This window comes from Giraffa tippelskirchi, chromosome X (assembly GCF_054371585.1).
Source record: "Giraffa tippelskirchi isolate mGirTip1 chromosome X, T2T-mGirTip1v1.2.pri, whole genome shotgun sequence".
NCBI lineage: Eukaryota > Metazoa > Chordata > Mammalia > Artiodactyla > Giraffidae > Giraffa > Giraffa tippelskirchi.
Genome location: NC_137289.1, coordinates 57,527,997 through 57,672,175, shown reverse-complemented (window position 1 = coordinate 57,672,175; position 144,179 = coordinate 57,527,997). Strand labels below are relative to the sequence as shown.

Here is a 144,179-nt window from a genome sequence, read left to right as displayed (position 1 = left end):
ATGACTTAGGCTTCCTTAATGCAAGGAATTGGGAGCCAGTAACCCCAAGAAGTGGACAATCTCCAATTCAGACAGTCATGACAGTGTGCCTCTTGGTTCTTCCAATGTGGGAAATGTCATTGACCTTTGCTCCAGTTAATGTGCTTTATATTCACCCCAATATTTGCTGCTTTTCTCTGAAGCCCCACTGTTCCCAGCCAATGACTAAGCACAGAAGGAGTCAGGCCCATTTATGGGAGACATAGGACTATGTGGCCTATGACTTTGGTAACAGGACTCCCCATCAGCCTGGTCCAACTTCATTAGCACTAAACTTCAGTCTATGACTCTTCCTACTCAACCTTCTTTCCTTCTCTCATCCATAAAGGTCAGATTTACATTGCAGTTTAACAGCTCTCCCAGCTTCTTCTGGCTCCCTCCCTACATTCTCTCACAGATATTTTCCCCAATAAGGCTCCACATGTCTAATCCCAGCTGGGTTTTTGCATCTGTGAGGACCTGAGCTAACCAACTAATGGTGCTAGCATGATGGTAGTAATTGTAACAGCTGTGATGTTGACTGTGTAGCCCTGAGTCTGCTTCTCCAGTCCAACTTGTGATTCTGGGAGCTATTCATTACCCACTCCAGTATTCGTGGCTGGGAAATCCCATGGGCAGAGGATCCGGGCAGACTACAGTCCACAGAGTCACAAAGAGTTGGACATGACTGAGCATGCATGCATGCATGCAGTAGGGAAAATAGATATTCATCTGTTAAAAACAAAAAAGAACCTTAACCAACCATGTCACAGAACCATCTGTTTCAACTGCCTAACAGAACCTAAGTGAAAAAAAGGGTTTCCCTGGTAGCTCAGCTGGTAAAGAATCCGCCTGCAATGCAGGAGACCCTGGTTCAATTTCTGCAGCAGGAAGATCCCGTGGAGAAGGGATAGGCTACCCACTCCACTATTAGTAAGCTTCCCTGGTGGCTCAGACAGTAAAGAATCTGCCTGCAATACGTGAGACCTGGGTTAGATCCCTGGGTTGGGAAGATCCCCTGGAGGAGGGCATGGCAACTCACTTCAGTATTCTTGCCTGGAAAACCCCCCTGGACAGAGGAGCCTGGCGGCCTATAGTTCATAGAGTTGCAAAGAGTTAGACAGGACTGAGCAACTAAACACAGCACAAGTGAACAAAATTAGGAGTGACTTTGTTTCTGAAAGCTGAAAGAGGAGTCTAAGGCAATTTCCTGGCTCACCTTGTCTCAGAAATGTAGAGGTGGCTATGATGGGTGTCCAGCTATTTTCTTCCCTCTCTCCCTTCAAGATATGAAGGTGCATCCTGAGAGTTGCTTCAGGCATCTGACTGTCAACTGAAACTGGAGAGACTAGGAGAAGCTTCTATTCAGGTGAGGCCTGGAAGAAAAGTGAAGCAGAAGACAAAAGTTCACAAACTACCAAGTAGGCATCTAAAGAGATTTTCTCATTCCTTGAAAAAGTCTCTGCACCCACAGTACATCGTGAGCTCACTGACACCAGACAAGAAAATATCTTTGTACTGTCAGTCCCCTACAAGAACAAAAAAGATTTTTTTCTGAAATGTATATCATAAACAGCATTCACTGAAAAGTAGTAGCAATATAAAAAGTACAAAGTTTTAAAAGATATATAATTCGTAGCCAAGAACTAACCGTAGATTAAGACATTCAGTGGGAAGAACAATATTCCCTCTATTTAGACTTATTTTATGAAGGATAATCATATGTTAAATTAAGTGAAGAAATTTGCTTTAAAAGAGTGACTGATGAACTATGGATGGAGGTTTGTGACATTGTACAGGAGACAGGAATCAAGACCATCCTCAAGAAAAAGAAATGCAAAAAAAGCAAAATGGCTGTCAGAGGAGGCCTTACAAATAGCTGTGAAAAGAAGAGACGCTAAAAGCAGAGGAGAAAAGGAAAGATATAGCCATTTGAATGCAGAGTTCCCAAGAATAGCAAGGAGAGATAAGAAAGCCTTCCTCAGTGATCAATGCAAAGAAATAGAGGAAAACAATAGAATGAGAAAGACTAGAGACCTCAAGAAAATTAGAGACAGCAAGGGAACATTTTATGCCAAGATGGGCTCAATAAAGGACAGAAATGGTATGAACGTAACAGAAGCAGATGATATTAAGAAGAGGTGGCAAGAATACACAGAAGAACTGTACAAAAAAGATCTTCACAACCCAGATAATCACAATGGTATCATCACTCACCTAGAGCCAGACAAGTGGGCCTTAGGAAGCATCACTACCAACAAAGCTAGTGGAAGTGATGGAATTCCAGTTGAGCTATTTCAAATCCTAAAAGATGATGCTGTGAAAGTGTTGCACTCAATGTGCCAGCAAATTTGGAAAACTCAGCAGTGGCCAAAGGACTACAAAAGGTCAGTTTTCATTCCAATCCCAAAGAAAGGCAATGCCAAAGAATGCTCAAACTACTGCACAATTGCATTCATCTCACACGCTAGGAAAGTAATGCTCAAAATTCTCCAAGCCAGGCTTCAACAGTATGTGAACTGTGAACCTCCAGATGTTCAAGCTGGTTTTAGAAAAGGCAGAGGAACCAGAGATCAAATTGCCAACATCCACTGATCATCGAAAAAGCAAGAGAGTTCAAGAAAACCATATATTTCTGCTTTATTGACTATGCCAAAGCCTTTGACTGTGTGGATCACAATAAACTGTGGAAAATTCTGAAAGAGATGGGAATACCAGACCACCTGACCTGCCTCTTGAGAAATCTGTATGCAGGTCAGGAAGTAACAGTTAGAACTGGACATGAACAAAAGACTGGTTCCAAATAGGAAAAAGAGTACGTCAAGGCTGTATATTGTCACCGTGCTTATTTAACTTATATGCAGAGTACATCATGAGAAACGCTGGGCTGGAAGAAACACAAGCCGGAATCAAGATTGTCGGGAGAAATATCAACAGCCTCAGATATGCAGATGACACCACCCTAATGGCAGAAAGTAAAGAACTAAAGAGCCTCTTGATGACAGTGAAAGAGGAGAGTGAAAAAGTTGGCTTAAAGCTCAACATTCAGAAAACTAAGATCATGGCATCTGGTCCCATCACTTCATGGCAAATAGATGGGGAAACAGTGGAAACAGTAACTGACTTTATTTTGGGGGGCTCCAAAATCACTGCAGATGGTGCCTGCAGCCATGAAATTAAAAGACGCTTACTCCTTGGAAGGAAAGTTATGACCAACCTAGACAGCAAATTAAAAAGCAGAGACATTACTTTGCCAACAAAGGTCCATCTAGTCAAGGCTATGGTTTTTCCAGTGGTCATGTATGGATGTGAGAGTTGGACTATAAAGTAAGCTGAGCAGTGAAGAATTAATGCTTTTGAACTGTGGTGTTGGAGAAGACTCTTGAGAGTCCCTTGGACTGCAAGGAGATCCAACCAGTCCATCCTAAAGGAGATCAGTCCTGGGTGTTCGTTGGAAGGACTGATGTTGAAGCTGAAACTCCAATACTTTGGCCACCTGATGCAAAGAGCTGACTCATTTGAAAAGATCCTGATGTTGGGAAAGATTGAGGGCAGGACGAGAAGGGGACGACAGAGGATGAGATGGTTGGATGGCATCACTGACTCAATGGACATCAGTTTGTGTAAACTCCAGGAGTTGGTGATGGACAGGGAGGCCTGGCATGCTGTGGTTCATGGGGTCACAACAAGGAGTTAGACACAACTGAGTGAGTGAACTGAACTGATGCTTTAAAATACAACTCATTAAGCAAAAAGTCTAGGGCTGGGGTTTAATATTCTGAATGGGAAAATTTAAGACTTTGTTGGTGAAGGTTATTTTTGTTATGTAAATTGGAATAAATTAAAGAGCTCTTTAGTTTCAATAATATTTAATACCATCAATTGAGTGCTTATTATGTGCTAGGTACAATAAGTCCCCTACATACAAATGAATTCCAAGAGCATATTCCTAAATCCAATTTGTTCATAAGTCCAACAACGTTAACCTAGGTACCCAAATAATACAGTTGGCTATATAGTGGTGTACTGTATGTAACAGGTTTATAATAATTTTCACACAAATAATACATAAAAACAAACACAAAATATAAAGAAAACATTTTCAATCTAATAGTATAGTACCTTGAGAAGTACAGTAGTACAATACAACAGCTGGCATTCAGGGGCTGGCATCAAGTGAACAGGCAAGAAGGATTACTGACTGGAGGAGGAAGAGGAGGTAGGAGATGGTAGAGCTGAAGGATGGTCAGCAATAGGAGATGGAGGGCAAAATGCAGTTTCATCCATGCCTGATGTTGATGGCACAGGTTCTCATTCCTTGCTGGATTCACTTCTATCTACCCTCTTTGACAAAATGATCCAGTGATATCTGGATAGTAGATCTTTTTTTCTCATCATAGATGACATGGTAGCACTGGACTGCATCCTTTAAGGTGAAGCCCAAGTTTCACTTCCGCTACGAGACTTAAAATCCTTAAACTCTCCAGCCCAGGAGGTTATCACTCTTTTTCTGAACCATGAAGTCTCTACTGTCTGATCTCAATCTTTCTGGTATTTAACTGATTTCAAGAGTATCTGCCTTGCTTCCCCAATTAGACTGATGACTGCAACTACCCACATGTGGCTACTTAAATGTAAGCTAATTAAGATTAGCTGACCCGTACCTCCACAGGAGACTCAAACACAGGTCTGGCTCAGTCTCTGTGGGGTCTCTGGGTCCTGGTGTGCACAAGGTTTTGTCTGAGCCCTCCAAGCATCTCTGGTGGGTATGGGGTTTGATTCTAAATGTGATTTCACTCCTCCTACCATCTTTCTGGGGCTTCTCCTTTGCCCTTGGACATGGGGTATCTTTTTTTGGTGGGATTCAACATTCTCCTGTCGATGGTTGTTCAGCAGCAAGTTGTATTTTGGAGTTCTTGCAGAAGATAAGTGCATGTCCTTCTACTCTGCCATCTTGCCATACATCAAAACCATCCCCAAGAAAAAGAAATGCAAAAACGCAAAATAGTTATCTGAGGAGGCCTTACAAATAGCTGAGAAAAGAAGAGAAGCGAAAAGCAAAGGAGAAAAGGAAAGATATACCCACCTGAGTGCAGAGTTCCAAAGAAGAGCAAAGATAGACAAGAAAGCCTTCCTCAGTGATCAATACAAAGAAATAGAGGAAAATAATAGAATGGGAAAGACTAGAGATCTCTTCAAGAATACTAGAGATACCAAGGGAACATTTCATGCAAAGATGGGCACAATAAAGGACAGAAATATTATGGACCTAACAGAAGCAGAAAATATTAAGAAGAGGCGGCAAGAATACACAGAAGAACTATACAAAAAAGATCTTCATGACCCAGATAACCATGATGGTGTGATCACTCACCTAGAGCCAGAAATCCAGGAATGTGAAGTCAAGTGGGTCTTAGGAACCATCACTACGAACAAGGCTAGTGGAGGTGATTGAATTCCAGTTGAGCTATTTCAAATCCTAAAAGATGATGCTGTTAAAGTGCTGCACTCAATAGACCAGCAAAATTGGAAAATGCAGCAGTGGCCACAGGACTGGAAAAGGTCAGTTTTCATTCCAGTCCCGAAGAAAGGCAATGCCAAAGAATGCTCAAACTACTGCACAGTTGCACTCATCTCACACGCTAGCAAAGTAATGCTCAGAATTCTCCAAGCCAGGCTTCAACAGTACGTGAACCAAGAACTTCCAGATGTTCAAGCTGGATTTAGAAATGGCAGAGGAACCAGAGATCAAATTGCCAACATCCGCTGATCATCAAAAAAGCAAGAGAGTTCAGGAAAACCATATATTTCTGCTTTATTGACTATGCCAAAGCCTTTGACTGTGTAGATCACCACAAACTGTGGAAAATTCTGAAAGAGATGGGAATACCAGAGCACCTTACCTGCCTCCTGAGAAATCTGTATGCAGGTCAGGAAGCAACAGTTAGAACAGGACATAGAACAACAGACTGGTTCCAAATTGGGAAAGGAATATGTCAAGGCTGTAAATTGTCACCCTGCTTATTTAACTTATATGCAGAGTACATCATGTGATGAAGTGCCAGCTGGAATCAACATTGCCAGGAGAAATATCAATAACCTCAGATACTCAGATGACACCACTCTTATGGCAGACAGTGAAGAGGAACTAAAGAGCCTTTTGATGAAAGTGAAAGAGGAGAGTGAAAATGCTGGCTTAAAACTCAACATTCAAAAAACTAAGACCATGGCATCCAGTCCCATCATTTTATGGCAAATAGATCGGGAAAGAATGGAAACAGTGACAGACTTTATTTTCTTGGGCTCCAAAATCACTGCAGATGGACAGCAGCCATGAAATTAAAAGACACTTACTCCTTGGAAGAAAAGCTATGACCAAATTAGACAGCATATTAAAAAGCAGAGACATTACCTTGCCAACAAAGGTCCGTCTAGTCAAAGATATGGTTTTTCCGGTGGTCATGTATGGATATGAGACTTGGATCCTAAAGAAAGCTGAACTATGAAGAATTGATGCATTTGAACTGTGGTGTTGGAGAAGACTCTTGAGAGTCCCTTGGACTGCAAGGAGATCCATCCAGTCAATCCTATAGGAAATCAGCCCTGAATATTCACTGGAAGGACTGATGTTGAAGCTGAAACTCCAATACTTTGGCCACCTGATGCGAAGAACTGACTCATTTGAAAAGATCCTGATGCTGGGAAAGATGGAAGGCAGGAGGAGAAGGGGACGACAGAGGACAAGACGGTTGGAAGGGATCACCGACTTGATGGACATCAGTTTGAGCAAGCTGAGTTGGTGATGGACAGGGAAGCCATGGGGTTGCAAAGTCAGACACGACTGAGCGACTAAAGTGAACTAAAATTAAATAAAATTACAAATTCTGTTTCTCAGTCACACTGGTCACATTTCAAGTGCTCAACAGCCACATGTGTCTCGGTCAGCACAGATGGTGAACACTTCCACATCACAGAAAGTTCTAATGGACAGCATGGCAGGAGGCTGCTATGATTGTCACAGTCACAGCTACCATCTTACATACACCCGCTATAAACATTGCTTGCTCTGAAGCAAAGTAAATATGTACCCTGACCACAAGAAATGGGTTTCCTTTTTAAACTCTGATTCCCATTTCCAGTAAAAATAAGGAGCTCAGAAGATAAGTCTCAAATGTAAATATCACTCAGCATTTCTAATCAAGTCTCAAAACCCTTTCCTTTTCTCAGTTTTCATCCTCCTTGACCTCTTGGCTGTACTTGGCATTATGTAGAGCAGATTTCCCTTTTCTACTCAAAATGCTCTCTTCCTTTGCTTCCATGATGCTGTAACAAGAACGATCATCATTAATATATTGAGCTCTTACCATGTGTCTAGCACTGTGTTAAGCATTTTAGAGACTCATCAACCATATAAAGTAAATACTATTATTATCACCATTTTATGGATGAGGCATCTAAAGTTCAAAGAGGTTAATTGATTTGCTCAAGGTCACAGAGCTAGTAAGTGCTGGTGCAGGGACTAGAACCCTAAACCTCCCTTAAGGTCATTGCTAGATCAAACACCCAGATCAAATAGGCAAGGCAGATCATCAATTCCAAAATCAAAGAAAGGAAACAACCCATCGAAAGGAATCTCTTCTTTTCTCCCTGCTTTTCTACAATTCTCTTTCATTCTATCTCACATACTGCTCTGATAGATTTTCAAGGTCTTAGCAGCCTTGGGAATTTAAACCCCATTACTAAGTAATTGAGAAAAAGTAAACCATAGTAGGTCAGGGAGAGAAGAGACCATGTACTGCCTTTCATTTTCAGGAATTCTGTCTCTTCCTAAATACCCTGTAGGCCCTTAACATTAAAACTTGTGTTATTTAGGACTTAGAATTTCGATTCCATTTTAATTACACTGGAGACCACTTATAGTTTTCCTGTTCTCTGGCCTAAGCTTCGAGTCCAGCAGCTAGTGCCAGAGCTACTCAAACATGACAGAGAAATGCTGGAGGAGTTCAGCTTTAGGTTGAAACAGTCACCTGCTTGCTAGTGTTTCACGTTACCCTGTTTACTGACACCCTTAAGCAGGTCAAACTCAGCATTCCTGGCCAGTACACAAAGGGTGAGGATACCGGAAAAAAGTTTATAGCAACCTTGATCTCTGACTTCATGTAAAACAGACAATTAATCTGTTGATCCCCCAAACTCACCCGACTCCCATAATGTGTTCTGAGCTACACAAGGTATAGTTAGTTACTTGAGACAGGGAGCTACATTAATGACTGTGCAGACCCTTCAGGGTTTGAAGACTCCATTACATAGGTCAGAGAAGAATAAGGAGTATGGAAAAATCTCTGTACCTTCCTCTCAGTTTTGCTGTGAACGTTAAACTACTCTAAAAAATAAAATCCTTGTGGTTGCCAAGGTTGAGGGTTGTTGGGGAGGGATGGATTGGGAGTTTGGGATTAGTAGATGCAAACTAGAGGGTGGATAAAGAGCAAAGTTCTACTGTATTGCACAGAGAACTATATTCAATATCCTGCGATAAACTAGAATGGAAAGGAATATGAAAAAGAATGTCACCTTGCTGTATAGCAGAAATTAACACAACATTGTAAAATCAACTCTACTTCAATAAAACTAAGTACAAAATAAAGTCTTAATAAAAAAAGAAAAATAAGAAATACCAGTTTCTCTTCCTAGCTCTGCCACTAACTGGCTCTGTGTGTGTGTGTGTGTGTGTGTGTGTGTGTGTATAAATATTTATTGAGAACTTTTCTTCCTTTTACTATCCATTTGTGTACCTTAAACATTATAGGATATTGTTTTGTGTCCATATATTTTACATAAATGTAATTATACAAAATTTTATGCAAGTTTTTTTCTCAATAGTATGGTTTTGATACATTTTACTCAGTTCTGTGTTGCTATATGTAGTTATAATTCATTTCAACTGCTTTATGGAATTTCATCAGATGAATACACCATACTATAATCTATGTATTCATTCTGTTCATAGTCATCTAGGTTGTTTTTCATTTTTTATTATCACAAACCAATTCCTTCAGTGGACATCTGTACATGCATGTTTCCTTGTTCACACGTGGAAGAGTTTCTCTTGTTTAAAACTCCATGAGTATGTCATGTGGCAACCTGGACGGGAGGGGAGTTTGGGGGAGAATGCATACATGTATATGTATGGCTAAGTGCCTTTGCTGTCCACCTGAAACTAGCACAACATTGTTAATCGGCTATACTCCAATATAAAATAAAAGTTTAAAAACATAAAAAATAAAAATCCATGAGTGGTATACACCTGAAACTAACACAACATTGTAAATCAACTATACTTCAATCAACTAAGCAAGCAAGCAATAAATTAATGATAAAATGTATGATTAAAGAAATCCATGAGTGGAATTACTTGGTCATAGGGTAGGCATAAGTTCAGCTTTAGTAGACAGTGGCAAATACTCTTCCAAAGTAGTTATACCAATTTACACTACCACCAATGGTGGAAGAAAGTTTCAACTGACCCACATTTTTATCAGTGCATGGTACTGTAGATCGTTTTTCATTTTAACCTCTCTGGTGGATGTGTGGTGGGATTGCATTGTAGTTTTAAGTTTTAATTTCCATGACAACTACTGAGATGGAGCACATTCCATAGTTCTATCATCTGATATGCTTTCCTAAAGCAGATATGGACAAGAAGAAGGAAGAGGTGATAGAAAGGGTGTATGGGGGTAGACATAGAATGGGAAAGACTAAAGATCTCTTCAAGAAAATTAGAGATACCAAGGGAACATTTCATGCAAAGATGGGCACAATAAAGGATAGAAATATTATGGACCTAACAGAAGCAGAAGATATTAAGAAGAGGTGGCAAGAATACACAGAAGAACTGTACAAAAAAGATCTTTATGACCCAGATAATCACAATGGTGTCATCACTCACCTAGAGCCAGAAATTCAGGAATGTGAAGTCAAGTGGGCCTTAGGAAGCATCATGACAAACAAAGCGAGTGGAGGTGATGGAATTCCAGTTGAGCTGTTTCAAATCCTAGAAAAGGTCAGTTTTCATTGCAATCCCAAAGATAGGCAATGCCAAAGAATGCTCAAACTACTGCACAATTGCACTCATTTCACACGCTAGTAAAGTAATCTCAAAATTCTCCAAGCCAGGCTTCAGCAATACGTGAACCGTGAACTTCCAGATGTTCAAGCCGGTTTTAGAAAAGGCAGAGGAACCAGAGATCAAATTGCTAACATCTGCTGATCATCGAAAAAGCAAGAGAGTTCAGGAAAACCATATATTTCTGCTTTATTGACTATGCCAAAGCCTTTGACTGTGTAGATCACCACAAACTGTGGAAAATGCTTCAAGAGATGGGAATACCAGAGCACCTTACCTGCCTCCTGAGAAATCTGTACGCAGGTCAGGAAGCATGCTAATTAACGTATCCATCACCTCAAAGTTACTTTTTTAAAAAAATTTCTTTTTACTCATCACCAATCAAGCAGAATTTTCTACAGTATTCAATGATAAACTGTAAAGTAACACGGTTTAGAGTGCTGTATTCAAACCTTCATGTGCATGTGAATCCCTTGGATATCTGTTACAATACAAAATTTGACTCAGGAAATATGAGGTGATGCCTGAGATTCTGCATTTCTAACAATCTCCTGCATGCTGCTGATCTAGGACCACACTTTGTGTTTAGAACATGAGCTGTGAATCAGACAGACCTGCGTTTAAATCCCAGCTCTGCTTTCTAAGCTGTGAAATCTCTGGTAAGCTATTTAGTTTCTCTGAGCCTTACATTTCCTCACCTATAAAAAGATGAAAACAATTACCAACTTCATCAGGTTTTTCTGAAGGTTAAGTAAAATAATGCATATAAAACATGTATAGTGCTGTGTATGGAGAGAGTAATTGATAAATGCCAGCTATTGTTAATATTCTATGAACTGGAACGCCTACACATTATGATACTCTGAAGACTGTGCTTCAGAATGATGATGTGGAAGCACTGCAAGAGCCTAGATTAGTCAGAGAGAGACAGATTGAATCATATTTAGTCATACTTTATGTTAGGCTTACTTTATTATATTCTAAGTCTTTGAAAATTGAGACTTCATCTGTTTCAGTCAGGGTCCCAGCAGGAAACAGATGGTACACTCAAATTAGCATAATTAGTGGAAAGTTTAACAAAAGTACTATCCACAAAAGTGTGAGCAGAGTATAGGAAAACAAAGAAGGATATATGATAGTGCGGTAACTTGGGGCTGTTACCACCCCTACACCCAAAAGGATGATGGGAGGAGGCACATACCAGAAAAAAGAGAATGTGGTGTATAGAGGGTCCCCTTGAAAGGCACTATGACCTTTATATTTAGTTAAGGAATAGCAGCCAGCCAGAGGCAATCCTGTTGGAAGAAGCCAGGAACACTCTGACTTCAGTTACTTTTCTCCCTTTCCTGTCCCACCAGGGATCTCCACTGCCCAAACCCTACCAGAGGCCAAGAAAGAAAGGGAACACACTGATGTAATCCATATAGATTAGCTTCCTGGGGCACAGAGAAGGGTATAAGAGGGAAGAGGGTAGACCAGGAGGGATAATAGCCAAAAGATATCTGGTGCACCATTCATGACACATGTACTCAACCAAACTACTATCCAGAACAGAATTCTATTCTTCTGACCAAGCCAAAAAAGAACAGACTACTGTTTTAGTGTTAGTCACTCAGCCATGTCTGACTCTGTGACCCCATGGACTGTAGCCCACCAAGGTCCTCTGTCCATGGAATTCTCCAGGCAAGAATCTTGGAGTGGGTTGTCTGTTTTAGACAAAGCTAAACTCAACTAGTTTATCGCCAACTAATCCCAGGTGGCGCTGGCAGTAAAGAATCCGTCTGCCAATGCAGGAGATGTAAGAGACACAAGTTTGATCCCTGGGCCAGGCAGATCCTCTGGAGGAGGGAATGGCAACCCACTCCAGAATCCCATGAACGGAGGAGCCTGGTGGGCTACCGTCCATAGAGCTGCAAAAGAGTTGGACACTACTGAAGCAACTGAGCACGCACACATGCAAAGATCAATAACTTCCAGGGTATTCTCCATCAGATGTTCTATAATCACCCAAAACTCAACATACCTAAAACTGAAATCATTTTCCTCTACCACCATAACCAACTTTCCCATTTCCATCAAAGGTGATCTTTGATATGTCAATCTCTCAGCCTTAAAACATTCTCCCCTTTCCTTCTTGTATATTTAAATCTTACCTACTTACCTTTAAGTTGTAACTCAAACAATTCTCCATCCTCCAAAAGGTCTTCCCCCAGCTACTTTAGCATACAGTGATTTCCCTTTTCTTGGACCCTCATTGCCAGTTATTTAGTCCCTAGTGTCAGGTATTGCTATTTAACTAGCTTGGGGTATGCATACCATTGCCGCAACTAGATAGTACACTTCTTGAAGGCAGGAACTATGTCTTAACTTTATTTTTTTCTCTTTGTCAAGACCAAGCATCTTGAGACTTGCTGAATGTAAGTCCATGATAAACACCTAAAGAATGAAGAATAGGAAAAGAATAGCTGAGTGCAAGTTTTTAATTTCATTTTTCTATGAGAGCATCTCAGAAAAAGGCTCTCTGAGGAACTGCCTGACCTTATGTAGAAATATGCAAGCACAAGGGACAGCTTTGCTCTCATCTATCCACTTGGGATTTTAAAAACACTCTTCAAATAACCCTTGGGTTAAATAGAGAATCAAAACAGAAATTAAAAACTGTTTAGAAATGATGAGCAAGGAAATCAACATGCACCAAAACCCATGATAAGCAGCTAAAGTGGTATGCATTAAGAAAGCTGTAACATTAAACTCATTTATTTGTTCTGATATATTCAAATATATTTCAACTGATAATATATGAATTATCTTGACTGACAAAAATGAATTAAAGTCAACTCAACAATACACATAAATAAAAGGAAAGAATTAAATATTTTTTCAAAATTAATGGCCCATTTCTCATTAGGCTTCCTTCTGAAAGGTTGTTGTTGAACCACAGAAGTACGGCCGGGATTCTTGGCCTCTGGAGGAGAATTCAATCCGGGGCCAGAGACGAGGCTGGATCGCTCAGAGTTTTGGTGTGATAAAGTTTTATTAAAGTATAAAGGAGACAGAGAAAGCTTCTGACATAGGCATCAGAAGGGGGCAGAAAGAGTACCCCCTGCTAGTCTCCAGCTGGATGTTATATAGTTACTAGCAGTTTGTTAATGAAAGAAAGAAATGTCTTAAACTCAGAATGGCACCAGGCCCCTCATCCATAAGATGTATTTTGGAATAATCTGGGCATCAGACATCCTGGGTCATAAAACGATTGACTTGAATTATGCAGAAAGGCAGATCATGCAAATCGTTTCATTTACATAGATTAGGGGAACAACGTCTGAGTACAACAAACTGGTTTGTCAAGTAGGTTCTGAGCCATTAGGCGGAAGACAGCATTTGGGGTAAAAGCACAGTACATTAACATAGGTGAAGACAAACATTTCCATAAGAAAAATGCATTGGTTAACTCAAAGTTTGAGAATAGTTAACTTCAGGTGAAACCAGGTGTCATGGCAACACAGTATTTTAAGAGAGACCTCTTTTAAATTTGTATAGAGAAGGGAAAAAATATCGCTAGTTTGTTTCCTCCTGCCGCTTAAGAGAGAGAGAAAATGTCTGACACTTGCAGCCTATTTCCTCCGTTTGGAGACCCCTGGCCTTCCTGCCTGTTGCCCTCTCACTTCTTACAACAAAAAGAAACCCTGGACAAAAATAACAATTAATCATAAGAAGACTCTGAAAAGTGGAAAGAAGAAAGTAGACTGCCTAGAGACTTTAGGATGTGAGGAACACTACAGTGGTAAGTTGCCTGGAATTTCTTTTTGCTTGTCATATATTACAGATAGGGCACGGGAGAAGCCTACAACCTGAAATTGTCAAAAGGCCCAGACCAAGAAAAGTCCCAAGAAAATATTGTTCCCTTTAGTTAAATAATCAAGGGAATGGTGGCCTAGTAGAACAGAAAATCTATTTGATAATACCCAACCTACTCTAACCATACATGAAAGGAAAAAATGTTCCTTCCCTGTGGTGTGAGCAGTACCAAATAGAGCCACCCATCTCTGGCCCCACATGGCAGCAATTAGACAGGGAGAGTTGGCCCTCTGTCTCCCCCACAGGGGTAATATCAGTGGGATCAAACAGAGGGCAGAACTTCCACCCCACCTTCCTGGTAACAAAGAAGTGGAACAAGGCAATGCAGGATAGTGATAGCTGGCACTCCATTTCCCCACTGGAATAATGTTAGTGGAACCATCCCCACCTAGCAGCAATGAGGTAGTGAGAGTCAACATCCCCATTCCCCATTCTTCCCCCTGGTGTTGGGGAGGATCTAGCAGGGAGCTGAACTTCCACCCCCTCCCAGCAATAACTGGAAAGAAATGAACAGAGCCTCAGGGGGGCTGTGGGTAAATGAAAAAAGGACAGAATTTACAACAGTGAAGTCTAGGAAAATAAGGAAAAAAAGACTATGGGACTGAGAAAGTATTCAATATTTGAAGAAATGATGGCTGAAAACGTCCCAAAGGATAAAATATGGATATTAGTAGACTGTGATAAGTTACTCACATATAAATGTAATAATGAGAACTACTAAAAAACTCTATTAAAAATACTCAAAACCTGTATAGACAAATCAAAATAAAATTCTTTAAAAAAGTTCAAGTAACACACAGCAAGGCAGAAAAAATTGAGAAGAACAACAAGAGGCAAAGGGAACAAACAAACAAAAATAAAACAGCAACAAATGTAAGCCTTAACATAGCAACAATTACATTGAGTGTAAATGACCTAAGTAAACCCACTAAAAAAATGAGTTCAGCACAGTGGTTTAAAAAACAAAAATACATGACCCAACTATGTTGTCTACAAGAAATCTACTTCAAATATAATGACATAACTAGGTTGAAACGAAAAGGATGTAAAAAGATATACCATGCAAATAGTGTGAAAAGATAAAATAGACTGTGGAACAAAGAAAATTATCAGAGACAGAGAAGGACATTACATAATGATAAAAAGTTTAATTCTGCAAGAAGACATAGCAAATCTAAGTGTGTATATACCAAACAAGAGCGATGCAAAGTATTTTATAGAGCAAAAACAAATTGAAATGAAAAGACAAATAAATACACAATTCCACTTAGAAAGTTCAATATCCTTCTCTCAACAACTGACAGATTAGAAAATCAGCAAGGGTATAGAAGAATTGAACAACAATATCAACCAACATTTGTAAAACATTTAACCCAATAAAAGAACAGATAGTCTTCTCAAAAGCCCATGGAATATTGACCAAGACAGACCACTTCTTAGACCATAAAATAAATCGGAACAAATTTAAAAGAACCAAAAATATAAAAGTATGTTCTTTGACCACTGTGAAACCAAACTAGAAATCAGTAACAGAAAAACAACAGGAAAATGTGCAAACATTTGGAAATTAAGCAACTCATAGGTAAACATATCATGCATCAAAAAAATCCCAAGGGAAACTTGAAAAATACATTGAACTGAATAAAAATGAAAATACAATATATAAAAATTTCCAGTATGCAGGCAAAAGCAGTGCCAAGAGAGAAATTTATAGCACTAAATCCTTACATTAGAAAACAGGAAAACTCTCAACAAAATAATTTAAGCTCCTATCCTACTTTAAGAAACTATAAAAACAACAGTAAAATAAACTCAAAGCAAAGAAGGAAGTATATCATAATGATAAGAACAGAAATCAATAAAATTGAATACAGAAAAACTACATAAAAATCAATGGAAAAAAAGCTGGTTCTTTGGGGGGAAAAAAAATCAACAAATTTGATAAACTTTTAGAAAGACTAGCCAGGAAAAGAAGATGTAATTTATCACCATCAGGAATAAAAGAGGAAATACTGCCACAGAACTTGTATACATCAACAGGATAAGGGAATACCATGAACAACTTTACACAGATAGATCTGACAACTTACATGAAATGGACCAATTCCTTGAAAAGCACAAATTATCACAACTCATCCAATATGAAATAATTTCACTAGTTCTATAACTATTAAGAAAATTAAACTCATAGTTCAAAAACTGCTGAAAGCAAGATCTCCAAGCCCAAATGGTTTTACTAGAGAACTCTATCAAGCCACTTAAAGAAATAACATTAATACTACACAATCTCTTTCAGAAAAGAGGAAGAAATTCCAAATCACTTAATGAGGGCAATATTATCTTGAGATAAAAATCAGATAAATCCAGCAGAAAAAAAAGAAAACTACAGTGCATAATCACTCATGAACAAAGACTCAAAAATCCTCAACAAAATATGAACAAATAGAATTCTGCAATATATGAAAATAATTATGCATCATGACTAGTCACTCAGTCATGTCCAACTCTTTGCGACCCCATGGACTATAGCCCTCCAGGTTCCTCTGTCCATGGACTAACCCAGGCAAGAATACTGGAGTGGGTTGCCATTTCCTCCTCCAGAGGATCTTCTCAACCCAGGGATCAAACCCAGGTCTCTTGCATTGCAGACGGATTCTTTACCATCCGAACCACCAGGGAAGCCCCAGTATATAAAAATAATTATGCACCACGACTAAGTGAGGTATATTCCCCAGATACAAGGCTGGCTCAATATTTGAAGATCAATGTAATCCAACTATCAACAGACATTAAAACAAAAACATGTCATTTCAAATGATATATAAAAAGTGTTTGACTAAATTAAACATCTGTTCATGATAAAAGCTCTCAGCAAATAAGGAATACAAGATAACTTCATTAACCTAGTGAAGAACATCCACGAAAAATCAGAGCTAACATCTTAAGACTGAAAGACTGAATGCTTTCAGAAACAAGGTGAGGAGAAGGAAACGGCAACCCACTCCAGTACTCTTGCCTGGAAAACCCCATGGACAGAGGAGCCTAGTAGGCTACAGTTCATGGGGTTGCAAAGAGTCGGACACGACTGAGTATCCATTTATGAATTTATTTATACATTCCATTTATACCATATTCTAGAAAGAGCAAACTAACCAATAGTCACAGAAAACATTGTGAACAAAAGGAGCCAAGCACAAGGGAATACGTATTGTATAATTCCATTTATACCATATTCTGGAAAGAGCAAACTAACCAATAGTCACGGAATACACAGTGTTACCTGTGGCCAGGAATGAAAGGAGGATAGAAAGCATGAGGGAACTTTTGAGAATTATGGAAATGTTCTGCATCCTGATGCTGGTGGTTACACTGTGTATACGTATTTCAAAACTCATTGATGGGTGTACTCTGTTATATGTAAATTGTACCATATTAAGACTGAATTTTAAAAATTGCCAAGAGAAATACAGGATGCATTAATTGATAAACTAGACCTTAAGATAAATAAAAATGTCTGATTAACTGTATAATTTGGTTTTAACACACCACTATATATAAAGTATATAACTAATAAGGACCTACTGTACAGCACAAGGAACTCTACCCAACACTCCGTAATGACCTATATGGCAAAAGAATCTAAAAATGAGTGGATATATGTATATGTATAACTTACTCACTTTGCTGTACAGCAGAAACTAACACAACATTGCAAACCAACTACACTCCAATAAAAATTAAAATTTTTCTTAAAAAAAAAAACAAGGTGAAAATGTCTTCCTCTCACCATTGCTATTCAACATAGTACTAGACATTCTAATCACACAATAAGGCAAGAAAAATGAAATAAATGGAAAAAAGATTGGAAAGAAAGAAATACAACCATCCCTTTATAGATGACATGATTGTCTATGTAGATATTCTGAAGGAAGACACACACACATGCACATACACAAACAAACAAACTATTGATACTACACACAATAAGTTGGATGGATCTAAAAGGAATTATGTTGAGTGAAAAATACAATCTCAAAAGGTTATGTAGTATATGATTCCATTTATATAACATTCTCAATGATAAAATTACAGAGATGAAGAACAGATAAGTGGTTGCTAAGACTTAGAGAAAGAAAGATGACTGTAACTATAAAGGGCTACAATGATGAATCTCTCTGGTTAAGAAACAGTTCTATATTCTTATTATGGTGGTGGTTATAAAAATCTATACATGTGTTGCAAATATTATCCTCAATGGTGAAAAAATGAGAGCATTTACCCTAAAGTGGAACAAGACAAGGGCGCCCACTCTCATCACTACTATTCAACATAGTTTTGGAAGTTTTAGCCACAGCAATCAGGGAAGAAAAAGAAATAAAAGGAATCCAGATTGGAAAAGAAGTAAAACTCTCACTGTTTGCAGATGACATGATCCTCTACATAGAAAACCCTAAAGACTCCACCAGAAAATTGCTAGAGCTAATCAATAAATATAGTAAAGTTGCAGGATATAAAACTAACACACAGAAATCCCTTGCATTCCTATACACTAACAACGAGAAAACAGAAAGAGAAATGAAGGAAACAATCCCATTTACCATTGCAACGAAAAGAATAAAATACTTAGGAATAAATCTACCTAAAGAAACAAAAGACCTATATATAGAAAACTATAAAACACTGATGGAAGAAAATCAAAGATGACACAAATAGATGGAGAAATATACCATGTTCATGGATCGGAAAATCAATATAGCAAAAATGAATATACTACCCAAAGCAATCTATACATTCAGTGCAATCCCTATCAAGCTACCAACGGTATTTTTCACAGAATTAGGACAAATAATTTCACAATTTGTATGGAAATACAAAAAAACCTTGAATTGTCAAAGCAATCTTGAGAAAGAAGAACGGAACTGGAGGACTCAACCTGCCTGACTTCAGACTATACTACAAAAGTTACAGTCATCAAGACAGTGTGGTACTGGCACAAAGACAGAAATATAGATCAATGGAACAAAATAGAAAGCCCAGAGATAAATCCATGCACCTATGGACACCTTATTTTTGACAAAGGAGGCAAAAATAAACAATGGAGAAAAGACAATCTCTTTAACAAGTGGTGCTGGGAAAATTGGTCAACCACTTGTAAAAGAGTGAAACTAGAACACTTTCTAACAGCATACAGAAAAATAAACTCAAAATGGATTAAAGATGTAAATGTAAGACCAGAAACAATAAAACTCCTAGAGGAAAACATAGGCAAAACACTGACAGAAATCACAGCAGGATCCTCTATGACCCACCTCCCAGAGTAATGGAAATAAAAGCAAAAATAAACAAATGGGAGCTAATTAAACTTAAAAGCTTTTGCACAACGAAGGAAACTATAAGCAAGGTGAAAAGACAGCCTTCAGAATGGGAGAAAATAGAAGATGGCGGAGGAATAGGATGGGGAGACCACTTTCTACCCCACAAATTCATTGAAAGAACATTTGAACGCTGAGCAAATTCCACAAAACTACTTCTGACTGCTGGTAGAGGACATCAGGCACCCAGAAAGGTGGCCCATTGTCTTCAAAAGGAGGTAGGACAAAATATAAAAGATAAAAAGAGAGACAAAAGAGGTAGGGATGGAGATCTGTCCCAGAAGGGAGTCTTAAAAAAGAGAAGTTTCCAAACACCTTGAAATTTCAGAGAGCAACATAACTGGGAGGAAAAATAAATAAATAAATAAATAAATCCCACAGATTACATGCCTAATGGCAACTCCCAGTGGAGAAGCAGCCCAGACGTTCACATCCGCCACTAGCAAACAGGGGCTAGACAGGGAGGCGCGGGCTGCATTGCTTAGGGTAAGGACCGGGCCTGAATGCCCCGAGGACAATCTGAGGGAACTAACTTGAGATAGCAACCCAGACTGCTGGATAGCTATCCTCCGTGAAAAGCCCTAACCTAAGACACTGCCAGGCCCAATCACAGAGCAAAGGACTGAGCAGAGCTAGCCGGCTGTGGATCAGCCCATCCCCCACTGGAGACAGGCAGGTGAGGGCAACCAGAGCTGGAAGGGGACAATCACTGCCCCAGAGAGGCATTCTCTACCAAACTGCAAGCAGGCTTCCTTGCTAACCAAGACTTCTTGGGATTTGTACAGCTGACATCCGCTGGGAGGGTCACAGCCAGAGATCAGCTCCTCAGAAGAGACACATGGCACACCTGAGAAGGCACATCCGTTGTACACCAAGAAAACCGAGTGGCTGGGATAGGTGAGGCGATAAGACGCAGCCTCCAACTGGGGGCGACTGTGCTCACCAAGCACCTGGTCACCTGAGCTGCTCGGATCTGGGAACGGCACAAAACGCAGGCCCAACCAATTCTGTGCCTTTGTGGAGTACCTGAGAACCTGAACCTGAGCAGCTTAGACCTGGAAAGTGCAGTTAACCCAGGGACCGCCTCAGACAGTTCCCGGCAGATCAACCTAGAGCCAGAGCAGTGTAGACTGGGAAAGCACACACGCTGTGAGTGGGGGCAAACCCAGTGTGGCAGAGACACTGCGAGGACTCCCCACACATGCCAGTGATATTTGTTTGCAGTGTTCCTTCCTCCCCACAGCACGACTGAACAAGTGAGCCTAAAAAAAGTGACCACCACCGTCCCCTTGAGTCAGGGCAGAAATTAGACACTAAAGAGACCAGCAAACAAAAGAAACTAAAATAAACAGAGGGAACTGCTTTGGAAGTGACAGGTGCAATAGATTAAAACCCTGTAGTTAGCACTGACTACATAGGAAGGGGCCTATACATCTTGAGAAGCGTAAGCTGGATCAAGGAACTATCTGAAAATGAACTGACCCCACACTGACCGCAACAGCTCCAGAGAAAGTCCTAGATATATTTTTACTATTATCATTTTTTACATTAATTAAAAAAATTTTTTTTTAATTTTAAGTCCTCTATTACTCCTTTAATTTTCATTTTTATAACCTACTATTACCTTGCAAAAAAAAAGACTATTTTTAAAGCAAACTTTATATATATATTTTATAATTTTTGTGACTTTGTTTTGTTTTTTAATATTGTATTTTTGAGAATCTAACCTCTACTCTAGATTTTTAACTTTTGCTTTTTGGTATTTGTTATCAATGTTGTACCTTTAAGAACCCAATCTTCAGTACCCATTTTTACTTGGGAGCGAGATTACTGGCTTGATTGCTCTCTCCCCCTTTGGGCTCTCCTTTTTCTCCACCAGGTCGCCTCTATCTCCTCCCTCCCCCTTCTTTTCTCTACCCAACTCGGTGAAGCTCTGTTTCCTGGGCTGTAGAGAACACTTAGGGAACTGATTATTGGCTGGATCTGTCTTAACTCCTTTTGATTCCCCCTTTTATCCTCCTGGCCACCTCTGTCTCCTTCCTTGCTCTTCTCTTCTCTGTGTAACTCCGTGAATATCTCTGAGGGATCCGGACTGTGGAGAGCACATAGGGAAGTGATTACTGGCTAGCTTGCTCTCTCCCCTTTTGATTTCACCTCTTCTCCTCCTGGTCACCTCTATCTCCCTCTTCTCTTCTCCATGTAACTCTGTGTACCTCTCTGGGTGTCCCTCACTGTGGAGAACCTTTTCATCATTAACCTAGATGTTTTACCATCAGTGCTGTATAGATGGAGAAGTCTTGAGGCTACTGTAAGAATAAGACTGAAAACCAGAGGCAGGAGGCTTAAGTCCAAATCCTGAGAACACCAGAGAACTCCTGACTCCAGGGAACATTAATTGATAAGAGCTCATCAAACGTCTCCATACCTACACGGAAACCAAGCACCACCCAAGGGCCAACAAGTTCCACAGCAAGACATACCACGCAAATTCTCCAGCAACACAGGAACATAGCCACGAGCTTCAATATATAGGCTGCCCGAAGTCACACCAAACCCACTGACATCTCAAAACTCACTATTGGACACTGCATTGCACTCCAGAGAGAAGAAATCCAGCTCCACCCATCAGAACACCAACACGAGCATCCCTAACCAGGAAACCTTGACAAGCCACCCGTCCAACCCCACCCAGAGCGAGGAACCTCCATAATAAAGGGAAACCACAAACTGCCAGAATACAGAAAGGCCGCCCCAAACACAGCAATATAAACAAGATGAAAAGGCAGAGAAATACTCAGCAGGTAAAGGAACAGGATAAATGCCCACCAAACCAAACAAAAGAGGAAGAGATAGGGAATCTACCTGATAAAGAATTCCGAATAATGATAGTGAAAATGATCCAAAATCTTGAAAACAAATGGAGTTACAGATAAATAGCCTGGAGACAAGGACTGAGATTCAATCCCTTGGTCAGGAAGATCCTCTGGAAGAGGGAACGGCAACCCACTCCAGTATTCTTGCCTGAAAAATCTCATGGACAGAGGAAACTTGCAGGCTACAGTCCAAAGAGTCCCAAAGAGTTAGACACGACTGAGAAACTGAGCATGCACACACAGATGGACCTGGAGAGTATTATGTTTAGTGAAATAAATCAGACAGAGAAAGACAAATACTGTATTGCATCAGTTACACGAAGAATCTAAAAAAAATAAAATAGTGAATATAACAAGAAAGAAATAGACTCACAGATACAGAGAACAAACTAGTGTTCCCAGTGAGGAGAGGGAAGGGGGGAGAAACAAGAGATGAGTAGGGAATTAAGAGGTACAAACTACTATGCATAAAATAAGGTACAAGGATATATTGTACAGTACAGGGGAAATAGTTAATATTTTATAACTATAAATGGAGTATAAGCTAGAAAAATTTTCAATCACCATGTTGTATAACTGGAATTAATATAATATTATACATCATGTCTGATTCTTTGTGACATCATGGACTGTAGCCTGTCAGGCTCCTCTGTCCATGGGTTTTTCCAGGCAAGAATACTGGAGTGGGTTACCATTTCCTTCTCCAGGGTATCTTCCCGACCCACGGATCAAACCTGGGTCTCCTGCATTGCAGGCAGAGTCTTACCATCTGAACCACCAGGGAAGCACATTATACATCAACTATACCTCAATTTAAAAATATAATTAAATAAACATCCACATTGTTAAACAAAATCCTGAATATGAATATTTATTCTAGCTCCATTCACAACTGTCAAAAATTGGAAATGATCCAAATGTTCCTCAAAAGATAGAATAAATACACTGTGATACATCCACACAATGGAATACTATTTAGCAATAAAGAGAAACCAACTATTTATAAACACTAGTACTTGGATGAATTTCAATGGCATTAGGCTGATATTAAACAAGCCAGTTTTAATCACAAATGTATGATTCCATATATATAACATTCTCCAAATGACAAAACTATAATGACAGAGAACAGATTATTAGTTGCCAGAGGTTAGTGGTGGGGGGAGGTTGAGGTAGAGGTGAAACTATAAAGGGATAGCAACAGTGAGTTTTTTGGGGTGACAGAACTATTCCGTATATAGATGGTGGTGGTAGATACATGAATCTACGTGTTTTAAAACTGTATAGAGGCAGATTTTTAAAGTCTATGTTAATGTATGATAAACTTTAAAAAGAGAAGAAAAAAGAAAGGAATAGAGCAAAAACATGTAGATTAAATAAGATAATGGTTACTAGGGTGTTCGCTTTATAGTAACTCTTTAAGCTAAGTTTTGTATAGTTTTCTGTATCTTTATTTTAATTAAATGTTTAAAATAAAAATAAAAAGGATGAAAGGGGAAACGGGAACAACCTGGGTCAGGGAAGGCTTCTTTTAAGGAGGATACAAGAAGACAAGAAAATTGAGAGATGACAATAAAGCATGAAAGTGAAGAATGGAAGGAGAGTATTTAAGGCAGAAAACTGGAGGCAAGAGATAAGAGGTAATATAGAAGGAGGTCCTGATGCAATAACAGGTAGCTGTTCATATCCCAGCATTAGGATATCTGTATGTGTGTGTGTGTGTGTGTGTGTGTGTAGATTTATTACAAGGTATTGGCTCATACATTTATACAGTCTGGCAAGCCCCAAGATCAGCAGGGTGAACTGGCAAGCTAGAGATCCAGGAGAGTCAATTGTTTAGTTCCAGTAGCAGTCCTAAGGCCTGATAACCAGAAGAGCAGATGGTGTAGTTCCAGTCCAAAGACCAGCAGGCTAACGATCCAGGAAGAGCCATTGTTTTCACTTTGAGTCTGTAGGCAGGAAAGAAGTCAATGATCCAGTTCAAAGGAAGTCAGACTTCTGCCTGACTTTTTCCTCTCTTACATGGGGAAGGGTCAGCTTTTTTGATTTTAGTCATGCCTCCAACTGATTTTTAGTCGCTCAATCATGTCCAACTCTTTGCAACCCAGTGGACTATAGCCCACCAGGCTCCTGTGTCCGTGGAATTCTCCAGGCAAGAATACTGGAGTGGGTAGGCATTCCCTTCTCCAGGAGCTCTTCCCTACCCAGAGATCAAACCCAGGTCTCCTTCATTGTAAACAGATTCTTTATCATATGAGCCACTAAGGATGAGGTCAAATTAAGGAGGGCAATTTGCTTTCCTGAGTCTATTTAAATGTTAATCTCACCTAAAAACACTCGCAGAAACACCCAAAATAATGTTTGGCCATATATCTGGGAACACCGAGGCCCAGTCAAGTTGACAGAAAATTAACTTATTACAGAATGTGTATTACAAATGTACGAAACAACTTCATTGAAGGAAGCAAGGTAAGAGTGTTGACCCAACTAACTTTGAAAGTAAGTGGAGTCTGTGATACTAAAGGCAAAAGCAACTGCACCAAGGAAATGTGACTGAGCATGTTCTTTAGTTAGTAATAATGTATCACTTCATTAGAAAAGACTGATGCTGCAAAAGACTGAAGGCAAAAGGAGACGGGCGGCAGAGGATGAGATGGTTAGATAGTATCACTGACACAATGTTCACATCAGTATGAGCAAACTCCTGGAGATACTAAAGCACAGGGAAGCTTGGCGTGCTGCACTCCAAGGGGTTGCAAAGAGTCAAACACGACTTAGCAGCTGCACAACAACAGCAACAACAATGTATCAATTCTGGTTCTTTAATTTTAACAAATGTACCATACTAGTGTAAGATGTTACAAAAATGAATAACTGAAACCTCAAATCAGTCAACAAGTCAGAGGAGGGGCTCTCACAACTTAGGACAGTAGCAGCCAGGAACAGGAAGAAGACAGAGTACCTTTTTGCACGAGTTTAGCCAATGAAAAGCCACTATTCTTGGAACTTTCAATTCGCCCAATGCACTATCTGCTTATTAGACCTCCCAACTTCCTTTCTGTAACAGTCCTTTTCGCCTGAGGCAGAGGGCTTTGTTTGTGGCAGCCATAGTTTCGGATCCCTGGGTATAATTGTTTGCTGATTCTGAGTAAATCGGTTTTTACTGGAGAAGTAACTGGCAATCTGTTTAAGGTGAACATTTTGGTGTCCAGTGCAGGGATACAGAGAAGACCTCCCGCAACGATTCTGAGGCTGGTAAGCAGATAGGTAAGTTACCTAAAAAGCCCATTGAGATTTTTTTTTTTTTAGTCACCAGCCCTGAGGCCTGAGGGTAAGTTTTTCTCCTGGGGGCTTATTCTGATTAAAGCCTTATTCTGCCTTTGAGTAACTTGTTAAGCACTTTGGCCTGTTGTTGTTTTTTTTTTTTTAACGAGGCTATTCCAAATGACACTATGCTAGCCTTCAGCTGAATTTATTTTGGAATAGGAGCTGTTTCATTGAAACTGTGCTGTTCAGTCTTCAGCCTGCCTCGTTCAGGATTAAGCTGTGCTGAGCAGCCTTTGGCCTGGCTCCTTTAAAACTAGACTGTTCCCTTAGAACTGGCTGGTATAGGCCTGCAGGGTGTTTGAGCCCATTTAAGCTGTTTTAGGCTATTTGAAAATTACTGTTTTACTCTAAAGAAAAACCTCTGAGAAATGTGATTCCAATTACCTAAATACTTTGAGGGTGCCCTTACAAGAATCCTGACTGATTTTATGTTTAAAAATCTGTAGTCCTTCCTCATGCACATTTCTAAGTAAATGGACCAACCTAACCAAAGGCAATTGAGAACATGAATGGGCATTATGGAGAAATACTAAAATCCCAAACTTACTTTTCTTAAAACCGAATTGGACAACAATATCTGTAAAATTTCCAAAACTGAATGGAATGCCTATTTCTATATTTCATTATTTCCTGATAATGCATTATCAGGAGCCTAAAATTTCATCTCTGCAAAATAAGATTATAAGATCAACTGAAGCAACCAAAGACAAAATGGCTGCCAAAGCCTCATGTTCCTTGTCCCCGGCTTCTGTGTATCTCAAATACTGTCTCCAGTGTCATCTTGTTCCTTTCCCCTGACTGCCTCTGGCATCATCCTCCTTCTTCCCTTTTATACCACTTATACCTCATCTATAACCCTCAATCCCCCCATACTAATTCTCTTGCCAAACTTTCCCTTTTCTCTGAAACTCTCCTGTGCCATTTCCTCTGAACTTATCAGAACCTGTCTCTTTAAAATTAAGCCTTCAGAGGATCCAGAGGCTAAACTGTTAATTATTTTATATCTTCTGGACTAAAGTGGAACTGCAAAGCCATAGTCAAAGATTTTCCCAAAGTAACTGAAATCCTTACAGATTTGCTGAAGAATATAATATAGTTATTCAAACTTATCGACTCTGACTTAGATTAGTTAGTTCATATGCCTGTCAACGAAGACCAGGCCCAGCTTTGGATGGAAATCCACAACTGGGGAAATCCTGAAAGCTCTCTAGAATTATAACTTGGAGACCAGCCCATTAACGTATAGGATCAAGCTCAGGCAATCACTAAGTGATTTCCGAGAGCAATTTGCAGGGCTTTCCCAAAGCCTGTTTTTTTTTTAAATTAGTTTATTTATCTATTTTTTTTAATCTATTTTTTAACTTTACAATATTGTATTTGTTTTGCCATACATTGACATGAATCCACCATGGGTGTACATGATTTCCCCTTCCAAAACCCCCCTCCCACCTCCCTCCCCATCCCATCCCTCTGGGTCATCCTGGTGCACCAGCCCCAAGCACCCTGGATCATGCATCGAACCTGGACTGGTGATTCATTTCACGTATGATAATTTACATGCTTCAATGCCATTCTCCCATATCATCCCGCCCTCGCCCTCTCCCATACAGTCCATAATACCGTTCTATTTATCTGTGTCTCTTTTGATGTCTCGCATACAGAGTTATCTTTACCGATTAACTAAATGGCATATATATGTGTTAGTATACTGTATTGGTGTTTTTCTTTCTGGCTTACTTCACTCTGTATAACAGGCTCCAGTTTCATCCACCTCATTAGAACTGATTCGAATGTGTTCTTTTTAATGGTTGAGTAATATTCCATTGTATATATGTACCACTGCTTCCTTATCCATTCGTCTGCTGATGGGCATCTAGGCTGCTTCCGTGTCCTGGCTATTATAAACAGTGCTGCGATGAACATTGGGGTACACGTATCTCTTTCAATTCTGGTTTCCTCAGTGTGTATGCCCAGCAGTGGGATTGCTGGGTCATACGGCAGTTTTATTTCTAGCTTTTTGAGGAATCTCCACACTGTTCTCTGTAGTGGCTGTACTAGTTTGCACTCCCACCAACAGTGTCAGAAAGTTCCCTTTTCTCCACACCCTCTCCAGCATTTATTGCTTGTAGACTTTTGGATAGCAGCCATTCTGATGGGCGTGAAGTGGTACCTCATTGTGGTTTTGATTTGCATTTCTCTGATAATGAGTGATGTTGAGCATCTTTTCATGTGTTTGTTAGCCATCTGTATGTCTTCTTTGGACTACTTTTTGATTGGGTCATTTATTTTTCTGGAATTGAGCTGCAGGAGTTGCTTGTATATTTTTGAGATTAATTGTTTGTCCGTTGCTTCGTTTGCTATTATTTTCTCCCATTCTGAAGGCTGTCTTTTCGCCTTGCTTATAGTTTCCTTTCAGAGAAGGCAATGGCAACCCACTCCCGTACTCTTGCCTGGAAAATCCCATGGACACAGGAGCCAGGTATGCTGCAGTCCATGGGGTCGCTAAGAGTCGGACACGACTGAGCGGCTTCACTTTCACTTTTCACTTTCATGCACTGGAGAAAGAAATGGCAACCCACTCCAGTGTTCTTGCCTGGAGAATCCCAGGGACGGGGGAGCCTGGTGGGCTGCCGTCTATGGGGTCGCACTGAGTCAGACATGACTGAAGCAACTTAGCAGCAGCAGCAGCAGCAGCAGCATAGTTTCCTTTGTTGTGCAAAAGCTTTTAATTAATTGGAACAACATTCAGGCTTGCACACAAAAATCTGATGAACCTATTCATGACTATTATGATCAACTTCAGAATGTGTTTAAAGAAAATGCTTACCTTCCTTCAGATGTTGATTTCACTTGGGTAGCTTTCAACTCTATTTTTATTAGTGGGCTGAACCAGGATCTTTCTCTTCTAGTAAAAAGGACCAGGATTTCATGGGAAACTTTGTCCACTCCAGATTTAGTTAATCTGGCAAACCAGGCCTCTCACACACATGTAAAAGGAAAACTGCTAAAATTCTTAATCTTCAATTCCAGCAAATGGAGGCCCCTAAACAAAACCAAAACCCTCCTAGTTTCTGCTATTATTACAAAGAGCCAGGATATTAGAAAAGAGATTGTTACCAATTTAAGCACTTTGGGTGCCTGCAGCCTTCTAAGTTGTCTTTCCAACATCCCCCTAATTCTCAATAACAAGAGTCAAAGGAACTATAAGAGCTATTCCCAATCCCTCCCTCTTGATTTTCTTGACGAACATTTCTCCATGTTAAGGATAAATTTTTTTCCAGTGCTAAGTGACACCAGAGCCACAGTCTTTGGTGTTCAATCCCACTACAATAAACAGTCTCTGCCTTGGAGTACTAAGACAGTTCAAATAGTAGGGTTCTCTAATGAAATTCAAAAGATTCCTATCTCTGAAGCTATTCTTTTCTTTAGGCCCTTTGAGAAACACACACCAGTTTCTCCTCAGTTCCTCCACCCCTACCTATTTATTTGGCCAAGACTTCTTAGGGATGTGTCATGCCAGAATTTTTTTTCTCTCCCAAAAGGAGGAAATAATTCCACAGCTTGACAGTAGTCATCAAAGCAGTCAATCAGGTAAATTAAATGACCCTCTGACGTATTTCATTTGTTCTGTCTTTGATGGCACTACAGCTGATTCTGGAAACACTGATCATTTGTTCCTACTGGATCAGCTACCACCCTCCTTATGGGCAAAATTTCCAACTGATATTGGTAAAATTCACAGTGCAGGTCCCATCAAGATCCAAATTGTTGTTGCTAAGTCGCTTCAGTCGTGTCCGACTCTGTGCGACCCCATAGACGGCAGCCCACCAGGCTCCCCCGTCCCTAGGATTCTCCAGGCAAGAACACTGGAGTGGGTTGCCATTTCCTTCTCCAGTGCATGAAAGGGAAAAGTGAAAGTGAAGTTGCTCAGTCGTGTCCGACTCATAGCGACCCCATGGACTGTAGCCTACCAGGCTCCTCCGTCCATGGGATTTTCCAGGCAAGAGTACTGGAGTGGGGTGCCATTGCCTTCTCCCAAGATCCAAATAAACCCCCCAAATTTCTCTCCAGAATTAATCAACACCCTGTAAGGAAAGAAGGCCTTCGAGGTAAAAAGCCTATCATAGAAGATAACAAGTCATCATTATCCCTTGTACTAATCCCTATAATCCCCTGATTTTACCATCAACAAACCCAAGGGCTGAGGGTGGAAGTTTGTCCAGGATCTCTGAGCAATAAACAAGACTCTTATCCCTTGACACCCTGTTATTCCTAATTCTCATACACTACTAACATCCATTTCCAACAGAAGCAAACTCTTTACTATAACTGATGTATGCAGTGCATTCTAACCAATACCTTTTAGCCTTCATTTGGAAAGCAAAACAATTCATCTGTACAGTAATGCCTTGGGGTTTTACTGAGAGCCTTTATTTCTCAGAAATCCTGAAGGCTGATCTGGATGATACAAAGTTCCTTAGGGGTTCTACTTTGGTGCAATGTGTGGATGATTTGCTTCTTTGTTCTCCTTCTCAAGCCTTCTAACAGGAAAACAGCATCCACTTGCTAAAGTTTTTAGCCTTTAAAGGGACATAAGGTTGCCAAGGGAAAAGTGCAGTTTTCCCAAACCCGCTTCGATATTTAGGACATCTGATACCAGAAGAAGGGCTATACCTGAACCCAGAAGGCTTCATGATGTCCTAAGCTTCCAAAAATCCAAAATGAAGTGCCAACTGTGAGGTTCTCTTGGGCTAGTTGGATATTACTCAAACTGGATTCCAAATTTCTCTCTTATGGTCTAATCTCTGTATATTTTACTAAAGAGCAACCTCAACCCAATTTTATGGGAAGAACCAGACAAAATAGTCTTTAAGGCCTTAAAGGAGAGTTTGATGAACCTACACACTCTTGGGCATCCAATGATCAGATTCTCTTTTCTGTTTTTATATATGAAAAGGAAGGTAATGCCTTTGGGGTACTCACCCAAAAACATGAGGACCACCACCTATCCACAGGATATTAAAGCCAGCAAGTGTACACTGTGGCACAGGTCTACCCTGCTATTATTGCAAACAGCCAGGATATTAGAAAAAAGATTGTTACCAATTAAGCACCTTGGGTGCCTGCAGCCTTCTAAGTTGTCTTTTCAGCTTGCCTTAAAGCCATTACTGCCACTGCCTTTTTGGTTAAGGTCATCAAAAAGATTGAGGTAGGATCCCTTTCAACCATTTTTGTACCTCATGCAGTAGAAGCCCTTCTGAATTCTCATCACACTCAATATTTCTCAGTCAGCCGCCTCACCTCCTAAGAAGTCCTTTTGTTAAGTTCCTCACATAACTCTTTTAGGTTGTAATAACCTTATCCCTGCTGCTTTTCTGCCCTCCATCACCAATGAAGTCTCTCACCACTACTTAACGCTGATGGATCATATTCTGATGCCTTGTGATGACCTGCAAGAAAACAGTTTGGGTAATGCTGACTTCTCAAAGTTCGCTGATAGTTCTTATTTAAAAGGTGATCATGGTAAATACTGTGCTGGGTATGCTATTGCAACTCCTTTCGTTGTTTTTGAGGCAGCATCTTTACCAATGGCTACTTCAGCCCCAAAGTCTGAATTATGTGATCTTACACAAGCTCGTACTTAACCCAAGTACAAAACTGCCAAAATTTATACTGATAGTAGATACGGTTTTGGAGAAGCTCATGATTTTGGAATGTTGTGGAAGCAACATGGCTTCCTAACTTTCATTAGAGATAAAATTTAAAATGGCTCCTATGTTCAAACATTAGTGAATGCAGTACTTTTACCTGCCACTTAATCTATTATTAAAATTCCAGGGCATTCTTAACTTGACTCCCTGGAAGCTAAGGGAAATTACCTTGCTGACAGTTCCATAAGGACTACTGCCCTTAAAGGAATAAAAAGCAGTCAAACTTCTGCGTGATACAAAGGGGTATTTCCCCCAATGATAACCTAGAAAAACTGGCTGGAGAAGCCCAACAATTGGTCTCAGAAAAGAAAAAAGACTGAAAATTCAACTCTTGGTTTGATAAAAAGAGAAAGCTCTGATTCAGATCAAATAACAACTCAGTCCTACTAGAGATTCCAAAATTTATACTCCTAACCACTGTACATGCATTAGATCGTTGGTCTACTGACAAAATTCCAGCTTTCATGAATCAATATTAGTGGGGAGACATTTACAAAGCTGCAAAAAGTGCCTACCTCACTTGCCCCACTAATCCAAAGGACAACCCAGGGGAGCCTGTTCTTACTGCTCCCAAACATTTTAAACTATCTAACGGACCATGCAAGGTCTGGCAAGTGGATTTAATACAACTTTCTCTATCTCGGGGATATAAATATGTTTTGGTCACGGTGTGAATGTTTTCACACTGGACTTAAGCCTTCCCTTACAGACAGGCTACTGCTTCTTCCATGGCTGGTCTTTCTGGAAAATATTATCCCTACCTGGGGAAATCCTCCCACAATTCATAACGTTCAAGGGACCCATTTTACTGGTCAGATATTTTGATATCTGCGCTGTTTGGCCAGTTTTACAACACTTTCACTGCACTTAGCCTCCTCAATCCTCTGGTTTAGTCAAATGCACTAATGGAATTATTAAAACTCAATTGGCGGGACTTCCCTGGTAGTCAGGTGGTTAAAACTCGGTGCGCCCAACGTAGATGGGACAGGTTCAATCCCTGGTCAGGGAACTAAGATCCCACATGCCAAAAAAATAAAAATTAAAAAAAAAAAAAAAAAACTCAATTGGCAAAATCTGTATGGGCCCTCCAAATATGTTGGCCAAAAGCACTGCCACTGATCCTTCTAAATCTTATATCCATCCCTTGTGGAATTCAAACTCACCCTTTGAGATAGTCACAGGACACTCAATGCACTTGGCTCCTGCATCATTTAACCCACAGCTGATAAAATGAGAAATATTCCAATGTTGAAAAGGCCTAATTGCGTCTATTAAAAATAACCATGTTTTGCTAGAGCAATGTTCTCACAGTGCGCTCTTCAGAGACGAAGACCTTAAGCACCCTTGCAACCTGGAGATCCAAAAGGATTCTCTTTAACCTCACTGGAAAGACCCCTATCAGGTACTGCTGACCAACCCTTGTGCCACGAAACTCCAGGCAACAGACTCTTGGATTCATATGACACACAGAGAGAAAGCACCACACCCTGAATGGACCTGCACATCATCTGGTGACCTGACAGTAAATAGTTCCCAGAATTGAAGCAGACAACATCTGATGGAACAGCTTTCCCAAGATAGTTAGATCAGGCTTGTCAGAAGTTTGTCTGCCAAATCTTTCATATGATCTCCAATGTTTATGATCTTGATGATACATGGACTTTAGATACTAATAAAAAGAGGCCTGAGAGTTGTCCCTTCTACCCTTCCTTGTTACCCAAATGTAACTTCAATAGGTTTCCAGTGTGTATGCTTTCTCTCCATCATGGAATACCACACCCAGGAAAGGTCCTTTCTGGCACTGAGAGACAAAAAGTCACTGAAACCAGAAAACCTGAGTCTTAACCAGCACTGCTTTCAGAGAAAGATCATCTGGAGAATGTGCTCAGTCATGTCCGACTCTGCGACCCCATGGACTATAGCCCACCAGGCTACTCGGTCTGGATTTCCCAGGCAAGAATACTGGAGTGGGTGGCAATTTCCTTCTCCAGGGGATCTTCCCGACCCAGGGATCGAACCCACGTCTCCTGTGTCTCCTTCATTGCAGGCAGATTCTTCACTCGCTGAGCCATCAGGGAAGCCCTTTCAGAGAAAGATCAAGATCAAAAGGAGGAAATGTAAAAATTAATAAACAAAAATCACAATTAGAATAGGAGGTCAGAAAGGAGCTCTCACACCCTATGACAACAGCAGAGCCCAACAGGAAGACTTCCATTTCCTGCCTGGCAAGAGCTCAGCCAATGAGAGATTGCCACAACTCAGCCAATGAAAAGCCACTATACTTCGAGCTCTAAATTCCCCCAGTAGACTCTTTGTTTAGTATAGCCCACCCAACTATCTTTCCTCGTCCTTGCTGTGATGGGTACTTGAGTGTGACTTGCCATGATTGCAGACCCCAAGTTGTAATTCTTTGTTGATACCAAATAAACCCATTTTTGCTGGAAAAATAACTGGCAGTCTATATGTGTTAGATTAATACTATTAATAAAGGGGGAAAACAGGTGCAGGGTATAATGCAAACTCTCTGTACTATCTTTGTAACTTTTCTGTATATCTAAAACTGTTCTTTAAAAAGTTTCTTTTAAAGTTGACTTAAAAAGGAGTACAATACAGTTTGTCCAGAAAAGATGGAAAGGCCCAGAGCTGTGGCAGTTTCTCTGGTCCTTGAAATCTCACTCACACAGCCTGTGAGATCCTTAAAACACAGACTCTGAAACTAGACCACCTGGGTTTGAATTCTGGGCATCACCACTTACTAAATGGGTAAATTTGGGCAAATTGCTTAACCTCTTTGTGAATGATGGCCGCTACTTTTTGCCATGTTATTAGTATTAAATGAGTTTAGTATGTATAGATTGCTTAAATGAGTGCCGGCACACTGTAAGTTCTATATAAATACTTTGTAAACTTAAAAACGTGATGACTAAAAATTCATTTAGTAATTAGCTATATAATCAGACAAGGTAGGGAGATATGAGTTTGGTTGCTATAAACCAAGCAGTGGTTACCATGGATATGTCAGAACCTTGACAGCCATTGTTAGGACATTGCATTACCTTTCATAAGGGGGCAACTGAGCTGTGTTACTCTGGGAAGAAGGCTAGAAGGCACAACACATCTTCCTATTACTCCACCCATTTTAAGTCTTTCTCTCAAAAAGAACCAACTTCTAATCAGATACATAATTAACCACCTCAAGGTAAGCAAAATATATCATTATCTCCATTCTGTAGATAAGAATTCTGAAAATGGTGGGTTTAATTTAGGTGATTTCATCTTAGAGTACCCAGGAGAGGTGCTGGAAGTGAAAGGACCTGGTAATCCCTAGTCCAGAAATTTTCCTTCTTGGTTATCCTACTTATCCTTCTTTAAGATATGTTCTTAAGGAAGAATTTGTATGATGCCAGTTTGACCTTTCTTAGTGGTACCAACAAATACAGACTGTCTGAGATCAAGCAAGGAAGCTCTGCAATTATCAGGAAATAGACATGAAGCTGCTGAAAAAGTTTAAACACAAAGTTATCATATGACCCAGCAATTACATTCCTAGGTATATACTCAAGAGAACTGAAACCATATGTCCACACAAAACTTATACAATCCTACACACATATATAGCAGGATTATTCATAAGAGTCAAAAAGTAGAAACAATCCAAATATCAGTTGATGAATGGATAAACAAAACGTGGTATATCCATACAATGGAATGTTATTTAGCCATAGAAAGGAATGAAATATTAATACACGCTACAACATGGATTAACTGTGAAGCAACTGTCTAAATTACCCTTTTTACTTAGGCAAGGCATTTCTCCACCCCATCCCCAACTCCAAGGTTGAATAAAGATATTCCTAACAGGGATGAACTATGGCTGAAGGGATAGGCCAGACCTGATGCCATCATGCCTGTGAAGGTTGCTTTAATAAGAAATCACTGTTTTGCCACTAGAGTTGATGATAATCGGTTCCCCCACACCCCACCCATGACATAAACAAGGTTGGACAGAATGAAATAATGGACTTTTGACAGTCCCAGTCTATTTATCAGTTTCTGCGTATTCATAAGCTAATTTGGGTTCAGAGTTAACCATGGGGCTGATTTCTTTTTTACTCGTTTCCCTTAATATTAAAGAACTAAGCTGAATCATGTTCCGGCTTCTGACCTCCTGCTGGTCTCGTCTAAAGACAACTGAAGAGACCGAAAGGTAATACTGTAATTATTTCCTTAGACCTGTTCCACCATTTCCTCCAATGTACCTGCCCATAGTCCCTCACAGGACAAATCCTTATGATATATATTATTAGGGGGCATGACTAAGTAGTGTCTACAAGATTAGGGGCAGGGTTGGGGGAAGATGGCCAGTTCTACAAGGCAAGTGAATCAGGGAAGCAAAGTGTCCTTGGAGGCTTTGGGGAATAGTTCCCACTCCACCTTCTACCACCTGGCTGTGCCTTTATGACTGCATTGGGACTACTGCAGGCAGAGCCCCAAACATCAAAAGTATAATTCTTTCTTTAGCGTAAGAACTAACAGTACTTTTAAGGCTTTGACTCATTTTTCTTTTCCATTTCTAGACATGCAACCATCATCATCATTGGACTGGACAACTCAGGCAAAACTGTTCTTGTGGAGGCGTTCCAGAGAGGTAAGAGAGCATTAGATACTAGTTTAGGTCTCCCCTGGGTCCCAGTGACCAATGAAATATCATTCCTTCCTACCCTTACTTCACGGACCTCAAGTTACCTCATTTGAAGGTAAACACTTCCCAACACACACAAACAAGACACACACACACAGAGACACACATACACTCCTCTCCTCAGGTGTTATCAGCCTGTTTATGTAATGTCTGTCACCTGCTCCCTTTACAAGATATCCTAATTGAAGGTCTTTTCATAGTGTCAGTATGAATGAACTGAGACTATGCAAAGCACTGCAGTTGATTAGGAAGGATAGCAAGTTTGAAACAGTGTCTAGTTTCAGAGCTCAATTAAAGTGGAATTTGGTCTAGATAAGAGAGACAAGTGTGGGATGATGAAGAAGTTTAATAACGTGAAACTCTTTGTGACAGTTCATATAGAGGGTTGGAGCTTGAGAAATGGTGTCAGTTCAGAGATGCACTGCAAGTTTAATACCAAATCTCCAGTTTAATACCTTGACATTTCAGCCAGTGGTTCAGCCTGGTATTCCACCTTACAGGCAGCAAACTTGATTCTGAGTCTCCCAATTCTCTGGTTGGCAGAAATGATAATTAAAAAAAAAAAAAAGGTAAGCAGCAGCAAGAAAATCAAGGAGCCAGGATAAATCACAAGATCACTGATAAAGGTGGGAATAATTTTAGAGCCCAACTCAGCACCACCCCTAGATTCCCATCCAGTCTGGGTGGGGCCTGGGAATATATATTTTAAGAACACCCCAGGCCTTTCTAATAGTCAGCCATCTTTGGGAAGCACTCAACTGTAATTAGCCTTATGCTGTTTTGCCTATTACAATAGCATGTGCTTTCCATCCTAATTCCTAGAAGATAAAGCTTGCAGTCTAATTTGTTGCTGTTTAACTTGTCTTGTGCTTGATGAATAACTTGGAGCTGATTCATAAACTTCATTCACAGAGAAGTTTTTATGGCTAAGAAGCAAATTTCCACTGATGTCACATTCTGAAGAATATCTCAGGCCACCTCTGTCCATGTAGGACTTCCAGAGACTAGTAGACTCCTCTGTACCCAAAATGCAATAGCTTGCCCCCACAAGCTCCTGCAAATGTTTATAATTGCTGAAAACAGATAATAGCCTAGGAAGTTCCAATCTACAAGTAGTAACTTGTGTAATTTTTAAAACATGTTTTAAAACTTCAAACTTTTAAAAATTTTCAAACTGTAGCCAGTTTGAAGACACTGGCTATAAAATATTTTGGGACATAAGCCATTATTATCAACAACATCATTCACTATAACTTATTTTGTCTGGCATGGTCATATGGGGCAAGGGATCCAAGCATTAGCACCAGCAGTGCTCTGTATGAGGGCGTTTAAAGCAGTTTCAAATCCAGCTATATATTTCGAACTTTAAAAGAAAATGCTGTCTGAGCCCCACCCCAGATCTCTCTCTCAAAGAATGAGGCCTAGTGTCATAGGTTTTAAGAGCTCCACAGGTGATCCTGGTGCATAGCGGGTACTGAGAGCCAAAAATCAGAATCACACCAACTCACAGGGGACCTGAAGGTTCAGATATGTGGGCCTGAATAAGGCCCAGGGAATCAAAAATCTTAACAAGTGCACCAGATCATGCTGAGAGACAACTGGCATAAATTCTACTGCTCTTTAAGGCAGTGAGTCTCAAAATGTAAGGTGAGAAGAATCACCTGGGGATTTTGTTAAACATAGGAGTTTGCTAAACATACAGATGCTTGGGTCCCAAGTGTATGGATTCTTATTCATTTGGCACAGGGTAGGACTTAACCATCACCCCTGTGTAACTCTAAAGCAGATGATCCCCAAACTATGCTTTATGTAGCATTCTTCTAGGGATATAGAGGTGGATTTGGATCAGTACCTGTCCTCAGAGTGTTTATAAATTAATAGAGGAAATAAGAGAAATGTCAATTGTCAGAGAGCAACTTCTGATGGTTTCTAGGGTTTGCCAACAATAGACTGAATTATTGAAGAATTGGTAAGATTGCAAATAAAAAGAAATAACAGGGAAAAAACATAAAGCTTGCTTTGATATAGAAAACATGATTTAAAAATTACCTTTAGGGTTTTAACCTATTCACTTATTATTTTTAAGTAGTCTAATATAGACATAACAAATAACACAAAATTGTGATGAAAATTATATGTTCTGTGAAAGCTATAATTAAATCATTGACTAACATAAAAACAGAAGAGGACATTATGAGATGATAGTAAAATGTAATAATATGTACATATACACACATATAGAGCCATATTATGTATACACATAAATGTGTGTATAGTCATACATTTCCAAAGATCTGAAAGCATCCTGTTAACTTCTCAGCTAAGCAACTTATTCTGGCAATCCTATGGAAAATGTCCCATGTAAATTTGAAAGTAGAAATAAGAAGCTACTGATTCTTGTCTTAGAACTCCCAGGTATGAATGTAGAGAATCTGTAAAATCATCTTGCTACTAATGTGGGCAGAGAGCTAGGCCAGGCTGTCAGTTTAATAGACTGGAATGTGTCTACAGAAATGTTGAACTGCATTTCTCTGGGGGCTGAGTGAGAGGTGGAATGCCCTGTGGGACTGTATGGTCTGGCCATAGCCTTGAAAGGGCGAAGGTGTCTGAGTTTGGCATGGTTTCTAGGAAATATGAGAGGAAGAGGACTTCATACTCTCCTCCACAGTAACAGGCCCCATAAACATTTACTGAACACCTACTATGTGTAAGGGAATGCAGAGTCCCTCCCTCACAGAGCTTTTATTTTCACTGGGGAGGCAGGATATATACAGAATGAGGTGAATCATGTGCTTAACTAGAGATCGAAGTGAGAGCTGGGCCAGTCAGCGAGGCTTCCTAAAGAAAGTGGTACTTGAGCTGGGCCTTAAAGAAAGGATGGGAGAGAAGAGCTCCATCAGATGCATTCAACAAATATTTATTGAACACCTGTCTGCCAGTTTCTGTGCTTGACAATGTGAATATATAATAGTAAATACTGAAGGGGTTTCTGTCCTGTTGCAGTTTATAACCCAGATAAATAAATCACAGAATTTATAACACTGTAACATGGGCTTCCCTGGTGGCTCAGACGGTAAAGAATCCGCCTGCAATGCGGGAGACCTGGGTTCAGTCCCTGAGTTGGGAATATCCCCTGGAGGACAGCATGGCAACCCACACCAGTATTCTCGCCTGGGGAATCCCCATGGAAAAGAGGAACCTAGCAGACTACAGTCCACAGGGTCACAAAGAGTCAGACATGACTGAGTGACTAAGCATACATGTGCTGTGGTAGTGCTAAGCCCAGAAGAAAGGCACCTTATCCGGACTTGGGGATGGTAGTGTGAGTTAAGAGAAAATTTTCTAGAAGCAACAAGATCTGAATTGACATTTTAAACACAAAATAGGTGTTAACCAAGCAGAGTAGTGGAAAAGTGTTCTAACCAGTAGGAATAGTATCTTGTGAAGGCCCAGGGCAAGGGAGAGCCTGACATTCGTGTGGAATGGGGGGTAGGGAGGCACACGAGTCAAGAAGCAGAGGGAGGAAGAGGCTGGGTACCAGAGATCCTAGATACCAGTCAGGGAAGAAATGAATCTGGCAGGTTAGGAGGTAAAAGAGTTTGTATTCTGTCTTCAGAGCAGCAGGCACTCAAGGAAGGTCACTGAGCCAGGATAGGGTAGTGTGGGCAAAGGGCTGGTTTAGGAAGATGAATGAGTGAGCATGAGCAGGATGGCAGGATACCTCCATAGGATCCCTGAGGGCAGGCTCTAATCAAGGTCCAGATGATCATTTAACAAATTCTTTCATCCTCTCTTCCCCTATGCATAGAATTCCCTAATAGGAGTAGGACGGACAGTTGTTCAAACTCTGAACTAACCACACTTCTGGTGGATAATTACGAAGTTTCCATCTATGACCTGAAAGGAGACACGCGGGGCCGCGAAATCTGGCCAAACTACTATGCTCAGGCATATGGGCTTATTTTTGTCCTGGATTCCAGCGACTTGGAGCGCATGCAGGAAGTGAAGGTCATCTTACCCAACCTGCTGTCTGATGAAAGAGTAGCTGGGAAACCCATCCTACTGTAAGACTCTACCCTTGTGTCCAATTCCCCCTTCCCATTCTGAGCTTTTAGAAGACAAGTAGACAGAGGAAGGGCTAGGTGGTCCCTCTGTCACATCCAATTAGACCGCCTCTCCTCTTTGGCTGAGGGGGAGTGGCCCAGTCCTCTGTGGGCTGTTTTCAAGAGCCACTTTCTACCAGACACTGCCGTGGGGGAACCTGTTACCTAATTGTGCAAAGGTAATTTTGAAGGCAAGCATCGAAAGGAAATGCACACACCCTACTCACCCATCCGTTGACTCTTCCTGAAGACTGCCTCCCTACATTTGCTTCCCTTTTCTGGCTTCAGTCTCTGACTCCTGTGTTGTATATTCAATGCCAGTGGCCTGCTCCCTTGGCAGACTGCCCGAGACTTATGCCACTACCTCTTATTCCAGGGTGATATTTCAGGTGGCCTGTCAATCCTCCCCTGCCCCCTTTTAGCCTTTTTTATTCCTTGTTAGCACCCCCAACTCAAGCATGAACAGAGTTTAGGGGAGGGTATAAAAGCTCCAAATTTGTCCCTATCCCAGTTAGAAATTCTAATTAAAGTTTGATGGTGTAGTGTAGAAGTGAGAAATGAGGCTTGGGGATTATCTCGGATTCAAATTACTTGTGCTATTCTTTCCTCCATTGAGAGCTGGCTAGAAAAATGTCTGGCTCTTCTTACTGGGTATGGCTTAAAAGCTAGTCCCTGGATATGGAGCAGCTATTCAGAATTGGATGTCCCCCCCTTTCTTTTCTTGCCCTTGGTCTCTATCTCAGTTTCACTCATCCACTCTTCTTCCCTCAAAATCTTCCAATGCCTGGTTTTAGTCTGGCCAACAAGCAGGATAAGATGGATGCCCTGCCGCCTGGTGAAATCATTGAATGTCTGCTGCTGGAGAGACTAATCAATGAGAACAAGTGTCCGTGCCGAGTGGTAAGTAGGTGTCCAGCCCTCCCTTCCCTCGTCCTCTCAACCACGGCTGATGCCTTCCACAGCCCATAATCAGTCTCCTATACCAGATCTCAGGCAAAGCCTCTCCCCGACACAAGTATGGTAATGATTTCTGACTCAACGGTGATAATAAGTACCACCCACTTACAACACTTTCGCATCTGTTTTCTCATTAGGCCTGCAAAATAGCTCTTTAAAGCTGGCAGTTTCAGTAGCCTCATTTTATGGTTAAGAAAGCCAAGGCTCAGAGACTCTGTGTGCCTGGTCTGAGGTTATACATCCAAGACATGACACTTGATTAAAGGACCTAGCTTTTGTACCGTTCATTTACCTTCTCAGGAGTAAATGTTGAGCATCTCTTAGGAAGTCTTACGAACCTCTCTAGGTACAGCAGAGCTTCTGTGTACCTGTGTGCTGACGGTGACTGAGACTATGGGCCCCAGAGGTCCCAAGCTCCTGGGCTGGAGTCTTCTCTTTCTGTCACAGGAACCTTGTTCAGTTGTCAAAGACCGCCAAAGAAGGACCCACCAACCTGTAATTGATGGCCTACACTGGCTGTTATCTGCCATTGGGGAGAAATATGAAGAGCTGTGTACTCGCCAACAGCCACTGCCATCAACCACTGCAGCCTCCATGGGCACTAGAGGATTTGAGGAAAGATCCCCAGGAGACAGGTACCGAGCTGCCTCTGTTAGGTGTACTGATAAGAAAAGATGCGGGAGTTAATCTTCAACATAAGCAGGGAGTTCTGGGAGAGGCATGAATTCTGTGAGGTGCTGAGCAAGTCTCTCAAGATCAGTTGGCCCAAATGGGGTGAAGGCAGTGACCACAAACATCCCAACACTGTTAGGTACACCCTCCCCTAGGCACAATTTGAGTGGGATGAGTTAAATCATCAGTAGTAGAGTTTCTCTAAAACTGGGTTTCTATTCTCTGGTTTGTTATATAGAGGAGAAAAGGAACACAAGCCCCTTAAGGAGCTTATTGGCAATATTCTATGGATAACTATCCTGGAGCTGCTCCACATTCTCCGCTTCCCATTCTCTGATCATTCCAATAATATAGCAAGGGGGAGAGAACAGGAATATAGAAAAGAAGAAGAAAAAGAAACAGGAGGTGATCGAGGTTTTGAGGAATAAAAAGACTAAATGTCCTCTTCCTCTGTTGTTCCTCTAATTGTCCGAAGACACACGGCAGGGATGGGGGGATAGTTGAATTTGATTAAGGAGCTTGCATCTGTTTTCACTATAGCTTTAGCCTTTCTATCTTCTCCAGCTTTGCTACCCAGATGGGAACGTCCAAAGAAAATAGACAGCATGTAGAACAACACTCAGTGGAACCTAAGCCTCTGAAGTCAATCCTGCTAGTAAGTGGCTCATTAAATGTTATTGCCTCAGGGACCAATCTCTGAACTCTTTGGGCACTAACTGACTTTCTCCTCCATCTTCCTGCTATACAGAAAGAAGGTGTAAGAGTAAGACCCAAGAAGAACGTATCAGTAACCTTTGCTTTAGATGAAACCACGGAGGAAGGTGAATATTCTGGGGGAAATGGATCTCGTAACACCGCTGGAGCTCATAACACCGCTGGAGCTGGTAACACCCCCGAGCTTCGCTATGCTCCAAGTGATGACTTTCAGCCCCCAGCTCCATTTATTGAGAATGATCTTTTTGAAGTTAAGGCTGGATCATTCATTAGTTAGGGAAGAAAAGATATAAAGGCCTTTCCTCACAATTTAAAGTGAGGAGTTTTGAGCCCAAACCACTTTTTTCATGCTATGGTTGGTGATCAGGAGAGAAGCAGATGAAGTGCTTGGAGAGTACCATCTGGCAGCCCAGTATGATGCTCCAAGATCTTTGTTTGGATGGCTGTAGGGTTATCTTAAAGGTTATGATTTCCAGTGGTAGTGTACAAATTGGTACAATCTTTAGAGAGAGCAGTTTGGTTGTCTGTCTCCCTCCTACTCTCCATCTCTCTCTATATGTGTGTGTGTGTGCGTGCATGTGTGTGTACACGTGCACGTGCTCAGTTATGTCCAGCTCTTTGCAACTCCATGGACTGTAGACTGCCAGGCTCCTCTGTCTATGAGATTTCCCAGGCAAGAATACTGGCGTGGGTAGCCATTTCCTACTCCAAGGGATTTTCCCGACCCAAGGATTGAACCTGTGTCTCTTGTGCCACGTGTGTGTGTGTGTGTGTGTGTGTGTGTATGTATGTATGTATATCTTGGAGAAGGAAATGGCAACCCACTCTAGTACTCGTGTCTGGGAAATTCCATGAGCAAAGGAGCCTGATGGGCTACAGTCCATGGAATCACAAAAGAGTGGGACATAACTTAGCAACTGAACAACAAGAACTGCATATATATCTCTATATATATACAGAGAGAGAGAGAGAGAGAGAGAGAGAGAGAGAACTTCAAAATTGTGGAAACCATATGAGCCAATCATTTTATGTCTTGAATTGTAGCCAAAGATAATTACACAAGTACACAAAAAAGAATGCTCATAGTTGTTCAATCACAGCATTGCGCATAACAGCTAAAAGCTGGAAACAAGCTAAAGGTCTAACAATGGTGAAAGGCTAAATAAATTATGGTGCACCAATACAATGGAATACTATGCAGACCTCAAAAGGGCTAATGTTGACATACTGACGGGCATGGGAAGTTTTCCACAACCCAGTGTTTTGTTGGAGAAAATAGAAAGTCAGAGCACAGCATGTATAGCATGATGTATATATGTGCATAGACTATCTGGAGGGAAACCACCAAACATGAGCAGTGGTTTTCTCTAAGGGTAAGATTCTAGGTGATTTTAGAAGAGCCGAGGTACCTTTCTTAGGATTTTTGTATTATCAGAAATTTTTTTAATAATCATATATGATTTATCCAAACACACTAAAGGCACTAAAAAAAGAAAGCTGTGAGGATTTAAAGGCCCATTGTTGTTAATGGCTACTCCATCTCAAATGTTACTTGGCCCCAGTTTCCATGATGGTAAACTGTCGATTTTATAATGTCACCTTTGCTCTCCAAAGAATCTGGCCCTTCGGGCTACCTCAGAGCCTTGGGTTGTTACCCTACACAGCGGGGCCTAGACAGGAACACTCAGGACAGAGGCGCTGCTCTGGGAAGGAAGATGAGGGTTGAGTGGCAGGAATCTGGCAGAAGAGTGGAAGAAGTGTCTTTCTAGATGTCTGATTCTACTCCTAAGTCTCTGTCCAAAATTGAAGCCCATTTTTCATTTCTATAACGTGAGAGCCAAGGGCAAAAAGGAGAATGAACACCTGTGACTCAGAGGAGATGTTACTGGACAATCCCTGATGAAGCCTTTGGAGCCTGTGGTTAATATTCCTTAGGTGAAGAGAAGAGAGCAAGAGGGAGAGCAAGTATGAGGTCAGGGCAGAGGGGGACACCTGGTTGGATGCAATCTACACCCCTTGGAAAGGAGGCAACACCCTCCTCACCTGGAAGGACAGGAAGCCTGGTGCCTAGCTTCACTTGCAGTGACTGCCTGTTTTCTTTCTCTTTTAACAGAGAGCTAAAGACAAAAATGAAGGAACGTCAAAAGAAACATCTCATATCCCTCCTTTAGTAAATGGGTTCATCTGCAGAACCATTAAGATTTTTCAGTTTTCAAATTTCTGTCTGTAAACACCTAGTCCCCCTATAATTCTACCTACTCTAACATAATATCCCTTAGAACTCCCGTTGTGCCCATGCATCAATTTCAAGCCATCAAATGAATCTTATCCCCACCAAGAGGCGCAAAAATAGTTAAGGGGAATGAATAGTTTGAGAATAGTTTGAAATAGTTTAAGAATGAAGATGACCTTGGCAAAGAAGATCAGAAGATCTTTGTACCCAGATGCTCCTGATGAAGTCTGTGAGCAACATATCAAAGGTAACCAACTGCAATTGAGTCTTAGAAGTACAGGGTCAGTTTAGAACTACATTTTCTCCCCCTGTGTTCTTGGGTGGAAGGGGACTGGAATAAATAAATTATTCTGCTGAGAATTATGCCCTGCAGAACCATTTTCAGTCACGCCTCCGAAAACAACTTGGTTTTAAATTCCCAGCCACTGTCTGTGAAGCCTGGCAACAATTCTTTTGCTGTCCCTTCAGGAATAGCAACTGATGTCTCTCCTAACATTTAGGTTAGGTGTGCAAAAACTGTATGAGCTTAAAAACATTCAACTGTCCATCCCAGAGAGGGCAGTGTTAGTGGTGGGAATCATTATTCACTATGATTACAACTGCTACTTTCACCATCAATACCACAGCCCCCATTTCCTGAGTGCCTTCTGGTTGTCAGACACAGCACTAAGCTCTTCCCGTTCATTATTTTATTCACAAAAACCCATGGGTGTAGGCAGCATATTTGTTTTTGTTTTACAGACGAAGAAATTAAGGGGCAGAGAAAAATAACTTATCTAAAGGTCCCAGAGGCTGTTAAGATGCAGAACAAGGAACCAAATCCAGATCTGACTCTAAAGCTACTTTAGGCCAGAAAGATCTTATGCTTTTCTCAAACTTTACCCAGAAGAGAAAGCTATATCCAGGGAAAATGCTGAAGCTTCATCATGCCCATGTTAGAAGAACTAGGTTGATTGCAGTAGGCACACTGATGATAGTGGCAGACCAAGGTGAGCGAACTCTTCCATTCTGCCAGACACTAGGCTAAGTGGTTTACATATATTACTGCCTTTCATCTTCACAAGCCTATGAGGTCAGTTCTACTACCATCATCTTACAGAGGCAGAAACTGATGTTTAAAAAGGTCAAATAATTTGTCCCAAGGCACCCATTAGGAAACGACAGAACTGCTCTTCAGACTAAACCAAGTTCCAACTCCATAACTCATGGTCTTAACTCCTACCCTATATGGTCTCACCAGGAAGTATAAACCAACTAGCCTATAATTGTTTTTGAGAGAGAGAAACCTGGCACATAATAAGCGTCAGTCTCACAACCCCATCTGGAGGGCCAGACACTAAGCCTGTAGCATTTGCTATTATGCATTGCATATGGCCTTATGTCCAAGGGGACCACCTCAGGCACTTTGTGGGTCTTTGACAGGATTCTAAGGTTCGGCTTATTAGTCATGGCGCTGGAAGCAATCTTAAAGAACCTCTAGTCCAATCCCACGGAGAAGGCAATGGCAACCCACTCCAGTACTCTTGCCTGGAAAATCCCATGGATGGAGGAGCCTGGTAGGCTACAGTCCATGGGGTCGCGAAGAGTCGGACACGACTGTGTGACTTCACTTTCACTTTTCACTTTCATGCATTGGGGAAGGAAATGGCAACCCACTCCAGTGTTCTTGCCTGGAGAATCCCAGGGACGGGGGAGCCTGGTGGGCTGCCGTCTATGGGATCGCACAGAGTCGGACACGACTGAAGCGACGTAGCAGCAGCAGTCCAATCCCAACTGTTATACAGATTAGGCATTTGGTACAGAGAGGTTAAGTGACTTGCTGGAGACTGTAGAGCTGATCACTGACAGACATGCTCCTAAAATCCAGATTTCCTGTGTGCCCGAGCCAGTGTGCTATCTTCCCCTGCCCCAATATACTACACCCTCTCTGGGTCTTCTCTGGACACTCTTGACACACCTGTACTTGTGCCTGCATAATTGCTAAGTTGCTTCAGTCATGTCCAACTTTGTGCGACCCTATGGACTATAGCCTGCCAGGCTCCTCTGTCCATGGGATTCTCTGGGGAAGAATACTGGAGTTGGTTCCCATGCCGTCCTCCAGGGGATCTTCCCGACCCAGGTATCGAACCCACATCTCTTCCGTCTCCTGCACTGGGAGGTGGGTTCTTTACCACTAGCACCACCTAGGAAGCCCCTCTTGAACCCACCTACATTCCTCCAATTTGTCCAATAAATATCACTGGTGAATTCTGCTGACAATCATTCCAACCCAGGGATGTAGCAAATGTCTCTACTGAAGAGGAGTTTATCAGGAGACTATAATTCAACAAACCAAGGTTCTTCACTCACGTTGCTCTTTACAGCATATGTCTGAGGCAGGCATACTTTCTCAGCCAAGAGGGGAATAAAGTATGGCTACAAGGGATTGGGAGTGCTATCTATGAATATGAGCAGGGTGGAGAATTTAGGTTGAAACAACCTCTGAAAAAACTGAATTTCAGTATATTGGCATACTTTCCTTTCTACAATATACGTGTTCCTGGGTGTCAACCAAATTTTCCTACAGAAAATCTATTAATCAAAAATATTTAAAGAATATCCCCTCAATACAGCCAGGAAAACCTTATTTATTTTGAGTGAATAATTTAGTTGCTTCAGGGTGTTGCCATACTTTCCAAACCTCTTATCAAGCTGGATGACCTAGCAATTACCCCCAATGAAGACAAGAAGAAGAGCACATACCTCACAGGCTTGTTTTGAGGATCAAAGAGGACAAGCCAGGGCCAAAATGATAGGCAGGGTGCCTGGCACATGATAAGTAGCTCATGAAATGTTACCTACTATTATTATGATTAGGGGAGGATCTTAGATCATCAGATAGCTATACTTTCATACTGGGAGAAGTATCCTCTTTTCTGCAAAGAATAACCCAAGGAGAAATGTTTTAGATTCTAAAGTACAAAGAGTATAGAGAATCTAGGGTAACTATAGGGCTTCCCTGGTAGCAGAGCTGAAATCCACCTGCAATGCAGGAGACCCCGGTTTGATTCCTGGGTTGGGAAGATCCCCTGGAGAAGGGATAGGTTATCCCCTCCAGTATTCATAGGCTTCCCTGGTGGCTCAGACTGTAAAGAATCCACTTGTAATGTGGGAGACCTGGGTTTGATCCCTGGGTTGGGAAGATCCCCTGGAGAAGGGCATGGCAAGCCACTCCAGCATTCTTGCCTGGAGAATCCCATGGACAGAGGAGCCTGGTGGGCAACAGTCCATAGGGTCACAAAGAGTCAGACATGACTGAGTGACTAAGTATATAGCACAGCACAGGTGACTATAACCACTGCCAACCACCACTTACTTCCCAGAGCCCTGTTTTTGAGAATCCTAAAATCTGCCAAAAAAGGTCTTACAAATCTCAGTGTGGCAGCCCAAGGACCAAGATTAATGAGCGCTTCTTGAGCCTTGGGGGCAAATTTTCTTTCAGGCAAGTGGTTGCCTTAGAGTTTCTCTCCTTTCATTGTCAAGGTCTTGGCCTGCCTCCTCCAGGACTTGTAAAGTCTAGCTCCTGTCAGAGACACTTCAAATATATGATCCTGGCTCATCATTCATGAGCCCTATGTGGCTCTAGGTAATTGTCCATTTCGTCTTGCAAGACAGGCCTGGGCTTTTGGATTAGAGAATTCCATGTGTATAGGTAGAGATGCTGTGCTCTGAATGGTTTTTACTCCTGAAATCTTGTCACCACTCTTCATATACTGTTACTACCCATCCTAGTGTGTAATTAGTAGGGTTGGTATCCAGTGTGATCTGCAGAACATGGGTCAGAGATTCAGTATGCTGTTAAGAGTTAAGGAACATCCCATTGCCCCAGTCCTGAGCATTTGTTTCATGCATCGAATCTGGAATGGTGTTCTGTTTCACATATGATAATATACATGTTTCAATGCTATTCTCTTAGAACGACCACTACAATATTGTAAAGTAATTAGCCCCCAAGTAAAATAAATAAATTTATTAAAAAAAAAAGTTAAGGAAGAACTGTGGTGATTTAGGATTGCATATGGAAAGCAAGAACAGGTAACCTAGTCACAAATCCCCTGGAAATTTGAGCTTTTGGTGCTTGAACCATCCCAGTTGTGTCTCAAATATCACTCTTTCCTCCCAGTATCCTATTAAAACCACTCATCTTCAAGGCAGTTGCAACTGGCAAGACTTAAATACACCACTCAGGAGAATTTTGCCAACTAGCATTCTTAACTATAAAACACCATTGGCTATGGGTGGGGTAGGGCTCAAGTCAGGATTCACTGCTTTGTCATTCACCCCTGTAAACTCTACACTGGATAGCCCAAACTTGGATTTCTGACAAGAAAGGGTGTAGAGAATAGGTGCTCTATCGCCCACCATCCCAACATCCCACTTCATTTTCACAGCTGCGCCTAAAAGAACCACAGTCATGGCACCTCTGACCCATGCCTATTCCTTTAACTATAATAATCCATCCTCCCACTCCCCTGGCTTGTTCTCTTATATCAAACTCTATGGGAAACACAGGTGGAGTTATTATCCCAGACAAGAGAGAAAGCAGCAGAAACGTCCTGCTGTTGGGAGGGAGACCGTGTCAGCTGAGGGTTGTGGGAGTTGGGGGGCTCGTACTTCCACTCCAGGGCTCCTGGAGTGCCTGGCTCAGGTCCCAGGAGCCCAGGAGGCTCTGCTGTCAGGTGGTGGGCAAAGCAATGTTGACAAAGTGCTCAAACTGTGCTGGGCGATGATGACTCAAGAATCCCACACAATCCCACGCTCCTGCTAGTCACCACTTCCAGGAATTAAAATAGACCTCTGGTGCTAAGAGACAGCAGGCCTTTTATATCTGCTCAAAAAAATGAGCCCAGCCTTAAGGACTATCCTGCTATTTGATACAATGGAATATTACACAGCCATTAAAGATGCCAATTATGTGCACTGTGCAGGTGGGAACCAGAATGTGAAGTAATGTTACACGAAAACAGCACAATAGGAAGTAGGTACACATGCTGATCAGAACTATGGAAAACACACATCGAAGAATTCACCCCTAAAGTACTAAAGAGGATGAAGAGCACCACAGTCCTTTGAGTTTCCACCCCTACCCCCAACAACTCCTTGTATTATAATACACTTTTTTAAATTGTTGTGCTGGTCATGCTAGGCTACTAAAGCATCTGCCTTTTAAGTGACACAGGAGCTAACTCTGCAGATTATTTGATTCAGGGAATAAAGAAGAATTGAATGCTAAGGGGGCTGGTGCTTTAAAATGGGCTTCCCAGGTGGCACAGTGGTAAACAATCTGCCTGCCAATGCAGGAGACGAAGAGACATAGGTTTAATCCCTGGGTTGGGGAAGATCCCCTGGAGTAGGAAATGGCGACCCACTCAGGTATTCTTGGCTGGGAAATTCCACAGACAGAGGAGCCTGGTGGGCTACAGTCCATGAAGTCGCAAAGAGTCGGACGTGACTAAGTGACTGAGCACACCTTCACCATTTCAGGTTTAGCACTCCAATGAAAAATTCCTTCAAAACACCTAGTCCACCAAGCTCCACTATGGGAGTTTAAGGAAACATGTGTTTGGACCTCTTTTAAGTGGGATTGCTGTGTTTTGAACCAAGCTAGCTTATAAGGAGAGAAAGGAACTATTTTTGGATAGGCTTCCAGAAATCCCTTATTGAAGAAGAATTGCTAAATGCTCTCCCCCAGCCCCACCCTTGTCACCGGTAGTGCTTCTTACACTTAGCCAAACCTCTAGCACATATCTGGGTGTCTGGGTAAGCACTATTCTCTTTCTGGAGCCCTGGCCTCAAGCCCTGCCCAGACTTGCTTTTTTTTAGAATGAGCTTCCAATCAGTACATCTAGTTTTTAAAAGACTATGTGTAGTCTTTCCTTTTTAAAAAAAAAAAAAAACTTTGTATTCTGAAATTTTAGATTTATGGAAGATTTGTAAATATAATACGAAGAGTTCCCATGTACCCTCCACCCAACTTCCCCTAACGTTAAGACACATATAACTCTGGTAGATTGATCAAAACTATGACATTAACATTAGCAACAATACTATTTATTAAACTATAGACTTAATTCAGATTTCACCAGTTTTTCCAATAATGTCCTTTTTCAGTGCAGGGTCTAATCCAGGATCCTATGCAGTGATTATAGTAGTTTAGTTTAAAAAAAAAGAAAAACCTAGAAATGATTTTCCTTTTAGGAGGTGAAACAGGTAAGCCAGTAAGTGTCTGGGCAATTTATGATCCTGAGCTATTCTACCCATGAGGGAACTCTATCACTTCTGTACCAAAGCTCTGAATTTGCGACACCTCTCATCATGGTTATTTTCAGAAAACATGTCTTACATCAGCACTTCTCACAGTAGTACAAAGGGATTTGACAAGTGGGTTATTTTAGCAACCAATATTATGAGGGTGACAAAATGAGCGGGATGGCCTTATCTGTTTCCTATGTGTCATTTTTCTTCAAACTGTATTTAAATGTCTAACTAGAAGCTGTAATATTTGACTGCAACATAAATGGCTGAGAAACACCCACACCAGCACAGAAAGGACTCTCTCCAATGTGTGTTTGGTTTTGTTTGCCTGATATGAAGTATTGAAATCTTACAGAAACCAAATTGAACAGGTTATTTTGACTCTTTGTTAATCTCAAGAGAGGAAAGGGAAATGAGGCTATGCTATCCATTTATTCCTTCAATGAATAATTGGATTATTAAGAATAATTCCCCCCTTAATCCATGCCAACTATGTGCCAGGCAATTTACAAAGTGCTTCACAAGTATTGTTTCACTGAATAAATCACAACAATCTCATGAAGTAAGTACCGTTACCATTCTTTTACAGATAGAGGGGCAAGGAACAGAGGTTAAGTAACTCACCCAAAGTCACGCGGCATGTAAAAGTGATGGAGCCAGAATTCAAGACTGGGTCAGCCTGATTCCACAGCTGGTCATCTTGGCCAGTATGCTGTATCATTGCTCTAAGCACCTGCTACATTTCATACAGTGGCTTGGGTGCTAGACAGAAATACAATAGTGAACAGTCCTTATTCCGTCAAATCTTATTCTAGTTGAAGGAGAGAGACCCTTAAATAGCTAAATAACAGCCCTCTCTTCTCCTTAGGTATTCCTTGGATTGGTTACAAGGTGATCAGTAAATGCAAACAGCGAATCCCAACACCTTTATATATTTAAATTCCCTCCATGTACCCTGAGGATCTCTGACAGAAATGGACTAGAGGATATTGACATATTCTTCCATTTTGTGGCTCTGGGCTAGGTGTCAGCATCCCTCCCCACCCACTTAGTCTCCTTTGATGAAAAATAGATATGTAAATGCATATAATGATGAAATCAAATCAGCTGATGGAAATTTTTAAGCCTGGTACACAGTAATTATACTCCATTTCAACTGTCCTTTGCACTTGCATTAATTGGTGAGCTCTAAGGGAGCTTCAATTGGTTCATGACTATACTTTATGGCATGCCATTTTGAAATATATTTCTCAGAAAAATGACAATGATGACCCTGTAAATTATAAACTGGAAATGTGATTTTAAAAGTGAAGGGCTGAAAGTCTTAAATCTCAGCAAATGACAATCATTCTCTCCTCTCTCCCAACCTCCAAACAATGAAATACCCTAACCCTGTGGTTTTCAATGCTGGCTGCATATGGGAATCACTGGGAAACCTCAAAATTACTAATGCCTGTGTCCATCCCCAGAGATTGTAATTATTTAATTGATCTGGGGTATGGCTTGGGTTTTGGAAGTTTTAAAACATCCCCAGGGGATTTTCATGTGTAGACAAATTTGGGAACTATGGCCCTTATTGGAGAATCATAACCCTGCCTGCGGACTTCCCAGGTGCCACTAGTGGTAAAGAACCCACGTACCGATGCAGGTAGACAGAAGAGACACAGGTTCGATTCCTAGGTCGGGAAGATCCCTGGAGGAGGGCACAGCAACCCACTCCAGTATTCGTGCCTGGAGAATCCCATGGACAGAGAAGCCTGGTGAGCTACAGTCCATTGGGTCGCACAGTCAGACATGACTGATGCGACTTAGCACACACATGCAATCCTGGCTGTGGGCTTCCTCTGTGGCTCAGCAGTAAAGAATCCATCCACAATGCAGGAGATGTAAGAGACGCGGGTTCAATCCCTGGGTCAAGAAGATCTCCTGGAGGAGAGCATGGCAACCCATACCAGTATTCTTGCCTAGAGAATCCCATGGACAGAGGATCCTGGTGGGCTACAGTCCGTAGGGTCACAAAGAGTTGGACATGACTGAAGTAACTTAGAAAGCAAGCAAGCAACACTGGCTTCATGTTAGAATCACATTCAGGGAATATTTTTAAAATCCTGATGCTTGGGCCACATCCCAGACCAATTAAATTAGAAGATCTAGGGGTAGCACCCAAGTCCCAGAAACCAGGATTTTCTGAAAAGCTCCCAGAGGTAGTTCAATGTGCAGCCAAGACTGGGAAGCATGGTTGTGGGTGCAACTTCACACCTGTAATAAAGGCGATGGTAAAATTTGCACTCAGAGGTTCAGCAACTCTAAGATGAGCCTAATGAGAAGCCAGTTCTAGACACCAGGTAGGAAGCAGGCTGAGGACAAACCCTTAGAGCAACTGTTCTACTTTAGTATCAATAAAATGAGCTCACCTCTTCTTGCCATGTATGCGAGTCAACTTTAAGGCTTATCTAGGACCACTAGCAACTGATGGTTCTATGCCTGACTCCCTACCACACCTACCAAAATAACTGCAGAGAAAATGGGAAAGGAACTGCTTTAAAGGGATGAAAACTTTTGCAAAGGACTGCAAACCAGTGCTCAGAGACCCTGTATGGATATAGACAAGGAGAAACCACAAAAGCAAGTTATTTGGCCTACATAGTACCCAACTAGTTAGGTTTTTAAAATTTGTTTATTGCAGTATAGTTGATTTACAATGTTGTGTTAGTTTCTGCTGCACAACAAAGTGAATCTGTTATACATATACCTCAACTAGCTAGTTTTTATCTGCAACTTGATGTGCATTTTTACTCATCAAGCCAAATGCTGGGCTTAGAGGAAAAAAAAAAACACTAGCACATGATTCTCATCCTTACCTACACATTAGAGCCATCTGAGGAGGTTTTAAAATAATGATGCTAGGACCACATCCAAAGTGAATTAAATCAGAATCTCTGAGGGGATGACACCCAGAAATCTGTTTTAAAATGTCTCTGGGTGGAAAGGTGAGGGAGAGGGATAAATTAGGAGGTTGGGATTAACATATACACACTATATATTTATACTATGTGTAAAATAGGTAATCAACAAAAACCTACTGTATAGCAGAAGGAACTCTATACTCTGTAATAACCTATATGGGAAAAGATTCTGAGAAAGAACATATATATATATATGGGATTCCCTTGTGGCTCAGCTGGTAAAGAATCCACCTGCAATGCAAGAAACCTGGGTTCGATCCCTGGGTTGGGAAGATCCCCTGGAGAAGGGAAAGGCAACCTACTCCAGTATTCTGGCCTGGAGAGTTCCATAGACTGTATAGTACATGGGGTCGCAGAGTCAGACATGACTGAGTGACTTTCACTTTCACATATGTGTGTATGTGTGTGTGTGTGTGTGTGTGTGTTAACGTAATCACTTTGCTTTACACCTGAAGCTAACACAACATTGTAAACCAACTACACTTCAATAAAAATAAAACTTAAAATACATACCTTGATTAAAAATACTTTTAAAAGTAAAAATTGCTTTAAAATGCTTTTAAAAAAATGGGTCCCCAGATGATTCTAGTGTTGCAACCACAAAACAAAGAATGTTGCCCACCATCCACTCCTACCTAAAGTACCCCGAAAGGAATTCAGGGCAAAGGTCAGCAATGAGGCACTCTGTGCTCTAGGAAAAAAGGCCTATAGTTAGATATTTTCAGGAAAAAATTTTATGTACTCAGGTTTTTGCATCTTCCCATACCCAGAAAAGCACTAAAATCATTAACTGAGATATCTGTTCCTCGTGACAAGCAGCAATCTTTTACTGGGATGTGTGCTTGATTGCTCATACCCCCTCCTTCGTAATCTCATACATGTTGACTTCTCCCTGGCTACCTCATCAGAGCAGCTCCTCAGAGCTATCTAAGAGGCTGTCTCCTGGGCTACAGCCTTCAGTAAGTCCCCAAATAAAGCTGAAATCACAGCTCGCAGGTTGTGTGTTTTTATTCCAGTTGACACAACCAAGGCTGCGAACTGTCATTCTAAACCAGTGGTTCTCAAACTTGAGTGTACATTAGAATCACATACATTCAATAAAACACAAAAAGCTAGGTCTCACCCTCAGAGGTTCTAATCCAGTTAGGGTGGAACCTGGAAGTCTGCATTTCAAACAAGCTCCTAGGTGATGCCAATGCTGTTGGTCTAGGGACCACATCTTGAAAGGCAGAGCCCCACATGGACCACTGGTTCCCAGCCTTGGCTGCACATGAGAATTACCGAGGGGGTTGCATTTTAAAAATACAGATGGAGGTGGGGCTAAGATGGCGGAGGAATAGGACGGGGAGACCACTCTCTCCTCCACAAATTTATCGAAAGAACATCTGAACGCTGACCAAACTTCACAAAACTACTTCTGAAGGCTGGCAGAGGATGTCAGGCTTCCACAAAGACAGCGCATTATCTTCAAAAGAGGTGGGAGAAATTATAAAAGATAAAAAGAGAGACAAAGGAGTTAGGGACGGACACCCGTCCCGGGGAGGGAGTCGTAGAGGAGGAGGAATTTCCAAGCGCCAGGAAACCCTCTCACCGGCGGGTGTGGGGGAAGATTTCTTATCTCGGAGGGCAACGTAACTGGGAGGAAAAAATAAATAAAATCCACAGATTACGTGCCTAAAGCAACTCCCAGCAAAGAACCCCAGACGCTCGCATCATCCGCCACCAGCAAGTGGGGGCTGAACGGAGAGGAGCGGGCGGCACTGCCTAGGGTAAGGACCGGGCCCGAGTGCCCCGAGGGCAATCTGAGGGAGCTAACGTGAGATAGTAACCTAAACTGTGGGACAGCGAGAGAGAGAGAACTATCCCGCGAAAAGCCCAACTCTAAGGCACTGCCGGCCCGCTCACAGAACAAAGGACTGAGCGATACCAGAGGAGAGCTAGCCGGCTGCGGACCGCCCCATCCCCCGCCGGACACAGCGGGCAGGCGGGGCCCGCCAGAGCCGGAAAGGGGCAAACTCGGCCCCAGAGAGGGGCACCCCCTACCAAACTGCAAACAGGCTCCCAGTTTCTAAGCAAAGACTGCCTGAGATCCCGGAGGGTCGACAGCCGCCGGGAGGGTCGCAGCCAGAGACCAGCTCCCCAGAACCGACACAAAGCACACCGGAGCCGGGCGCGCCCGTAAACCAAGGCGGGGACCAGGGAGGTGATAAGCCGCACCGCTCCAACAGGGGAGAGCGCGCTCGCCAAACTCCTGGCCGCCTGAGCAGCTCCGACCGGGAACGGCACAAGCCTCGGGCGAAACCAAGTCTGCGCCTTTGTGGAGTAACCGGGAGCCTGAACCTGAGTGGCTTAGACCTGGGAAGTGCACGCAGCTCAGGGCCCGCTCCCCGGCCGAGTAACCTGAAGCCTGAGCAGGGTAGACGGGGAAAGCACACACGCCGTGAGCGGGGGCGAACCCAGTGCGGCCGAGACACTGCGAGCTTACCACACACACGCCAGATTTGCAGTGTTCCTTCCTCCCCACAGCACGATTGAACAAGCGAACCTAAACAGATCACCTCCACCGCTTTGTTGCAGGGCGGAAATTAGATACTGAAGAGATCTCCAAACAGAAGCCAAATAAACAGAGGGAAGCACTTTGGAAGGGACAGGCCAACAGATTAAAATCCCTGTAGTTAATACCGACTGCATTGAAAAGGACCTATAGATCTTGAAAAGTATAAGCAAGAATAAGGATCTATCTGAAACTGAGCAGATCCCACACTGCTCACAACAGCTCCAGAGAAAGTCCGGGATATATATTTTTTTACTATTATTATTTTTTTTTTTAATTAAAAAAATTTTTTTTCCTCTTCTTTCCTTTTTCTTCAAGTCCTCTATTACACCTTTAACTTTCATTTTCACAACCCACTATTAACTTGCAAAAAAAAAAAACCCTATTTTTGAAGCAAACTACATGCATATATCTTATACCTTTTGTGTTTTCTTTTTTTAATGTTTTTTTCCTGTTTTACTTTTTTTTACTGTTTCTTTTTTTACTGTTTTACTGTTTTTTTTCTTTTTACACTGTTTCCTTTTTTTTCTTTTTTTTTTATATTGTAAGTTTTATAAGAGTCTAACCTCTACTCTAGATTTTTAATCTTTGTTTTACATATTTGATATCAATTTTGTACATTTAAGAACCCAATCTTTAGGACCCGTTGTTACTCAGGAGTGTGATCACTGGCCTGATTACTCTCTCCCGCTACTGATGCTCTTTCTTCTCCCCCAGGGAACCTCTATCTCCCACCCTCCTCCTTCTCTTCTCAACCCAATTCTGTGAATCTCTGAGGGTGTTCTGGGTACCGGAGAACACTTCAGGAACAGGATACTGCCCAGATCTCTCTCTCCCCTCTTGATTCCTCCCTTTCTACTCATGCTCACCTCTGTTACCTTCCTCCCCCCTCTCTATGTATCTCTGTGAACCACTCTGAGGGTTCCAAACTGTGGAAAGCACAGAGGGAAGTGCTTACTGGCTAGATTGCTCTCTCCATATTTGAATTCCCCTCTTCCCCTCCTGGTCACCTCAACCACCCCCCCCACCTCATCTCTCCATGTAACTCAGTGAACCTTTCTGGGTATCCCTCACTGTGGAGAATCTTTTCACCATTAACCTAAAAGTTTTATTATTGAGGCTGTATGGAAGGAGAAGTCTTGAGGCTACTGCAAGAATAATACTGAAAGCCAGGGGAAACATTAATTAATAAGAGACCATCCAATAGCCTCCATATATACACTGAAACCAAGCTCCACCCAAGAGCCAATAAGTTCCAGAGCAAGACATACCACGCAAATTCTCCAGCAACGCAGGAACATAGACCTGAGCATCAATATACAGGCTGCCCAGAGGCACACCAAATCCATAGACATCTCAAAAATTCATACTGGTCACTCCATTGCACTCTAGAGAGCAGAAATCCAGCTCCACCCACCAGAACACCGACACAAGCTCCCCCAACCAGGAAGCCTTGACAAGCCACCTGTCCAACCCCAACCACAGTGAGGAACCTCCACAATAAAGAGAAACTTCATACTACCAGAATACAGAAGGGCCACGCCTAACACAGCAATCTAAACAAGATGAAAAGGCAGAGAAATACTCAGCAAGTAAAGGAAAATGAGAAATGCCCACAAAACCAAACAAAAGAGGAGGAGATAGGGAATCTATCTGAAAAAGAATTTAGAATAATGATAATAAAAATGATCCAAAATCTTGAAAGCAAAATGGAGTTACAGATAAATAGCCTGGAGACAAAGATTGAGAAGATGCAAGAAATGTTTATCAAGGACTTAGAAGAAATAAAAAGGAGTCAATATAGAATGAATAATGAAATAAAGGAGATAAAAGACACTCTGGAGGGAACCAACAGTAGAATAACGGAGGCAGAAGATAGGATAAGTGAGGTAGAAGATAGAATGATGGAAATAAACGAAGCAGAGAGGAAAAAAGAAAAAAGAATCAAAAGAAATGAGGAAAACCTCAGGGACCTCTGGGACAATATGAAACGCCCCAACATTCGAATCATAGGAGTCCCAGAAGAAGAAGATAAAAGGAAAGGCCATGAAAAAATACTCGAGGAGATAATAGTTGAAAATTTCCCTAAAATGAGGAAAGAAATAGTCACAGAAGTCCAAGAAACCCAGAGAGTTCCAAACAGGATAAACCCAAGGCGAAACACCCCAAGACACATATTAATCAAATTAACAAAGATCAAACACAAAGAACAAATATTAAAAGCAGCAAGGGAAAAACAACAAATAACACACAAGGGGATCCCCATAAGGATAACAGCTGATCTTTCAATAGAAACCCTTCAGGCTAGAAGGGATTGGCAGGACATACTTAAAGTAATGAAAGAGAATAATCTACAACCCAGATTACTGTACCCAGCAAGGATCTCATTCAGATATGAAGGAGAATTCAAAAGCTTTACAGACAAGCAAGAGCTGAGGGAATTCAGCACCACCAAACCAGCTCTCCAACAAATGCTAAAGGATCTTTTCTAAACAGGAAACACAGAAAGGATGTTTCAACACGAACTCAAAACAACAAAGTAAATGGCAACGAGATCATACTTATCAATAATTACCTTAAATGTAAATGGGTTGAATGCCCCAACCAAAAGACAAAGGCTTGCTGAATGGATACAAAAACAAGACCCCTATATATGCTGTCTACAAGAGACCCACCTCAAAACTAGGGACACACACAGGCTGAAAGTGAAGGGATGGAAAGACATATTTCATGCAAACGGAGACCAAAAGAAAGCAGGAGTCGCAATACTCATTTCAGATAAAATAGACTTTAAAATAAAGGATGTGAAAAGGGACAAAGAAGGACACTACATAAAGATCAAAGGATCAATCCAAGAAGAAGACGTAACAATCATAAATATATATGCACCCAACATAGGAGCACCACAATATATAAGGCAAATACTAACAAGTATGAAAGGGGAAATTAACAATAACACAATAATAGTGGGAGACTTTAATACTCCACTCACGCATATGGATAGATCAACTAAACAGAAAATTAACAAGGAAACACAAACTTTAAATGATATAATAGACAAATTAAATTTAATTGATATTTACAGGACTTTCCACCCCAAAACAATCAATTTTAACTTTTTCTCAAGTGCACATGGAACTTTCTCCAGGATAGATCACATCCTGGGCCATAAATCTAGCCTTGGTAAATTCAAAAAAATTGAAATCATCCCAGCCATCTTCTCTGACCACAATGCAGTAAGATTAGACCTCAATTACAGGAAAAAAACTATTAAAAATTCCAACATATGGAGGCTAAACAACACGCTTCTGAATAACCAACAAATCACAGAAGAAATCAAAAAAGAAATCAAATTATGCATAGAAACGAATGAAAATGAAAACACAACAACCCAAAACCTATGGGACACTGTAAAAGCAATACTAAGGGGAAGGTTCATAGCAATACAGGCGTACCTCAAGAAACAAGAAAAAAATCAAACAAATCAACTAACCCTACACCTAAAGCAACTAGAGAAGGAAGACATGAAAAACCCCAGGGTCAGTAGAAGGAAAGAAATCTTAAAAATTAGGGCAGAAATAAATGCAACAGAAACAAAAGAGACCATAGCAAAAATCAACAAAACTAAAAGCTGGTTTTTCGAGAAGATAAACAAAATTGACAAGCCATTAGCCAGACTCATCAAGAAACAAAGGGAGAAGAATCAGATCAACAAAATTAGAAATGAAAATGGAGAGATCACAACAGACTCCACAGAAATACAAAGGATCATAAGAGACGACTACCAACAGCTATATGCCAATAAAATGGACAACTTGGAAGAAATGGACAAATTCTTAGAAAAGTATAACTTTCCAAAACTGAACCATGAAGAAATAGATCTTAACAGACCCATCACAAGCACAGAAATCGAAACTGTAATCAGAAATCTTCCAGCAAACAAAAGCCCAGGACCAGACGGCTTCACAGCGGAATTCTACCAAAAATTTAGAGAAGAGCTAACACCTATCCTACTCAAACTCTTCCAGAAAATTGCAGAAGATGGTAAACTTCCAAACTCATTCTATGAGGCCACCATCACCCTAATTCCAAAACCAGACAAAGATGTCACAAAAAAGGAAAACTACAGGCCAATATCACTGATGAACATAGATGCAAAAATCCTTAATAAAATTCTAGCAAACAGAATCCAACATCATATTAAAAAGATCATACATCATGACCAAGTGGGCTTTATCCCAGGAATGCAAGGTTTTTTTAACATCCGCAAATCAATCAATGTAATACACCACATTAACAAATTGAAAGAAAAAAACCATATGGTTATCTCAATAGATGCAGAAAAAGCCTTTGACAAAATTCAGCATCCATTTATGATAAAAACCCTCCAGAAAGCAGGAATAGAAGGAACATATCTCAACATAATAAAAGCTATATATGACAAACCCACAGCAAACATTATCCTCAATGGTGAAAAATTTAAAGCATTTCCCCTAAAGTCAGGAACAAGGCAAGGATGCCCTCTTTCACCACTACTATTCAACATAGTTTTGGAAGTTTTGGCCACAGCAATCAGAGCTGAAAAAGAAATAAAAGGAATACAGATAGGAAAAGAAGAAGTAAAACTCTCACTGTTTGCAGATGACATGATCCTCTACATAGAAAACCCTAAAGACTCTACGAGAAAATTACTAGAGTTGATCAATGAATATAGTAAAGTTACAGGATATAAAATTAACACACAGAAATCCCTTGCATTCCTATACTCCAATAATGAGAAAACAGAAAGAGAAATTAAGGAAACAATACCATTCACCATTGCAACAAAAAGAATAAAATACTTAGGAATATATCTACCTAAAGAAACAAAAGACTTATATATAGAAAACTATAAAACACTGATGAAAGAAATCAAAGAGGACACAAACAGACGGAGAAATATACCGTGTTCATGGATTGGAAGAATTAATATAGTGAAAATGAGTATACTACCCAAAGCAATCTATAGATTCAATGCAATCCCTATCAAGCTACCAATGGTATTTTTCACAGAACTAGAACAAATCATCTCACATTTTGTATGGAAATATAAGAAACCTCGAATAGCCAAAGCAATCTTGAGGAAGAAGAATGGAACTGGAGGGATCAACCTGCCTGACTTCAGGCTCTACTACAAAGCCACAGTCATCAAGACAGTATGGTACTGGCACAAAGACAGAAATATAGATCAATGGAACAAAATAGAAAGCCCAGAGATAAATCCACGCACATATGGACACCTTATCTTCGACAAAGGAGGCAAGAATATACAATGGAGAAAAGACAATCTCTTTAACAAGTGGTGCTGGGAAAACTGGTCAACCACTTGTAAAAGAATGAAACTAGAACACTTCCTAACACTACACAAAAATAAACTCAAAATGGATTAAAGATCTAAACGTAAGACCAGAAACTATAAGACTCCTAGAGGAAAACATAGGCAAAACACTCTCAGACATAAATCACAGCAGGATCCTCCATGACCCACCTCCCAGAATATTGGAAATAAAAGCAAAAATAAACAAATGGGACCTAATTAAAATTAAAAGCTTTTGCACAACAAAGGAAACTATAAGCAAGGTGAAAGACAGCCTTCAGAATGGGAGAAAATAATAGCAAATGAAGCAACAGACAAACAATTAATCTCAAAAATATACAAGCATACCCTATATGTGAGACAGAATAAGAGACACAGATGCATAGAACAATTTTATGGACTCTGAGGGAGAAGGTGAGGGTGGGACGTTCTGGGAGAATAGCATTGAAACATGTATATTATCATATGTGAAACAGAACACCATTCCATGTTCGATGCATGAGACAAACGCTCAGGGCTGGGGCAATGGGATGACCCAGAGGGATGGGATGGGGAGGGAGGTGGGTGGGGGGTCCAGGAACGGGAACACATGTAAACCCATGGCTGATCCATGTCAATGTATGGCAAAAACTATTACAATATTGTAAAGTAATTAGCCCCCAACTAAAATAAATAAATTTATTAAAAAAATATATATATATACAAGCAACTTCTGCAGCTGAATTCCAGAAAAATAAACGACCCAATCAAAAAATGGGCCAAAGAACTAAACAGACATTTCTCCAAAGAAGACATACAGATGGCTAACAAACACATGAAAAGATGCTCAACATCACTCATTATTAGAGAAATGCAAATCAAAACCACAATGAGGTATCATTTCACACCAGTCAGAATGGCTGCTATCCAAAAGTCTACAAGCAATAAATGCTGGAGAGGGTGTGGAGAAAAGGGAACCCTCTTACACTGTTGGTGGGAATGCAAACTAGTACAGCCACTATGGAGAACAGTGTGGAGATTCCTTAAAAAACTGGGAATAGAACTGCCATATGACCCAGCAATCCCACTGCTGGGCATATACACCGAGGAAACCAGAATTGAAAGAGACGCGTGTACCCCAATGTTCATCGCAGCACTGTTTACAATAGCCAGGACATGGAAGCAACCTAGATGTCCATCAGCAGACGAATGGATAAGGAAGCTGTGGTACATATACACAATGGAATATTACTCAGCCATTAAAAAAAATACATTTGAATCGGTTCTACTGAGATGGATGAAACTGGAGCCCATTATACAGAGTGAAGTAAGCCAGAAAGAAAAACAACAATACAGTATACTAATGCATATATATGGAATTTGAAAGATGGTAACGATAACCCTACATGCGAGACAGAATAAGAGACACAGATGCATGGAACAATTTTATGGACTCTGAGGGAGAAGGTGAGGGTGGGACGTTCTGGGAGAATGGCATTGAGACATGTGTATTGTCATATGTGAAAGAGAGCACCATTCCATGTTCGATGCATGTGACAAGGGCTCAGGGCCGGGGCAATGGGATGATCCAGAAGGATGGGATGGGGAGGGAGGTGGGTGGGGGGTCCGGGAAGGGGAACACATGTAAACCCATGGCTGATTCATGTCAATGTATGGCAAAAACTATTACAATATTGTAAAGTAATTAGCCCCCAACTAAAATAAATAAATTTATAAAAAAAAAAAAAAAAAACTGGGAATAGAACTGCCATATGACCCAGCAATCCCACTGCTGGGCATATACACCGAGGAAACCAGAATTGAAAGAGACGCGTGTACCCCAATGTTCATCGCAGCACTGTTTACAATAGCCAGGACATGGAAGCAACCTAGATGTCCATCAGCAGACGAATGGATAAGGAAGCTGTGGTACATATACACAATGGAATATTACTCAGCCATTAAAAAAAAATACATTTGAATCGGTTCTACTGAGATGGATGAAACTGGAGCCCATTATTCAGAGTGAAGTAAGCCAGAAAGAAAAACAACAATACAGTATACTAATGCATATATATGGAATTCGAAAGATGGTAACGATAACCCTATATGCAAGACAGAATAAGAGACACAGATGCATAGAACAATTTTATGGACTCTGAGGGAGAAGGTGAGGGTGGGACGTTCTGGGAGAATAGCATGGAAACATGTATATTATCATATGTGAAACAGAACACCATTCCATGTTCGATGCATGAGACAAGGGCTCAGGGCCGGGGCAATGGGATGACCCAGAGGGATGGGATGGGGAGGGAGGTGGGTGGGGGGTCCAGGAAGGGGAACACATGTAAATCCATGGCTGATTCATGTCAATGTATGGCAAAAACTATTACAATATTGTAAAGTAATTAGCCCCCAACTAAATTAAATAAATTTATAAAAAAAAAATAAAAATAAAAAAAATAAAAATAAACAATTTGAACCAAAAAAAAAAAAAAAAGAAAGAAAATTTCATGAGACGTTTAAGCAGTTAGTCATTATCTTAAGTTTTGTGCTTTGTGTTCATTTGAAAAAAAAATAATAAAAAAAAATAAAAATAAAAATAGATGCCCGAGTCCCTCCCTAAACCAATTAAACTGGAATATCTGAGGTCCAGCGATCAGTATTTTTAAAGGTGATACTAATGTGCACTGACGTTTGTTATCCTAGACCTAGATATTTTACAGTTGCAAGAGATCATTTAGTATAAACCCTTGAATTTCCTGAGAATTTAGAGGTACTTTAGCTACTACTGGTCCACAAATCCCAATTTCTACTATTCTCCCTTAATCATTACTAGGTATTAACTACGTGAACTGTAAATCAACTATACTTCAAGAAAAAATAATAATAAAAATCAACGTGACCAATTTAGGGTGACCAATTTGTCCTGGTTTGCCTGGGATGCTCCTGGTTTTAGCAGTGAAAGTCCCAGATTCAAAGTAAATCAGGATAGTTGGTCATTACAGTTATGTTTTACAGCTCACAGACTGGAATACAGTACTATCAGATTTTGCTTCTAACATCCAGCATCCAGATCTTGGTTTCTAAATACCATTCTCTAATAAAAGGGATCAGGGCTCCTTGGAAATGGCTGATTTCAGGACGAAGGCAGAGAAATGTATGACGAACCCAGGAATCTTCTGTCAGAATCTAAGTTAGTGATCAAAGACTCACGGAAGCATGTCTAAAGGACTAAAGGGACTCCCATTGCCCAAACCGGAGAAAATTTGAGCATTACAAAGAAAATGATGAAACTGAATGGAAAACATTCAATTTAAGTAACACTGAATTAAGTGACATCCAAAAAAATAAATAAATCTACCTCTCCACTATTGAAAGTAACTATTATATCAACTTGCTCTGAAAATTGGTATTTGAGGGGAAAGAATATGGCTTTTACCTGGCCCTTTTGGGTCAAATCCTATGGATAAGAAAAAGCTCATCTTTACAGAAGAATGCCAGCTAACAAATGTAGACTGGATGACAGAATTAGAAAATCACCATTTTGCAACCCTAATTAAATCAAAAAATCAGGAAATACATTTTAAAAATTAGAAGAAAAAATTACTGAGTCAGGAAACAGTAACTGATGGGTGCTGAATTTTTTAGGTGAGAGGTAACTGAGGAACAGGACAGTCACATGGTACCAAAGTCAGCCCAGATTTATTGTTAATTAGGAAGAGAAAATTAAAATTACATGGAGAGTTCTGAGGGCCACGACCTTAACCACCACCTTTACTATGAGTGGACAATTGGCCAGTGTGTACCTCATAATGGGATGCTACATGAAGCATGCAGAATATTTATGAAGCATTCTTATCAAAACTGAATCTAGTGAGGCAGATAAACCTAGATCCTGTTATATAGAATAAAGTAAGTCAGAAAGGGAAAAACAAATATCATGTGCTATGCTTAGTCGCTCAGTTGTGTCCAACTCTTTGTGACCCATGGACTGTAGTCCACCAGTCTCCTCTGTCCGTGGGGATTCTCTCCAGGCAAGAATACTGAAGTGGGTTATCATGCCCTCCTCCAGGGGATCTTCCTGACCCAGGAATCAAACCCAGGTCTCTTGCATTGCAAGCAGATTCTTTACTGTATGAGCCACCAGGGAAGCCCGAGAATACTAGAGTAGGTAGCCTATCCCTTCTCCAGGGTGATCTTCTTGACCCAGGAACCGAACCAGGATGTCCTGCCTTGTAGGCAGATTCTTTACCAGCTGAGATATTAATACATATATATGGAATCTAGGAAAATGGTACTGATGAATCTATTTGCAGGGAAGGAATAGCAATGCAAATGTAGAAAACAGACTTGTGAATACAGTAGGGGGAGGAGAGGGTAGGATGAATTGAGAAACTAATCGACATATACACACTATCAGGTGTAAAATAGTTAATGGGAAGCTACTATATAACAGAGAGCCCAGCCCGGCCCTCTGTCACAACCTAGAGGGGTGGGATGGGAAGGGGGAGGGAGATTCTTGAGGGAGGGGATATATATATAATTATGGCTGATTCACGTTGTTGTACAGCAGAAACACTGTAAACACAACATTGTAAAGCAATTATCCTCCATTTAAAAATAAATTTTAAAAAAATTGGATGTAATCAAGCCTCTAAACCCAATAATTTCCAGTTTATAGGAAACTCAGGGGCTGGAAGGGAAAGCTAAACATGATCTTAAGAAAACAAACCATCCTGGTTTGCCCAGGACTAAGGACTCTCCAGGATGTAGGATCAGTGTCAAACCAGGAGAATCCTAGGCAAACCAGCACGGTTGGGCACACACACTACAATCAGACAGATTCTTAAGTGGGGTAGACCTGGTCTCTAAAAGTCCATGCCATTAACAAAAAGTGGGCAAACTGTTTTAGATTAAAAGACACTAAAGAGAGGCCATACTCAAATGCAACATGTGAACCAACCATAAAAGACATTCAGGGGACAGCTGGGGAAATCTGAATATAGAGCAGTACTACTCAGGCAGCCCAGAGATGTAAATGAACCATGTCACTAAGCACAGTATTTAATCCGCCTGACATATTTCTGGAAATGAAACTTCCTCAATGAAGGATGTGGTGCACACTCTGGTGCAAGCTCCTTATCTTAGCAAAATGCTAACATTTGTTGAATCCTGGCGGTGGGTATACTGCTGTTCATGTATTCAGATCAGTTCAGTCACTCAGTAGTGTCTCTTTGCAACCCCATGGATTACAGCACACCAGGCTTGACCAAAAAGTTCATCCAGGTTTTTTCATAAGATATTCCAGAAAAACCCAAACAAACTTTTTCGTCAACCCAATACTTATTCTTTCAACTTTCCTGTATGTTTAAAAGTTTTCATTATAAAAATGATGAAAGCACAAATTCTAAAATCATATTACTTACACAATGTACATTAACACAATTACCATGAAGCTGATTATCTACAACTAATCCTATATTTATTCATTCGATATTCCTCAGGGAATAGCTAAGTTAAAAATAGAAAAATGAGTTAGCCAAAAGAAAAAAGCACATTCCGTGCTGAGGAAACAGAATGTAGAAAGGACCAGAATGGAAGAAATTTCTTTTTCAAGGAAAGGAACTCAATATGTATAGAAAAATGAGGCTACCCAGATGAGGAAAGGGCTGTGAGGCTCTATGAAGAAGGGTCTTTATTTTATTTAGGACTTTATTTTAAAAACAAGAAGCCCATGACAGACAGATTTCAAGCATTGGAGAAACAATGAGAATGCCATTTTAGAAAACTCACTCTGGCTACAGAGAATGGAATGGATGGGGGCAAGCGTGAATACAGCAGCACAAGTTGGGAAGATGGCTCTTTCAATAATAACCTGGTGCAAGATGATGTAACCTGCAGGATGGAGACTTGGTGACCGGCTGCATGTGGGCAGAGGGTATAAGAAAATAAGGACTCAGATGTAATTCCCAGGCTTCTAGCTTGAGTGACTGAGTAGATTGTTATATTCATCAAGATTGAAAATACAGAAGCAAGAACACGATTGGGGGAAAAATGTAAAGTACATAAATTATATACTTTGAGTGCAGAGTACCTAGAAGATATCCAGGTAGACTCTACCTTGTAGGCAGTTGAATATGAGAATGAGAAAGAAAACTCTGACTTCCAGTTTACATTTAGTAGATAGGGAACAAAGGAGGAGAAAATAAGTCATTTTACATTTATGCTTTATATTAAAATTTTTCAGTTATAAAAAAATACACTAATATCATTTATATAAAATAAAAATGGGGAAATGGAAATATATGTCTATAATATACAAACATATAATATTATTTTCAGAAAATGGAAATAAAACTTATTTGACTACCATTAATCAACACTCTTTATCAATTGCGACTATTTCCTTCTAATATTTTTATATGGATATTCATACAATGGGACTTCCCTTGTGGCTCAACTGTTAAAGAATCCGCTTGCAATGCAGGAGACCTAGGTTTGATCCCTGGGTTGGAACGATCCCCTGGAGAAGGGAAAGGCTACCCACTCCAGTATTCTGGCCTGGAGAATTCCATGAACTGTATAGTCCATGGGGTCGCAAAGAGTCGGACACGACTGAGTGACTTTCACTTTTTCCTTTCATACAGTAGCTTTAAAAGCCGTATTTTTCTGACAAAGAGGCTTCTCTAGAGGTATTTATGGTTGACAAGAATTAAAAACACTAGGTGACCTGATATCACCTTGTAAATCAGACAGTGCTTGCTAAGTTACATGTCCTTAGGCTGTTAAGATTCAAAACATAATTTAACTATTTTTTAAATTATTAAATTTAATTAAATTAGGCTGTTAAGATTCAAAACATAATTTGCCTATTTTTCTGAAACTCTTCCAAAAAATTGCAGAGAAAGGAACACTTCCAAACTCATTCTACGAGGTCACAAACACCCTGGTACCAAAACCAGGCAAAGACAACAAGAAAAAAGAAAATTACAGGCCAATATCACTGATGAACATAGATGCAAAAATCCTCAACAAAATTCTAGCAAACAGAATTTAACAGCACATTAAAAAGCTCATACATCATGATCAAATCAGGTTTATTCCAGGGATGCAAGGATTCTTCAATAAACGCAAATCAATCAATGTGATACACCATATTAACAAACTGAAAGATAAAAACCATATGATCATCTCAATAGATGCAGAAAAAGACTTTGACAAAATTCAGCATCCATTATGATAAAAACGCTTCAAAAAATGGGCATAAAATGAACCTACCTCAACATAGTAAAGGCCATACATGAAAAGCCCACAGCAAATATTATTCCCAATGGTGAAAAACTAAAAGCATAACCTATAAGATCAGGGACAAGACCAGGGTGTCCCCTCTCACCACTATTAGTCAACATAGTTTTGGAAGTTCTAGCTATGGCAATTAGAGAAGAAAAAGAAATAAAGGGAATCCAGAACGGAAAAGAAGAAGTAAAACTCACTGTTTGCAGATGACACGATACTATACATAGAAAACACAAAAGAAACTATCAGAAAATTACTAGAGCTAATCAGTGAATACAGCAAAGTCATGGGATACAAGGTTAATACACAGAAATCACTTGAATTCCTACATACTAACAATGAAAAATCAGAAAGAGAAATTAAGGAATCAATCCCATTCACCATTGCAACAAAAAGAATTAAATATCTAGGAATAAATCTACCTAAGGAGACAAAAGACCTGTATACGGAAACCTATAAGACATTGATCCAAGAAATCCAAAATGACATAAACAGATGGAGAGATATTCCATGTTCCTGGGTAGGAAGAAACAATATTGTGAAAATGACTATACTAGCAAATGCAATCTACAAATTCAGTATGAATCCTATCAAATTACCAATGGCATTTTTCACAGAACTAGACCAAGAAATTTCACAATTCATATGGAAACACAAAAGACCCCGAATAGCCAAAGCAGTCCTGAGAAAGAGTGGAGCTGAACTTCAGGTTATACTACAAAGCTACAGTCATCAAGACAGTATGGTACTGGCACAAAAACAGAAATACAGACCAATGGAACAAGATAGAGAACCCAGAGATAAACTCATGCACCTGTGAGTACCTGATTTTTGACAAAGGAGGTAAGAATATACAATGTGGCAAAGACAGCCTCTTCAATAAGTGGTGCTGGGAAAACTGTACAGCCACGTGCAAAAGAATCAAATTAGATCACTATCTAACACCATACACAAAGATAAACTCAAAATGGATTAAAGACCTAAAGGTAAGACCAGAAACTATTAAACTCTTAGAGAAGAACATAGGCAGAACACTCGATGACAGAAATCAAAGGAAGATCTTCTATGACCCGCCTCCTAGAGTAATGGGAATAAAAACAAAGATAAACAAGTGGGACCTAATTAAACTTAAAAGAAGAAACTGAATACCTTTCCCATAGGGTCTCTACTACAATCACTTCTCCTTCCATAGGTGAGAAGTAATTGGGGGTATTGCTCTTAAGGGTAACCACACTTTTAAAGGCTGTTCTAGCCTAGAAAACCCAAAGGAATGAAGCTCTACTGAGATCACGCAGCCACTCTGCAATCACTTCATAGCTTACTCTGCTTTTTGAAAAAGCTAGACTTGTTTCTGATTCTAATCCACGGCTACCTCATGAATGCAGAACACATCTAGTAAAATCTCTGGGCAAATACAGATACCCAAGTCAATGTGAAATTATTACCACATACAGAGAAAAGCTCAATCGTCACCCCACCACAGGCAGAACCAGACGGAGGAGACAGGCTATAAACTAGGATCAAGGGAGCCATGACAGGCTGACAGCAAAAGGAAGTAACAGTCCAGATCCACAGTCAAAGAATGGTCACAACCAGGCAAATATGAGAGCCAGTGAACCTGAAAACCAAGGTTATAAATCTGCCTTGGGAAGGAGGCCCACTTATTCTTCCTGCTCAAGATCCAAAGATTGGTTTCCTCAGTAATGTTTTCAGGGTCTGTGATGTCAGAATATGCCAAACCTGGAAGTTACTGACACTTCACCCTTAACTAAGAGCCGACAGGCTTGTAAGAGGCTGCACCAGTTCGCAGTGCGGGGTGTAGTGCTTGTAAGAGAAGCACCAGTTTGCATTGCGGAGTGTGGGGAACAGATCCACAGGCACAGCTTGCTCAGGATGAAAGGCTTGCCGAGGAGCTTCTTAGTGGAGTTTGGAGGACAGCACAACCTGTAGAAACCAATCCTAGTAACAGTTTAATAAACCAAGGAGAAACTACAGGAATCTGATTCCTTATCATTTAAGCCCTTGCTCCGTGTTCCCACAGCCCCGTGTTTCTCTCTATAACAGCACTTATCATATTTAATGTAATTACCTGGGTTTGTTTTTTTTTAACCATCTTCCTCATGGGGGTATATAATCTTTTTAAGGGTAGAAATGAAGCCAAAACTGCTTATTATTCATCTCTGTGTTCTTGGTGTGTGACACAAAGTAGGGGTTCAATGGTGAACAGAGCATCACATATTTTTGTATAATCTGCACACACTAGGTAATTAATATATATTACTGACTTACTCTATTGAAAATTTAGAACAAAAATTCACCTATAAGCTCACCATTCAGTGAAGAATAACTGCTGCTAACTTTTTAGGATATATCTTCCCAAGTACATGCATTTAAATTGGTGTCTTAAAGTGGAGTCACACTGTACATATTATACATACTGCTTTACGACAATTTCTTCAAGTAGTAATGTATCATGAGCATCTCTCCACTATATTATATGTAGTTACCTCTTATTTATTGGCTATATGGTATTTCATTAAATAAATGTAATGTAGCTTATTTATCTAATTCCTTGCCACTGGAAAGATAAGTTGTTTCTAACCTTTTGCTATTTCAAAAAGTCCCTTTATTAATACTCTGACAGTAAAATTTTTGCATACATTTTTAGTTATGTAGTAGAACTGCTCAGGTGAAGGGTCTGTATGTTTTTAAGGCCCTAAGATATGTATAACTAAACAGTTGTTTAAAAATGTTGTATTAGACTTCCCTGGTGGTCCAGTGGTTAAGAATCTGCCTGTCAATGCAGGAGACATGGATTCGATCCCTGGTCTGGGAAAATTTCACAGGCTCTGAAGCAACTAAGCCCATGTGCTACAACTACTGAGCCCGCACAATGCAACTACAGAAGCCTGCACCCTAAAGCCTTGTGCTCTGCAACAAGAGAAGCCATCACAATGTGAAGCCCACACACCACAACTAGAGAGTAGCCCCTACTCGCCGCAACTAGAGAAAGCCTGCACAGCAATGAAGACTCAGCACAGCCAAAATCAATCAATAAATAAAAATTGTAAATGCTGTACTAATTTACACTCAAACCAACAAAGAAGAGTTGTTTCCCTGGCTAACACTCAGTAGTTTCAAACACTGCCCTATTAAAATAAGAAACAAGACAAGATATGCACTATCATTCCTACACGGGAACATCTTCTATCCAATAAAATGAGGGGGGAAAAAGTATTTGAAAGGAACAGACAAAACTGTTTTTATAAGGTGATCATATGACCAGCTACCAAGAACATGCAAGAGAATCAACTGGAAAATGTATAAAGCAAAGAAAAAAATAGGTAGCTTGACCCAAAATCTCCAATAACCAGTTAGCAAATATCATGAAAAAGGTCCCTTTCATAACAGCAAGAAAAACTTTATAGTATCTTATATGAATCTTAAGAAAAAAGACCTATATTGGGAAAAAATTTTGAGAATCACATAAGCCTACAGTAATTTAAGAGACAGGTCACATATCTGAACAGAAAAAATACTGTAAAAATTTCAATAGTCCTTAAATGAATTAATTACTTCAGTGTACTTCCAATCACAAGCCCAAGAATATTTCTGATAAGTTGATTCTAGAGCTCTGTTAGAAAATACATGAAAATGTTAACAGTATATATCTTTTAACCCAGAAATTACACTTCAGGAATTTATCTCTAATACATACATCATCACATACACTCATTTACCACATATATACAGTCATTGCACAAATACACAAAGATACATGTACAAGGACATTCACTGCAACATTATGATAACAATAAAGTAGAAACAACCTTAAAATTCATTAGCAACAGACAAGTTAAATGACATATTTATGGAACTTAAAACTATATAGCCTATGCTAAAAAATCAAGTAGACCTATAAGTACTGATACAGATTCTACATAATTGTAGAACAATCTCCAAAGTCTCTTGTTAAGTGGCAAGCATGGTGCAGAACAGTGGTTTTTTAAAATTTTTTAATTGAAGTATAGCTAATTTACAATATTGTGTTAGTTTCAGGTGTACAGCAAAGTAATTCAGTTATACATATATATTATATAATACATATATATTCTTTTTAAAATTCTTTTCCATTATAGGCTATTACAAGATAATGAATCCAGTTCCCTTGCTACACAGTAGGTCGTTGCTGTTTACCTATTTTATATATGTGCATGCTGTATGTTAAGTCGCTTCAGTTGCATCTGACTCTTTGGGACCCCATGGACTGAAGCCTGCCAGGCTCCTCTGTCCATGGGATTCTCCAGGCAAGAATATTGGAGGGTAGAGCAATTCCCTCCTTCAGGGGATCTTCTCAACCCAGGGATTGAATCCGCGTCTCTTTCATCTCCTGCATTGGCAGGCAGGTTCCTTACCACTAGTACCACTTGGGAAAACCCATTTTATATATAGTAGTGTATATATGTTAATTCCAAATTCCTAATTTATCTCCCCACTAACCACTGCTAACCATAATTTTTGGTAACCATAATTTTGTTTTCTATGTCTCTGAGTCTATTTCTGTTTTACAAATAAGTTTGTTTACATCACCTTTTTAGATTCCGCATATAAGTGATTTCGTTGGATCATAGAAAAAGCAAGAGAATTCCACAAAAACATCTACTTCTGCTTCATTGATTTACACCAAAGCCTTTGACTGTGTGAGTGTGAAAGTTGCTCAGTCGTGTCTGGCTCTTTGCAACCCCATGAACTCAACAGTCCATGGAATTCTCTAAGCCAGAATACTGGAGTGGGTAGCCTTTCCTTTCTCCAGCAGATCTTCCCAACCCAGGGATCAAACCCAGGTTTCCCACATTGCAGGCAGATTCTATACCAGCTGAGTCACAAGGAAAGCCCCACAATTTGACTGTGTAGATCACAACAAACTGTGGAAAATTCTTCAAGAGATGAGAATACCAGAGCACCTGACCTGCCTCCTGAGAAACCTGTAAGCAGGTCAAGAAGCAAAAGTTAGAACCAGACACAGAACAATTAACCGGCTCCAAATTGGGAAAGGAGTATGTCAACGCTGTGTATTGTCACCCTGCTTATTTAACTTCTATGCAGAGTACATCATGAGAAACGATGAAGCACAAGCTGGAATCAAGATTGCTGGGAGAAATATCAATAACCTCAGATATGCAGATGACACCACCCTTATGGCAGAAAGTGAAGAACTAAAGAGCTTCTTGATGAAAGTGAAAGAGGAGAGTGAAAAAGTTGGCTTAAAACTTAACATTCAGAAAACTAAGATCCTGGCATCTGGTCCCATCACTTCATGGCAAATAGATGGGGAAACAATGGAAACAGTGACAGATTTTATTTTCTTGGGCTCCAAAATCACTGCAGATTGTGACTGCAACCATGAAATTAAAAAACACTTGCTTCTTGGAAGAAAAGCCATGACCAACCTAGACAGCATATTAAAAAGCAGAGACATTACTTTGCCAACAAAGGTCCATCTAGTCAAAGCTATGGTTTTTCCAGTAGTCATGTATGGATGTGAGAGTTGGACTACAAAGAAAGCTGAGTGATGAAGAATTGATGCTTTTGAACTGTGGTGTTGGAGAAGTCTCTGGAGAGTCCCTTGGCCTGCAAAGAGATCAAACCAGTCACTCCTAAAGGAAATCAGTTCTGAATATTCATGGGAAGGACTGATGCTGAAGCTGAAATACCAATACTTTGGCCACATGATGCGAAGAACTGACTCATTGGAAAAGACCCTAATGCTGGGAAAGATTGAGGGCAGGAGGAGAAGGGGACAACAGAGGATGAGATAGCTGGATGGCATCACCAACTTGATGGACATGAGTTTGAGCAAGCTCCGGGAGTTGGTGATGGAAAGAAGGCCTGGTGTGCTACAGTCCATAGGGTTGCAAAGAGTTGGAAATGACTGAGCAACTGAACTGACTGAAGTAAGGGATATCATATGATATTTGTCCTTCTCTGTATGACTTACTTCACTTAATATGATAATCTCTAAATCCTTTATTTTTTTTTTATAAATTTATTTATTTTAGTTGGGGGCTAATTACTTTACAATATTGTAATAGTTTTTGCCATACATTGACATGAATCAGCCATGGGTTTACATGTGTTCCCCTTCCCGGACCCCCCACCCACCTCCCTCCCCATCCCATCCTTCTGGATCATCCCATTGCCCCGGCCCTGAGCCCTTGTCACATGCATCGAACATGGAATGGTGCTCTCTTTCACATATGACAATACACATGTCTCAATGCCATTCTCCCAGAACGTCCCACCCTCACCTTCTCCCTCAGAGTCCATAAAATTGTTCCATGCATCTGTGTCTCTTATTCTGTCTCGCATATAGGGTTATCGTTACCATCTTTCAAATTCCATATATATGCATTAGTATACTGTATTGTTGTTTTTCTTTCTGGCTTACTTCACTCTGTATAATGGGCTCCAGTTTCATCCATCTCAGTAGAACCGATTCAAATGTATTTTTTTTAATGGCTGAGTAATATTCCATTGTGTATATGTACCACAGCTTCCTTATCCATTCATCTGCTGATGGACATCTAGGTTGCTTCCATGTCCTGGCTATTGTAAACAGTGCTGCGATGAACATTGGGGTACACGCGTCTCTTTCAATTCTGGTTTCCTCGGTGTATATGCCCAGCAGTGGGATTGCTGGGTCATATGGCAGTTCTATTTCCAGTTTTTTAAGGAATCTCCACACTGTTCTCCATAGTGGCTGTACTAGTTTGCATTCCCACCAACAGTGTAAGAGGGTTCCCTTTTCTCCACACCCTCTCCAGCATTTATTGCTTGTAGACTTTTGGATAGCAGCCATTCTGACTGGTGTGAAATGATACCTCATTGTGGTTTTGATTTGCATTTCTCTAATAATGAGTGATGTTGAGCATCTTTTCATGTGTTTGTTAGCCATCTGTATGTCTTCTTTGGAGAAATGTCTGTTTAGTTCTTTGGCCCATTTTTTGATTGGGTCGTTTATTTTTCTGGAATTCAGCTGCAGAAGTTGCTTGTATATTTTTGAGATTAATTGTTTGTCTGTTGCTTCATTTGCTATTATTTCCTCCCATTCTGAAGGCTGTCTTTTCACCTTGTTTATAGTTTCCTTTGTTGTGCAAAAGCTTTTAAGTTTAATTAGGTCCCATTTGTTTATTTTTGCTTTTATTTCTAATATTCTGGGAGGTGGGTCATGGAGGATCCTGCTGTGATTTATGTCGGAGAGTGTTTTGCCTATGTTTTCCTCTAGGAGTTTTATTGTTTCTGGTCTTACGTTTAGATCTTTAATCCATTTTGAGTTTATTTTTGTGTACGGTGTTAGGAAGTGTTCTAGTTTCATTCTTTTACAAGTGGTTGACCAGTTTTCCCAGCACCACTTGTTAAAGAGATTGTCTTTTCTCCATTGTATATTCTTGCCTCCTTTGTCGAAGATAAGGTGTCCATATGTGCGTGGGTTTATCTCTGGGCTTTCTATTTTGTTCCATTGATCTATATTTCTATCTTTGTGCCAGTACCATACTGTCTTGATGACTGTGGCTTTGTAGTAGAGCCTGAAGTCAGGCAGGTTGATTCCTCCAGTTCCATTCTTCTTCCTCAAGATTGCTTTGGCTATTCGAGGTTTCTTATATTTCCATACAAATTGTGAGATGATTTGTTCTAGTTCTGTGAAAAATACCATTGGTAGCTTGATAGGGATTGCATTGAATCTGTAGATTGCTTTGGGTAGAATACTCATTTTCACTATATTAATTCTTCCAATCCATGAACACGGTATATTTCTCCATCTGTTTGTGTCCTCTTTGATTTCTTTCATCAGTGTTTTATAGTTTTCTATATATAAGTCTTTTGTTTCTTTAGGTAGATATATTCCTAAGTATTTTATTCTTTTTGATGCAATGGTGAATGGTATTGTTTCCTTAATTTCTCTTTCTATTTTCTCATTATTGGAGTATAGGAATGCAAGGGATTTCTGTGTGTTAATTTTATATCCTGCAACTTTACTATATTCATTGATCAACTCTAGTAATTTTCTAGTAGAGTCTTTAGGGTTTTCTATGTAGAGGATCATGTCATCTGCAAACAGTGAGAGTTTTACTTCTTCTTTTCCTATCTGTATTCCTTTTATTTCTTTTTCAGCTCTGATTGCTGTGGCCAAAACTTCCAAAACTATGTTGAATAGTAGTGGTGAAAGTGGGCATCCTTGCCTTGTTCCTGACTTTAGGGGAAATGCTTTCAGTTTTTCACCATTGAGGATAATGTTAGCTGTGGGTTTGTCATATATAGCTTTTATTATGTTGAGATATGTTCCTTCTATTCCTGCTTTCTGGAGGGTTTTAATCATAAATGGATGCTGAATTTTGTCAAAGGCTTTTTCTGCATCTATTGAGATAACCATATGGTTTTTTTCTTTCAATTTGTTAATGTGGTGTATTACATTGATTGATTTGCGGATGTTAAAAAAACCTTGCATTCCTGGGATAAAGCCCACTTGGTCATGATGTATGATCTTTTTAATATGATGTTGGATTCTGTTTGCTAGAATTTTATTAAGGATTTTTGCATCTATGTTCATCAGTGATATTGGCCTGTAGTTTTCCTTTTTTGTGACATCTTTGTCTGGTTTCGGAATTAGGGTGATGGTGGCCTCATAGAATGAGTTTGGAAGTTTACCATCTTCTGCAATTTTCTGGAAGAGTTTGAGTAGGATAGGTGTTAGCTCTTCTCTAAATTTTTGGTAGAATTCCGCTGTGAAGCCGTCTGGTCCTGGGCTTTTGTTTGCTGGAAGATTTCTGATTACAGTTTCGATTTCCGTGCTTGTGATGGGTCTGTTAAGATCTTCTATTTCTTCATGGTTCAGTTTTGGAAAGTTATACTTTTCTAAGAATTTGTCCATTTCTTCCAAGTTGTCCATTTTATTGGCATATAGCTGTTGGTAGTAGTCTCTTATGATCCTCTGTATTTCTGTGGAGTCTGTTGTGATCTCCCCATTTTCATTTCTAATTTTGTTGATCTGATTCTTCTCCCTTTGTTTAATGATGAGTCTGGCTAATGGCTTATCAATTTTGTTTATCTTCTCGAAAAACCAGCTTTTAGTTTTGTTGATTTTTGCTATGGTCTCTTTTGTTTCTTTTGCATTTATTTCTGCCCTAATTTTTAAGATTTCTTTCCTTCTACTGACCCTGGGGTTTTTCATTTCTTCCTTCTCTAGTTGCTTTAGGTGTAGAGTTAGTTGATTTATTTGATTTTTTTCTTGTTTCTTGAGGTACGCCTGTATTGCTATGAACCTTCCCCTTAGTATTGCTTTTACAGTGTCCCATAGGTTTTGGGTTGTTGTGTTTTCATTTTCATTCGTTTCTATGCATAATTTGATTTCTTTTTTGATTTCTTCTGTGATTTGTTGGTTATTCAGAAGCGTGTTGTTTAGCCTCCATATGTTGTAACTTTTAATAGTTTTTTTCCTGTAATTGAGGTCTAATCTTACTGCATTGTGGTCAGAGAAGATGGCTGGGATGATTTCAATTTTTTTGAATTTACCAAGGCTAGATTTATGGCCCAGGATGTGATCTATCCTGGAGAAAGTTCCATGTGCACTTGAGAAAAAGGTAAAATTGATTGTTTTGGGGTGGAAACTCCTGTAAATATCAATTAAATCTAATTTGTCTATTGTATCATTTAAAGTTTGTGTTTCCTTGTTAATTTTCTGTTTAGTTGATCTATCCATATGCGTGAGTGGAGTATTAAAGTCTCCCACTATTATTGTGTTATTGTTAATTTCCCCTTTCATACTTGTTAGTATTTGCCTTATATATTGTGGTGCTCCTATGTTGGGTGCATATATATTTATGATTGTTACGTCTTCTTCTTGAATTGATCCTTTGATCTTTATGTAGTGTCCTTCTTTGTCCCTTTTCACATCCTTTATTTTAAAGTCTATTTTATCTGAAATGAGTATTACGACTCCTGCTTTCTTTTGGTCTCCGTTTGCATGGAATATGTTTTTCCATCCTTTCACTTTCAGCCTGTGTGTGTCCCTAGTTTTGAGGTGGGTCTCTTGTAGACAGCATATATAGGGGTCTTGTTTTTGTATCCATTCAGCAACCCTTTGCCTTTTGGTTGGGGCATTCAACCCATTTACATTTAAGGTAATTATTGATAAGTATGATCCCATTGCCATTTACTTTGTTGTTTTGAGTTCGTGTTGAAACATCCTTTCTGTGTTTCCTGTTTAGAGAAGATCCTTTAGCATTTGCTGGAGAGCTGGTTTGGTGGTGCTGAATTCCCTCAGCTCTTGCTTGTCTGTAAAGCTTTTGAATTCTCCTTCATATCTGAATGAGATCCTTGCTGGGTACAGTAATCTGGGTTGTAGATTATTCTCTTTCATTACTTTAAGTATGTCCTGCCATTCCCTTCTAGCCTGAAGGGTTTCTATTGAAAGATCAGCTGTTATCCTTATGGGGATCCCCTTGTGTGTTATTTGTTGTTTTTCCCTTGCTGCTTTTAATATTTGTTCTTTGTGTTTGATCTTTGTTAATTTGATTAATATGTGTCTTGGGGTGTTTCGCCTTGGGTTTATCCTGTTTGGAACTCTCTGGGTTTCTTGGACTTCTGTGACTATTTCTTTCCTCAATTTAGGGAAATTCTCAACTATTATCTCCTCGAGTATTTTTTCATGGGCTTTCCTTTTATCTTCTTCTTCTGGGACTCCTATGATTCGAATGTTGGGGCATTTCATATTGTCCCAGAGGTCCCGGAGGTTTTCCTCATTTCTTTTGATTCTTTTTTCTTTTTTCCTCTCTGCTTCGTTTATTTCCATCATTCTATCTTCTACCTCACTTATCCTATCTTCTGCCTCCGTTATTCTACTGTTGGTTCCCTCCAGAGTGTCTTTTATCTCCTTTATTTCATTATTCATTGTATATTGATTCCTTTTTATTTCTTCTAAGTCCTTGATAAACATTTCTTGCATCTTCTCAATCTTTGTCTCCAGGCTATTTATCTGTAACTCCATTTTGCTTTCAAGATTTTGGATCATTTTTATTATCCTTATTCTAAATTCTTTTTCAGATAGATTCCCTATCTCCTCCTCTTTTGTTTGGCTTTGTGGGCATTTCTCATTGTCCTTTCCTTGCTGAGTATTTCTCTGCCTTTTCATCTTGTTTAGATTGCTGTGTTAGGCGTGGCCCTTCTGTATTCTGGTAGTATGAAGTTCCTCTTTGTTGTGGAGGTTCCTCACTGCGGTTGGGGTTGGACAGGTGGCTTGTCAAGGTTTCCTGGTTGGGGGAGCTTGTGTCGGTGTTCTGGTGGGTGGAGCTGGATTTCTGCTCTCTAGAGTGTAATGGAGTGACCAGTATTAATTTTTGAGATGTCTATGGATTTGGTATGCCTCTGGGCAGCCTGTATATTGATGCTCAGGTCTATGTTCCTGCGTTGCTGGAGAATTTGCGTGGTATGTCTTGCTCTGGAACTTATTGTCTCTTGGGTGGAGCTTGGTTTCAGTGAATTTATGGAGGCTATTGGATGGTCTCTTATTAATTAATGTTTCCCCTGGCTTTCAGTCTTATTCTTGCAGTAGCCTCAAGACTTCTCCTTCCATACAGCCTCAATAATAAAACTTTTAGGTTAATGGTGAAAAGATTCTCCACAGTGAGGGATACCCAGAAAGGTTCACTGAGTTACATGGAGAGATGAGGTGGGGGGGGTGGGTTGAGGTGACCAGGAGGGGAAGAGGGGAATTCAAATGTGGAGAGAGCAATCTAGCCAGTAAGCACTTCCCTCTGTGCTTTCCACAGTTTGGAACCCTCAGAGTGATTCACAGAGATACATAGAGAGGGGGGAGGAAGGTAACAGAGGTGATCATGAGTAGAAAGGGAGGAATCAAGAGGGGAGAGAGAGATCTGGGCAGTATCCTGTTCCTGAAGTGTTCTCCGGTACCCAGAACACCCTCAGAGATTCACAGAATTGGGTTGAGAAGAGAAGGAGGAGGTTGGGAGATAGAGGTTCCCTGGGGGAGAAGAAAGAGCATCAATAGGGGGAGAGAGTGATCAGGCCAGTGATCACACTCCTGAGTAAAAATGGGTCCTAAAGATTGGGTTCTTAAATGTACAAAGTTGATATCAAATATGTAAAACAAAGATTAAAAATCTAGAGTAGAGGTTAGACTCTTATAAAACTTACAATCTAAAAAGAAAAAAAAGAAAAAAGGGAACAGTGTAAAAAGAAAAAAAACAGTAAAACAGTAAAAAAAGAAACAGTAAAAAAATGTAGAACAGGAAAAAAACATTAAAAAAAAAAAGAAAACGCAAAAGGTATAAGATATATGTATGTAGTTTGCTTCAAAAATAGGGGTTTGTTTTTTTTTTTTGCAAGTTAATAGTGGGTTATGAAAATGAAAGTTAAAGGTGTAATAGAGGACTTGAAGAAAAAGGAAAGAAGAGAAAAAAAAATTTTTTTTAATTAAAAAAAAATTTAAAAAAAAAATAAAAAAAAAAAAATAATAATAATAATAGTAAAAAATATATATATCCCGGACTTTCTCTGGAGCTGTTGTGAGCAGTGTGGGATCTGCTCAGTTTTAGATAGATCCTTATTCCTGCTTATACTTTTCAAGATCTATAGGTCCTTTTTAATGCAGTCGGTATTAACTACAGGGATCTTAATCTGTTGGCCTGTCCCTTCCAAAGCGCTTCCCTCTGTTTATTTGGCTTCTGTTTGGAGATCTCTTCAGTATCTAATTTCCGCCCTGCAACAAAGCGGTGGAGGTGATCTGTTTAGGTTCGCTTGTTCAATCGTGCTGTGGGGAGGAAGGAACACTGCAATTCTGGCGTGTGTGTGGTAAGCTCGCAGTGTCTCGGCCGCACTGGGTTCGCCCCCGCTCACGGCGTGTGTGCTTTCCCCGTCTACCCTGCTCAGGCTTCAGGTTACTCGGCCGGGGAGCGGGCCCTGAGCTGCGTGCAGTTCCCAGGTCTAAGCCGCTCAGGTTCAGGCTCCCGGTTACTCCACAAAGGCGCAGACTCGGTTTCACCCGCGGCTTGTGCCGTTCCCGGTCGGAGCTGCCCAGGCGGCCAGGAGTTTGGCGAGGGCGCTGTCCCCTGTTGGGGCGGTGCGGCTTATCACCTCCCTGGTCCCCGCCTCGGTTTACGGGCGCGCCCGGCTCCGGTGCTTTGTGTCGGTTCTGGGGAGCTGGTCTCTGGCTGCGACCCTCCCGGCGGCTGTCGACCCTCCGGGATCTCAGGCAGTCTTTGCTTAGAAACTGGGAGCCTGTTTGCAGTTTGGTAGGGGGTGCCCCTCTCTGGGGCCGAGTTTGCCCCTTTCCGGCTCTGGCGGGCCCCGCCTGCCCGCTGTGTCCGGCGGGGGATGGGGCGGTCCGCAGCCGGCTAGCTCTCCTCTGGTATCGCTCAGTCCTTTGTTCTGTGAGCGGGCCGGCAGTGCCTTAGAGTTGGGCTTTTCGCGGGATAGTTCTCTCTCTCTCGCTGTCCCACAGTTTAGGTTACTATCTCACGTTAGCTCCCTCAGATTGCCCTCGGGGCACTCGGGCCAGGTCCTTACCCTAGGCAATGCCGCCCGCTCCTCTCCGTTCAGCCCCCACTTGCTGGTGGCGGATGATGCGAGCGTCTGGGGTTCTTTGCTGGGAGTTGCTTTAGGCACGTAATCTGTGGATTTTATTTATTTTTTCCTCCCAGTTACGTTGCCCTCCGAGATAAAAAATCCTCCCCCACACCTGCCGGTGAGAGGGTTTCCTGGTGCTTGGAAATTCCTCCTCTTTTACGACTCCCTCCCCGGGACGGGTCTCCGTCCCTAACTCTTTTGTCTCTCTTTTTATCTTTTATAATTTCTCCTACCTCTTTTGAAGATAATGCGCAGTTTTTGTGAAAGCCTGACGTCCTCAGCCAGCCTTCAGAAGTAGTTTTGTGAAGTTTGGTCAGCGTTCAGATGTTCTTTCGATAAATTTGTGGAGGAGAGAGTGGTCTCCCCGTCCTATTCCTCCGCCATCTTAGCCCCGCTCCTCTAAATCCTTTAGAACAGTGTTTATAGTCTGTTTCTACTTGTTTAAAAAAGAGATAAAGAAAGATGTGTACACATACATACACATACACACACACACACATACAGAATATCTCTGGTAGGCTACACAAGAAACTAGTAAGAGTAGTGACATCTGAAGCACTAGGAGTCAGGAATAAAAAAGACTCATTAACTGCACGCACAAGCACTTTTTTATATTGTTTGAATTTTTCTACCACATGTACATACCATCTTTTCAAAATAAAATTTTCTTGCCTTTTTGACACCATGTTGCTTGTTTTACTCAGTCTGATCATTAGCAGAATCCTAGGCTTACTCTAAATTATTGCATTTTTAATCTACTGTTTTGCAAAATATTTTCATTTTATGCAAAAGTGAAACAACATGTAAAGATATATAGTGGAGTTTCTCCCCACCTCCGACTCCCATCCTTGTAGTTTTCCTCCACAGTAGGTAACTACTATTATCAGCTTCTTCCCCCTCCCCCTCCGGCCATGTGGCATGACATTTGGGATCTTAGTCCTCTGACCAGGGATCAAAACTGTGCCTCTTGCTGTGGAAATGCAGACTCTTAACCACTAGCATGCCAGCGAAGTCCTTTTCATTTTATTTTATTTCAATTATCAGTTTCTTATAAAACTTACCAATTTCTCTATGCATATACAGCAAATACAAATCAATATTCTGTTCATCTTTTGCCCTTTTTTTACAAAGATATTATGAATACCTTGCTATTTCCACTTAGTAACATACCTTATAACCAAAATCAGAAGCCACAAAAGAAAAAACAGACTGGACATCATCATAATTAAATAATCTTGTGCTTCAAAGGATAATGTCAAGAAAGTGAACAGACAACCCACACAATAGTAGAGAATTTTTGCAAATCATGTATCTGATAAGGAACTTGTATCTATAATTTTAAAAGAATTATTAAAACTCAATAATAAAAAGATGACCCAACTGAAAACTGGGCAAAACATCTAAATAAACAGGTCTCCAAAGAATATACACAAATGGCCAACAAACATGAAAAAATGCTCAACACCATTAACCATAGGGAAATGCATGGTTAACATCATTAACCATGGGGAAATGCAATCAAAACCACAAGGAAATACCACTTCTCACCCACTGGGATGTATATAATAAAAAAGACAGACAGTAGAGTTGACAAGGATGTAGAGAAAGTGAAACATTCACATACTGCTTGTGAGAATACAAGATGGGCTACCTGCTTTGGAAATAGTCTGGCAGTTCCACAAAAGGTTAAAATAGGTATCATATGACCCAGCAATTCCAATACTAGGTATCTTCCCAAGAGAAATGAAAACATATGTCCTCACAAAAATTTGCATATGAATATTCATAGCAATACTACTCATAATAGCCAAATGAGGAAACAACCTAAGTGCCCATCAACTCACAAGTGAATAAATAAAATGTGGTGTATCTATAGAATGGAATGTTATTCAGCCACAAAAAAAGAACGAAGTACTGCTACATGCTACAGCACAGATGAACCTTACAAATATCATGCTAAGAAAAAGAAGTCAGATACAAAGGACCACATTTGCAAAGAACTTCACTTGTATGAATTATGCAGGATAGGCAAATCCACAGAGACAAAGTAGATTAGTGGTTACCTAGGGCCAGGAAGTTAGGACAAAATGGGAAGTGGCAGGTGAGAGCTGCAGATTTCTTTTGGAGTGATGAAAATTTTTGCAATTAGACAGTAGTGATGACTGCACAAGTCTGATGATGTACCAAACATCTTTGAATTGTATGTTTTAATTAAGGATGAATTTTGTGATATGTGAATTATATGCAATAAAGTTGTTAAAAATAAATAATACACCTTACAGATCTTTCCATATCAGTAAACAGTGAACATCTTCATTCTTTTTTATAGCAGCATGGTATTCCATTGTATGGGATGTAGCATATTTAATTTAACTTAGTTCCTCACTGATGGGGCTTTTAGGCTATTTCATCGTTTGCTGTTACAATATTGCAATCAATCAATCAATGTATGTCAGTATATTTGAAGGACAAAGCCTCAGGAATGGAATTACTGTGTCAAAGGGTATATATACATTTATAATCTTAATCCATATTGCTAAATTTCCCTCCATAGAGATAGTGCTAATTTACACTCTGATTGGTAAATTTTTAGGATTTGTGTTTCCCCACAGTATTGCCAACAGTGCATTATCAAATTTATGAAATTGCCAATCTAAGATATAAAAATGGTATCTCAGGGAAGTTTTTAATTTGCATTTTCACTGTAATGGAACAGGCTGAACATCCTTGCATGGTTCATAAACACATTTATGTTTTCTATCGTGCATTCATTTTCCTTTTAGGCTGTTGTGTTTTTTATTATCTATTTCCAGGAGTTCGTTATAAATTAAGGAAAAAAGCCTTTGTGATATGAACTGCAAATTTTTTCCAGTTTGTATGTTTTCTCCTCTCTTTGCTTTTGATGCTTTTTATCAAGCAAGTTATTGATTTTTTAAACTGTTTTATTGCAATATAATTCAGATACCATAAAGCACAATCATTTATTCATTTCAGTGGTTTTTAGTATCTTCACAGGGTTATGCATCTATCACAACAATCAATTTTGAAATATTTTCATTAACTCCTTAGTAGTCACTCCCCATTTCTCCTCAAACCCCCAATCCTCTGCCCTGTTGTTCTTCAGTTGCTAAGTCGTGTCTGATTCTTTGCGACCCCATGAACTGTAGCCCGCCAGGCTCCTCTGTCCACAGGATTTCCCAGGCAAGAATACTGGAGTGGGCTGCCATTTCCTTCGCTAGGGGATCTACCCGATCAAAGGATCAAACCCAAGTCTCCTGCATTAGCAGACAGATTCTTTACTGCTGAGCTACCAGGGAAGTCCCACTCTAAGGCCTGCTGCTACTGCTGCTGCTAAGTCACTTCAGTCGTGTCCGACTCTGTGCAACCCCATAGACGGCAGCCCACCAGGCTTCCCCGTCCCTGGGATTCTCCAGGCAAGAGCACTGGAGTGGGTTGCCATTTCCTTCTCCAGTGCATGAAAGGGAAAAGTGAAAGTGAAGTCGCTCAGTCGTGTCCGACTCTTAGCGACCCCATGGACTGCAGCCTACCAGGCTCCTCCATCCATGGGATTTTCCAGGCAAGAGTACTGGAGTGGGGTGCCATTGCCTTCTCCGGCTCTAAGGCCTAGGCAACAACAAATCTACTTTCTGTCTCTAGAGATCTGCCTAGTCTGGACATTTCCTATAAATGAAATCATATACTATGCAACCTTCTGTGCCTGGCTTCTGGATACCAGTTCCTTATCAGGTAAATGATATTTCAAATATTTTCTCCTATTCTGTTATTCTGTGGGTTCTTTTCACTTTCTTGACGGTATCATTTATAGCACAAAAAGGTTTTTTTTTTACCTTTGATGATGTTCAATTATACACACACACACACACACACACACACATTCTTGTAGCTGTTCCTTGGGTCTTTGATGTTATTTCTAAGAAGGCTTTGCCTAACCCAAGGTCAAAGTGATGTACTACCATGTTTCAGGCTCTTACATTTAGTTGTTTAAATCCATTTTGAAATCCTTTTTGTGTATTGTGTAACAAAGGAAATTATGTTTTATGTAGCCACACTTAACAATCTTTTATTATATGGCTTCTGAATTTTCACAGTTAGGGTTTCTACACTTAAAGATTATTTTTAAAAATTCTCTGATTTCCTACGGTATATTTATGATTTCCTCCTTTTACACTTAAATCTTTAACTCTTCTATAATTTATCCTGGTCTGCAGCATGAGATATGGATCCAATCTTTTTTTTTTTTTTTTTTTTTGCCTTGGCTCCCCAGTTTTCAACCACCATCTAATCTATTAAGTCGTTCATTTGTTCCTCAATGATTTGAGGTCCCATCTTCATAAACATATATATAAACATTTTTAAACTGTATAATGAAAATAAAGGACAACTGGAAGAGTATTCGAGAAAAGAGAAGGAAATAAGAGTGTGAAAATATATGGGCCTCGTGACTTTATTTTGGGTAGAAGAAGCTCTTTAACTACTTTCTTAATTTTTTCTTCTGGGTACTGGTATGTTACAGTTTACTATAGCTTCTAGAATTAATATTAGCCATTTGCATTCTTCTCCAAAATCTTCCATTTCACCTAGGTTTTCAAAGTATTAGGAGGGAGTCACAGAAAGTACTTCTTTAAATTTTTAAAAATGTCTTCATACCTATAGTTATACTCTTTTTCTCATTGAAGACTATATTCTTAGTTTACTTATCTATTTCATTTTCTTCTTCCAGTAATACCTTCTGGCTTATTTGTTGAAGTCTATAGATTTTTTGTTTTGTAGTTCATTAATTTCTGGAATTTTTAAGTGTTATTGATTTCTTCCTTCAGTTATTTTTAACGTCACTGTTCTTTTTCTAGCTCAGTAACTTGAAAGCTCAATTTATCTCCTTTTAATTCGCACTTTTACCTAGGTATATCATCTTTAATTTATCTATCTGTCTACCTATCTATTTATGCCACACCATACAGCTTGTGGAATCTTAGTTCCCCAACCAGGGACTGAAGCCAGGCCCTTGACAGTGAGAGCACAGTGTCCTAATCACTGGACCGCCAAGGAATTCCCTCATTTGTACTTTATGCCTACCTATATTGTTTGAATATTACAAAGAAGTTATGCTACTTATGTAAAAAGAGAGAGAGATAGATTACAAGAAAAGAACATTTCAAAGATCAGGGTCAGAACTGGGAATGAAGCAGGAGGCATTCACTGTGGGAGCAAAATGTAAAAGGGTGCCCCAAATTCAGTAATCAAGACAAATGATATCTTCATGCAATAATCTGGAAAATCAAATCATAAAACTATGACCTGCAGACTGGCTGCTTGCTTTTATAAATAAAGTTTTATTGGAAGTGGGGCCAGGACTAGAGTAAGATGAGTGAGGCATGGTTTAGCAAGTACAGGAATGAATCTCACTTAGTAAAAAAAACTTAGTATGTTGTTCACAGATATTTTGGACTAATTTTAATTTTTTTAAATATTGCATTAAAAATGTTCTTGAGGATTTCCCTGGTGGTCCAGTGGTTAAAAATCTGTCTGCCAATGAGGGGGACAACAGTTCAATCCCTTGTCCGGGAAGATTCCACATGCCTCTAGGCAGCTGGGCCTATGCGCCACAACTGCTAAGCCCTCGTACCTAGAGCCCATGCTCTGTGTTAAGAGAAGGCCCCTGCACAGCAACAAAGACCCAGTGCAGCCAAAAATAAATAAATACATAAATAATTTTTAAAATGTGTCTTGATTACTAAGATTTGGGGTATCCTCTTAAATTTTATACCCAATGTGGGTTGCTTTACTTGCCTCATCCAAGATCTGGCCCCATAACTAACGCTTGATGATAGTATAATGACTTTTTTTATTCCTTTTCACTTCTCTATGCTTTCCAAATTCTGCACAATAAACATAACAATAAGGATTACTTTGATCATCAGGAAAAGATAATCTGAAAATGAAGTCAAGACTCACTTAATGATGTTCCTTGTGGTTTCACCATGGGGCTTGCAGGAAACAAAAACTAGAGTGTGGATGGCCCCGCAGTTGCAAATGGCTTGAACCACCTGGTAGTCTTAAGGAGGAAACACGTTGCGATTAATATAATTAAACTATCATGGTCCAGGTTATCACAAACTCCCAACTGGTGAGCACACAGGACTGGTTAAGAATAAAAAGGAGAAGCAGGTTCAGAGCCAGCCCACTGAGAGCAGCCTTTACAAGGTGTAGAAATGAGGAACCAAAGCTGGTGGACATCATAGAAATGCCTAACTTGCTCTGTAGCAGGAAAGCTAGTCATCCTTACACAGTCCTGCCCAGGCTGGGTTCACCACAGCAACAATTAACTGCCCATCTTCCTTTGACTTTAATAGCTGTGGCAAAATCTTCTCTGCTCTATTAGGGTGGAATTCACGGTTGGTGATGCCTGCAAAAGAGAGGCCCACGTACCATAACCAGGGCTTGGTAACAACCTAGAGGGGTGGGACAGGGAGGGAGGTGAGAGGGATGCTCAAGTGGGAGGGGACATGGGCAAGCCTATGACTGAATCATGCTGATGTTCGGTAGAAACCAACACAATACTGTAAGGCAATTATCCTTCAAATAAAAATAAATAAATGAAAAAAAAGAACAAGCCCAGCAGTTGGGGGTAGGGAGCTTCAGCTTTATGGAAACATGCAGAAGCCAGGGGTCTTCCCTTTGGATCTACCATATTTCTCCCTAACAATGAAAGAAATGCTTTGGACCTGCTTCATTTTTTCCAATGCACTTCCCTTGCAGTATCTGAGTGAGACTTTCACGTTGAGAGACTAGATGTATTATTTAACAACTCAGCAACTCACACAGTACTTAAGGACCTAAACCAAGAAGAGAACCTTGACTATAACTCAAGTGCTCCTTCTGCTATATTGGAGGCTTTCACACAGAGCCTCAGGAGCTGTCTGGAGGTGAGGTAGAAGGGAGAGAAAATCTTTTTTCTATGTTGCATTTGGCAGAAGATTTTGTTCAAAGAAAAGATCCTATTGCTAAAAATAGTTTGAAACCAACTGTATTATGTTATGATGCCTCGTAACTCTAATGTCAAGAAGGCTCTTTTATATTAAAGCTTTGCCAAGTTCCCTTTCTATCAGCTAGGCTTATTCCTTTCTTTAGGCTTTTTCTGGACAGAAAAAAAGAATGATTTGGGAGGGATAAATTAGGAGTTTGGGATAAATTCAGGAGGGATAAATTAACAGATACATACTACTGTATATAAAATAGGTAACAAACAAGGACCTATTGTTTAGGACAGGGAACTACACTCAATATTTCATAATAACTTATAAGGGAAAATAATCTGAAAAAGAATATGTGTGTGTGTGTGTGTGTGTGTGTGTATGTGTGTGTGTATGAATCATTTTGCTGTATACCTGAAACTAACACAACACTATAAATCAACTATTGGAGAAGGAAATGGCAACCCACTCCAGTATTCTTGCCTGGAGAACTCCATGGACAGAGCAGCCTGGCAGGCTGCAGCCCATGGCGTCGCAAAGAGTCAGACATGACTGAGTGACTTCCACTCACTTCACATAAATCTACTATACTTCAATTTTTTTAAAAAAAGGGGGAAAAAAGATTAGTTATTGGGACCTCTTTTGGAAAACCATCAGGATCCTACTCTGACCACTCCAGAATACTTTCCCTTCCTCCCCACAGTCGTGGATAGTGTATGCTCTTTCCCACACAACCTTTCCCATGGCACAGGAACAACAATAACTCTTAATTTCTCCCCAGAAGGTGAGCAGTGTACCGTTGAAGGCTGCTGTCCACCTGGCATCCTCTACCGCCTGCTCCAGCAACTCATTCCCAAGGACCTAAGAGGTATACTGGGCCACAGAGAGGCCGGTCACACCTGAAGAAGTAGGAGAGAGTAAGAGGAGGGTATTTTAGGGTATGAGACCAGTGCGGTTATGCCTATACCACTACCACAACCTCCCCGTTTGCAAGGGCCCTAGGTGCAGGGTGGATGGTGTTGGGGAGATAAGCTGCATGCAGATTCTTCCCTGGGCTGCCACTTGCCAGTTCCACAGCAGATGTCAAGGAAGATGGTGTTAGAGTTCACTCCACTCAGCTCACCCACAGTCCGATACAGCATCTCTGCACCAGCAGTGTTGACCTGGAAAAAGGCATCCGGAGACATGCAGATCTTCAAGCCTAGGAGATCTTCAAAGATGTGTGGGTCCCCAAAGAGGAGCTGGTAGGGGCACTGCTGATGGCTGCCAACGGGTCATTGTGCTACAAAAGAATAAAAGAAGACAGCCCTTTGGAATGGCAGGCCAACCTATCTCTGTGGTTGGCTGGAGAGGGAGCCCCCAGCATCTCAGCTAGGAGACAAAGCCTCCATGGCATGGCCCTGAGAGCTCTGCTGGTGTCCCCCTCTCACGGGATGGAGGTACATGCAGTCACTCAGCCATCAGCAGCTTTGCCTTGCTAATCCACAACCCAGGATATGGCAAGCCATCAGCCTCCAGCTTGCTGTGGGGCTGTACAAGGTTTACCTTTCCTGGAAGTAAAGTGATGTTAAGTTACAGACTGCTCCTGGCCCTTTGGTGAAAAACTCATTTATAGCCTCCTTCTGAACAGAGAGCTACTGCAGAACAGACAGCTCCTCATGCCCAGAGCATAAAATCAGGAGTCAAGCAAAAACTCATCTCTGATCATTTTCTCTCCAAGCTCTATGGTAATCAGCCCTACAGCAGTCAGAAAAGAAGGTATATTTCTCAAATCCTATTATAAATAACACTTAACATAAAGCAATGCTCTGTAGAACCAAAAAAAAAGTTATTTTCACATTTCAGCAGAAGCATTGCTTTGCTTATTGGGTTTTGACAAATCCTAAAGTGCCATAGACATGGCACTTTCTCTGGTTTGAGCATCTTTAATAATTCTCTAAAGAAACTGTGACTTATTCTTGTTGTAACCAAGGAGCTAAACTAAGCTTCTGTTCCATCACAAAGAAACAATAACCTTTCAATTCGCTTCATACTTCTCTGTTTCAAATATCCCACCCACAGATCCAAATGCCACCTCAGAAGACATGCATCCTAGGAGAAAGGAAAGAAAGGGCATGGAAGAGAATGACCATAGTAACTAAATTCTTTCTTCGAGTCCCAAATGTTTTAAAATTCTTGTGTCACTACAGAGAGCCCTATCCATTAGCCTGACAAAACGACATATGACAATAAACAATGTTGGAGCTATAGAGTTAAAAGGCCAGGAATCAATGATGTAGGTTCAAGCCTTAGCCTTGCTATTCTGTTGTTGTTCAGACTCTAAGTCATGTCTGACTCTTTGCAACCCCATGGACTGCAACATGCCAGTCTTCCCTGTTCTTCACCATCTCCCAGAGCTTGCTCTAACTCATGTCCATTGATTCGATGATGCTATCCAACCATCTCAACCTCTGTCACCCCCTTCTCCTCCTGCCCTCAATCTTTCCCAGTATCAGGGTCTTTTCCAATGAGTTGGCTCTTGGCATTGATTTACTGGCCCTTTAACCTTGGGTACCTCTATGCCACCCTCTCCTTCTCTAGTCTACTTCACAAATTACTTGAGATGATCACATAAGTATAAGAATATTTTAATGTTGGAATGTTTGAAAGTTCTAAGTGTATTACAAATGTAAAAGTATTATGTGGATTATGAAATTCTGACCATATTCTGAAAAAAAAAGTGAAAGTATTAGTCTCTCAGTCACGTCGGACTCTTTGCGACCCCATGGACTGTAGCCTTCCAGGCTCCTCTGTCCATGGAATTCTCCAGGCAAGAATATTGGAGTGCATTGCCATTTCCTTCTCCAGGGGATCTTCTAGACTTAGGGATCAAACCCAGGTTTCCTGCATTCCAGGTGGATTCTTTACCATCTGAGCCACTGGAGAAGCCCTATATTCTAGTCTCTATTAAATTGGCTTTTTGAATTTGGTAGAGCACCTAATAACTTCCATGGGCCAAGTTCTTGTGAAAAACCTTAGGAGTCCTTCCGTGATAACTAACTTGGTAATGGAGCCTGTCCCTTTGGTTTGATTATGCCAGCAACATGGTTAAGAGAATCCTGGCCATCTCCTCATCATCATCTCTAACCCTTCTTTCTAACGCATACAAACATTCCATGGATTTTTTTTTTTCCCATGGATGTTTTGTATCTGCTATTTACCCTGAAACCTCTCAACACCAACTACAGCATACTGATAGTAAGGATTACTATAGAAGCTGCCCCTTGTCATTCCTTGAGTCTCACCTGCATTAATTCCTGGGGACGAAAAATGATGATGGCCATTGTGTGTCCTTGGCTATTGGTGTGGACTATGAGCTCACGCCAGTACCCACCTTCATGAAACAGAAGGCAGGGCTCCAATGGGGACTGTTGAAGGAATACTTCATAGTACTGGAAGAAAACAGTATTATTACACAGGCAAAACTAACAAAGTTTGACAGCTGATTACTGATGCTGAGTGACTGTTATGGGCTAAAATACATCCCTCCCCTTTAATTCAAATGTTGAACCCTCAGTACCTCAGAATGTGACTAGATTTGAAGATGAGGTCTTTAAAGAGGTGATTAAGTTAAAATGAGTCCATTAGAGTGCCTGAACCCCGGTGGTTTCAGTCGGCAAGGCTGCCACCTGAGTAGGCCCACCATACCAGTGGGCCTGGAGGACAGTATTAACCCAAAGAGGATTATTCTTGAGCCTTAAAATCAAATGGAATTTTCCTGCTAGGTTTCAAATTTGCTTGGGACCTGTGACCCCTTTCTTATTTCCAACTTGTTCCTTTTGGAATGGGAATGACTATCCTCTGCTTCCCATACTTGGGATGCAGTTAACTTGTTCAGTTTCACAGGTTCACAGCTAAAGAGAAAGTCTGTCTTAGGATGAATTATGTGTGTGTGTGCTCACTCAGTCATGTCTGACTCTGCGACCACATGGACTGCAGCCTTCCAGGCTCCTCTGTCCATGGAATTTTCCAGGCAAGAAAACTGGACAGGGTTGCTATTTCTTACTCCAGGGGATCTTCCCGACCCAGGGATCAAATCCCCATCTCCTATATTGCAGGCAGATTCTTTACCACTACGCCAGCTGGGAAGCCCATTGTAAGTGAGGGCTTCCTGGGCTGCACATGCACGCTCAGTTGCTCAGTTGTGTCCGACTCTTTGTGACCCCATGCACTATAGCCTGCCAGGCTCCTCTGTCCAGCCACCTGGAGAGCCCAGGATGATTTATACTTTGATTGGTATCTCTCATCCATACTTCATTTAGATAAGATTTAGGACTTAAGAATTGAAGCTGGAATGGGTTAAGAATTTTGGGCTGCTGGGATGGGCATGAATGTATTTGCATTTGAGAAGAACATGAATTTTGAGGGTTCAGAGGATAGAGTATTATGAGCTAAACTGTGTCTCCCTAGGATTCATACATTGAAGTCCTAATCCCGACTACATCAGAATGTGACTATCTCTGGAAATAGGGCCTTTAGAGACATGATTAAGTTAAAATGAGGCAATTAGGGTGGGCCCTAATCCAATCAGACTATTATCTCCATACGAAAAGGAAATCTGGATACACAGAGACATTGGGGATGCACACGTGCACAGAGGAAAGACCACATGAGAACACAGCAGAAAGGCAGCCATCTGAAAGCCAAGGCAAGAGATCTCCAAAGAAACCAAACCTGGTGACACATTGATCTTGGGACTTCTAGCCTCCAGAACTGTGAGAAAACAAGTTTATGTTGTTTAAGCCACCCAGTCTGTGCAGTATTTTGTTATGGCACCCCTAGCAAACTAACGCAGTGATGTGAGAAATATGATTCCTGCCTATGACCTTACAGAGGGATCCTACCCATTGTAGCTCAAACAGTATGCTCCATGAAGACAAAGAATTGTACCCTGAGTCTAGCATACAACAGGTGCTCAATAATTATTATTGAGAGAAGATATGAAAGAACAGGAAAGGTATTTGTATGTAGAATCTGTTTATTGTATGCATAATGTAGAATACAATAAACTTCCATTTCTGTGAATTCCTCCTGGCAGCAATTCCTAATATGCTACTAAGCTGCTATAATTCCATTTTTATTATAACCTCCTAATGTAAGCCCATTGTTTCTATATTTCTTCATGTAACCAGGTGCCACCTATGCCATAGTTTAGTCAGATCCTTCATCTTGTCCTGGTAAACACAGGTCAAAAGCAATCCTTATTGAGTTGTTGAGATATCAAAAATCCTTAAAGCCAACCTTCAAACAAAAGCCAGTTGCTACGACAACAGGACACATTATCTGATTTACTAGGTCCTCTTGTTTTCATAACTTTCTTTTCTTGTTTTCATAATACCTGTGTTCGGGGTCCACTCTATTTTCAAACAAATCCAAAATTGTGCATGGGAGGGAGACTTACACCAAAAAACAGTACTGCCTGAAAGGGTAAAAATCAATTAAGGGTGCACTTGATCACTTTTGCTATAATTTCATATAAATGCAACATAAGATGCTTAACTATACTGAACATATTTTCCCAAATTTTGAAGTTGGTGATTTAAAGAAAGACTGGTTCAGGGACTTCCCTGGTAGCCTCATGGTTAAGAATTCACCTTCCAATTAAAGGGACATGGGTTCAATCCCTGGTCAGGGAACTAGTGTCCCACATGCCACACGGCAACTAAGCCCAAGTGCCACAACTACTAAGCCTGCATGATGCAATGAAGAGCCCACGAACTGCAACTAAGATCCGATGCAGCCAAAAAAATAAATACGTCTTTAAATTGTTAAAAAAATTAAAAGACTGGTTCGACTGCTGTTTACTTGTTGGTTGGAAATTAATGTTTTCTGGAAGCAAAACTCAAATGTCATTGAGGTACGAGAAGGATGGGAACTGAAAAACAATCTGATCTGGAAGATAATGGGTAAGTAAATATGAAATAAAGCTTCTCCAGATAAATAAAATTGACAAACCATTAGCCAGACTCATCAAGAAACAAAGGGAGAAGAATCAAATCAACAAAATTAGAAATGAAAATGGAGAGATCACAACAGACAACACAGAAATACAAAGGATCGTAAGAGACTACTATCAGCAACTATATGCCAATAAAATTGACAACTTGGAAGAAATGGACAAATTCTTAGAAAAGTACAACTTTCCAAAAGTGAACCAGGAAGAAATAGAAAATCTTACCAGACCCATCACAAGCATGGAAATTGAAACTGTAATCAGAAATCTTCCAGCAAACAAAAGCCCAGGACCAGACGGCTTCACAGCTGAATTCTACCAAAAATTTAGAGAAGAGCTAACACCTATCCTACTCAAACTCTTCCAGAAAATTGCAGAGGAAGCTAAACTTCCAAACTCATTCTATGAGGCCACCATCACCCTAATACCAAAACCAGACAAAGACACCACAAAAAAAGAAAACTACAGGCCAATATCACTGATGAACATAGATGCAAAAATCCTTAACAGAATTCTAGCAAACAGAATCCAACAACATATTAAAAAGATCATCCATCATGACCAAGTGGGCTTTATCCCAGGGATGCAAGGATTCTTCAATATCCGCAAATCAATCAATGTAATACACCACATTAACAAATTGAAAGATAAAAACCATGAGTATCTCAAGAGATGCAGAAAAAGCCTTTGACAAAATTCAACATCCATTTATGATAAAAAAAAACCCTCCAGAGTATCTCAATAGATGCAGAGAAAGCCTTTGACAAAATTCAACATCCATTTATGATAAAAACCCTCCAGAAAGCAGGAATAGAAAGAACATACCTCAACATAATAAAAGCTATACATGACAAACCCACAGGAAACATTACCCTCAATGGTGAAAAACTGAAAGCATTTCCCCTAAAGTCAGGAACAAGACAAGAGTGCCCACTCTCACCACTACTATTCAACATAGTTTTGGAAGGTTTGGCCACAGCAATCAGAGCAGAAAAGGAAATAAAAGGAATCCAGATTGGAAAAGAAGACATAAAACTGTCACTGTTTGCAGATGACATGATCCTCTACATAGAAAACCCTAAAGACTCCACCAGAAAATTACTAGAGAAATCCCTTGCATTCCTATACACTAACAATGAGAAAACAGAAAGAGAAATTAAGGAAACAATTACATTCACTATTGCAATGAAAAGAATAAAATACTTAGGAATATATCTACCTAAACAAAAGACCTATATATAGAAAACTATAAAATACTGGTGAAAGAAATCAAAGAGGACACAAATAGATGGAGAAATATACCATGTTCATGGATTGGAAGAATCAATATAGTGAAAATGAGTATATTACCCAGCGGAATCTATAGATTCAGTGCAATCCCTATCAAGCTGCCAACAGTATTTTTCACAGAACTAGAACAAATAATTTCACAATTTGTATAGAAATACAACAACAAAAAAACCTCGAATACCGAAAGCAATTCTGAGAAAGAAGAATGGAACTGGAGGAATCAACCTGCCTGACTTCAGGCTCTACTACAAAGCTACAGTCATCAAGACAGTATGGTCCTGGCACAAAGACAGAAATATAGATCAATGGAACAAAATAGAAAGCCCAGAGATAAATCCAAGCACTATGGACACCTTATCTTTGACAAAGGAGGCAAGAATATACAATGGAGAAAAGATAATCTCTTTAACGAGTAGTGCTGGGAAAACTGGTCAACCACTTGTAAAAGACTGAAACTAGAACACTTTCTAACACCATACACAAAAATAAACTCAAAATGGATTAAAGACTTAAATGTAAGACCAGAAACAATAAAACTCCTAGAGGAGGCAAAACACTCTCTGACATAAATCGCAGCAGGATCCTCTAGGACCCACCTCCCAGAGTAATGGAAATAAAAGGAAAAATAAACAAATGGGACCTAATTAAACTTAAAAGCTTTTGCACAACGAAGGAAACTATAAGCAAGGTGAAAAGACAGCCTTCAGAATGGGAGAAAATAATAGCAAACAAAGCAACAGACAAAGAATTAATCTCAAAAATATACAGGCAACTCCTGCAGCTCAATTCCAGGAAAATAAATGACCCAATAAAAACATGGGCCAAAGAACTAAACAGACACCTCTCCAAAGAAGACATACAGATGGCTAACAAACACATGAAAAGATGCTCAACATCACTCATTATCATAGACCTGCAAATCAAAATCACAATGAGATATCATTTCACGCCAGTCAGAATGGTTGCTATCCAAAAGTCTACAAACAATAAATGCTGGAGAGGGTGTTGAGAAAAGAGAACCCTCTTACTGTTGGTGGGAATGCAAACTAGTACAGCCACTATGGAGAACAATGTGAAGATTCCTTAAAAAACTGGAAATAGAACTGCCATATGACCCAGCAATCCCACTGCTGGGCATACACTACAAGGAAACCAGAATTGAAAGAGACACGTGTACCCCAATGTTCATCACAGCACTGTTTATAATAGCCAGGACATGGAAGCAGCCTAGATGCCCATCAGCAGACGAATGGATAAGGAAGCTGTGGTACATATACACAATGGAATATTACTCAGCTATTAAAAAGAATACATTTGAATCAGTTCTAATGAGGTGGATGAAACTGGAGTCTATTATACAGAGTGAAGTAAGCCAGAAAGAAAAAACATCAACACAGTATACTAATGCATATATATGGAATTTAGAAAGATGGCAACAATAACCCTATATGCAAGACAGCAAAAGAGACACAGATGTATAGAATAGTCTTTTGGACTCTGTGGGAGAGGGCGAGGGTGGGATGATTTTGGAGAATGGCATTGAAACAGGTATATTATCATATGTGAAATGGATCGCCAGTCCAGGTTCAATGCATGAGACAGGGTGCTCGGGGCTGTGCACTGGGATGACCCAGAGGGATGGGATGGGGAGGGAGGTGGGAGGGGGGTTCAGGATGGGGAACACATGTACACCCGTGGCTGATTCATGTCAATGTATGGCAAAACCACTACAATATTGTAAAGTAATTAGCCTCTAATTTAAAGAAAAAGAAAGTGAAAAAAAAATACAGCTTCTCCACTATATGAGCCAAGGCCTTGGTTTGTTTGTTTACAAAATAGAGGCTGAAACACCTATTCTTACATGGGAATGCCAAGTTTCATATTACAATATACAGTTGACCCTTGAACAACATGGGTTTGAACTACATGGGTCCACTTACATGTGGATTTTTTTCAATAAAGAAGTACTATACTATCTGTGGTTATTTTAATCTGGGGTTAGTTGAACTCAAGATCTGGAACCACAGATACGGGAAAACCAAGGATATGGAGGGCTGACTATAAAGTTGTAGGTGGATTTTCAACTGCAGAATGTCAGTGCCCAATCCCTGTGTTGTTCAAGGGTCAACTGCATAAATGCATCAAATCAACACACTGTATACCCTAAACTTACACAACGCTGCATGTCAATTATACCTCAATAAAATAATTTTTTTAAAGAGTGAAAGGGCCTTCTGGTTAAAATAACAGGCTATTCCTCTTAAAAAATCCCACTAAAATGAAATAGAGGAATAAAAAACATAAACTTATTTAAACTCACTGCTCCACCAGTTCTCCCTTCTTTCTCTCCTGCATCATTTTCATCCCTCACTACTGGATCATTCCCATCAATATACAAGCATGCCTTTCTTACTCTCTCCTACCTTTAAAAAGAAAAGTAACCTTCTCGACCTCACTTTCCCCACCAGCCACTGTTCCATCTCTCTGCTCCTCTTTGTATCAAAACTCTCAAAAGAATTGTCTATACTCACTGCCTCCCATTCCTCACTTCCTGTTCACCCACTTGAATCAGGTCCCCAGTACTCTAGCAAAACAGCTTCCACTGCAGTCACCAATGGCCCCTATGGTATGCAGTTCAATGGTTAATTCACAGTCCTCATCTTGACCCACCAGCAGCACTGACATGGCTGATGAGCCCCTTCTCCTCAGTTCACTGTCTTCACGTGGCTTCTAGGATCCCACACTCTCATGGTTTCCTCCGACCTCACTGGCTGCCGCTTCTCAGTCACCTTTACTGGTTCATCTTCTCCTCTCAGATCTCTTAAAATGGGAGTGCCCCTGGGCTCAGTCCCTGTTCTCACTTCTAGCTGCACTTCCTTGGGGAGGTTGTCTTCCAGCCTCATGATTTTCAATAGCATCTACATGTTTTTTTTTAATTATTTATTTTAGTTGGAGGCTAATTACTTTACAATATTGTAGTGGTTTTTGCCATACACTGATATGAATCAGCCATGGGTGTACATGTGTTCCCCATCCTGAACCCCCCTCCCACCTCCCTCCCCATCCCATCCCTCTGGGTCATCCCATTGCACCAGCCCTGAGCATTTGTCTCATGCATCAGACCTGGACTGGCGTTCTGTTTCACTTATGATAATATACATGTTTCAATGCTATTCTCTCAGAACGTCCCACCCTCACCTTCTCCCACAGAGTCCATAAGACTGTTCTATGCATCTGTGTCTCTTATTCTGTCTTGCACATAGGGTTATCATTACCATCTTTCTAAATTCCATATATGTGTGTTAGTATACTGTAATGGTGTTTTTCTTTTTGGCTTACTTCACTCTATATAATGGGCTCCAGTTTCATTCACCTCATTAGAACTGATTCAAATGTATTCTTTTTAATTTACAGGTTAACAACTCCAAGATTTCCAATTCTTGAACCTCATCCTAACAGATCCAACTACCTATTTAACATATCCACTCAGATGCCTAATAGGTATCTTACTGCCTTATATCCAGAATTGAACTACTAACCTCCGCCTACTCAAATCTGCTCTGCCACAGCCTTTTTCAACTCAGTTGATAGTAACCCCGTTGTTCTATTTTGTCCTCCCAAAAACCTAGAGCCATTTCTCACTGCTCTCTTTCTCTTATATCTTTCATTCAATCCATCAAGAAATCCTGCAGTTCTATCTTCAAGATAGAACTATCTTCAACCTCCACTGCTGCTCCCACTGGTCTACGTATCTCTCAACTGGATTACCACAAGAGCCTCCTAACTGGTCTCTCCCTGCTTCTACCTTTCCCCACAATAATTCATACACAATACCACAGCCAGAGTGACCCTGTTAAAACCTAAATCATGAAATCCCTCCTCCTCCAATCAAAACTTCCAATAGCTCAGAATAAAAGCCAAAGTCCCCACAATGACCTCTAAGGTACTACATGTTCTGGCCCATATTAATCATCTTACCTCATCTCCTGTTTGTCTTCTGGGTGTACTTTCAGTTCCTCCAGAAAGCATGCCACACTCCTACCTTAGGGCTTTTGCCATGGCTGTTCTCTTTGCCTAGAATGTCTTCCCTTAGACCTCCACATGGCAGATACCCTCATTTCTTTTACGTCTTAATTCCAAAGCTTCCCAACCTTGGCATTATTGTCAATTCCTTGCATTGCAGGATGTTTAACAGCATCCTTGGCCTCTACTAACTAGGCAGATACCAGCAGCACTGCCCAACCACCCCCCAGTGGTGACAACCAAAAATTTCTCTAACACTGCTAAACGTCTCCTGTGAAAAAATAAAAGATGGTAAAGAATCTGCCTGCAACTTGGGAGAGCCGGATTTGATCCCTCGGTCAGGAAGGTCCCCCGGAGAAGGAAAGGGCTACCCATTTTAGGCAACTAACACACCCAGTTGAGAACTGCTTTATTCAAGTATCAGTATATATGTCAAGCATTCAGGGTTCTCAATGAAGCTTGCCTTGATCCCATTTAAAATTACAACCCACATTTCCCCCAAACCTATGAATTCTCATGCTCCTTATCCTGCTGTAGGTTTCCCATGGCACTTATCTTAGCCTGTCTGGATTGCTAAAACAAAATTACCATAAACTAAGTGACTTATAAAGAACAAAAATTTCTCAGTTCTGGAGACTGGCAAATCCAAACTCAAGATACTGGCAGATTCAATGTCTGGTGACAGTTTCCTCACTAATGGCTGTCTTTTCACTGTAACCTCACATGGCAGACAAGACAACCTAGTTCTGGGGGGCCTCTTTTATAAGGGCACAATTTCTCTCATGAGAGCTCCATTTTCATGATCTAAGTACCCCCCAAAGGCCCCAACCTCCTAATATTATTACCCTGAGGGTTAGGATTTCAACATATAAAATTTGGAGGGACATAAACATTGAGACTACAGCCATACTTATCACTTTCTAATATATTATATAATTTACTTTATTATTTTTAAAAATCTGTCTCCCCCTACTAAAACATAAGTTCCACAAGGGAAGGGATATTTTTTCTTCATTATTATATCCTAAGCACCCAGAATAGTGCCTGGCACTTGGTACTCAATTGTACTTGTTGAATGAATGAATGAAAGAAAGAACAAAGATAATGGGAGAGAAGACAACAAGAGCAAACTAAATAAAGTTTTAAAAGATGCAAAGCAGACTGGAGTGGCAAATGATTTAGAGAGATGAAGGAAGCTACATCTGGACAAAGGGGGATCTGATGAGATATGAAGCTTATCTGCTCCACACAAGCTGGAAAAGCTCAAACTTGAAGTGCAAGTTATTGTAGGAGGCACAGGTGGAATAAGGTAAAAAGCTAAAAACAGGATTTAGTTGAAAGTCTGGACATAAAAATGGTAAATAACCCCATCCTACCAAAAACCTCTACCCCTCTATAGCAGGAGATTGGGGATTCTTTTTTCCTCAGAAGAAAATGAACACATAAAAGCTCTGAATTTGGAAATACCAGGCAGAGCAGTGGTAGAGCAATGGACACTGGAAAATTCGATATAAATTCTCTTAAGAAACTGAAAAGTCTCAGAATAATGATCTCCCAAGACAGAGACATGGGCCCCCACCCAAAAGCACCAGCAGTGAAGCCAAGAATCAATAAACCCATTCAAGATGAATTGCCAATCAATTTTTTAAGGCCTCATTTTTAAATATGAAGTCAGGCAAGTACCAACCAGCTATTTGATTAAAGCCTCCATTGCAAAAGACAGTGCCCAAAACAAACAAGAAAAAAAACTCTTAAAGGAAGCAGATAATTCAGTGAACAGGGGGAAAAAGCAAAATAAATATATTTGTATACATGTATATATATGCACATGAACTTGGGCAAACTTCAAGAGATGGTGAGGGGCAGGGAAGGCTGGTGTGCTTCCATGGAGTCTCAAAGAGTCGGACACGACTTGGCAACTAAACAACAACAACAACAAAAATATACATATATATATTACTTAAAAAAAAGAAGATGCTATACAAAAGGAACAATGAGAGAACAAGAAAAGCTTTTGAAAATTAAAAGGTAGTAGAAAAAAATTAATAAAAATGTTGGCATTTATGTCAAGAAAATTTCAGAAAAAGAACAGAAGGGGAAAGAGATGGCAAATAGAAGAGGAGTGAGTAGCAGACTATAGAATTAATTTGTGAAGTCCAAAGTCTAAATAATAGGCGGTATAGAGAGAACATATAAAATGAGAGAAAGGAGATAATTAAAAAAATAACATATCACACCAGTCAGAATGCCCATCATCAAAAAATCTACAAATAGTAAATGCTGGAGAGAGTGTAGAGAAAAGGAAACCCTCCTACACTGTGGGTAGGAATGTAAATTGGTGCAACCACTATGGAAAACAGTATGGAGATTCCTTAAAAGACTAAAAATAGAGTTTCTATATGATTCAGCAACCCTATTCCTGGGCACATATCTGGATAAACCTCTAATTTGAAAATATACATGCACCCCAACGTCCATAGCAGCATTATTTACAATAGCCAAGACATGGAAGCAATCTAAATGTTCATCAACAGATGAATGGATAAAGATATGGTATATACATATATACAATGGAATGCTACTCAGCCATTAAAAAAAGAATGAAATAATGCCATTTGCAGCAACATGGATAAGCCTAGAGATTACCATATTAAGTCAGACAGAAAAAAGATAAATATCATATGCTATCACTTGTATGCAGAATCTTAAAAAATGATACAAACTAACTTATTTACAAAATAGAAAGACTCACAGATATAAAAACAAACTTACCTAAGGGGAAGGGTTGGGGGAGGGATAAATTAGGAGTTTGGAATTAACATATACACACTACTATATATAAAATAGATAAGCAACAAGGATCTGCTATATAGTACAGGGAACTATATTCAACATCTTATAATAACCTATAAAGGAAAAGAATATGATAAAGAATATATATATAACTGAATCAGTTTGCTGTATACCTGAAACTAACACAACACTGTAAATCAACTATACTTCAAAAAATAAAATAAAAATATGGAATTCCCTGGCAGTCCAGTGGTTAGGACTTGGCGGTTTCTCTGCAGAGGTCAGGGTTCAATCCCTGGTAGGGGAATTAAGATCCTATAAGCTGAGTAGCACGGACAAAAAATAAACATAAAAAATATTTAAAGAAATAACACAGGAAAATTCCCTACATCTGAAAGTACTAGCTTCCAGGTTAACAAAGGCTACAAACTGCTCACCACCATGAGTGAAAGAAGGGCCACATGGTCATGAAGTTTCGGGGATAAAGAGATTTCCTAAAAGCTTCTAGACAGAAAAAGAGGGGAGAGATTATCTACAAAGAAATAGTACTTCAAAGTAGCATTTAGATTTATACCACACTAGCAGTCAGATGACAATGAAAATATGTCTTCAAATTTATAAAGGAAAATGATTCAAATCTAGAACTTGAAATCTAGAAAAACTCTCAATCACATGTCAGGAAATAATGAAGACATTTATAGACATGCAAAGACTTATTCCTAGGCATCCTTCCTCAGGAAGCTAATGGAGGTTGTATTCCAGCCAAATGAGGATGTAAACCAGAAAAAGACAGAGGATCTCAGAAACAGGGGGAAAGACAGGAGGAGAACAGCAAAAAGAGTCCCAAGATAACAGTCAAGCAGAAGCCCTCAGGAGCCTAGCATGGATTCTCCAGAAAAAAGCTCTTCAGGGAAAAAAACTAAACTCAAGTTTTTGACCATGTGTATAATATTGATGAATGTTCAACAGAGCTCTTAGAGCACTCAGAAAAAACAAAAAGCAATAGGTTCATAGAAAACTAAGCCGATGAGAAAATGATGTAATTAATCAAGCCAATGAAACCAAAAGTTTTTTTTTAAAAAAAAATGAAGTACATTATTAAATGAAAAAAAACTGGGCATACACACCAAGGAAACCAGAATTGAAAGAGACATGTGTACCCCAATGTTCATTGTAGCACTGTTTACAATAGCTAGGACATGGAAGCAACCTAGATGTCCATCAGCAGACAAATGGATAAGGAAGCTGTGGTACATATACATAATGGAATATTACTCAGCTATTAAAAAGAATGCGTTTGAATCGGTTCTAATGAGGTGGATGAAACTGGAGCCTATTATACAGAGTGAAGTAAGTCAGGAAGAAAAACACCAATACAGTATACTAATGCATATATATGGAATTGAGGAAGATGGTAACGATGACCCTATATGTGAGATAGCAAAAGAGACACAGATGTAAAGAACAGACTTTTGGACTCTGTGGGAGAAGGCCAGGTTGGAATGATTTGAGAGAATACCATTGAAACATGTATATTACCATATGTGAAATAGATCACCAGTCCAGGTTCAATGCATTAGACAGGGCATCCAGGGCTGGTGCACTGGGATGACCCTGAGGGATGGGATGTGGTGGGAGGTGGGAAGGGGGTTCAGGATGGGGAACACATGTACACCCATGGCTGATTCACGTCAATGTATGGCAAAAACCACTACAATACTGTAAAGTAATTAGCCTTCAATTAAAATAAATTAATTAATTTTTTAAAAAGATACAGAACCATGTTCACATTAAGCTACCTTTTAGCTAAGAAAGGGGGAGATACAAATATGTTTCCATTTTTCACAAATAAATAAAAGTGAATAATAATGCTACCCATAGACGAAGGAAGGGAACTGGGTAGATGGGGCAGAAAAGCTAGAACTCTCTAAATACACCTTCATTTTGTAGATTTGACTTTGAAACCATGTAAATATCTTATAAAATTATTTTAAGAATTCAATCAAAAGGAAAAAGTAAAGAAAAAAAAATCCATCCCTAAAATTTGAAAGCAAGCAGAATGAGGGAAAAAAAACAACCCATGTATCAAGTGTCAAGTTGGTGGTGTAACTACAAAGAGATGAATTCCTTCTGAATCACAATAATTTGACAAAAAGAACTGGACAGAGATCTCAAACTCTTTTCAGTAACCATTTGTTAGTAATACAATTGTTCTGAAATTGTACATAAAGACTCGTATAGAATAAATAGGTACAGCTGACCCTTGAACAATACGGGTTTGAACAGCATAGGTCCACTTACAGGAGGATTTTTTTCACTAAACCTGTACTACAGGACTATATGAGGCATGGCTGGTTGAACCCACAAATGAAGAATCACAGATGAGAGGTGGATTTTCAACTGCACTGGGGCTGGCCTTGAACCATGGTCTTGTTCAAGGGTCAACTGTAATTATGCTAATGTTGTCAGGACTAAAGATTTTACTGTAAGAGACAGGAGATAAAAATATAAAATCAAAGAATTTAAGTAAAAACTCTGTAATTTTTAATTTGATTTGGGTATTTCGCTATAAACTCATATTTTCTCTTTTAAAAAACACTTCCTAGCACTGTCCACTTAAGAGGCTTTGAAATATGACCAACTTAGTATAAATAAGCACCTACCTAGCACCCTGCCATTTCCCATTAAAAGAGACAAGGATTCCTTGAAGAAACGGCTGATTTCAGCTCCTTAACAGAAAATGGACTAGATGTGCTAGAAATCTCCTATCATTCTAGAACTATCAGGGCCATCTAGGGCTCACAGGCAACCTAAAGAGGTTTCAATTGGCCAAAAATGGAATATTTTGAGTACCAAAAAAACCTCTAGTAGCTGTAGTAGATTGAAATACATCAAGTATGCTAAAAAATCTATGATTCATAATGGTACCAAAACAAACACATTTAACTGATCATCTTTTGAGGAAGGACAAAGAACCAAGGATTTATCCTGCCTTTCTTGTAAGAGTACCTAGGGGTAATCAAAGGATTGGTAGGGAAAAGTTATTTCTATAAGGATTTTCACTAATAGATGATAGATTTAGAGTATCGCTACACTGCAACCCCTTTCTGAAATAATGGATCTAGGCAATGATCACCAAAGACAGCTAAACCATTAGGTGAAAAGCTGACAGGGAATTTTTCAATGAATGGATCAGACTGATGATCCCTGAATCAACTGTTCAATCTTAACATCACCAAAAGAGAGCCCATTAGACATTATGTATAAAAACATTCTTGCCAAAAATCAAATGTGATTCTGATAAACACTCTACATCTACCAGCTCATAGTAAATACAGGGGATAGAGGAAGAACACTCAATGATATCAAGCAGATTCAATCAGCAAAATCCAGAAAGTGAGAATCTCCACAGGAAAACAAACCAATTTCTTCAAAGAGTAAACTGCAGGGACAAAGAAATTAATAGGGAAGGGTACTTATAAATTAAGAGGCTAAAGAGACATGTTAATCAAATGCAATGTGTATACTTTGTTTGAATCTTGGTTTGAACAAACCAACTGTAACCATCAAGCTTTTTGAGATAAGAAAGAAAGTGAAGTCACTCAGTCGTGTCCAACTCTTTGCGACCCCAGAGACTATAGCCTGCCAGGCTCCTCCATCCATGGAATTTTCTAGGCAAGAATACTGGAGTGGGTTGCCATTTCCTTCTCCAGGGGATCTTCCTGACCCTGGGATCAAACCCAGGTCTCCCGCACTGCAGGCAGATTCTTTACCATCTGAGCCACCAGGAAGCCCCTTTTATGAGAAAAAATAGTGCCAAATCTGAACATTTACTAGGTATTTGATGATATTAATGGATAAATGCTTATTTTCAGGTGTGACAAGAGTATGAAATTATGTTTAAAAATTTAAGTCCTTTCTGTTAAAACTCAAGCTGCAGTATTTGCATATTATATAATATAATGCCTAGAATTTGCTTCAAACAAATCCAAAGAGGTTAGTGAAAAGTGGGTGAGAGTACAGTGAAAACAAGTTGGGGCACGTGTTGATAGTTATTGAAGCTTAGTAATGGGTATATGTGGTTTGTTATACCATTCTAGACTTTAATATGTTTGTAATTTTCCATAATACAAAATGAAAGAAAAAAATAGTACAATAAAGGAAACAAAATCTTAATACATCTACTTAGCTCAGGAGTGAATATCTATAGAGTCATAACAATATAGGGGCTTCCCAGGTGGCTCAGTGGGTAAAGAATCTGCAATAAAGGAGACACATCTTTAATCCTCAGGTGGGGAACATCCCCTGGAGGAGGGCATGGCAACCCACTCCAGTATTCTTGCCTGGAGAAGCCCATGGACAGAGGAGCCTGGTGGGCTCCAGTCCATAGGTCGCAAAGAGTCAAACAAGACTGGAGCGACTGAGCACACACACACGCATAACAAACAGACCCTAAATAATAGTGAGACCAATTTGGAGGCTATTGCAGCAGTCTGAGAGAAGATGGAAGCTTGGACTGGAGTGGTAGTGATCATGATAGTGATAATGGTGATGGAAATAGAAAGAAGAGGGTGGAGTCAAGATATTTTTAGAAAGAAAAACTGAAGCCAATAAATAAATAAGAACAAAACCAAACAACCCCCCACCCCCAACCCACAGCACCAAAAAAAAAAAAAAAGGAAAGGAAAACTGAAAGGACTTGGAGATAATTAGATGCGACTGAAGAGGAAGAGGTGGGATTAAGACAGAGGAATCTAGGGGAATTCCCTACCAGCCTAGGGGTTAGGACTCTGCACTCCCACTGCAGGGAGCATGGGTTCGACCCTCAGCTGGGGAACTAAGACCCCGGAAGCTGCATGGCCCAGCCATAAAAAAGACAGAGCAGCCAAAGATGAGCTATGTTTCTACTACATGTTGCTACCATTTACTAAGGTGAGAAAAAAAGGGCACACTTGGAAAGGGAAGAGGACAGATTTAGTTTAGGGCAATGGTTCTCAACCAGAGGTGATTATACTGCACAAGAGATATCTGGAGACATTTTTGGTTGTCACAACTGATGGATGGTCCTTAAGGGCAGAGGCCAGGGATGCTGCTAAACATCCTACAGTGCACCTAACAGCCCCAAACAAGAAATAATTATTAAATTCAAAATGTCAATAGTGCTGAGGTTGAGAAATCTTGATGTGGGCCAATGCTGACTTGAAGAGCTCTGCAGGACAATGCTCAAAAGGGAGCTGGAATGAAAATTTAACTTTAGGAGTTGTCATTTTATAGGTGGTCATTCCAACCATCCATCTGTCTAGTCAAAGCTATGGTTTTTCCAGTAGTCATGTATGGATGTGAGAGTTGGACTATAAAGAAAGCTGAGCATCAAAGAATTGATGCTTTTGAACTGTGGTGTTAGAGAAGACTCTTGAGAGTCCCTTGGACTGCAAGGAGATCCAACCAGTCCATCCTAAAGGAGATCAGTCCTGAATATTCATTGGAAGGACTGATGCTGAGGCTGAAACTCTAATACTTTGGCCACCTGATGTGAAGAACTAACTCATTTGAAAAGCCCCTGATGCTGGGAAAGATTGAAGGCAGGAGGAGAAGGGGACGAGAGAGGATGAGATGGTTGGATGGCATCACCGACTCAATGGACATGAGTTTGTGTAAAATCCAGGAGTCGGTGAGGGACAGGGAAGCCTGGTGTGCTGTAGTCCATGGGGTCGCAAAGAGTCGGACACGACAGAGCGAATGAACTGACTGACTGATTCCAATCATCAGCTATAGCGGTGTGCGATCTCCCATGAATATATTCAAAAAGAAGGCCAAGGGCAGAGTCCTGGAGGACACCAACACTTATCATGGGAAAGAAAATGAGAAAAAGATCCCATGAGAAAAACTAAGAGATTTTGGCCAGCGAAACAGGAGGAAAACCATCAGAGAATGGTATCACAGAAACCAAACAAAAATAGTGTTCCCAGGGAGGAAAATAAGAATAATAAGTGGTGCCAAAGGCAGAGAAAAGTTGAGTAAGTTAGGGGCAGAAAGTTTCCACTAAATTTGGCAAAACAGAGGTCACTGATAACTTTGGAAAGATTGATTTCTAGGGATTATTGGGGGCAGAAGCAAGAACCATCAGATTTTTTTTTAAAAGATGAAAGATACTGAACATGCTTATGAACTGAAAGAAAAGAGCTGAAAGAGGTGGGGAAAAAGAGGTAAAGAAACAGGAGGAAGAGGGAATGTAATGAAGGAGCAAGGATTCTGGGGAGAGAGGAGATGAGTCCAAGATGGTGTTTCAAGAAGAATAGCCTTGGACAGGGAGAACTGACAGCATTTCACTGAGATAGGAGGGAAAAGGGGGGTAAGGTTTCAGCAAAATTGGTAGATGGTAGGGGAAGTAGCTAAGAGAGTTCTTATCTGATGGTCTTAATTTTCCAGTGAAGAACCAGGCACAGCCATCTGTCAAAAGCAAGGGTAAACATGATGGGATAGGAAATTCGAGGAGAGGTAAGAATTTAGAATAGTCACTGAATACAATGGGAGAAGATGCTGATAAGGGTCATGTAGGAAGATTTCTGGAGGATGATCCTATGATGAGAGCTATGTCCGGCCAGGAAATCTCTGAGGTCAAGATGTATCCTATCAGAAGGAAGCACCAAGTGTCAGAAAGCTGGATACTGGTAAGTATAAATAGGGAACAAGTATGTCAGTTGGGACACTTGTTTAGTCCTCGTAAGTAAGGCTTTTGCCTTTTTAAGTTCCAGGAGGGCAGGCACCATGTTTGAGTCACCCCTGGATCCCCAGCACCTAGCACAGTGCCTGACCAATAGTAGGTACTCAGTAAATAGTGGGTACATGAAACAGAAGGATGTAAAAATGTCATGATGTAGATGTCTTATGCCCACTCCCACATCTCTCATTATATTTTTCAACCTTGTTCTGCTGAAAACACTAGCCTTCCCACTATTTCAGACACGTGCTACTTGCTATCCTGTCCTCATCAGTACCTCTCTGTTCTAAAATTTCCCCCTATTAAATTCCTTGGACGTTTGGCATTTGCAATAATGGATGCAGTTCTCTCTCCTCTCCATCCTCTCTGAAATGAAACACTAGCAATGTTCTCTCTGACGTTAAGAGGTACACTTTCAGAACAGAACCCCTCCTCCCCTGCAGCACTAGATGCGGCTCTATTATTAAAATGTCAGGGTTGCTGTAGTTAGACTGCAATGCCCGGGGTCATCTTCAACCAGCCTTTCTTTGTTCCTTATTACCTGTGCCACTTGACTGTGTTTCTCGGGGATGTTTTTCAGATGGTTAGACCGTACACAGACTATGTCCCTGTCTATGGAACGAAAAAGAATTTGATTTACATGGTTTTCTTCCTAAAAGATAATTTAGAAGAAAATGTCTGACAACTCAAATCTTCTCCTCCAAAGAGGCATATGCAGATGTGAAGCAGCCAAGTACCTAATTCATGCTCAAGGCCATTTTTCAGAGGAAAAACCTGCTCCCTGGTCTGGCCTTTAAAACACCTATTCTTAACAGAGCTAGTTCTCAATATTTTCTCTCCTGCCACAAATGCGTGATATGACAATGTATGCTTTCTGTTCAGCTTTTAAGAGGGAAATAAAATGTAATGGGTTTTGTTTTTCTGTTAGTGAATAACAGAACACTGACATCATATACTCATTTAATTCAGTACACAGGGGGAAGAAAAGAAATCAAACTGCCTGCCCTAATGAACTGTAGTTTAAGGCATATGGATATTAAACAGTGTGACTAATATAAAATGTTAGTTTTTCAAGTGGATTTATTGAAAATGGGCAAATGGCAAGTTCAGGAATGGAATCTGGGAATGGATACTGGAATTAAGTCTCAGAAATATGACACTGTGATTTCCCTCACAGAATTCACCTTCCCTACCAATCCTTTTAAGGTAGATTTATAACAGAAAGCTCTAATTTTCAGGGATATGGGGATGTGAAATAGAAAGGGCATCTCTCTAATAAGCGGAAGACTGCTGTCAGTACAGAAAGTAACATAAAATGAAGACAATAATGACGACAATGATGACAACAGTGATGATAATGAGAGAGCAACAGTACCAGCATTAACACTGATGAAGTGCGTACTAGGTCTCAGGCATATGGTTTTTAGAGGAAGAAAGCTCGGGGCGGAGGTTGATTGCTAGCACTATAATAGAATGATTACTCACCAAAAGTACCTCAATTAACCTTGTGTTTTTATGTCTTTTTTTACTGAAGTATAGTTGATTTACAATTTTGTGTTATTTTTACATGTACAGCACAGTGATTCAGATATATACACATATACACACATACATATATATGTTCTTTTTCAGATTCTTTTCCTTTACAGGTTATTACAGAATATTCAGTATAGTCTAATATATAGCACAAGGACCTGTGCTATACAGTAGGTCCTTGTTAGTTATCTGTTTTATATATAGTAGTGTGTCTATGTTAATCCCATACTGCTAATTTAACCTTTCCCCTCGCTTTCCCCTTTGGTAACTGCAAATTTGTTTTCTGTGTTTGTGGGTCTATTTCCGGTTTGCAAATAAGTTCATTTGTATTATTTTTTTTAGATTCCACATATCAGCAATATAATGATATTTTTCTTTATCTATCTTATGTCACTTAATACGACAATCTCTAGTTCCATCCATGTTGCTGCAAATGGCATTATTTCATTATTTTTGTGGCTGAGTAATATTCCATTGTGTATATATACATACCACATCTCCAATTAACCTTGTGATTGTGCTCTGAATCAAAGGCTTCCAATTCAACCTTCTACTTTGGGCTTCCCTGGTGGCTCAGATGGTCAAGAATCTGCCTGCAATGCAGGAGACCCAGGTTCGATCCCTGGGTTGGGAAGATCCCCTGGAGAAGGGCATGGCAACCCACTCCAGTATTCTTGCCTGGAGAATTCCACAGACAGAGGAGCCTGGTGGAGCTACAGTCCATGCGTCATCAAAGGCTTCAAATTCAACCTTCTTTAAATCCACCATATTTCCCACTCCTCTCCACTCCCACAGACACTGTTCTCTGCAACCTCCCCTTTCCTCTCAGTGTTTGGTTTGTTATTTCTACTAGGCACAGGCTTCAGCTGACCTCTCCAAGTTCCCAGGTATTGCCACCTGGACCTCGGTTCACAAAGAAAGTGGACTTATTTCAGTAGCCATCAATGACAGACTGGAGAAGGCAGGACAGGGTAGGGACAACAGGACAATTAAAACCAAGCGGGACAACAATACAAAGAATGAAAGAGTGTTCTCTGGATGAGGAAAAAAAAAAAGATGCTTGATTGGGAGGTATGACTACATGAAAGTCCATGGCTGAGAAGATAAAAGCACTCCATAGACACTTTATAGAAGAAAAAGAGTTCCAATCTTTCCATAAAGCAGGAGCTGAAAAACTTTTCAATAAAGGAAGTGTGCATGTGTGCGTAGTTGTGTCTAACTCTTTGTGACCCCCTGGACATAGCCCGCCAGGCTCCTCTGCCCATGGAATTTTTCAGGCAAGAATACTGGAGTGGTTTGCCATTCCCTTCTCCAGGGGATCTTCCCAACCCAGGGATCAAACCCATGTCTCTGGCATCTCCTGCATTAGAAGGCAGATTCTTTACCACTGAGCCATCTGGGAAACCCAATAAAGGGCCAGATAGCAAATAATTTTAGGCTTTGCAGGCCATATGGTCCCTATCACAACCATTTAACTCTGCCATGGCAGTGCAAAAGTAGCCACAGATAATCCATAAACTAAGTGAGCTCAGCTGTGTTCCAATAAAACTTTATTTACAAAGTCAAACAGCAGAGCAGATGTGGCTTTTGGGCCATAGTTTGTCAGCCTCTGCCACAAATTAAATTCTGCCTCTCTGCAGCCTCATTAGAAGTTTTCCAAAATCTAAGATCTTTCTAAGGAGGTAGCAGTGTACTGGTTGAAAACGTGGCTTTGCATCAGATCGACCTAAGTATAAACCTTAGATCTGGCACTTTCTAGATGTGTGTCCTTCAGCAAATCATTTAATCTCTTGGGTTTCCCTGGTGGTGCAGTGGTTAAGAATCTGCCTGCCAATGCAGGGAACATGGGTTTGATCCCTGGTCCAGGAAGATTCCACGTGGCACGGAGCAACTAAGCCCATGCGCCACAACTACTGAAGCCTGCATGCCCTATTGCCCGTGCTCTGCCAACAAGAGAAGCCACCACAATGAGAAACCCACATAATGCAATTAAAGAATAGTCCCCTGCTTGTTGCAACCAAAGAAAGCCTGCATGGAGCAACAAAAACCCAGTGCAGCCAAAAATAAAAAATTTAAAATAGACAAAAATAATAAAATCACTGAGCCTCAAATATTCATCTATAAAATGATACTGCCTACCCCTCAGTGTGACTGGAAACAGTAAAACAAGACAATGATGCAAGTTACTCACTTAGCATAGAGCCTGGTCCCCAGCAAGTGCTCAGTTAAGTATTGGCTGATATTATTAGCTGTTAAGGAGACTTAGTAGATAAAGGATAGGAAAGTATGGACTTACAGAAGGTATAATAGGATGGAGAAAACAATAGAGCCCCTCGGATCTGGGTCCAGTTGTTGTCATACTGTCTCCATTAAGCCCTTGGAGGTAAAATTCTAGTCTCTGTAAAATTTTCTTCTGAGCTTCAAATTTCATCTGCAAAAGAACATAAGCAATGAAACAAACAACTTCAGCAGTATCAACTCAAAGAACAGAAAACAAACAGGATGAGAGAAAGTGGTCCCATGAATCCTTGGGTCATGGTCTCAGCAGATAAGGAACTCAGAATGATGGGACAGCCACAGATCTAACACGGTATTGGGAAAAGGTTAAGTGAGCTCTTGTGTAAGCTCATCATTCTGTCTGACCTTTCAGACTGAACACTCCAGCTATATATTAGTGCTGTCCAGTAGACCTGCTGTGATAATAGAAATGTTCTCTATTGGTGTTATGTTCTCTATAATACAGCAGCCTACACTAGCTACAGGTGGCTACTGAGCCCTTGTGAAAAGTGACTCATGCAACTGAGGAACCAAATTTTTCATCTTATTTCATTTTGATAGCAGTTGGCTCTGCTATCACTTATGACAAGCATTCTTACTCCATACTATGCACAATACTCCAAACAAATCACAGGGCTCATGAGAAAATGGGGTTGCGCACTCACATTCCAAACCTTTATCAGTTACACTCACAGAAAATGTAGGAAACTAATAAAAACAACACAGTTCTCTGCATGTTAAATAGTTAAGCAATGTATAAATGGGATGGCACGTTACCACAAAGACCTGAAACTTGCTTGTGGAAGTGGCTGTCCACTTGAGTTACCATGAGATGGTGAAAGAGGGTTATGTGGGTGGAACAGCAAGTTCTCACAGCAGATGTGAATGGGTGTATCTCATAACACACTCAGTGAACTGAGGGAGCCAGGAGATGTATGAGTTGTGTACACGTGTTCATTTTATGAATTCGTACCCAGCTCAGTTCAGCTGGGTATGTATACCCTTTTATCTTGTGTTTCTTATGGATGAAGTCATTCCTAGGCAAACATGAAATCTGCATTATGTTCAAATTGTTCCCTAATACCTCAATCTGTTGGAACAAATTTTCATTTTCAAAAGCAGCATTAGAGCAGAATTGACTGTATTTAAATAGCCACATGTAGCTAGTGGCTACCGTGTTGGAAAGTGCAGCTATATATGAAGCAAGAACAGTTGCTACACACATACACAGAGCTGTAAGTACCACACACAAAAAAATCAAGGAAGAAAGGAAACAGGCATTTGGATATAAGGCTCTAGTGTTTGGAAGACATAACTGGCCTAAAGTGAAAATTTCAGATTCATTAGCATATTGCTTTTTTAAGGACCTGTTGGGGCAGGTCCTCTGGGTAGAGCTGTTCAGCCAAGCTTCCTACAAGTCTAGTACCTGATGGGATGGAGTAGTGAAGACTTGAGCTAGGTCCCTACCTTGCGCTGTTCTTCATAGCTCAGCCTCCAGAGTGGCGTCACAATATCAGCCAGCCTTGAATAAAATAAACCAGGTACCTAATTCATTATCTAAAGAAGTACTGAGCCTCTTACTATGCAAAAGTACTTCCTGCCGCCATTTGCTCCGGCATTTTACTTGTCATTCAGAAGACCTAACTCTCAGGCCCCCGGGGAGATAAGAGTCTGGGAGAAGAGCCCATTTTGGTGCTATCTGCTTAACAAAGCTGAACAGATGGGCAAACCTAATATAAGAAAAATCCAGATTTATCAGGAGGTAATTAATCATATTACAAAAAGGCTTCACTGTTGGGTTCCTTTAAATAGCTAACCTCCCTAACGCTTTTAAAATATAATTTGATTTAGAAAATACAGTTGTTGCATAAAATGAGGTGTATTTGTATTTGCATGACTGCAATGGGACTATTCATTTCTAATCCATCTCATCTCCAAGTCCCTTGTTTTCAGCAGACCTATCCTGGACCTTTTTAGACACAGGATCCCAGTTTAATATCCCCTTTCTGCCAAAAACACACATAAAGACAAGAATATTTTCTGCAATCCCAAAGCATTTCCGCCAGCATTCCTTAGATGTTTTAAGTTTGTCCTGGGTATCCTACCTGAGGTACCCTCTGAATCCTTGCAACGCCACATTGCACATCAAGCCTACAGAATTTCAACAGGCCCAGAGATTCAGACTTGTTAAGGGGAAGGGCCTTACCTTTCCTGCCAGGAATCATCTAGTGGTCCAAGATGTCTTGGTTTCTTCTGACTTTCCTGTCCTCTTTGATGCTTCCTGGGTATTACCTGGGTGAAGTTTTCCTTACATGCTGAGCCCAGAAAGAGCTGTGACCAACCTGGAGGTTTTATGGCATACCAGGGGAGCAGCCCCGGTTTGGAGAAGAGACCCATCCTGGAGAGGAAGCATCTTGGGCTGTGCATTGGGACTCTTAATACCTGACAACCACAGAAAACACTGAAATTCACCAGCAGGAAAGGTGGACAAACAGAAGTTGGGAAACAGAGGCACAACTTCAAAAGTCCTTCATTCATTTAGAAACCTTACCCAGCACCTAGCATAGTGCCTGGCACAGAGTCACTGCTCGGCTGAACTCAATTACTGCGCTCCAGGCACTGGCTTTGGCTCCCAATATAAAAAGATGAGGAAAAGATAGTATCTGTCCTCCAGAAAAGGGATCAACTCTCTGGATACACTTTTGTGGCCAGTCCCTCTCCATTCTACCCTCCTACTAAACAACCCATCAATCAACTAATATTTAGTAAGTACTGACTATGTGCCAGGCACTGTGCCACACTAGATACCAGAGGGGTTACAAAGGTCATAATCTATTGAGTAATCGAGGAAATCAAGCATGGACATGGGAAAAGATGAAATAACACCCTATGCCTGGTTCCTGATGAGTGCTCAGGAAAGGTTTCTCACAGTAAGCAGACCTTGCACTGGGTCTTAAAAGATGTCAGGGAGGTGAATCAGATATTTGGAGGAGAGTGGCTCAATCAGTCTGGCTAAAATGGTAGTTCATTTTAGGGAACAGGGGAAATCAGGTTGAAAAGCTCCACCAAAGGGTTACCTGGAAGAACTTTAATGCCTGAGTAAAATGTGGACTTTATTGTGAAGGCAACTGTGAGCTGATGGAGGCTTTACATAGAAAAATAAAGATGAAACACAGAGGTTAATAAAAAGCAAAGCCATGTTTGAGGCACATGTTTGAAATGGTAGGGAAATATCCAAGTGGAAACATCTAACAAGTAAGTAGAGAAGCAGTACAATTCAGGAGAGAAGTCAGGGTGAGAGACGTGGTCAAGTGTCCACAAGATTAAAAAAGAGCTTTCAGCAAAGAGAAGGGCAAAATGACAAAACCTGGGAGAAAGGCAATATTTGGAAAGCAAGATGAGATACTGGTGACCCAGCTGAATCAGGGGATCACAGAGCTTGGTGGCCAAGGGAGATGACTTTTGGCAAGAGCACCGACATATTCAGTAAGTCTGAGTCCAAAGAAAAACGGGAAATAAGGCAATGGGAAATGGCAGGCAGTAGGGACAAAAAAAAGGTTGAGATCTTAGGAGTGCAGATCCTAGAGTCGGGAAGACCTGGGTAGTTCCCTGGCTCCACCACCTACTAGCTAGGTGGCCTTTGGCAGGTTAATCATTCTTTCTGATCTTCCTCTTTTTCATCTGCAAAATGCAAATAATAGTAGCACCTACCTTATAGAGTAGCTGCAAGAGTTAACAAAGGATAATTAATAAAAAGCACTTCAGTTCAGTTCAGTCGCTCAGTCGTGTCCGACTCTTTGCGACCCCATGAATTGCAGCACGCGAGGCCTCTCTGTCCATCACCAACTCCCGGAGTCTACCCAAACCCATGTCCATCGAGTCGGTGATGCCATCCAACAATCTCATCCTCTGTCGTCCCCTTCTCCTCCCACCCCCAATCCGACCTAACAGAAGCAGAATATATTAAGAAGAGGTGGCAAGAATACACAGAAGAACGATACAAAAAAGATCTTCACAACCCAGATAATCACAATGGTGTGATCACTCACCTAGAGCCAGACATCCTGGAATGTGAAGTCAAGTGGGCCTTAGAAAGCATCACTACAAACAAAGCTAGTGGAGGTGATGGAATTCCAGTTGAGCTATTTCAAATCCTCAAAGGTGATGCTTTGAAAGTGCTGCACTCAATATGCCAGCAAATTTGGAAAACTCAGCAGTGGCCACAGGACTGGAAGAGGTCAGTCTTTGTTCCAATCCCAAAGAAAGGCAATGCCAAAGAATGCTCAAACTACCACACAATTGCACTCATCTCACATGCTAGTAAAGTAATGCTCAAAATTCTCCAAGCCAGGCTTCAGCAATACGTGAACCGTGAACTTCCAGATGTTCAAGCTGGTTTTAGAAAAGGCAGAGGAACCAGAAATCAAATTGCCAATGTCCGATGGATCATCGAAAAAGCAAAAAAGTTCCAGAAAAACATCTATTTCTGCTTTATCGACTATGCCAAAGCCTTTGACTGTGTGGATCACAATAAACTGTGGAAAATTCTGAAAGAGATGGGAATACCAGACCATCTGACCTGTCTCTTGAGAAACCTGTATGCAGGTCAGGAAGCAACAGTTAGAACTGGACATGGAACAACAGACTGGTTCCAAATAGGAAAAGGAGTACGTCAAGGCTGTATATTGTCACCCTGCTTGTTTAACTTCTATGCAGAGTACATCATGAGAAACGCTGGGCTGGAGGAAACACAAGCTGGAATCAAGATTGCCGGGAGAAATATCAATAACCTCAGATATGCAGATTACACCACCCTTATGGCAGAAAGTGAAGAAGAACTAAAGAGCCTCATGATGAAAGTGAAAGAGGAGAGTGAAAAAGTTGGCTTAAAGCTCAACATTCAGAAAACTAAGATCATGGCATCTGGTCCCATCACTTCATGGCAAATAGATGGGGAAACAGTGGAAACAGTGTCAGACTTTATTTTTGGGGGCTCCAAAATCACTGCTGATGGTGATTGCAGCCATGAAATTAAAAGACGCTTACTCCTTGGAAGGAAGGTTATGGCCAACCTAGATAGCATATTTAAAAGCAGAGACATTACTTTGCCAACAAAGGTCCGTCTAGTCAAGGCTATGGTTTTTCCAGTGGTCATGTATGGATGTGAGAGTTGGACGGTGAAGAAAGCTGAGCGCCGAAGAATTGATGCTTTTGAACTGTGGTGTTGGAGAAGACTCTTGAGAGTCCCTTGGACTGCAAGGAGATCCAGTCAATCCATCCTAAAAGAGATCAATCCTGGGTGTTCATTGGAAGGTCTGATGTTGAAGCTGAAACTCCAATACTTTGGCCACCTCATGCGAAGGGTTGACTCATTGGAAAAGACCCTAGATATCAAAGGAATATTTCATGCAAAGATAGGCTCGATAAAGGACAGAAAAAGCACTTAACAGAACATTAAATACAGACGATGTTTGTAAAGCACAGAACACAGTGTCCAGTGCCTGGGAAAAACTCAGTACATGTTAATTACAACTGTCATGATGTTTTAACACAGTACAGGACTGAGTGGGGGTGGCAATATTAAAGGAAGGGAGCAGAGAGGGAAAGAATAGTGGGAGTAACTATGAGTCAAAAACTGGAAGAGTTAGAACAGGTGAACGACCTCACTTTGGAAAGAGGAAGTAATCCCTTTTGCCCCAACACAGGACTCTGTGTTGTTGCCTATTTACCTAATGGTGCATGATCATTGATGTGTAACTTTTCTGAGCACCCAGGACATGTAAATGGACTCAGACACCTCACTGATCTGTCATGAAATAACCTTTCTGCCCTTGCCCTCTACCTAGGATTTCATGTTAAGTCATACTTTAACTCAGAATGAAATATATTTAAAGTTTAATTATGGAATAGGTTTTTTAACAAAGATTCTTCCATGGCTCTATTACCATAAAATTAGTATGCATGATCTCTAGGTAATTTAAAGGATGCTGACACGGGTGCTGTAATATTTAGCCATATAACATTTTGTATGTTTATAAAGTACTAAAGAAAGTAACTGTCATAACATGGAAGCATTCGGGGGTGGGGGGGGGACGGGGATTTAAATTTCTAACAGGATAAATGTAAGTTGGCCCACAGTTTAGGTGTTAACATCAGTTCAGTCCAGTCCCTCAGTTGTGTCCAACTCTTTGCGACCCCATGGACTGCAGCACACCAGGCCTCCCTATCCATCACTAACTCCCTGAGTTTACTCAAACTCATGCCCATTGAGTTGGTGATGCCATCCAACCATCTCATGCTCTGTCATCTCCTTCTCCCCCCATGTTCAATCTTTCCCAGTATCAGGGTCTTTTCGAATGAGTCAGTTCTTTGCATCAGGTGGCCAAAGTACTGCAGTTTCATCTTCAACATCAGTCGTTCCAATGAACATTCAGGACTGATTTCCTTTAGGATGGACTGGTTGGATCTCCTTGTAGTCCAAGGGACTTTCAAGAGTCTTCTCCAACACCACAGTTCAAAAGCATCAATTCTTTGGAGGTCAGCTGTCTTTATATTTCAACTCTCACATCCATACATGACTACTGGAAAAACCATAGCTTTGGGATGGACCTTTGTTGGCAAAGTAAAGTCTCTGTATTTTAATATACTGTCTAGTTTGCTCATAACTTTTCTTCCAAGGAGCAAGCGTCTTTTAATTTAATGGCTGCAGCCACCATCTGGAGTAATTTTGGAGCCCCCCAAAGTAAAGTCTGTCACTGTTTACACTGTTTCTCCATCTATTTGCCATGAAGTGATGGAACTGGATGCCATGATCTTAGTTTTCTGAATGTTGAGTTTTAAGTCAGCTTTTTCACTCTCCTCTTTCACTGCCATCAAGAGGCTCTTTAGTTCTTCTTCACTTTCTGCCATAAGGGTGGTGTCATCTGCATATCTGAGGTTATTGATATTTCTCCTGGCAATCTTGATTCCAGCTTGTGCTTCATCCAGCCCAGCGATTCTCATGATGTACTCTGCATAGAAGTTAAATAAGCAGGGTGACAATATATAGCCTTGACATACTCCTTTCCCTACTTGGAACCAGTCTGTTGTTCCATGTCCAGTTCTAACTGTTGCTTCTTGACCTGTATACAGATTTTTTAAGAGGAAAGTAAGGTGCTCTGATATTCCCATCACTTGAAGAATTTTCCATAGTTTGTTGTTATCTACACAGTCAAAGGCTTTGGCATACTCAATAAAGCAGAAGTAGATGTTTTCCTGGAACTCTCTTGCTTTTCCAATGATCCAGCGGATGTTGGCAATTTGATCTCTGGTTCCTCTCCCTTTTCTAAAACCAACTTGAACATCTGGAGGTTCACAGTTTACATAGTGTTGAAGCCTGGCTTGCAGAATTTTGAGCATTACTTTACTAGCGTGTGAGATGAATACAATTGTGCAGTAGTTTGTACATTCTTTGGCATTGGCTTTCTTTGGGATTGGAATGAAAACTGACCTTTTCCAGTCCTGTGGCCACTGCTGAGTTTTTCAAATTTGCTGGTATATTGAGTGCAGCACTTTCACAGCATCATCTTTCAGGATTTGAAATAGCTCAACGGGAATTCCATCACCTCCACTCGCTTTGTTCGTTGTGATGCTTCCTAATGCCCACTTGACTTCTCATTTGGGGATGTCTGGCTCTAGGTGAGTGATCATGCCATTGTTATTATCTGGGTCATTAAGACCTTTTTTGTGCAGTTCTTTTGTTCATTCTTGCCACCTATTCTTAGTATCTTCTGCTTCTGTTAGGTCCATACCATTTCTTTATTGTGCTCAGCTTTGCATAGTATATTTATTCTCTTGGTATCTCTAGTTTTCCTGAAGAGATCGCTAGCCTTTCCCATTCTGTTGTTTTCCTCTATTTCTTTGCATTGATCACTGAGGAAGGCTTTCTTATCTCTCCTTGCTATTCTTTGGAACTCTGCATTCAAATGGGTATTTCTTTCCTTTTCTCCTTTGCTTTTCACAGCTATTTGTAAGGCCTCCTCAGACAGCCATTTTGCCTTTTTGCATTTCTTTTTCTTGGGGATGGTCTTGATCCCTGCCTCCTGTCATGAGCCTCCGTCCATAGTTCTTCAGGCACTCTGTCTATCAGATCTAATGCCTTGAATCTATTTCTCACTTCCACTGTATAATCATAAGGGATTTGACTTAGGTCATACCTGAATGGTCTAGTCACTTTCCCTACTTTCTTCAATTTAAGAAAGAAATTTAAGTCTGAATTTGGCAAAAAGGAGTTCATGATCTGAGCCACAGTCAGCTCCCGGTCTTGCTTTTGCTGACTGTATAGAGCTTCTCCATCTTTGGCTGCAAAGAATATAATCAATCTGATTTCGGTATTGACCACGTGGTGATGTCCATGTGTAGAGTCTTCTCTTGTGTTGTTGGAAGAGGGTGTCTGCTATGACCAGTGCATTCTCTTGGCAAAACTCTATTAGCCTTTGCCCTGCTTCATTCTGTACTCCAAGGCCAAATTTGCCTGTTACCCCAGGTATTTCTTGACTTTGTACTTTTGCATTCCAGTCCCCTGTAATGAATAGGACATCTTTTTTGGGTGTTCATTCTAGGTCTTGTAGGTCTTCACAGAACCGTTCAACTTCAGCTTCTTCAGCATTACTGGTCAGGGCATAGACTTGGATTACTGTGATATTGAATAGTTTGCCTTGGAAATGAACATACTCCACCCAATTCCCAGAAAAGGGCATGTGATTAAGAACATGGGCTTTGGGGTCATGTTTGAACCCCAGCTCTGCTTCTCACTTCTCCCTTTCATGCACTGGAGAAGGAAACGGCAACCCACTCCAGTATTCTTGCCTGGAGAATCCCAGGGACGGCAGAGCCTGGTGGGCTGCCGTCTATAGGGTCGCACAGAGTCGGACACGACTGAAGCGACTTAGAAGCAGCAGCAGCAGCAGCACACGCTAGTAATGCTCAAAATTCTCCAAGCCAGGCTTCAGCAATTCGTGAACCGTCAACTTCCAAATGTTCAAGCTGGTTTTAGAAAAGGCAGAGGAACCAGAGATCAAATTGCCAACATCCAATGGATCATCGAAAAAGCAAGAGAGTTTCAGAAAAACATCTATTTCTGCTTTATTGACTATGCCAAAGCCTTTGACTGTGTGGATCACAACAAACTGTGGACAATTCTGAAAGAGATGGGAATACCAGACCATCTGACCTGTCTCTTGAGAAACCTGTATGCAGGTCAGGAAGCAACAGTTAGAACTGGACATGGAACAACAGACTGGTTCCAAATAGGAAAAGGAGTACGTCAAGGCTGTATATTGTCACCCTGCTTGTTTAACTTCTATGCAGAGTACATCATGAGAAACGCTGGGCTGGAGGAAACACAAGCTGGAATCAAGATTGCCGGGAGAAATATCAATAACCTCAGATATGCAGATTACACCACCCTTATGGCAGAAAGTGAAGAAGAACTAAAGAGCCTCATGATGAAAGTGAAAGAGGAGAGTGAAAAAGTTGGCTTAAAGCTCAACATTCAGAAAACTAAGATCATGGCATCTGGTCCCATCACTTCATGGCAAATAGATGGGGAAACAGTGGAAACAGTGTCAGACTTTATTTTTGGGGGCTCCAAAATCACTGCAGATGGTGATTTCAGCCATGAAATTAAAAGATGCTTACTCCTTGGAAGGAAGGTTATGACCAACCTAGATAGCATATTTAAAAGCGGAGACATTACTTTGCCAACAAAGGTCCGTCTAGTCAAGGCTATGGTTTTTCCAGTAGTCATGTATGGATGTGAGAGTTGGATGGTGAAGAAAGTTGAGCACCAAAGAATTGATGCTTTTAAAGTGTGGTGTTGCACTGAGGAAACCAGAATTGAAAGAGACGCGTGTACCCCAATGTTCATCGCAGCATTGTTTACAATAGCCAGGACATGGAAGCAACCTAGATGTCCATCAGCAGACAAATGGATGAGGAAGCTGTGGTACATATACACAGTGGAATATTACTCAGCCATTAAAAAGATACATTTGAATCGGTTCTATTGAGATGGATGAAACTGGAGCCCATTATACAGAGTAAAGTAAGCCAGAAAGAAAAACACCAATACAGTATACTAATGCATATATATGGAATTTGAAAGATGGTAACAATAACCCTATATGCGAGACAGAATAAGAGACACAGATGCATAGAACAGTCTTATGGACTCTGAGGGAGAAGGTGAGGGTGGGTCGCTCTGAGAGAATAGCATTGAAACATGTATATTACCATATGTGAAACAGAACACCATTCCCGGTTCGATGCATGAGACAAATGCTCAGGACTGGGGCAATGGGATGACCCAGAAGGATGGGATGGGGAGGGAGGTGGGAGGGGGGTCCAGGAAGGGGAACACATGTAAACCCATGGCGGATTCATGTCAATGTATGGCAAAAACCACTACAATATTGTAAAGTAATTAGCCCCCAACTAAAATAAATAAATTTATTTAAAAAAAAAAAAAAGAGGAAGTGTAATATGGCAAAAGATTGGAAATCCCACCCCAAATATCAGTCTTTAGAACATGAATAGTAATGGGAAATTATGCTGGGATATCACATAAACCAAAATCAATAGGAGGTAGAACTTGAGTCCTTTAAAATTATATAGAAACAAGTATAATGACAGAATGGAATTATATGGAGTTTCACCTCATGTGTGACACCCCGGCAAAGAGAAAATAAAGCTGAAATGGAACACAAAAATAAATAAATAAATAAAGTGTGGTGTTGGAGAAGACTCTTGAGAGTCCCTTGGACTGCAAGGAGATCCAACCAGTCCATCCTAAAGGAGATCAATCCTGGGTGTTCATTGGAAGGACTGATGTTGAAGCTGAAACTCCAGTAATTTGGCCACCTCATGTGAAGAGTTGACTCATTGGAAAAGACCCTAATTCTGGGAAGGACTGGGGGCAGAAGGAGAAGGGGACGACAGAGGATGAGATGGCTGGATGGCATCACCGACTCGATGGACATGGGTTTGGGCAGACTCCGGGAGTTGGTGATGGATAGGGAGGCCTGGTGTGCTGTGATTCATGGGGTCGCAAAGAGTCGGACACGACTGAGCGACCGAACTGAACTGAACTGAACTGCTTCTCACTAGCTCTATGACTTTGGGCAAGTTACTTAAGTGCTATGAATCTCAGTGTCACCATCTATAAAAAGAGAACTGGTAACACCTACCTTTCAGGGTTGTGGTAAGAATTAAATGACCTCATATATGGAAAGCACTCAGGACTGGGCCTAACATAGCAGGTGTTCAACATGTATCACTGTCCTGCCTCAGGCCCTGATTCAAAGTGTGTCACTTGACTTCTTTGTGCCTCAATGTGTCCAACCTGCAAACCTGGCAAGATGTAACAACACATGTGAGTGCTGGGAGGGTAAAAACTATTATTGTTGTTCTTTAGTCGCTAAGTCGGGTCCAACTCTTTGCGACCCCATGAACTGTAGCCCGCCAGGCTCCTCTGTCCAAGGGATTTCCCAAGCAAGAAGACTGGAGTGGGTAGCCATTCCCTTCTCCAGGGAGCTTCCCAACACAGGGATCAAATGTGGGTCTCCTGCATTGCAGGCAGATTCTTTACTGACTGAGCCACCTGGAAAGCTCAAAAACAATTATGTGGAAACTTAAAAAACAGGGACTTCCCCGGTGGTTTAGGGCTTAAGAATCAGCCTTCCACTGTAGGGGACATGGGTTCAAGCCCTGGTCGGTGAACTAAGATCCCACATGCCTCTGAGCAACTAAGCCGGCACGGAACAACTACAGAGCCTGCGTGCTCCAACTACTAAAACCTGTGCGCTCTGGAGCCTGCACACCACAACTATTTGAGCCCTGTGCCACAACTAGAGAATCGGTGCACTGCAACGAAAGATCCCACATGCCACAACTAAGACCTGATACAGCCCAATTAATTAATTAAAACACACACACACACAAACTTTCCTAACCTCAGTGCTTGCTGGAGTGTGATGAACTTAAGGCTCACTCCGGACCACCTGTTAATACTATTAATTGTGTGACCTGTGAGAGACCTTTTTCCAAGGTGAGACACACGTGTGTACTTGATATAAGGAAAAGCAAAAGCCAGAGAGAGGAAGTGAGTGAAGGTGCAGGAGACAAAGAATAAAGAATGGTTTGGAGGGGGAACTGAGGAGGCCCCACTACAGAGAGAGGGAGCAGTGCTCATCCAGGAAAGGGGCACTGTCCCTCCAGCTGGCAAGGAAGGAAGAAGGAAGCTGCAGGCCTTAGCGGGGTTGGCAGGGGAGCTGAGGTATTTGAAGACAGCTATCTTTACCCCATAACATCTAGACTTTTGGGGAAAGTGTGGCTCCTTTCCCTCCTGACTGCCACAATGACTGTGCTCCATTTGCCCTGTATCCCTTGTCTTTCTAGGTTTCCTTCTCCAAATGATCAGAAACAGTCTACAGTAGGACTGTACTATTTCAAGATGCCAACCAGACATCTCTCTTGGTAAAGAACCTCTCATCATACTCAGTAATTTCTGTAGTGAAATACATGTTTCAAGGCAGTACAGTAATACCAAAGTGAGTTATATCTGTTTCTTGATGACAGAGGGGGCATTTGTTCACAGAAAAGACTATTTTGTTTTTATAGTGTTTCCTGTTTTAAGTAAATGCTTGGGTTCAAAAAAAAAAAAAGACTGTGACAATCTATTTCTGCCTCAGGAATTGATCAGAAAGGGCACCCAGGGTCCAAAGCCACCAGACATGAAGGTAAACTAAGTCTCCAGGGCTGAACAGCGAACCAGCCTGAAATGCTCAGAGAGGTTCAAAGCAGAGATTATGTGGTAGGTCTGATCCTCACAGAGCCATGGATCTCCTCAGAGCAAACGTTCACCCGTGGGAAAAGATCCTGCTTACATTCTCCATTCACCTTTCTTTCAGTTGACCTGGTCCCAGACATGTTTCCTGGCTAAACCAGATGGACAGATGGATTTACTGCCGCATCCGTGACTGCAGCCCTCATGACTGCAGGTCCTTCCTTCTTCCCCCACCAGACCCCCATTCACCAGCCCTTCCATCCCTTTCTTCTTTGGGCAAGTTCTGCCCACCGAGTCTGTAAGGAGCCTAACAAGAAGAGACACTAGTAAAGGCTACTACTGAACTTTGGCGGACTGCAGGGCCAGGGGAGCCGCGAACCCGGAGGTCAGAGCACAGACAGACGGACGCAGGGCAGGACGCGCCCAAGTGCCGCCAGCGTGGGGTCTTCCCCTCCCACCCCGCCTACCTTCCCCACTCCCCGCCCGGCGGGCAGTTTGGCGCAGTAAGCAGTTTTCTGTACTGTAGGGAATATTCAAGTGGGGTTTTCGGACACTTCAAGCACCCCTCTTACCTTCTGTAACCAATACAACCCGGAGGCGGTCAACGAAAATACTAAGCTAAGGGCCCGGATCGCAGCCGCGGGGGAGAGTCACTTCCTGGTGCGCAAGGCGCCGCGAGCTCCCGAGAGCAGGCGCGGCAGGACGCCAGGCTCCTGCCGGGAACTAGCGTCCCGGCCGGGGCAGCCTGTGTCGGGATCCTGTCCCACGACTTTGTCCGGGGCACTTCCTCTGGAGACTTTCCGCCAAAGCACTACTGGCCCTACAGCCCGACGCCTCTGCGCTCAAGTTCCCCCCACCCCACCCCTCTGCGCGACCCCGCCCACTGCCTGCGCTCCTCACCCTCCCATTGGTGGACCAGGATAAACCTCCAAAATCACTTAGAAATTCCCTTGTGGTGTAAACAGCCCTAAGCCTGTCCCGGGTGCTTGCCGTTTAACTCTTTCAACTGAAAGAATAGTTTTCTAGTGGTAGAATCTCAGGCATCAGATCCTTAATGGAATGGAAGATTTGGAAATGTAGAGTCGGGTGGTTTCCTCAAATCACAATGTTGAAGGATGCACACATGTGTGCTGTAAAAAAGTTACTTTAACAGAATAAAATTTACAACAAAGTGAATCTCATTTTATGACACTTGATTTGTATGCTTAATAGTAATTGGGCTTAAATGAAAGCACTTTATAGTCAGCATTTCAGTTATTTATTTATTCAAAGCAAAATATGCCTATTATGTGTAAGGCAATGTATTACCCTAGTGAGTACAGCAGTTAAATTAAACATGGAGCAGTAACTCCCTTAACAGCCAACATTGTCTGCTAGCGCCTGCGCGCTTAGTCACGTCTGACTCTTTGCGACCCCATGGACTGTAGCCCACCAGGCTCCTCTGTCCATGGAATTCTCCAGGCAAGAATACTGGACTGGGTAGCCCATTCCCTTCTCCAGGGGATGCTCCCGACCCAGGGATGGAACCCAAGTCTCCTGCATTGCAGGCGGATTCTTAACAGGCTGAGCCACCAGTGAAGCCCGCTGTCTGACAGACCAAGGTTCAAAGTACAGATCTGCCACTTATAAGCAATGTGAATTTGAGCCAGTTACATAATTGCTGAGTGCCTCAGTTTTCTCATCTGAAAAAAATGTCCATAATAATTGCACCTATCTCACTGGGTTGTGAGAAAGATTAACAAAGTTAACACATGCAAAATGCCAAGAACAGAATAAGCACACACTCAATAAATGTTAGCTATTATCATTCAAAAATAATTGTATATACTGTTTGTGTATACACACACGTGCACACATGTGAATATATACCTTTTTTAAAAAGAGATCTTTATATGATGTATAAAATAAATAAGCTACAAGGATGTATTGGATAGCACAGGGAATTTTATATTTTGTAATCTATAAAAAATTTTTGTCTCTATGTTGTACACCTGGAACTAAGAGTATTGTAAATCAACTATACCCCAAAGAAAAAAAATTTAATCCATTAAAAAAGAAAAGAGGGACTTCCCTGGTGGTCCAGTGGCTAAGACTCTAAGGTCCCAATGCAGGGGGCCTGGGTTCAATCGTTTGTAAGGGAATTAAATCCCACATGCTGCAACTAAAGACCTGGTGCAGCCAAAAAAAAAAAGAGAGAGAGAGACTTTTGCTTCCCTTTTCTAAAGACTTGAGCAGGTAAGTGCTTGACTCAAATTGTGGCCTTCCTAACTGCTCTAATGGCTCTTGAGCAAAATGGGAGCTCAAACTGTTGCTTCAGGTTTCTAGTTCTATGCTGAGCTAGTAAGTGAGACCAGGCCAGAGACTGCACCTTCGGGTCTCTTCTCTCTCTCCTTTTAATTCTCTCTTATTCAGAAAGTCAGCTCTACTCTTTTCCTCACCTCTTCTTCCCGTTTCTTCTCCTTCTGACGCCCTCTGATCCTTTATCATTCCTCATGTTGGCATCCTTTGTTATACCTATCCCAGAGCCAGGTGCTCAGTAGGAGCTCAATACATATTTGATGAGTTGAATTGAATCCCACTTCCTCTACTGAAAGAAAAACTGCATCTTTGGTCACCCCCACCCACACCTGCTCCGAGCATCCAAGCAAACTCATTTAAAGCAGGTCTGCTATTTGAGAAGGGAAAACCCTGAGGGGTGCAGAGAGAAAAGAGGTTAAGGAAGCTATAATATAATTATTTAGCCATTAACACTTTTACATATGTTTAATCTGATAAACCATGGTCTACTCTACAAGAGAAATCATTACATATGTAAGAGGGGAAAGAAATATCCCATATTATGGAGAGGGTTAGACTCTTCAACTGGCAAGTCAATGAATGAACATGTCATAGATGATAAGCAATATTGTTAAATTAAATAAGAGCTGAAACCAAAATAACCTTTGCTTAACTTTGTTATCAGCAAACCAAATCACTACAAAGTGAAGTCTCTAGAAAACTGTCAAATATTCTCATTTTGGACAGGGAAAGAATTTCTGAGGCTATGGCATTAGCTCTCAGAAATAACATGTATTAAAATCACTTGGCAGTGAGGTCTGGCTTGGTTCCATTAATCACGTTCTTTAGGTGTGCTTTCCTGGCCTCTTGGCCTGCGTCGGAGGCCACGAGGGATAGACACAGACCGCACCCTTGAGAGTGTGTGACCTGATGGAAAGACAAGACGCACAAAGTCAGAATGCACAACCATGGGTTTTGGTAATTCTAGGAAAGCAGCAGATCTTCTTGGTAGTCAAGGAAGGAAGAGAATGAGAATTGAACGGAATGCACAGAATTTTAATCACTTGAGAGGAGGTGGGGGCTGCAGCATGAAAACAGGAATGAGCAATATGTGTCCAAATGTGTCCAAGGTCGAAGGCCCAGGAGGAGGCAGGCCGGATTGGAAAAGGTTGTGGTGCCTTTTTTCCTTGTGTCTTGCTGGATCTTAGTTCCACTGGACTGCCAGGGAATTCCTCCTACTGTATTTTTACACATTTTGGCAGCACTAAATATTTTTATTAAATAGAATAAAAAAGAAGGGCCTGGAGTTGGAGTGCTGGGATGCAGGGTTTGATCTAGTTCCCTTAACAACAGGCAGCTGGTGAAGAGCTTTTCATGAGATGTTCCTGGAAGGGAATTCTAGGAGCTATGTCATCAAGATGGGAGGTGCTGAGTCTTTGTACTAAGGCAGGCTACACTGTATTCTGTAAGAGTGTTTTAACATGTGCACAGGAGCCCATGAGCAACTTAAGCAGGGGATGATTGTAACACATGTAGGTTTCTGAGCCGTATTCCACACCTACAGACTCGAAATCCCAGGGTGGAGGGTAGGGCTCAGGCATATTGGGCTTTTAATAAGCACTCTAGTGATACTCCTGAAAATTTGAGCCCACTACCAGGCAACAACTCAAAATTCCAGATGAATTAATTGAAAGTCAAAAAAAATCAAATCATAAAAGCCCTAAAATATAGATGATTATACTTCTGAAATTTGGACATAGGAAAACTTTAGCAGTGTGAAAAACCACCATGTAGGTAGATTTTATGACACAAATCTGAAAAACTTATATATGACAAAAATTTAATTAACAAATTCAGTCATAAACAGAAAGATATATATGACTATGGCAAAAGAGCAATATTTTATTGCATAAAGAGCTGTGTAAACTGATAAGAAAAACCCAATCACCCCAACAGAGACCTTGGCAAAGGCACGGAGAGATAATTCACAGGAAAAGAAACATAAGTGGTCAAAAATTGCTTTGTTCTACCTCTCTAATAATGACAGAACATGCCAACTATATCATGTAGATAATATTATTTTATCTACAAAATTAATGAAAAAAAAAAAGAACCTATGTTACTGAAATGGATGTTACTGTCCATGGACAGTGAGGCAGATGCTCTCATACATTGCTGGTGGAATTGTAAATTGATACAAATTTCCTAGAAAGCAATTAGAATCCAGAGCTTTTAAAATTTTCATATTATTTGCCCCAGAAATTCCACCTCTCAGCATCTATTTTAAGGAAGTAGAGATGTGAACAAAGATATATGACCAGAGGTCTCAAAGTTAAAAATAAAAAACCATCTTCAAGGTCCAACATTAGAAGAATAGGGAATGGTTACATAAAATATGGTCTGTCCATAGACTATTACAGAGACACTAAAAATTATGCTTGTGGCATGGTGTTAGAAATCAGGATGCCCTTTAGGGTGCAGGCAGTGGCTGTCAGGGGGCATGAAGAGGCTTCTGAGGTGCAGATAGTATTTTATTTCCTCATCTGGGTGCTGGTTATAAAGATGTAGTCACTTTGTGAAAATTCATTGTTATAAGCTTGATATGTGTGCTTTTCTGTATGCATGTTATATGTCAATAAAAAATTTACTTAAAATTGTGACTTTGAAGTCTATAATGACATGAAAGTGTGTGTAGAAGGCAATCTTAAGTCAAAAGGGCAGGATAAAGAATCGTGCACTCAATATAATTTTAAATTTGTAAAGAAGAAAAATGCATTGGAAGACAATGGTTGCTTCTAGAGGGTGGACTTGGGGTGACCATTTACAAAATTTTTTTTTCATTTTTTCTTTTCTGTACTGTCCAATGTTTTCTACAATGAACAGTTATTACATTGATAATTAGGGGAGAAAACACCTAAAATATCAGAGAAAAAGTGAATTGATGAATCTTAGTGAAATTCCCATAGTACGTGAAACTGAGAACTAGATTTCATCAGTTTCCAGGGAAGTGGTTTAGACTCTGAGAGACTAACTTACACTAAGCAGATTTATAGGAGACATAGTGCCAGTGAGGAATATAGTTTCTAGAGACTGAAACATTCTTATCTCCTATACAAGGTTATACCTACCAGCCATGACTGTATCTGAGAAACCAAACTAACAATCATTTGTAGTTTGAATATATGGAGCTAAATGGTTTTGACAGAGCTCGTTGACTGGGTTATATGTAACACATTTACCAGATCAGTGTTTCTGTTACTTCATCAAAGATGGATAAACACTGACTCTCCAATGACTCTCCAATGGTCTTTTCCCACCATCTCTAACTAGTTACCAGAATCTTCTGTCATTACGTTATTAACTGCCTCCTAGCCTCATTACATGTCACAGTTGCCAAGGTAACAGCTCATCTTACATGAATTACATTCTAGGTTGGTAGCTCCCAAGTGAGATATTGGGAAGCATCTTAATCTCATTGGCAGTATATCTGCAAATTATATTTACAAGAAGTTGCTTCAAGGAAGAGTCACAGGTGACTAGTTTCATCCACTGTGAGCTTTTTAAAAATTTTCAATTGAAGAGTCTATCGCTTTCTGATATATGTGTCTAATTTTTTCTAAACTCTACCTCTTAGGTTTGAAGATACACATTACCTTGGGGGCCCTTCAACTACCTGATAAACGTCAAGCATTTTGGATTATAGTACTTAGGAGAATGGCACTTACAAAAATAGGGAAGTCAGAAAGGGAAGCTTTTGGGAGAAGGAGATGATAGTGGAACATCAAGTGAAGGTCCAGGTCCAGTGGGCATGTAGAAAAAAAAGAGTTAACATAACAGGAAAGCTCTTATGTTAGAGGTGGGAGGAATTACCCTGGAAACTATCACCAAACTACCTAGCTACTTTTATGTTCTGGTTTCTAGGGTAACACAGATATTTACTACCTCACATTTACATGGCTGGTGCTAATGTTCATTTTCCCACTCAATAAGGTCTCAACCCTTTGTTTTTTTTTTTTTTTTAAGATAACAGAATTAGCCAGAAAGTTTAATCCAGAGACTGTCTTCAGGCAGGATACATTGTTGTTACATAATCCTTGTCCTGAAGAATCCTGGATGAGCCCCCAAGATGAAAGGTTGTTTGCTGAATCACGAAAAGACAGCCGGGATTCTTGGCCTCCGGAGGAGAGGAATTCAATCTGGGGCTAGAGACAAGGCTTGATCTCTCAGAGCTTTTGTGCAATAGAGTTTATTAAAGTATAAAAGGGATAGAGAAAGCTTCTGACATAGGCATCAGAAGGGGGCAGAAAGAGTACCCCCCTTTGCTTTTATATAGCACTGAAATTTACAATTCAGTGTCAATAGCATTCCAGCATTGACGTATCATCCCTTAGAGGTAGATGTAGAGAAATAACATGGGGACACCTATTCCATGTCCTGCTCTGCACTGGAATGCTATCAGCACATGAGCCTTGGCTTCATGCCTGGAACTCAGCACCAAGGGCACAAATTCTACAACTACCTGGAGGCTAAAATTTCAATCCTTTCCAAATCGCCATCCTCAGTAAACCCTCAATAACACAGACACTCATCTCTACTTTCTTTCCTGATGCTGCGTGCCTGGATTTCTTTTAAGAGCCATTATTAGGTTGAATGGAAGGGGATTGCTTCTGAGTCATGCCCCCACTTTTATGGTCCATGAATCACTGAAGAAACTGGTAGATGAAATACTTTTTGCCCTATCCCCACTGAGTTGTTTGGGCTTCCCCTGTGGCTCATCTGGTAAAGAATCCACCTGCAATGAGGGAGACCTGGGTTCAGTTCCTGGGTTGGGAAGATCGCCTGGAGAAGGGAAAGGCTACCCACTCCAGTATTCTGGCCTGGAGAATTCCATGGATTGTATAGTCCATGGAGCCACAAAAAGTTGGACACGACTGAGCAACTTTCACTCACTTCACTGAGTTAAGATATACTACTAGGTTTATGACCTTATAATCAGGATCTTTTCCAAGAGAACCCAATCATATTGGAAATGAAAGGTGATTACAGTAAGTCCCCTACATACAAATGAGTTTCATTCTGAAAGCACGTTTGTAAGTCCAACAGATTTAGCCTAGGTATCCAACTAACATGATCGGCTATATAGTACTATACTGTAATAGGTTTATAATACTTTTCACACAAATAATACATAAAACAAACACAAAAAATAAATAAAACATTTTAATCTTACAGTACAATACCTTGAAAAGTACAATAGTACTAGCTACATCACCACTGTTTTTACGCTTGCTTCTAGACATCTGGGGCTTGAATTAGAGATACTGTACTACTATACTCTAGACATTACTGTACAGTAAAGTGCACAAAAGCACAACCACTTAGTAAAGGATGCACGCATATAACAATGTACGCCAGACGTGAACTAACTTGTGGATTTGGACATGCAAAGTTATGTTTACATCTTTAAAAGTTCTCTATGTGAAGGTTCCTATGTAAAGGACTTACTGTATCCAGAACAGCCCATATAATAATAATAATGAGTGTGTGTGTGTGTGTGTGTGTGTGTGTTTAGTCACTCAGTTGTGTCCAGCTCTTTGCAACTCTCTGAACTGTAGCCACCTGGGCTCCCCTGTCCTTGGGAATTTTCAGGCAAGAATACTAGAGTAGGTGGCCATTTCCTCCTCCAAGGGAATCCTCCTGACACAGGGATTGAACCTGAGTCTCCCGTGTCTCCTGAATTGCAGGCAGATTCTTTACCCACTGAGCCAAAGTATCCAACATTTATTGAATCCCATGAGAAACGCTGGGCTGGAAGAAGCACAAGCTGGAATCAAGATTGCCGGGAGAAATATCAAACCTCAGATATGCAGATGACACCACCCTTATGGCAGAGAGTGAAAAGTTGGCTCAACATTCAGAAAACTAAGATCATGGCATCTGGTCCCATCACTTCATGGCAAATAGATGGGGAAACAGTGGAAACAGTGTCAGACTTTATTTTGGGGGGCTCCAAAATCACTGCTGATGGTGACTGCAGCCATGAAATTAAAAGACACTTACTCCTTGGAAGGAAAGTTATGACCAACCTAGATAGCATATTTAAAAGCAGAGACATTACTTTGCCAACAAAGGTCCATCTAGTTAAGGCTATGGTTTTTCCAGTAGTCATGTATGGATGTGAGAGTTGGACTGTGAAGAAAGCTGAGCGCCGAAGAATTGATGCTTTTGAACTGTGGGGTTGGAGAAGACTCTTGAGAGTTCCTTGGACTGCAAGGATATCCAACCAGTTCATCCTAAAGGAGATCAGTCCTGGGTGTTCATTGGAAGGACTGATGTTGAAGCTGAAATTTCAATACTTTGGCCACCTCATGCAAAGAGTTGACTCATTGGAAAAGACCCTAATGCTGGGAAGGATTGGGGGCAGGGGGAGAAGGGGACGACCTAGGATGAGATGGTTGGATGGCATCACCAACTCAATGGACATGGGTTTGGGTGGACTCTGGAAGTTGGTGATGGACAGGGAGGCCTGGTGTGCTGCGATTCATGGGGTCGCAAAGAGTTGGACACGACTGAGCGACTGAACTGAACTGAACTGACTTTGTGCCTCATACTGTGCTCTGTGTTCTATGCACATAATTCTGTGTAAGTGCCTATTTTACAGAGAAGAAAATTAGCAGCTCTATTTTACAGATGGGATAACTGAGGCTTAGAGAAGGATCAATAACCTGCCCAAGGTCACACTTGTAAGTGATGGAACCAGAACTTGAATTCAACAGTCTGATGCCACATCTCCACTTTTAATCTTTTAACTTTTGGCCAGTGGCTCTCAAATTTTAGCATGCATCAAAATGCCCTAAAGGGCTCTCAAAACACAGATTGCTGGGTTCCATCTTCCAGAGACTCAGATTCAGTAGGTCTGTGGGCAGGGCCTGAGAATGTGCATTTGTAAGACATCCCCAAGTAATGCTGGTGTTGCTGGAGCAGAGAAACTGCACTCTGTACTCTACTGCCTCTGGTCAAGAACAGAAGAACCTACAGCTGAAAAGAAGCTCAGGCGGTTTGTGCTTGTCTAATGGCTCAGTGCTCAGGGATCCTGGGGATGTTCTGATCTGCAGGTTTCAGTTGCCTCTCCAGGAAGACCAGACAACTGGCTAGAGACACCACCCAGGGTGAGAAAACAGTGCACTGGCTGCCCTCACAGAATACAGTATTTCTGGAAACAGTTAGACATATCCTAAGTTAGGCTCAGTTTCTTAGTCCTTACAATTATGGAAGCCTGATGCATGCATCGTGTGATCTTGGTTCTCCTTTGGAAGTAACCTGAAGAGTTAAAGAGGAAGTTCAGTATTTGCCCAGTATAGCTACCTGTCAGTTGGGATTTTGATATAACTCACACATTCAGTTCAAGACTGTGGAGGGTCTTGATTAGCACCACTTGTGAAGCTAAGGAAAGAGCCATTACTGTGCAAGCTCTCCTCAGAGCTGGTTGTTCACACCTACCTTATAAAGAGTGTCTGTTGCCTACAGTAGACAGACAGAGGCACACATTGAACATGACAGTCACCCCACCATGACCTTATTTCTCTTTTCACTTTTTCCACTTCGTGCCTCATATTTTCCTGAGATACAGCTGAGTTTTAAGACAGCAGAATGCAGTGTTCATTAGTGTAGATGCATATTAGAAGCACTTGAACAGCTTTGTAAAAATACCACTGCTGGAGACCCCACCCCAGACAAATTAAATCAATCTATGTCGATGGGTCCCACTGCTGCTGGTGCTCAGTGGCTCAGCAGTGTCCAGCTCTTTGCAGCCCCATGGACTGTAGCCTGCCAGGTTCCTCCGCCAGAGGACTCTTTCAGGCAAGAATACTGGCATGGAGTGTCATTCTCTTCTTCAAGGGATCTTCCCAACCCAGGGATCAAACCCACATCTCTTATGTTTCCCAAATTGGTAGGCAGATTCTTTACCACTAGCACCACCTCAGTCGTGTCCGACTCTTTGCAACCCCATGGACTGCAGCACACCAGGCTTTCCTGTCCTTCATCATCTCCTGGAGCTTGCTCAAACTCATGTCCATCGAGTCGGTGATGCCATCCAACCATCTCGTCCTCTGTCATCACCTTCTCCTCCTGCCCTCAATCTTTCCCAGCATCAGGGTTTTTTCCAATGAGTCGGCTCTTCACATCATGTGGCCAAAGGATTGGAGCTTCAGCTTCAGCATCAGTCCCTCCAGTAAATATTCAGGGAGGGACTGAATATCAGGGCCTCTGAGCCCCACTAATATGCATTAAAAACCCATTTCCTGGTGATTTTAATGCTAGCCAATGTTAAGGATCAATAACGATACAAAATTATAGGCTCTGCTTTGGCTCAGACTCCATTTCTAACTGTGCTACTTACGAAAAGATGATCTTGGGCAAATGACCTAAACTCTCTGAGCCTCAATTTCCCCTATCTGTAAAAATTGGCATAATAACTGAATCCACTGGGCTTGTTCCATAGGACTATTTGGAGGATTGAATGGGCTGGCATATGTAATGCACTGTAATGATACAGTGCCTAGCACAGAATGATTGCTGTCAAGATGGTTGTTGTTTGGTCACTAAGTCCTGTCCCACTCTTTGCAACCCCATGGACTGCAGCACGCCAGGCTGGTAGCCAGTGATAAAATTAAGGCATCCCACTTAAATCTACAGAGCAAGTCATCATGTTGTGACCCTATGGGAGGTGTGGGTGTTGCACACATGCTGCTGTGACTCTCAGCCTTTCAATCAGGACCACTATTACAAGGCAACTGACTCAGCAGGACATCTACTGTACATCACAGCAAACCTCTCCCATAAAAAATAGGGGAAATGATGCTTCTTTGAATAAGACACAAGTAAAAGCAAACCAGAAACAAAATAATACTAATCCTCTAAGAGATCAGCCTACAAAATACCTCAAGGAAATAATGGACCACTTGAGGTTCTCAAACTACTCTTTGAGAACCACCAAAAGAATATGAGTGATCTGTGATATATTTGGTGCCCTCATTAGCAGTTATCCCGGAATTTCCAGAGCATTCAGGAGTCACAATACAAAAAACTTAGTATCTGCTGTCTAATGTCTCACCAATTTACACATTTATGTTAACTCTTCACTGTCTGCAGGTTTATGAGTTTGCAATGCCATGGGCAGTCACCATTCAGAGACCTCTACAGTTGGAGCAAAAACCTACCAATATTTAAGTGCTAGGATGTAAGGAATGAGATGGATCAAGAAAAGAATTTCTCAGGCCCTAAGAGACAACAAAGACGTCCACCTCTTTGAAGGAACAAGGTATAAGATCTCAGCTCAGTTTCAAGTTCAAAACGAAAAATCTAGCTTTCTATTTCACATCCAGAGCCAAATAAAGATAACGAATATCCGTCTCAAACCAACAGCCAACATCATGACAAATGATAAAATAGAAGCTAGCAAAACAGTAGTTGTTAACAAAATGAACTTTTGGTTTCACACCTACCTGGGTTTCAAATGCCAGCTCAGGGACATACAGGCATGTGACTTTGAGCAAATTACATAATCAGTCAAAGCCTAACAATGATAGTTGCTACTTTTTAGGGTTGCCGTAAGGAATGAATTAGATTACATGTGCAAAGCACTTAGAATGGCATTTGACACATGCAGAGTCCTCAATAAATGATAGCTCTTTACTAACTTGAAATAAAAGGCAAATGCATCCGAATGCCACGATGTGAGTTATGCTGCCACTGATGTCAGACACTGTTTGGTGTATAGGGAAAATTTGAGTAGCAGAAGTGCTTAGTAAGAGAAAAGACAAATTAACTTGTCAAGTCCTTCCTCTCTCAATAACAATAGATTCTTTCATAACGATGATTGTTTCCCAGTAGTAGCAAGCATTGTCTTTCATGATTCTTTTTGTGTTCCAATTCATGGTTCCTTGACATGGTAAGTGGGCCTCCATTTGTACTCTTGCCCCAGGCCAGGCAAATGTAAGAAGCTGGTCTGTAGCTAAAGCAGTAAGATGTGAAAAAGAAACGTGGCATAAGTATTGGAAGGGAGACAAAAATCATCGTTATTTGCAGCTGATCTGGTTGTCTATCCAGAAAACACCCAAGGGAATCAATTGAAACCCATAGATTTAACAAGAGTTCAGAAAAGAGTTCAGCAGAGTGGCTGAATACCAATCAATACTTTTCCTGTAAGTCAGCAACAACTAGTTAGAAGTGTAATGGAGAAAAAAATCCATTCATGATGACAAGAAAAGCATACAGTCCATAGGAATAACTTTTTAAAAAGTATAGGCCCTACACAAAGAAAACAAGGATGTTTATACATCTCTCAGCAACTAGGATTTGAATAAATGGAAATCAATACCATATTTCTGGATGGGAAAGCTAAAGTTTGTAAGATATCAAGGTTTAAAATTAATTACATGTTTAATTCAATCCAGTCAAAATTCAAAGTTATTTTACCTTGATAAAGTGATTCTAAAGTTTACGTAAAACAAAGAGGGGAGAATGGCAAAGAAATTTTAGAAAAAGAATAACAGTGATGGGAGACTTGGCTGATAAGATATTAAAATGCATACATAAGTTATAATATTTAAAACATAGTACTGTCACAAGAGGGCTTCCCAGGTGGTCCTAGTGGTAAAGAACCCGCCTGCCAATGCAGGAGACAACGGTTTGATCTCAGGGTCAGCAAGATGCCCTGGAGGAGGGCCTGGCAATGCACTCTAGTATTCTTCCCAAGAACAGGGGAGCCTGGGAGGCTACAGTCCATGGGGGTCACAAAGAGTCAGACACAACTGAAATGACTTAGCACGCATGCATGCACATACTGTCACAAGAATCAGCAAACAAAATCAGTAGGATTGAACAGAAAGCCTTGAGACTGACCTAAAACAAGACAAGAACCTGATGATATACAATAATTTATGGCTGATTTGCATTGTTGTATGGCAGAAGCCAACACCACATTGTAAAGCAATTTTCTTCCAATTCAAAAAGAAAAAGAAGCATCACAGACCAATGAGCATGATTTCGTCAGCAATATTAAATGTAAAAAAAGATAAAAAACTAGAACTGCTTTAAGAAAATATAGACAAATGTTTAATCTTGAGATTGGGAAGAATTTTCTGAGCAAAAATCAATGAATAAAATCGCAAAAGGATTCCTAGATTTGACTCTACCAAATTTATCGACAAAGAAGAGCTCTTATGAATCAATCAAAACCCACTAACACTCAAAGTAGAAATGGAAGAGGACATAAACTGAAGACATGCATACAACTAATAAATATATGAAAATGTTCTAACACACTAATACTCCATGAAATACAAAATTCTACACAATGAAATTGGTGAAGATGAAAACCACACTGATACTCTTGGTGCAGATCTGATGTGGTGATGTGTATATATTTCTATGTTGCTGATCAGAGGGTAACATTTTTTTCTGGAAAGCACTTTATTAATATGTACCAAGAGTCTTTTAAATATTCATATCTTCTAAATGAATTAAAGGAGTGTACACACCAAGTAGCTTCAGTCGTGTCTGACTCTTTGTGAACTCATGGACTATAGCCTGTCAGGCCCCTCTGTCCATGGAATTTCCCAGGCAAGAATACTGGAGTGGGTAGCCATTCCCTTCTCCAGGGCATCTTCCTGATCAGGGATCGAATCCAGATCTCCTGTATTAGCAGGCAGGCAGGTTCTTTACCACTAGCCCCACCTGGAACGCCCAAAGAAGCAGCAGCAGCAAACTGAGGAACAACACAGGCCTGAGTACCCTAACAGGCAGAAGCCCTGCTCTAGACTTGAGGAGCTGTTTCCCTCCTGGCTGAGTTTCCTCATTCACAAAATGGAGACAATTAATAGTACTAATCTCACAGTACTTGCAAGTCATTTAGCATAGTGCCTGGTATCCTCTAAGTGATAAGTAAATGTTAGCTCTTATTAAATTTGTATATATACGAAAACTTCATAATTTTGACCTATCATCTTCTAGGAATTTATCCTAAGAAAAAGTTCACGAATTCAGATAAAGACTGATATATAAGGATATGCACAAGGAAAAAACATGGAAACATCAACCATCAACATCTAGCAATAGGAGAATAGTTAAATGAATTGCAGTACGTTCAAAAGATGCTCAAGTACTATGCGATCATTTTTTAAAGATGTGTCTAATGATATAGAAAAAATGCTAACAAGTTAAAAACAAAGCAGGGCATAAAGCTGACTCTACAGTAGGAACAAATTTTGAAAAACTAATTTATAAATGTTTTGTACATAGAGAGGTATTTAAGAAAAATGTCAGTGCAAATATCAACCCATCAAAATATTAAGAATATTTATCTCTGCACACTGGGATCATGAGTAACTTTTTCCCTATTCAGGATTTTATTTATTATTCAGTATTTTATACATTTGTATAATTAATAGCGTTATTCCCAATATCATGTAATTTGAAAAGAAAATAGCATATACATATATATATATTTTTTTAAATCAGTTACTCACCTAGGTGAATGGACTTCCCTAAGTACTCATTTTACTGCCATGTTCAATGTAGGACATTTGGAAAACAAATTATCAAGACAAACATTTCATTTTGGTTTATTCTTTCCAGTTTTTTATGTATGAAGAAATTTTCTCCTCTCTAACAAATCCTACTCTCCACTGTGCAACAAGCCCACTGGGAGCAGGATCTATGCCTCATCTATTTGTGTATTCCTACACTGCCTAATTAACTTGTATGTACGTTGCAGTCACTCACTAATTTATAGGTTGAATCATAATCAGAAAAGAGTCTAAAATGCTTCCACCATAAGATATAAATGATGGCTAAAGCGTAAAGTGTTGCTACTCCTCAGAATGTGCTGTGCTGTGCTTAGTTGCTCAGTTGTGTCACACCCTGTGACCCCATGGACTGCAGCCCACCAGGCTCCTCTGTCCATGGGGATTCTCCAGGCAAGAATACTGGAGTGGGTTGCCATGCCCTCCTCCAGGGGATCTTCCCAACCCAGGTCTCCCGCATTGCAGGTGGATTCTTTACCACCTGAGCCACCAGGGAAGCCCACTCCGCAGATTAGCTGCATTTAAATTCATCAAACTTTTCCCAGTCAAGACATATAAGGCTCTGGTGCACAACAGGGGTTGTTCTAGGTATTGTGGGAGATATGCAGAAGTTGTTCCTACCTTTACAAAATATTATTTATTTATGTATTTTTGGCTGTGCTGGATCTTCGTTTCTGCATGTGAGCTTTCTCTAGTTGAGGCGAGTGGGGGCTACTCTCTAGTTGCAGGTATGGGCTTCTCATTGCTATGGCTTCTCTTGTTGAAGAGCACTAGCTCTAGGGCATGCACGCTTAGTTGCCCCTCAGCATGTGGAATTTTCTCAGACCAGGAATAGAACCTGTGTCCCCTGCATTAGCAGGCGGATTCTTAACCACTGGACCACCAGGTAAGTCCTTTTCCTACCATCTAAATGCTTATAATCATAGCTAGTTGTGGTGTGGATTAGGAAAGCAGAACAAGCAAGAAAAGAACCACATCCATTGAGGTCTCATTGTGTTAGACACTGTGCTAGGCAATTTATGGACATAAAATTCTTACAGCAAACTTTTGAGGTAGAATTTTCATTCACATTTTATAAATGTGGAAATGGAGGCTCAGATAAGTGACTTATCCAAGTTTACAGTTAGTGGTAGAGCTGGGATTGAAACTCTGGACCTCCTGGGTCTGTCTGACTCCAGACTGTTCTCTCTCTCTTAACGAACACTGCCTCTCAAAAAGTTGCATCGGTGTGTGTAATTACAACGTTCAGCAGTATCAGGTAAGTGCCATATTTATGATGCAAAATATTATATAGAGAGGCAGTAGATTAATGGTTGAGAACCTAGGCTCTGGAAATGACTGCCCAGGTTTGAATTCTGTCTCTCCACTTATTAGCATATACTCTAGGGCAAGTTACTTAATTAACTTCCCTGTGCCTCAATGTCCCATCCATAAAATGGGAACTCATATCTAGCTCACTGATGTTGTTAAGATGAAATTAGTTAATACAAGTCAAGGGCAGTGTCTAGCACTTAGTTAACAGCCAATAAATATTGGTTACTAGAACAGGAAGTCAGAGGGAGAAATCATATCCAGCTGGGAGCGCATCAGGGAAGTCTTTATGGAGGAGGTGACATTGAAGAAAAGGCTGATTGCTAATGAAGAGTGACCGAGCAGGGAAAGTGAATGTAGGGGAGGTGGGACATCTCAAGTTAGATGGGACCATGAGTAGAAAGGAGACATGGGGTGGCAGTGGGGGTTATTGGAAGATAAACCTCCAAAGGGGCTTCCCAGGTGGCTCATTGGTAAAGTATCTGCCTGTCAAGCAGAAGTCGGGGTTTGATCCCTGGGTCGGGAAGATCTCCTGGAGAAGGGAATGGCAACCCACTCCAGTATTCTTGCCTGGGAAATTCCATGGACAGAGGAGCCTGGTGGGCTACAGTCCATGGGGTTACAAAGAGTTGGACACGACTGAACACACACAAACCTCCAAAGAGAGGCAGAGGTCCAAATGTGGAGGGCCTTAAATGTCAAATTTAAAACTCTGAAATTAACCACTGAGCAACAGGAGCCATGAAAAAACTTGGAGGAAGTGGAAGATAAAGCTTTCTTTGGCAACAATCAAGCCTGAAAACTT

The 144,179-nt window shown here is 40.7% G+C and overlaps 2 protein-coding genes across 3 annotated transcripts; one reads left to right on the top strand and one right to left on the bottom strand.

Annotated features, from left to right (window-relative positions):
• Positions 1 to 25,319: 25,319 nt before the first annotated feature.
• Positions 25,320 to 45,023, top strand: ARL13A (ARF like GTPase 13A). 2 transcript variants are annotated; one of them, XM_081567274.1, is made up of 9 exons: positions 25,320 to 25,511; positions 35,417 to 35,489; positions 35,860 to 35,930; positions 39,793 to 40,048; positions 40,882 to 40,987; positions 41,492 to 41,679; positions 42,281 to 42,371; positions 42,465 to 42,537; positions 44,544 to 45,023. In XM_081567274.1, the coding sequence occupies exons 2-9, from the start codon at positions 35,431 to 35,433 to the stop codon at positions 44,549 to 44,551; spliced, it is 852 nt and encodes a 283-aa protein (XP_081423400.1). In that variant the 5' UTR covers positions 25,320 to 25,511; positions 35,417 to 35,430; the 3' UTR covers positions 44,552 to 45,023. The 2 variants fall into 2 exon arrangements, with proteins under 2 accessions (XP_081423400.1, XP_081423401.1); XM_081567275.1 differs by lacking the exon at positions 25,320 to 25,511 and adding an exon at positions 34,329 to 34,481.
• A 25,852-nt stretch (positions 45,024 to 70,875) lies between these two features.
• TRMT2B (tRNA methyltransferase 2B) lies at positions 70,876 to 127,846 on the bottom strand (the record flags this gene model as incomplete). The annotated part of the gene is given in 16 exon segments (XM_081565854.1): positions 70,876 to 71,000; positions 71,003 to 71,055; positions 88,726 to 88,825; positions 89,057 to 89,176; positions 90,542 to 90,643; positions 90,811 to 91,009; positions 91,011 to 91,026; positions 91,290 to 91,378; positions 93,029 to 93,175; positions 111,105 to 111,175; positions 112,971 to 112,991; positions 112,994 to 113,051; positions 114,396 to 114,530; positions 115,844 to 115,898; positions 116,583 to 116,818; positions 127,772 to 127,846. Coding segments are annotated over 16 exon segments (1,602 nt in total), but the record flags the coding sequence as incomplete, so codon positions are not given.
• Positions 127,847 to 144,179: the final 16,333 nt, after the last annotated feature.

Excerpts from the sequence above, each read along its gene's own strand:
- ARL13A (XM_081567274.1), top strand. The coding sequence starts at position 35,431 with ATGTTCCGGCTTCTGACCTCCTGCTGGTCTCGTCTAAAGACAACTGAA. Across the intron at positions 35,490-35,859 it reads ACAACTGAAGAGACCGAAAG|ACATGCAACCATCATCATCA; the intron begins GTAATACTGTAA and ends TTCCATTTCTAG. Across the intron at positions 41,680-42,280 it reads GAAAGATCCCCAGGAGACAG|CTTTGCTACCCAGATGGGAA; the intron begins GTACCGAGCTGC and ends TATCTTCTCCAG.